Source organism: Vanessa cardui, chromosome 20, assembly GCF_905220365.1.
Source record: "Vanessa cardui chromosome 20, ilVanCard2.1, whole genome shotgun sequence".
Taxonomy (NCBI): Eukaryota; Metazoa; Arthropoda; class Insecta; order Lepidoptera; family Nymphalidae; genus Vanessa; species Vanessa cardui.
Window position 1 is genome coordinate 11073259 of NC_061142.1, and position 105457 is coordinate 11178715.

The 105457-nt window shown below is 33.0% G+C and overlaps 8 protein-coding genes across 9 annotated transcripts; 6 read left to right on the plus strand and 2 right to left on the minus strand.

Annotated features, from left to right (window-relative positions):
• Window positions 1-261: 261 nt before the first annotated feature.
• On the plus strand, window positions 262-28669 carry LOC124538396 (b(0,+)-type amino acid transporter 1-like). Of its 2 annotated transcripts, none has more exons than XM_047115444.1 (9): window positions 262-406; window positions 23293-23551; window positions 23654-23923; window positions 26191-26316; window positions 26521-26665; window positions 26997-27224; window positions 27372-27468; window positions 27983-28304; window positions 28507-28669. In XM_047115444.1, exons 2-9 carry the CDS (start codon window positions 23305-23307, stop codon window positions 28569-28571), a joined length of 1500 nt encoding a protein of 499 aa, XP_046971400.1. In that variant the 5' UTR covers window positions 262-406; window positions 23293-23304; the 3' UTR covers window positions 28572-28669. The 2 variants fall into 2 exon arrangements, with proteins under 2 accessions (XP_046971400.1, XP_046971398.1); XM_047115442.1 differs by lacking the exon at window positions 262-406 and adding an exon at window positions 19285-19326.
• Window positions 24092-25531, plus strand: LOC124538397. The gene is made up of 3 exons (XM_047115445.1): window positions 24092-24601; window positions 24823-25006; window positions 25261-25531. The coding sequence occupies exons 1-3, from the start codon at window positions 24276-24278 to the stop codon at window positions 25405-25407; spliced, it is 657 nt and encodes a 218-aa protein (XP_046971401.1). The 5' UTR covers window positions 24092-24275; the 3' UTR covers window positions 25408-25531.
• Window positions 28670-35311: 6642 nt separating the features above from the next.
• LOC124538345 (DNA damage-binding protein 1) lies at window positions 35312-53487 on the plus strand. Its single transcript, XM_047115385.1, has 23 exons — window positions 35312-35500; window positions 35904-36052; window positions 36231-36496; window positions 36879-36978; window positions 37435-37540; window positions 37971-38053; window positions 38662-38815; window positions 39062-39283; window positions 39563-39725; window positions 39979-40087; window positions 40695-40876; window positions 41734-41885; window positions 42444-42615; window positions 42977-43120; window positions 43410-43533; window positions 43759-43966; window positions 44504-44637; window positions 45112-45237; window positions 47758-47907; window positions 48256-48386; window positions 49664-49830; window positions 52481-52707; window positions 53359-53487. Exons 1-23 carry the CDS (start codon window positions 35440-35442, stop codon window positions 53440-53442), a joined length of 3414 nt encoding a protein of 1137 aa, XP_046971341.1. The 5' UTR covers window positions 35312-35439; the 3' UTR covers window positions 53443-53487.
• A 2298-nt stretch (window positions 53488-55785) lies between these two features.
• LOC124538257 (uridine diphosphate glucose pyrophosphatase NUDT14-like) lies at window positions 55786-57213 on the minus strand. Its single transcript, XM_047115248.1, has 4 exons — window positions 56846-57213; window positions 56517-56727; window positions 56307-56383; window positions 55786-56187 (listed from the first exon to the last, which is right to left on the minus strand). Exons 1-4 carry the CDS (start codon window positions 57033-57035, stop codon window positions 56030-56032), a joined length of 636 nt encoding a protein of 211 aa, XP_046971204.1. The 5' UTR covers window positions 57036-57213; the 3' UTR covers window positions 55786-56029.
• Window positions 57214-57425: 212 nt separating this feature from the next.
• Window positions 57426-59266, plus strand: LOC124538256 (HIV Tat-specific factor 1). Its single transcript, XM_047115247.1, has one exon. The coding sequence runs from the start codon at window positions 57625-57627 to the stop codon at window positions 59230-59232; it is 1608 nt and encodes a 535-aa protein (XP_046971203.1). The 5' UTR covers window positions 57426-57624; the 3' UTR covers window positions 59233-59266.
• A 577-nt stretch (window positions 59267-59843) lies between these two features.
• Window positions 59844-65875, plus strand: LOC124538426 (WD repeat-containing protein 20). Its single transcript, XM_047115480.1, has 4 exons — window positions 59844-60368; window positions 60962-61144; window positions 62118-62329; window positions 62853-65875. Exons 1-4 carry the CDS (start codon window positions 60087-60089, stop codon window positions 63922-63924), a joined length of 1749 nt encoding a protein of 582 aa, XP_046971436.1. The 5' UTR covers window positions 59844-60086; the 3' UTR covers window positions 63925-65875.
• A 1418-nt stretch (window positions 65876-67293) lies between these two features.
• LOC124538308 (translation initiation factor IF-2, mitochondrial) lies at window positions 67294-81289 on the minus strand. Its single transcript, XM_047115337.1, has 15 exons — window positions 81096-81289; window positions 80830-80974; window positions 80572-80692; window positions 79848-80011; window positions 79058-79238; window positions 77466-77642; window positions 76823-76872; window positions 75446-75660; window positions 74237-74315; window positions 73767-73892; window positions 72923-73148; window positions 71475-71596; window positions 70400-70583; window positions 68966-69106; window positions 67294-68172 (listed from the first exon to the last, which is right to left on the minus strand). Exons 1-15 carry the CDS (start codon window positions 81119-81121, stop codon window positions 68000-68002), a joined length of 2130 nt encoding a protein of 709 aa, XP_046971293.1. The 5' UTR covers window positions 81122-81289; the 3' UTR covers window positions 67294-67999.
• Window positions 81290-81753: 464 nt separating this feature from the next.
• On the plus strand, window positions 81754-104344 carry LOC124538307 (protein phosphatase 1B). Its single transcript, XM_047115336.1, has 4 exons — window positions 81754-82910; window positions 84323-84440; window positions 102223-102343; window positions 102640-104344. The coding sequence occupies exons 1-4, from the start codon at window positions 82098-82100 to the stop codon at window positions 102746-102748; spliced, it is 1161 nt and encodes a 386-aa protein (XP_046971292.1). The 5' UTR covers window positions 81754-82097; the 3' UTR covers window positions 102749-104344.
• The last annotated feature ends 1113 nt before the right edge of the window (window positions 104345-105457 follow it).

Sequence of the window (105457 nt, forward strand, 5' to 3'; positions counted from 1 at the left end):
ATAAGGGATGACCCATATTAATCTTTACAAGGATTTATAATAATCGAAGTTACAATAACAAATATTCGCTTATACAAACTGACTGACAGGCCGTCACATTTATCAATAAAGAACCTATCACCAATACTTTTAAGTACTTTGATCTAATTTAGGCAAAGAGGGATTAATCAAGATCGCCTTATCAACTAATACGTAATCGATAGTGTATCTTATCGAATAACCGATATTATTGTAACGAACTACGAAGTAATGAAAGCGATAATGCATCAGTCCTAAACCAGTTGTAACAGTGGAAGCACGCATCAACCGTATTCATCGAAATTGTATCGTTTTGTATCGAATAAATTTATTTTATAATGTGCCAGTGATTTTCTCTGTGAAGTTTAGTTATATTCATAAATTAAAGGTAAGTCTACGACTTTAGTACAATAATATAATAATCTATAATTCAACATTAAAGCGTTCGAATGTATTTTATTTCGTTTTCAATATATTTTACTATTATTTTAAAATGGGTTTACTACGTACGGAAATTATTATAAGTGAAATAATTTAGATATTTTTATCTTATTTTAAATATAAATATACGAAAAAAGTATAATACTTAAGTAATTCGCAATAAACTTCTATAAATCAATGTGTAAAAAGTCGTAAACTGTAGTAAGTGTTATTTGTTAATTTTAATCAGTGTGTTAGTGTAAATATTTTTAATAAAAATGTTTTATGCTTATGTGACAAAAGATAACTGTTATATTTGTTCCATAATTGTACCAACTGATGCACAATTCCTGCTGCAGTTTGCATCAAATGGGAAATAAAATTCCGTACACACTGAGAGTTCTATTATTTTATTTTTATTATAATAGTACAAAATAATAACAAAATCAGAGGAAGAGTACGATAGTAAAAACATAGGTTAAATAACAGTTTCCATGTATTTACATTGAAAATCAAATGTAACTAATGCATTGAAGCTGTTCCAGCCCTTTCTTTTTCACTTTCTTTAGTAACTTTTCTGTCAAAACTCACTTCGTTTCTTAATCGTGATGCACTCAAAACAGTCTAGTGTGTTACGATACGCTATTCTGATGCGTGTTCCACGACGTGTTTCGAGTTTGTTCAAAGAAAATAACTCTACTGATAACTGACATTTACTGTTTAATTACAAATAATATTTGAGGGCGAGTGTTCTGTTTTATTTTGAATTACATTTGGATGTATCAACTCGTAATAAAGTCTCTACCAAAAACGAGAGTGCATCCGTGATCTATGTATAATAAAAAAAGCAAATAAGGTATATAATGTAGAGGCTTATATTAAATATTTTTTATTAAACATTCCGTAATACCGAATAAGGACAACAATGTCCTGTAATGATATGTATACGGTTTTGTGTTATAAATAAATAAACATATGTTTTTATCGTACGTTAACTGTGAAATTGTGCGTATAATTGTATGTAATCACTAATCAGTACGCTCTCATTTCTTTACACACTCCCTCGCTCTCTCATGGGATACATATCATTAGTTTGTTCTTAATAGTTTTAATTCGATTATACTGTTAGTAATTTATTTTAATTTTAATTTGGAAAACTGGTCAATTAATTTCTTGTTAGATACACCAATCGTAATAAAATAACTTCTTTAAATTTAAATATCTAAATCGTAGATATGTGAAGAAAAATGTATCGGCTTATTATGTAGATTAATATCTATAGATATATGTACTAATATTAATCACTCCACTGAACCGAATATGATAAAATTAGGTAAGAAACGTGCTTACACTCAAGGAAGAACTTGGGCTACTTTTTATACCTAACGGCCAACCCCTTAAACGCGACCGAAGCCATGGGTTACAACTCCATAATTTTAATAAATTTTGTTGGTGCCTTGTTTATATGTTAGCCCGGCACTCTCAATAAATTTCGAAATAACTTCATTTATTCCATAATACTAACCCTATACATTAAACAATAACTCAATTTTGTATTCATTTGAATAAAATTTAACGTACATTTAAACGATATAATGCCTTAAGCCTTTCAGTTCAACATAGAACAAAAAAAATGTTTATGATTACTCAGTCATATTATTATTCCAATATATTGTTTATTTGAATAGAAGTTCTTGTCAGAAAATATTGGAATTCCATAACAAATTCCAGGTAACTAATAAAAGTTCTTTTTTACAATATTCTGACAATTAGTAACAATAAGATTAAAATTTTATTTCAATAATCGAACATAATAATGTTATCTATGTATACTCTATATTGCAATGGTCAATCTTAATATGAATAATCGCACCGGTACCAATAAAAGTATCCAAACCGAATGATAAACCAGAGACAGAGAAATTTCCGCGAGAAGAAAATCGAGAAGAAACGCGTTAACCATTTACAAATTTAACCAGCAGCCTACAAATTTCAAACCAGCTTACAAATTTCTCCAAAATTATTCTTGAAACATCTCAACCCACAAAGTTTCGAGTACCTAACTCATAAAAGTTTGATATTTGAACATCGTTATTAACTAATTCATGCACATTTGCTAACACGATTACCGAAATGATAAAGTACCAAAGAAATACATTATAGTTTCAGTTAGCATCGTCTAATTAGTAGTATGCGAATCAGAAAACTGTTACAGGACTTAGAAATAAAATAATTTTAATGTAGTTAAAAATGGGTTAAGAATTCTTTTTTATTTTTGGATAGATGAATAAGAACTTAGCACGGATCGCAAGCATCATGCGCTAGAAAATTTGTACATTTTTTTCAATATGGAATGTAATTTTACATATATTTAAATATATTGGTTAACGCGGTATGTGCCAGTAGAGCTCTCATTATACATTATTTTTAGACGTCATTTAAATATGATTGAAAGAAAACTTTTCTAAATTATACACTGTAATCTTCCTCAGGAATCACTCCCAACTATTTGAGAAATCCGTGTCAAAAATCTGTTCAGTAGTTTTGAGTATATCCAATTCCTCTGATTGATTGATTGCTGTCGAAACGATTGGCCCTTGGAGTAGTGGTGCAAAAAGCTTCATCAAAAGTATAACACCTCGCCTCATTGCCTCCACTGGTGACAGGAGGGCTGGTTCGTTTTTTGCCCAGAGGATCGGAATTGCGATTCAAAGGGGAAATGCTGCTAGCATTCTTGCCACCATTCCACGCGGTCAGGATTTATACAGTAACTAGTTTTAGTTCATATTTGTATATATATATTTAAGCATTTAATGTTGTTAATTCTTATGTTAATAAAATTATTCAATATAATAAATAATATTCCTCTGAATTATTTTCAGTCTAGACAGTCAGACGCGGCATATAAGATAGCCATGAAAATCAATCGCATACTTAAATAATCTCGCATTATATGAACAGATGTTATAAGATAACCTCTTTTTTGGAGTCGGTTAAACAAACAACTAACGATGATATTACTGTGTATCTACACACTTGAAAGAGACAGTGTTCACATATTAATGAGTAATGACACATTTGTCAGTCGTTTGACTGTAATGATCGAGACCCAACAGGTTTTGATAGGGCCAGGGTTGCTTTGAAATAAATTCCTAGGTTTTAAACATTTTGGTAAAGCTAAAAAAGAATTCCTTTTCCGTTTCGCATTTTTAAAGTTGTTTATAAATATTGACAAATATGCAGTGTTTAATCATTCTTATAAATTAATAAGAAAAGTAAATAGATTTTAATCGATACTTTTTTTTAAAATAAATTTTTAAAACTGCATTTTTGGCAAATTTTGAAAAAATCTAAAAAACCCGATAACTCAAAAATTTGCAAATGGGGGTTAAAATTACTGCAAATAGTCACCTCTACCTCTTAACGGGAATACGTCGAATTACCAATAACCATGTATATAAGATTATTATTATATTTATTATGTATAACGCCAAATATCGTCCTCTTATCAATTTCCCTAAAATAATTCAGACATTAATATTATCAAAATATGTGCCTAATTCTAATATGAAACAGGTTCTTAATTTTGATAGCATTTCTCATCTGTAATATTCATTGTATTAATAATATCTTGCTTCTTAAAAAAAGTCATAGGTACGCAATACAATAAATACATGTATCGCATGTGAAACCTTTTTGCAGTAAAATAATTTCACATAATATTTCTCATTCAAATTTTTATCACAGTCAAAAAATTTAAATACGCAATCGAATTGAAGTTGACAACCTTTAATGCTAGGTTGTATATCAAACCTATTTACGTCTAACTTAACGCTAAGTCAAGGACATGCTTACATAACATTATTAAACCGTTATGTTTGTAATGTGATTCTTAAGATATTTTATGTGACACGGTACTTTATATACGTACTTGCACTTGGTCATTGCGCAATACTCGTCGAAATAAGTCTTAAGTCTTATTATCAATGAATACACTACATAAATACATAATACAACACAAAAATGTATTGTTTAGAAACAGGGTCGTCCATATGTAAATTAGATGATGGGCACAATATTTTAGTTCTTTTTTGTGTTTTGTATAACCAAAACAAATCATGTAAAATACAATTCACAAATGTAAAGTCTTCTCTATATCTTCGATATCACGTAAAACATCGAAAAATCTACTACGCTTTATTTTTCGCTGAAAAATCTACCTATTTATGTGCCCAAATCAGTTTAGCCGGAGATAAAAAGTAGCAAAACCCTTTTCGTCACGTTGTCACCATATCTTACACATGTTACATACTAAGTTGTGACCCTCGACTTCGCTAGCGTTTTAGGTATTATTCGTCGAGTGCTAGGAATAAAAAGTAGATATATGCGTATGTTGTTCCTTGGAGTTCAAGCATAAGTACTTCAAAATCAATTTCAATAAATTAGGTTCAATGGTTTCACCGTGAAAGAGCAACAAACAAAATACAAATAGACTGAGTTATTTTAGCATATAGTGCATATTGTATTGTACCAGTAGTAGTAAAGATAACCTCGACACTGACGGCTCGCATTTGCTAGTTTCACTTTTATTGGTTGTGGCTCAGGACATTGAGAACAGCCTCAACCTTGACTTAACTCCTATATTGCAGTTTTGCGCACTACAACCATCTGTTTAAAAATATTTTATCGTTCAGGCTTATTTCAAAACTTTAGATCGAATTTATATTATTTATCTACGTATATCTTAATAACCTTAAGTTTTTTTTTTTATTAATCAGCTAGATGGATGAACAGCGATAGCTAAAGATCAGTGATCGCCAAAATAATAACCATTCTTTACATTACCAAATCGCCACCAACCTAACTAAAATGTTATAACCATTATATCTGTAGTTACTGGCTCACTCACCGTCAAAAAACGATCAATAATACCAAGGATTTCTGTTTGGCTATTTATTATTTACAAACAAAAAATAGTGCTGCTAATTTTGGATTTATTTAAGAATGCTTTCAACATAAGCTAGCAGATCCACAATACATTTTTTTCTATAGACTCTGTTAACAGCCATTTAGCCACAAATAATTGTCCCATTTCATTCTCAAGTGCACAACCAACCAGTGTCAAAACCTTAATAAATAAAATTTTAACAAATGAAAAACCGACTTCAAACAAAACACTATTTTAAAACAAATGAATATGTACTAAAAAGTAATAAAAATTATTGCGTATTCAACATATTTTTAGAGTTCTCGTAAGTAAAATGAAATGAAAAATATTAGACTACTTAAAAGTCGATTTGCCATTATATAACGTAGTTATAGTTATTGTTATATTTGGAGCCGGTGTCGGTTTTCTTTGAAGTCGGTTTTTCTTTTTGTTAATTTTTTTTTTTTTTTGATTTTAAGTGAAGCTCATGTAGACTAACTATTTTTTCTTAATATGGATAGATTAAGCGTGCCGTTTATATTAATCAGAAGCTACTTCGGGGACAATTTCAAAAGAAACTTTCGAATAAAGCAAAAATAGACTTTCGAAAATGCGGATTTAATACATACGTCATGCGGTATTAACTACAAGGTACCCTCGAAAGAGCTGTAATCGACCTCAGTAAACCTCAGTAAAAAAGATTTGCAAAAGAGCTAATATATGTCGTACATCATATGGCATCACATCATATACACAAAATTTGATTAAAGAGAGTAAGAAATTCTGCCCCAAAACGCACCCTAACTGTAAGCCGTTTAGGAGTTCCATCACTACATGATATAAAACAAAGTCGCTTTCTCTGTCCCTATATCTTTAAAACTACGCAACGGTTTTGATTTTGATGCGTTTTTTTTTACTAGATAGTGTAATTCAAGGGGAAAGTTTGTGTATATAATACATGAACAATATAGTAAAGAAACACAAACAATTTTAGAAATTTGCAATGTGATGTCGTAAATAAACAAATTCTGTAGTATATTTAGTATCAGTGTTGCACCCGTGCGAAGCCGGGGTGGTAGCTAGTTGATAATAATATTCGACTACGATAATTACATAAACATAACCACATTACGGAAGGTGACTTAAATATCCAAATAACCTATAAATAAAAGATTCGACGGAGTATCGTTAACGTGCTCCTCAGAATTGTTCCGTTCCCTTCCGTTCCGTTCCTTTGTCATGGATGCTATGCTCAGACTTACCAAACTTTCACCAAAATACCCTTGAAATATATATTTTATAGTAAAAAAAGAATCATCAACATTGCTTAACGTGATTTTCAGTTATTCACCTATTTATCGCGCATATACATAATGCAAATTTAAGACTTATGTCGTTTTCATACGGATACCATCATCGGAAAAAAATAAAATTAAAACGGGACCCCACGGGAAGCACTACCTTTCAAACAAAAAAAAATTTGAATGAAACAAAAAAACAAACAAAACAAAGAAAAATGTTTTTATAGATCGTTAGTCTAGTCCTATAACTGTTGATTCCCATTAGGTGACACAGTATCTCCTCTTTTATTTTCTGTATTAATACCTTCAAATTTATTCACAAAGTATATGGAACAGAATTTATTTAATTATGGTGACACCATAATTGCACGTAATTAATTACAAATTAGTTAGTCAAAAATAATAAAACGTGAATAACAGAACAATGAAACACTACGCGAAAAAAATAATCCATATATCCATACATATACATATTTCGCTTTTAATCCCAAAGTGCTGCCCTACCCTGATGTAAGTAATTACAAAAATAAACCCCCGCCATTACTGCCACCTACCACCATTATACCTAACAGCATTATACCTATTCGTATTTATTTATTTATTTAGGGACAACCAACAGAAGTTACAACATTAGTAATTGCATAAAAGATGTTCTTAGACTAAGAATTAATTGCATTTCCAATTACAGGTTATAACCGTATGCATGAATAATTGAGATACAAAAAAAAAAGTATATATGATTAAGTTACAAGAGACATCAAAATTATTAATTAAATATAAAATAATAATATGTACCTACTTCAATGTTCATTTTATAATAATTCAAATTTAAATAGTTGCATATCATAGTCAATTACATGAACATTAATTTATTCTAACTTAATTAAATTTAATTTGAGGTATGTCTAGCAATAGTGAATAAATGTGTCTTTAATTTGTTTTTAAATGCCCCTAGATTGTCGTGAAATAGATCTAAGCCATTTATTTCTTTCATTCTCTATTTTAGTTATATAGTTGTGGTAGCACTGAGATAACAATTTTAGGCAGTCGGATCTAAGATATTCGAATTCAATTTTATCCAAGGGATTCGCATATTTTTTGAGTTTAACGTGGTATTTGTGTTTTAACTTCAATAGCTGTAAAAGTTCTTTAGAAAACCATTTAGGTGAGTCTCGTTTACTGTTTATTTTTTGGGGTACAAATTTTACTATAATTTTTTGTAATATGGCGTAAAAACGATTCAGCATGTCGTTAAAATTATTACAGGTAGAGAAGAGAATTCAACAATTATTTGATATTTTGTCAAGTTCATTAATAATTTTGTTATAGTCGGCCTTATAGAAGTTAAATTTATTTACATTTCTATTAATGTTTTGTGTTTTTTTAGGTAATTGAATATTAATATCTAGTGGTGGGTGTAAACATCTATTGTCTTTTTTAAAGGATTGTAACTATTCGAGACTGTAACGTCTTGACTACATAGTACTAAATCTAGAATTTTATTTTTGGAATTATATATTAGGTTATATTGGTTTAAATTATTCAATGATATAAAATCAATTAAGGAGCTCTTGATATGATAATTGTTATAGTTGTCGGGTATAGCAAAAGAATCTTCTTTAGAAACATTCCAATAAACATCGCTTAGGTTAAAATCCCCAACAATAAGTGTGCATTCACGACTGTGACAGTAATCCTGCAAAACTTTGTATGTATTTTTTGTGAATGCGTCCAGCAACTCACGTTTAATAGGTGGTGGTAAATATACTGCACAAATATTAATAATTACTGGCTTTAAATCTACGGTTAACCAAATATCTTCACAGTCACTTTCCCATTCAAGTATCCTTTGTGACGTGAACATCTTAGATATAGCTATTAAGACACCTCCACCTGTCTTTTTATGTTTGCTTAGGGCAGAGCTTTCGCGGTCACGTCTGTATACGATGTAATTGTCATCAAAAAGTTCCCCCGTGAATAGACTACTATTTAACCATGTTTCAGTAAATATTATAATATCATAATTTATCGCTAGTATTTCTTGACGTACCTCATTAATACTTAACCTTAAACCTCTAACATTTTGGTAATAAATTGAAATAGAATCGAATTTTAATAGATAAATTATTATAAACATGTCTTTAATACAGTGCAGTTGCATATACAAAAGGGCACTTAAATCAATGTGGACAGTGTTTCAATGTTCCTTATGAATTTGTATTCGGATGTTTCGGTTTTCCGCAAGTAGATATTGCCTCCTCTGACCCAAACAAATCGGTACTTTAATTCTTTGGCTTTTAACCGCGCTGCTGCATGGAGAGATTTCTGCGTCGGAGAGAGATGCTCAACCACGTAGATTGGCTTCGGATCGCCTCGTATTCCAATATGGTTGGTATTCATTTTTTCGGAGTTGTTCTTCGCTTTTTTATTGAAGTTAATAGATGCTGCTAGGAACTCATCCCGGATTCTTGGACTGCTAAACTTAATTAAAATAGAACGCGGCCTTGGACTGTTATTCTGAAGCTTTGCGACTCTCGTGCAGTAGTGTATATCGGACTCATTCAATTTATAGTTTGTGGTTATTGCTATTTGCTTTACAAGAGTCATCAGGTTTTCATTCTTGTGCTCAGGGACGCAGTGGATTACTACATTCATCGAGCGTGAATGTTGTTCTATCTTTACCAGACGTGCTCCTAATTCATTCACCGATGTTTGTAAATTCTTGCACTCGGTCTCCAATGTCTGAATAACCTTTTCCTTCGCTGATATTTCCTTCTTTAAGTCTTCGTATTGTTGTTCTATAAAGTTCATCGAGTCTGTAACTTGCACCAATTGATCTAGCACTTCTTTAGTTTTAATGTTCAGTTGAGACATTATATTAGTTTTAAATTTTTCTAAAGTGTTGACTAGTTCTTCCCTAATAGCTCTGCGAACATCAGCAAGTGTCAGGGAGTGTGATTCGCCATCATTTGAATCATGTGTTTCCTGTTTTCGTCTAAGGGTGATATTATTTTGAAGTTCTTGATTATTATCTGGGAAAGATCTCACGGGTGTGCTGGTGTTATCAGTTCCAGGACGAGGTCTATTACATGATGGGCAGAGCCATGTAGATTTGAAATCTTCAGATAAATTTTTATACAGTGTAGTAGTAATAACCGTTACGCAGGTATAGTGGTCTCTTCTTACACAGTTGGCATTTTAAGATTTCATTTGAATTTTTTAGGCGGTTACAACACTCGAACTTATTTTTATTAAGTGCATTTTTTGCTTGATCGGCCTTAGTTTATTTTTATAGTTGTACCGAAAAGAAAAAAAAAAAGAAAGAAAAACAAAAAAAAAATTAAAAAATCTTTATAAACATGGGTTTGATGAGGCGCGATCCGTGATCTATTACATGTGAATTCTATGCTTCATACCAAGACACCTGCGTTCGCTGATTTTGTTTTGTCAAATAGTTACTCATATATTGGCTGTTATGCGAATTGATAAGAATGCCTTTTGTTTGTTGCTTTGCAATGATATTGTTTTATTTTTACACTACCGGCACTTAAACACTATTAAGGAAGATTGAAATTTTATAAATTTATTGCTTCACTGTAGCGGTTCGTTACTGTCTGTTATTGTTTATATGTTTTATTGCACTTCACAAATACATGTTAGTGATTATATACAGTCACTTCTTTTGTTTTGGTATCACCAGATCTTAAGTTCAGTTATAAGTTTTCACTTTTATCACTAATTTATCGATAATTTGTGTAATTGATGACGAGACAACATTTACCACAGAGTGTCCTTTTGCAATTTACACATTTAGTTAGACTATCACAACTTTTTCCACTTTTAAATAATTTAAATAGAATATTTTAGCAAGAGCAAGTGTATCCGTGACGTATGACGAGCAAGGGCAAGGGTATGGTTTGTCGCCTAAAAAAGTTATTTTAATCCTAATGTAAAGATATCTATCGATGTAGGTATATTTATATTGGAATCAGTATCCTAAAAACGAAGATAACCTCATAAAAAGTTCTATTTAAAATCGTTTTCTGTATGACAAACATCCTTGAAAGGTTTTAAATGCGTTTTAGTAGCTAAGAAACAATTATAGTTACATTGCCATGCCATGCAACTACGCACATCCCTAGTTATGGTGAATTTGCTTCGAATGTGTCCGATACGTTACGCCATAACATTTAATAGCTCTAATAAAAATTATTAACAGTACAATGTAGCCCTAACCACATAAATGTGCTTCATGAATCCTTCTCCTTAAATTATTACATAAAATTTTGGAAAATTACAAAGACTAAATCATAATAAAAACAAACATCATCAGCCTGTAAATTTCCCACAACTGGGCTAAGGCCTCCTCTCCCTTAGAGAAGGTTTGAAACATATTCTCCCATGTTATTCCAATGCGGATTGGTGAATAATAATAACATTAAATAAATCCGCGCAAGACATAATTTTCCTTTAGAACCTCAAAGAAAACCTGCAGCTGGAATTTTGCCTGGAAACACAATAATATAATACATATACGTAATAAATACCGTGTATTGTGTACCTATACACCTTGAATAAAATGTTTCCCTTGTGGCTCTGTGATCAACAGTATTACACATATGTAGATGTAGAATTTAAAACCAATCTAATTTTTTTTCTCTTGACTGAATATAGGTCACGGTAGATGCTGTCAATGATCTGATGATGGCACAGCATTCCAAAGCAAAGCTGTAGAAGTAAGCACACCTACTTCCGCACTCCTTAAAATAAAACCCAATAACATTTTCTGGCTCGATTAGAGTTTAAACTGCTGGGATATGTAGCTAAGACAGATTGAATCCTTCATAAAAAAATCATAATATGTTTCAAAAGTAATTACGTACTTATTTTTCACTACATGTCACGATATAAAAGCTATATAACGAAATAATTAATCAACCATACATTTCATGAGAAACAACTTTGGCATGATCATTTTTACGTTAACGAAAAACAAAACCAATTCTGAATAATTCGTTATGAAATTAAATTTATTGAATTCAGACGAACTCGAAATGATTTATGATTTACTCAAATTCATTTAAAGTGCTCGTTGAGCGGTGTCAAATTTAAATACTCATTGCATTACCTGGTAATACAAAACCCATTCGTAAACAAAAACAAAAAAACACAATTTTCACATCATTTTGTTCCGAAGTACAATAGCATAAGAGCGAGAATTGAATGTATAAATAAAATAATACAAATGCATGGTGCGTTGTGTATTAAAAATTTTAAATGCATCTCTGCATTTCGGTCAATAACATCAGCTGCGCAATTCGTTTACGAGACAAGTTTATTTTAGTTATTTATTTTTAGACGTTAAACGGTTTCTTACACGTTCCAAGGAAATGCAGTTTTCGTTTTATTGAAATTTAAACAAAGAACGCTTTTCTGATATTGCTGGAACGTACCGTGTTGAGATATTATCTGTATTTTGTCATTCAAATACTTGTCAGCTTTATATAAAGATATCTTATAAATAATATTCTACTGTTAGTACAAAATATATAAGTAAAGCTTGAACTGTATAATACCGATAAAAAATATAATATATTGGTTTTATTTTGTGGTAGGGCCACCACCACCAAACAGTATTATTCAGTATTATTGTCTTCCGCTTTAAAGGGGAAGTGAGTCAGTGTAACTAGAGACGAGGTTGGGGCGCATGGATTTGTAAAGCATTGTTATAAGGCACAGTTAATAATTTTACTATTCCAGTAAATATATATATTAAGTATTTGCACACATACATATATAGTATGTTTCAATTTTTGGAGGTCGTTCCAAAGTGTGTCACAGCTGATAGTTTTAATATCTACGATTAGATTTGCGATAGTTTTATCATATCATAACGATTTCGTCCACATTTATAACAAGAGGAAACAAAATAGACTATTGTAAATTATATAAGAGATATATATTAGAAATTTGGAAGCAATCTTTGCTCCGTAATAGATTCGTATAAAGAAATATTTATTTTATGGGTTTCAAACGCCACTAAAGTGTCTACTTTATGCAATAGTCAAAATTTTACTCTGCTTGGCAATTACAATACTAACTCTAATAATATGTAATAAAAACACGTATTTTATCAATTTAAAGCTGCGCAAATCTGATATATATATAAAAGTAATCTGACTGCCTTGTCGCAGTTCTCCAATTATTGATTTCAAACCCCAAGTCGAGCTGATAAAATGTTATTGGATTTTCCTGTCGAAAATGTTTTAGTGGAAATCGGGAATGCACACTTCCGTGACTTGGAAACGCAAATCCGAGTAACTCTTTCTGGTATCCATTCCATTGGATTATGAACGTGGAAATAGAGTCCATATGCGTAAGCGCATATTTATTATTATATAATAAATTCTACATAGTTGGCTGTCTCCCTTGTGATTAGCTGCTGCAGCCGGAATAGGTCAGAAAGACCGACATTATAAAAGTAAGAAAAGAAATTGAAAAATGTGTCGAAATCAACACGCTATCCAATTAAACGCCTCTATAAATCATATTGGTGCGTATACGCACCTGATATGAATTGCTGTTAAACATTGTTTCAAACTTCGACATATTAACATACCTACACACTGTCATAAAGTAATATGTAGAAACAGTGTAAAAATTGTAAAATACCAATGGAATTAAAACCTTTTAAGAAGATTTTAAAGTCAAGGCACTGTTAAGTGTCCCTAACTAATATACCTGCTAGAAGGTACCATTACTTTGACCTTAATTACACTCAATGATTTAATCATCACGACTGTTGGTACATACTAATGATAATTAGTGCATGTGAAACATGTAACAGTTAAGTAGGTACTATAGTTTACGTATTTGGATAGAAAAATAAACGCTCCAAATTTTTATTTTCTAAAGCTGTATAAATGTTTACACGCAAACTTGCCATATACCAAAGTATTTGTACGTAAATTCTACAAATTCACAAGCAGAATGCAGAACTGATTTTCTTATCACAATATCGTCTATAACCAGTATTGTTTTTTTTTATTATTATTGATGTCTAATAAACCAGCCTCAAAAGTAACAATTGCCTAAAAAGTGCCAGTTACCGACATTTGCCTGGTTATCCCCTCTCTTATTTAAAAAGGTTTTATATGTTCCCGTATTATTAAGACTTATTTATGAATGAAAATGATGATGTTTGATAACTATTTACGGAGTCGTCCAACAATGACTCAGTATTGTTTCAAATAAACAATAAACTTTACTCATATAAACGTCGTTTATCGCACCCCACATAAACGTACATGCCAACTTATTATAGATTATTTCATTATAATTAGAATTATTCGAGCATTGCTCTCCACGTGATACATTTACGAAAGTAAAAGAAGTAGTTATGTATGGTTTTGAGAACTTTGTTTTGATAATAAATAATAGATTAAATTTTAAAGGAACTTTAAATATCACGTAATCATTATATTATACTTTAAACGATATGTTTACTCAAAGTTTATCCGATTGGTTTAAAATTGTGCAGTTGAATAAATACAAGTTCGTGACAGATGACAGTGACAGTATTATGTCAAAAATATAGTCAAACAAATAATTTAAAATAAATGACTAAAATAATGGTTGTTATAATTTAGGTGATATATGAACATAAAAAGCACTTTCAAATCACAGCCAAACAATAAAACTTAATTTCATTGTATGATTCGTATACAATTATCTTTATTACTAACAGGATCAGTGCAACATCCATATAATCATTAAACACGTGCTGTGTTGGATTTGATAGCAAGCATGATAAATTATAATTTACATATTATATTTTCCTATTATAATACATTGTTAAACATTTATCCTTGTTGGCTCTATACCTAGAGATGACACGATTAACACGACGTTATATACTTGTACATTACTACCATAAATCTCTATTTCATTACATAATTATATATTGCAATGAAGTGCCTGATAACCGCTTGCGTAAGTTTAATTATAAACTTATTCTAATCGATTTCTATGGATACAATATTGTATACAAATATTACATACACAATTATAAAGTAACAAAGATAAAAAAACTCATACACCATGTCTATAGCCTATAGTCTATAGCTTATAGACAACGTGTATGAGTTTTTTTATGTCATCTTTTTATTCCAATGGAAATAGGAAAAAAGATTACCGAACCTTAGATTTATTTCTTTAATGCCATTTAAACAGACACTTGTCAAATATGATAAAAATGAACATTCGAAAATCGAATAATCCATACTTCTAATTCGAAAACCAAATAATAAAAAATATACATTTATAAATACTAGCGAGAGACAACTAGACTAGACTGCTATAATACTAACTAAAAATACTAAAATACTGAATTCCCATTAAAAACTAGTGTCGTTGTAACAATGAACAAAGAGAATATTTAAAAAACAAATAAAAAGTCGAGTTTACAAACCAATTAACTTATGATGTCCTGACATTATGGTTATAATAAATATTGTATAGAATCGTTTACTTTGGCATAATTTTACAATTATAAATATATTCTTGGAGTGCTCATAAGAATACAAAATAGATAGAAGAATAAAATGTATCCCATGGTTTAAACCAGGAACCATAAAAAATCACAGCGTGGGAATGAAACCTGTTATTAAGTGAAAGGGCTAGAATTATACATATCAGTGTTATGAGAGAATAAATGACAACATGTAATCGAAATAAAGTTATAATAATAATCAATAATTATTTTATTAAAATTATTGTATACAATAACAAAAATGTATATATTATATATATATACTTGTAAAATGCTTTCGTCCTTAAAATTTTAGAACAAATGTGGTAAAATTGCCACCAAATTTTTTTTCAAAGTTAATTCGATATAAAAAAACATTCGCGTTCATGTTTAATAAATTGTTTTCTACAAAAGTTGTGACAAGTTAGATATTTTTTCTTCAAGAAGAAAAATAGGAGAGATAATGGTTATGGTCAGAAAAAAAAATAACGAACCATAATAGGTACATAATATCAAAGAATAAAACAATTATATAAAATTGGCAGACGAACGGGCCACGTCGAACTTGCACGGTACGGTATTTTAAGCATTTCTCCGTACATCAGCAATACTCTCCCAACACTGGAAACTACGTTGTTAATCACAACCAAATAAAAAAAATATTTGATTGGAATGTGAATTTTCGAGTTGTTCTTTTTCTGCTCAAATGTCTCGTGATTGATCGTGAACGTTAAGTATACCTCACTTGTCTCTCCATGATATTGTCCGTAAATACTCGTTTATCACTCATAAGTGTTGGCTGTCAAATCTGATAATAAAGTTATGTGTGCATCTATACGCTTCGATAAATATTGATTGCATATTTAAAAAAGCGTGGTTATTTAACTCGATATTTGTTTAGAAAATTTTAAAGTACTTGGCCATTTTTTATTATTGTAAATGATAATCCAAGTAATCGAATGTCATATCGAGAAAAATAAATTTTCTGTCAATAAATACTTAAGCCGTGTACTCCTCTCTTGGATTGCAACATAACTCTTTTAGCGTATGATGAAAAAGTTTTATTCAAAGCACTTTTTATTGATATTCTTGAATACTAATATCAAAGAAATCAAGTAAAATAATACCATGAACAAGATAATTTCTTTTGGATTTAACGAATTATTGCATGTCTTAATTCATTATTTATCGCAGGGTGCAATCTCTTTTCAAATTTTATGTTATTGCGAAAATAGTAAAGATTGTTGTTAGTCTTTTAAATTTATTAAGTAACTTATCTGATATTAGGAAACTTACAGTCATTGGTACATTTGAAAGTTTAGTAACAGTGGTGCCAAAGAACTAGAGACGCGTAATGCATTATGAAACTTAATTTTTACAGGTATCTTATCTATTATACATTAAAATGTAAATAATTAATAAGTTGTTTGTTATTATTGTACTTAAGGACTCCCGTGCTACTAATACCAAAAAGACAAGGTATTCTGCGTTGATACATTGTTTTCGATTTTTTATACCATGACTTTTAACAATGCTCAATCTTGACTATACGTTTAAATTCAATAATATGTGAAATTTGAAATTTGGTCAAAATCAATAAAGGTACATAGCAAAAAAAAATTTTTTTTCTACGTTTGCTCAATTAACTCTACAATATGCTTTTTTTATTAGCCAATCTTTTGTCTTTTCATAGGAAAACAGATATTCATTTATCCTGAACCTTTTTAACACAATAGAAAAAAGTCAAAAACTTCCACTGCAACAAAGACTTTAACCCCATTTTCTGAGGCCTTTCACTTGCTTTTAACACTTCTTGGAACTAACAATAAAACAATGAATGTGGGAATCACTACCCATTTCAGAAAATAAGTGATCTGTATCTAAGATTAACATAAATTCTCTATTTCTTTGAAATCCATAAAGAAAAACTGATTATTTTGCTTTCATGGCTACTCTGTACTTTATTTTTTCTCTACGTCATGTTTCAAAATTTACAATCCATGAAAGATACACTCGTTATAGTACGTGACAAAACCAGATGACATAATGGACTGATTCTGATTGTAGAGCCCGGCAAGGCCACCTCGATAGCCACAATACATTCACTACTAATTTATCTGGCCAATGGCAACTCCCTAAAAAGAATAACCGATAAATTTAATCAATAACAAAGTAATCCCTAATGCAATGTTATACTGACACAGATAAGTAACTAATATCTTAATTATAAGTAATATCGTCATTCATGCGACAAGCAACAATAAATCTAGCTATGTTGACGTTTTTTTCGTAGGTAAAGTCGGGGTAAGAAAAGGTTCGCCATCTTAAGATCTATTTTCGTGTGCTCAGTATGAGCAATAATCTGCTTTCCTGATTGAGAATGACATAATGCGTCACAATGATTCGATGTTTTGTTTAAAAAGGTACTAAGAGTTTAAGACTCGATAAAGGAATAATTTGAAAATTGACTAAGGTTTTCTTACTTTGACTGTAACAAAGAAATATACATATTTTTTTTAAATAGGTTATAGAATAAATAATTTACCTATCGTTCATTTCACCTTTGAATTTTAATAATCCAGTACTGAAAATACTGGAAATTCCTCTTTCATCCAGCGACTCTGTTTTGGGCCAGTACAACTAACACAGTCATATAAAAATGCTTCAATCCATATTGTAGTGAGTACAGTTTGCTATTTCTAGCGTAAAATAAATTATTATGGATAGTATTCTGGAAATACAAGACATTCCTATGACTTCTTGCAAGGCCAATTCCTCTGCATACCGTCACATGATCAACTTATTTGTCTTATCAATAAGGTCTAAAGGAATCTACATTATGTAATTTCTTGTAAAATGATTTATTTAAATCTGATTGTGACAATCATATACACCTTGATGATGATCTTCTCGTGACGGATTTACGCGTAAAATTATCAAACTATACTATGACGTATATAAAACTGTTAAATACTTATATTAGTTCAATAAACATAAATAATCTTACGTAGTTACCAATACGTAATAATTTTTTTACCAACTATGTGTGAGTATGAAAATTAGGGTTGAAAAGTTGTTCCAAACTACGGTTCCAGCAGAAAACTGTACATTTATGAATGTAGACGAAGAATTGAACATTATACTGTACTATAAGAAATATGATATAGAGATACGATACCTACTTCCGTAAGACTAATGAAGTCAGCACTATCGCTGATAGTTTTGAAACTTTTGGTTTAAATATGGAACTGATGGTCGTAAAAATAACAATAGTAAATAATCAACACAGTACGTTATTTGATCCATGAAGAGCCCTTCAATTTGCTTCGTAATTCCCATTGTTCTATTCAGTGGAAAACATAGTATCAGACATACATATAGCATTTCAGCAGATTGATCATAGCGTGCTTAAGTGGGGTAATGTTTTAAACGATCTTGGTAACAAAATATCAACAAATTTGGAATAGTTTAAAGTCGGAATACTAACTTCACTTAATAAATTTAGCTTTAACAGTTCACCATAGGTAGATGGGTAATAGGTATAGGTAAATGGCGCTTACTTAGCGCTTAATATTGCCAGTGCCAGTGGAATTTTAATTTCTGTAAAGTGCATATCATGGCTATATCTACTGTTTTAAAAATGTATTAATTTATTTAATGTTTATTACATTAATACTTTAAACTATTTTATACAAAATAATTGAACAAAAGTTACATTAATTTAACGCTAAAATTAATCTTGGAAAGGGTACAATTACCTGCATAGGAGATAAATTCTTAGTTCCAAGAATGTCAACACTGATAGTGACTATTTACCCTCAAGGGGCACTCTAACAACATAATCTAAACATCTTATAATTATATTGCCATCAACAAAAGTAAAGCTAATCGTTTTGTAAATACTTAAAAGTATTATAAACTAAACAAACATTTTTATCAATTATCAACAATTAAATAAAGACGGTTATCTTATGTAGGTCAGATAGCGTATTTGGTGGATTGATAGTCTCATTCCTTTAGTGGCTAATAAAGGATACTTAACAAGCATGTTTTAATCCAGGATACAGAGATGTAAAACACCTAGGTGCCCCGTATCATTGTCTATGGTTAAGTCTTGGACTATCTGTGAGGTAAGTGAGGTACCTACAAGGTAAAATCTTTTTTGGGAGGTAGAGACGATTACCGGAACCCAGAACTGCCGGTTTAGCAATTCGTTAATGTATCAAAATGATATGGTTCAATAACGGGATGTAAATTATAGGCTATTTGACTTGTTTTTAAAAATCCATTTTATATTACTAAGTAGAGGTTAAGGAATCCAGCAAAAGTTGTTTCTTTTTATTTCTAGTACATATTTGAAGAAAATTATCATGACACAACGACAAACGTTTGAAAAAATGCATTTTTATTTATTGATTTTTGAATAAATTAACTATTATTTTCAAGTTTCGTTAGTAAATAACCATTTTTAAACTCATAATATACACTAATTACAATCATTATTTATCATTTATTTTTCGCATTGTCAAATAGCCTATTAAGTTTATGGTCATTGGTATATTTTTTTGGTCCTCCAAACGCAAGAAAATTTGTGCTATTCTATGACAGATAATATTTTTATTATTGTTTGATCCAGCTCTTTAAATTGAAATCGTATCAGTACCAGACAAATAAGTTAGGTACAGGCACGAAACAAGACGTCAATCCACACTACATTTAACAAAGTATAAATGTAATAAAAAGTACGAGAGTTATTAAAATATTAATTATAATATTTACTTAACGATAATGTTCACGATAAATGTCTGTCGTTATTCAAACAATCATTATCATGGATTTAGTGGAATGCCAAATATTATCTAAGCTTTTTTTATGCCATTTTATTGTTACATAATGCTGTTATTCTGTCTGCAATATCACTAAGATATTATGAAAATTAATAAAATTATTATTCATCATTACTTTTTATTCATTAGAATTTGTAATTGTAGAAACTTATACTGGATACCAAAAATTTAGAGTGTTAAAATGTAACTCAGCAGTAAACTTAAAACTTGATTTCCTATAAGTCTCTCTGCGCTGTACTATGTCTTCATCGCAGTTTAGTCTTTCTTGTACCGAGGAACTACCGAACTAAGTATTTTTAGGGTTTCTTTTAAAGCATAATCTTTAAGAACATGTCGAGTGTTAATCGATCCACATAGTGTTGTCCGATAAAACAGTTAGGAACATGCTTGATAAAAAAATGACAATTATCTTGAACGTTATCGTTAGAAATGATATAACTCCATTATAACTCCTATTATTAATTGTCCGGGTGTTATATGATAACATTTAACATAGATAAATGTAGCTTCTGCAAATGTCGGTAATCTTTACATACAAGATCATGACATTACGTAAGAATGTAATCGATTGAAAATGACATCTATTAATACACACTTTTTGTTCAAATTTTACTAATTTTATATTTATGTTTAAAATTAAATAACTGCTTGATTAAAAATTAATATAATGTTAAAAAATATATTGAAATTAAATTAAATTTTAAAATTATTACTATTGATAAATATTATTATTTAAAAAAATGTAATTATTTATTATTGTATTGTATGTAAAGTTAAAAAAAATGTTTTACTAACAGAATTTGGGCTAGTCCCGAAATAATAAGTTTTATTATTATTATTTATATCCCCCAGAAAACAGAGTAATGTAAAAAATTCAAAAAATGTAAGTAACAGCCGTACGACGTCCCAGCTTAATTATATGTATATAGAATCTTTACATATATCACTAAGCCAAAAATGTTACCTTAAGTCTATTGTAAGCAATTGATAATCATTTGTGATATTTCTTTAATTGCTATGTATTTCTAACCAATAATTATTATTGATGTCAATTAGAATCCAAAGCAAAATTTGCTAATGGATTTAATTATCTGTGAAAAAAAAAGTAGTTTTGGCGGGCTTTAAAAAAACATTTAATTATATATTGAACAGTTTTTTGTGATGATCACAAAGATTAATTGATTAATTTACTATTAAGTGTGACTTCGATTCCGTACTCTTTATAACACAGAAAGCCAAGTATTTGTACTTGATAAAAGAACATTATAATAACGACATAAAATGCTTTCGTTTAACAGAACCCATGTGAGGTATTGGCTTAGTGGATATTTATCACGATGATAAGAAATATTAACGCATTGGAATGAGCTACGCATTACTTGATATCAGTCTGCACGGAAATAGATTAGAGATACTTTTTTATCATCCGGCTACTTTATATTTTAAGGCAAAGATTTAAAACTAGTTCGTTGTTTTCTTAATAGGTTATTTGACTGGTTTTTAAAATCCATTGTATATCATTTTGTAGAGGTTAAGAAACCCAGTAAAATTTTATTTTTTTATTTCTGGTACATATTTGCCGAAAAATATTTAAATTGCGCGCGAAAACGCTACTTGGACAACATGGCGTTGCAATGGGTTCGGTGACGTCACTTGCCTGTTTTTTAATCTGTGGTTTATACAGTAAGCCCGGTCAATAAGGAGCGTTTTGTGTCACGTGACAAAACTTTAAAAAAATGCATTTTTATTTATGGATTTTTGAGTAAATTAAGGATTATTTTTAACTGTCGTTAATAAATAACCATTTTAAACTCATAATATATACTGATTACAATAATTGACTTTATTTTTCGCATTGTCAAATAACCTATTCGATTATTATAATCGAGCAACAAGTTCTGCAATAGGGCCTTATAAGTTAATTATTCATCTTTGAAATTCCAAATAGCATCAATCTACGTTTTTTACAAACTAATCAGATTCATCCTTATTAAATAGTGTTATGGTTAAAATACCTAACCATTTACCCAATCTACCGACATATTTCCTCTGTGTAGAGAATGCCGCTAGTATTTTTCTTTATTGGGACTAAGTGGTCTGTCTTTCCTGTATGATTCGGCAATATGAGCGTAATGTACACTCTGACCTCCTTCTCATAGTAGGATTAATTCCCACGAACTTATTTACTTTTATCTGTTTTAATATAGCCCGTTTTACATGAGAAATAAGGTCCACAATACTGAGACAGTTTCAATTGTAATATGAATCACTACGCTGATAACATTGACAATTTCAAGTTCATTCACCATTAATTCGATTATTCGTTGACTATAACGATACAAAGTCTATGTTAGAATTTATATACCGTTTCCCTAACGCCTAAGGCTTCCACACATTGAATGAAATTTATATAATATAAGTAAGCGTGTAAAAAAGGAAAACACTTGTTATTATATATTTATACATATACGAAATTTTTTAGTGTCAATTGAAGCAAATGAAAATATTTTTTGAATATTATTCGATTTTAAATGTGAATTCCTAGCATACCTATAACCTATTTTAATCGAAATAGGAATAAAGATAAACCTTAGATTCACTTATTCTATGGGATTAGCAAATAACTCATGTATATTGTGCACTAATAAAAGTTTATAATTAATATTGTATATAATATTATATAGTACTCCTCGGCACGGCGCGTATTGTGAGAAAGTTCCTCTCGCTGGAGCCCTGACCACCGGTGGCTTGGACCCTGTTCCCGCCACTGGTTGACCTCTGTATTTTATATTTTTAAATATAAATATTTTATGTACTTTGTATTTTATATTTAAAAAAAATATTATATATGAGTAAAAAAAATAAATAAAATAATTATATAATACAATACTATTAAACTTAAACACTTACATCCACTTTCATTTTATTTCCAAAATTAGTAAAAACAAATTGGTTCGAAATGCTATAATTTCGAAAATCCATAGCGAATATCATAGATAAATCAAGCTCTCGACCAATATCGACCATAATCTTAACCAAGAAGATTAAAATGATTATAATTTACACATTTTAATTCTAAATTCGACTTAGAAACTTAAAACAGTTAAAAAAATGTAAAACTTATGAACAGTTTCGAAAAAATCTAACGAAATTAACTACATTTTAGCGAAGCATGAGATAACAAACCTAAAAGATATATCAAAGTGAAATCGTCTATACTCAAATTTAACTCTGATTATTTTGTTTCAGCTACAAAAAGATATGGCCAGTAAAGAAATGGAGGCCTTAGAAAAAAGCGAAAAGATCAAAGACAATGAAGCGTCTGATATGACCGGAAGTAACGTCAAATTACAGCGGGAACTTGGGTTATTTTCTGCGGTTAACTTAATTCTTGGAGTTATGATCGGATCTGGTATATTTGTATCACCAGCAACAGCTTTAGAGCATTCGGGTTCCGTTGCTTTATGTCTGATAGTATGGACTGTTTCTGGAATTATATCTTTATTAGGTGGGTGTAGGTAAGATACCTATCCTTCTCATTTTTTTTTTTCAATTTTTAAATATCCATGTGTATTACTTATAACAATAAACAAACTCTTTGTACTTGCAGGAGCATTATCATTTGCGGAATTAGGCACAGTTCTTGGAAAATCCGGAGCAGAATATTCATATTTTCAAGAAGCATTTGGAAAAACTCATAAATATTGGGGACCTTTGCCTTCATTTATATGTGCCTGGATTTATGTAGTAATATTAAGACCTGCCGAAGTAGCTATTATTGTGATGACTTTTGCCGAATACGCTTTTCAACCCTTCACTACCGACTTACAATCCGATTACAAAGCAACTGCCATCAAATTGGGATCTTTGGCAGCTTTATGTAAGTTATTAATATAAATATTTTTTAAAGTGTTCTGCAATTCGATTATGTTTGCTTATTATTTATATCGCTCAGAATCGAATACGCTGTGTATTGGATTCGTTTTACGGTTAACGAATTCAGTGCGCAGCAAGCACTAATGTCAACTGTCAGTGAAGTGACTGTAGTGACATAATAAAGTTGTTAGCGTCTAGCGACAATATTTTTCGTTATAATTTGAAATCCCGTGAAAGAACTTGTGATTTAGTGAAAAGTATCTTAAATTATAATAAACGAAATACAATATCGCTTTACTCGTTTATAATGTTTTATTTTATCCGTTAAGTAAAAGTTCAGAAGTTTAATTATTATCATGTCCAGTAAATTAAATGCGGAAACCAAGGAAAATTTATCGTGTGAAATCAAACGATTGCAAGAAAGATGTCTCGACATTTGTAACATCATTGAAAACTCTCCCTTCGACGCGGCAATATCCGTTAATAATGTAGGAGAAAAAGCTCTTAGCTATGTTGAAGGCTTACGAGCGGAGATACAAAATTCCACAACACACATACCGATTGACGAAAATTTAATAGTAACACAATTTCTTGCTGAACTTAAAGAAAAAACTGAACAAGTTAAGGAATTTACTGCATTCACGAGAGGAACTATTCTTGACATTGATAATGAGATACGAAGGTATGTTATTTATTTTTTATTTTATTCATACATTACTTATAAAAGAAAAAAGCTTTCAAAATATGGAAACTAAAGGAAACCTAATATTATTTCTACCTTAAAGCGCATTTTAAAAGGTAATTTTCGTTAGGATGGTTTTCTACAAACAATACAATGGAAATATTTTTTTATGAAAACAATAATTCCCATCAAAATGCTTATTTATACATAATTAAATTCAGGTTAAACGATTTGACGAATACAGCAAAAGAAGCTCTATCCCGACCTAGAATAATACAGAGGGAAGTCAGGCCAGAACACTTACAAAAAGCTAAAGAAACATTCCACATTTTGAAAACAGAACTTCATGGACTCATCCAATCATTATTCCCAAATGCAAGTGACGCTATCGTTGAAGTTATGGGGGTAAGAAGACTTTTTTTTACTTAAAATAAATTTAATTTACTTGATACTAAGATATTCTCAAATATTCTACTGCCAAACAACACTACTGAAATGTTAAGTTTTGATTTGAAGGATGAGTTGGCCATTTTTTTAAAGACAGAAGGGGCATAACCAAAATAACTAGCAGTATAATAATGCAGTGTATGGTTTATAGTTCTTTTTTGATTGTCTATGTGTATTAGTGACTCAGTAGTTTATAGTTGTATTTGTTACAGCAATTGATGCAAGAAAAGCTTAATGAAGAATCCAGTGGTTATGTTCAAATTACGCAAGAAAACTACCGGATTATAGAACTTTTAAAAGATATGAACATTGTGACAACTAACCCATATAATAACATGGAAGTCAAAATTGCCTATTGAATGCATATGTATCACTTAAATATGTAATAATAATTGTACAACTTTGCACACAATAATTATCAAAAGTTATGTGTTTTGTATATTTTCATTTTATAATTTTGTAATAATAAATATTATTGAAAACCTTCTTTTTTTTTACTTAAACAGACCAAAGAGCATGTTTATAATGCCCAATGTTATTCTATAATTAATCATTTTTTTATATATAATATAGTTAAAACTATTTGTATCATCAACACAAACTTTTAATTACATTGTAACTGTAACAAATAGGCAAAGACAATGTCATATATTATAGCAATTAAGTTATTATTTAATATTCGAAAATTCGTTTATTTTGTTTAATTGAATGTTAGGGGTAATTTCCAGTTCCACCTGAACTGATCCTGATACTGAACCAATTTTAAATATTTTTTTACCAGCAGAAATGTACATTACTCAGGAGCGAAAGTATACATATTGTTTTTCTTTCTTAATTAACTTTAATATCTTTAATTGCATATATCTTTTAATAGTGCTTCAAAATAGTCTAATCCTATTGAGTAGTTTCATCATTACATAAATTGATAATGAGCAACTTTATGATTTTCTTAAAATGTTATTCTTAATGATAATTCAAGTTACATTTGTTAAACTTCACGGTTATTTTTGTTGATCTTAATTTAAATATAACCAAAGGGTGTATTTCTTATTAATATTGTTTACCTTATTTATGTTGTATATCTGCACCTGTACAAACCGAGAGACGAAATTTCAAGTGAGTAATATAATTTTTTGTTTCAGTTGTTATGACATATATCAATATAACAAGTGTAAAACTTTTTGTAAAAGTACAAAATATATTTGGAGTGTGCAAAGTATTTGCTTGCCTTATTGTAATAGGTGGAGGACTGTATGAAATTATTAAAGGTTTGTTACTAAAATATCATATAGTGAGAATGAAATTCCTTTAAAACATATGTTGTATTTATCATAAAATAGAAAGGTTATAATTAAGCTATATGTAAATTAAAAAAAAAGTATAAATGCACATGCATTCATAATGGTTTCAGTTAAATATATAGTAATATTTCCTAAAAATAGCATAATTATTTTATTTTTTTAATATTACAGGCAACACTGAAAACTTGAACAAAGGTTTTGAGGGTAGTACAACGAGTCCAGGTGGAATAGCTCTCGCTTTGTATTCAGGATTATGGGCGTATGATGGTTGGAACAGCGTAACTGTGGTTACGGAAGAAATTATTAACCCTGGCGTGTAAGTAAGATGTTTAAATATATTTCATATAATTATTTTATATTCATAAACTTGATGGATATTAATTAATTGAAGGTGAATAATAAAATGACTATAAACCACTAACACCAGTCTACAAAGCAATTAAATATCGTCCCAGATTTTTGCGAACAAAGATGGTTTGCTAGTTAGTAATATTTAAAACATATAATGTGTAAGAGACTGCGAGTATGTCGACTTTTTCCTGAGAAACTCTTAAATAAACATATGAATTTTAGCATCCATCAATTTATTTGGGAGGAATTAATTGCTTGAACACATTTTGTTAATAATTATTTTATTGTTTTCTCAGAAATGTGCCTCTGAGTATATCCATCGCTGTACCACTTATTACTGGGCTGTACGTGTTTATGAACGTGGCGTATATGTCTGTGCTGTCGTACGCTGAAATGGTATCAGTGCCCGCGGTAGCTGTAGCGTTTGGAACCCGAGTGCTCGGTCCCGCCAGTTTTCTCATACCACTCGGTGTTGCCATAGCGACATTTGGTTGTGCTATGAGTGTCCAGTTTGGTGTTACCAGGTAAGGTACTTAAATAGAAAATAACTAATCTATTTATAAAGGAGTTACCAAGTTTATCCGATTTTCCTTTTATGGAAAATGGATATTTTAACTGTGATTTGTCATATTGCTAAAATATTAGCGAACTAAAACAATATATAATTTTAGGGTATGCTACACAGCAGCGCGCGGAGGACATATGCTGGAAGTATTCTCATACGTCAATATGAAGCGACTGACACCAGCACCAGCTGTTGCATTCCAGGTTATCATCAAATTAGTCTGACATGAAACAACTACCTATCAAATACAATTAAGCTTAACATATACATTTGAATCAAAATGGCCCAGTGGTTAGAACGCGTGCATCTTAACCGATGATTGCGGGTTCAAACCCAGGCAAGCACCGCTGATTCGTGTGCTTAATTTGTCTTTAAAATTCATTTCGTGCTCAGCGGTGAAGGAAAACATCGTGAGGAAACCTGCATGTGTCTAATTTCATCGAAATTCTGCCACATGTGCATTCCACCAACCCGCATTGAAACAGCGTGGTGGAATATGTTCCAAACCTTCCCTCTCCCTCAAAGGGAGAGCAGGCCTTTAGCCCAGCTGTGGGAATTTACAGGCTGTTGTTGTTGTTTTTGTTGTATATACATTTGGCTTAAAGTAAAACTTTTGCAAGTGTATCGATTTTAACGATATTATTAGTGTCAATCATTTGGCTACGATATAACTTATTAAAAAAAACATAAATAATAATTATATGTTCTTTGTTTCAGGCTATTCTTACATCAATATTTATTATGGTTGGCAACATTAAAACCCTTATCGACTTTGCTAGTTGGTTCCTTTGGTTTTTCTATGGCTTGGCGATGGTCGCACTACTCGTTTTGAGAAAAACGCAGGCAGATAAGCCCAGGCCGTACAGAGTGCCAACAATTGTGCCTTGCTTCGTTTTGGTAGTGGCAATATTCCTGTCAGTGTTGCCTATCGTCCATGATCCGTCAATAAAATATTTAATGGCTATTGGATTTATATTCATTGGTGTAATAGTCTACACTATGTTTGTCTATTACAAGAAAACACCCACGACTTTATTAAGTAAGTAATATAAGTATATACTTGTTAATTACAAATGCATGTATTTTTAGTGTAAATAACACTAGAAAATATTCAACTATATTTGGCAGTGTAACAGCCTATAAATGTCCTACTGAACGCACAAAACATGCCCTACTATATACGAACAATTAAGTGCATTTTGTTATATTTTTTTTATTAAAACTGAATTCTTTTGTTTCAGGAAAATTTACATTCCTAACTCAAATGCTTTTCGAAAGTGTGCCGCCTAGCAACCACGAAGACTGATTAAAAAAAAATACATAGATATTTAAAAACTATATAGTTTATAAGAAACAAAATAAATAATGCAGAAACAAATTATATTATTATAAATATTATTTTAACTACTGTCTTTTATTTAAACCAAGTCTTACATTCAATTAAGTTTAATAGTATTTGAACGGTATTTATTTATTTATTTATTTAGAACTACCAACAAAAGATACAATAATTCGTGTACAGCAGTAATTTTTAGTAATACATTTCAATTGTTCTTTTACTTACAGGTAATTACAGCATGCAAGTTGTTATAGGTAATCATCGACTAACAGACTTACATTACTAAAAATAATAGATTCAATTGCATAAAAAAAAAAAAAAACATGTTTACAAAATACAGGATTTTTCTTAATTTATGCAAAACATAAAAATGTAAAAAAGGAAAAAAGCTAATAAAACTATATAAGAATTCCATTGAATAATCAAAGTGACAAAGTAATGGTGTAAAAAAATTGTTCACAAGTATTTAACAAAATTTACGATATAAAAAAAATATATATATATATATATATAAAAACAAACACAGAAAAAAGCAGATAACATAAAATCATAACTATGTATTTATATTCTATGCAAAGTTTTTTAGATGTGAGGTAATTTTATTTTTAAAGGAGTAGATACTATCATGCAAGATGTCTAGTTCATTGATACCAGTCGATAACTCGTTATACGTCCTAGCTAGTCTGTTTATTGGTGAATTATTTCCTAGGTTGGTTTTTTGTTTAGTTGTTACCAATAACGGTGACTTGTATCTAGGTATCCTGAAAGGCACGTTAAAACCAATCATAGAGAGGATTTGTGGGCAGTCAATTTTATTATTTAATAATTTGTGTAAAAACGTTACATCTAAAAGTTTTCTTCGACAATCCAAGGACAGTAAGTGGTAGTTATTAAGTCGGCCCTGGTACTGATCGCCCCTCAAGTTATTAAATCTATAATGTAAAAATTTTAAAAACTTCTTTTGCACTCTTTCGATTGTATTAATATGAATTTTATATTGAGGGCTCCAGACAACAGAACAGTATTCAAGTTTACTTCTAACCAAGGAGTTGTAAAGAGTTATGATTGTATATGACTTATGTAGCTCCTTAGAGTTTCTCAAAATGAATCCCAAAGACTTGAATGCGGATGTTGTAATGTGTTCGACGTGAGTATTAAATTGAAGCTTCGAGTCCAAAATAACTCCTAAATCTCGAATTGTTTGCACCTTGTTTATAGTAATACCAGATATATTGTACGCACTTTCTATAGCATTTCTTTTTCGTGTAAACCGAATATGGTAGCACTTCTTGATGTTTAATTTCATTTTATGTAATTTGCACCAGTTTTCAAGGCGATTAATATCTTCCTGTACTATAGTCACGTCATTGTGAGTTTTAATAGTTTTTGTTATTTTTAAATCATCAGCATAAAAGTAAGCTCTGACGTGTTTAAATATTAGGGGTAAATCGTTTATAAATATATTAAAAAATATTGGACCTAGATTTGATCCCTGTGGTACTCCTGAATGTGCAATGTATGGAACTGACTGATATCCATCAATAACTACTGTAGATGGGCGTGCGTTAATATAAGAGGTGCACCACTTTAGTAAGGTGTCAGTTATACCGAACGATCTCAATCTCTCCAATAATATAGAGTGATTAACCGTATCAAAAGCCTTCGAAAAATCTGTATAAATTGCATCAATTTGTTCACCGTCATCTACAGCTCTAATTGTTTCTGTAACAAAGGTGACAAGGTTGGTATTGGTAGATCTTCCTGATACAAATCCGTGCTGATTACTATTTATATGGGATTTAAGATAATCTGCTAAATTATAATGTACAAGACTTTCGAAGACCTTTGCCACAGTTGACAAGATTGATATCGGACGATAATTTTCGACGGAAGCGGGATCATTGCTTTTAAACACAGGTACAATTCTCGCCTCCTTCCAAACTTGTGGAAATATTCCTGTGTTTAAAGATGTATTAAAAATGAGATACAACGGAAAAGATAAAGTAGTCGCACACATTGAAAAGAAGTAGGGAGATATGTTATCTGGTCCTGCGCCTTTCTTATGATCAAGCCTCTTTAATTTTTTTTCGATGTCACCTTGTGATAGGTATATATTACCAACGTAAGTTTTGGGATCAGGTGCACAGTAGTTTGATGTGTTGTCATTTACATAGACGGAGGAAAAATACGCTGCAAAAAGATTCGAAACATCTTGTTTATTCTTTGCTTCGACATTTCCGTAGACCATCGATGTAGGGTAGGCGCTAGAATTTTTACGCTTGTTTTTGAAATGCGTCCAAAAATACCGAGGATTCTTCGAGATTGCATTTTCAATCATCGTTATGTAATTGTCATAACAATGTTTGATCAATTTGTTACAGTCTTTTCTTAGGTATTGAAATTCTATTTTATCCAATGGGTTGCTATACTGTTTTAATTTAATATGGAGCTTATATTTTCTTTTTAGGCATTTTATTAAGGTGGGTGTAAACCAAGATGGATAAGACTTTTGTGACACAGGTTTTTTCGGGACGTATTTATTAATAGTTATATATAGTATGATATAAAACCTATTTACCATTTCATTAACATTATCGAGACAATCCTTGAATTCTTGAAGCCAATCAACATTGTTAAGAGATGCCAATATGATGTCATACTCGGCTTTAAAGAATTGATATTTGTTTTTTGAATTATTTTTTGAAGAGGGAGATTTCGAAGGTATTTTTATAATTACATCTAAAGGAGGATGGAATGTATCGATTTTACGTATTGGAGATAAGCTCTCATTTACACTCATCATGTCCCGGTCACAGAGGACATAGTCCAGCAAATTGTGTTTAATATTTTTTACGTTGTTAAACTGATAAAGTGAGTTAAAGTCAAGAAATTCTTTAAATATATTTTTAAGTGATGAGTTATTTGAATGAGTGTCAGGGATCAGCACAGTATTTGGATCATTCCATGCTAATCCGGGTAAATTAAAGTCTCCAATAATTATAAATTCCTAATTCCTAGGTGACTCGTATTCAGTTTTTCTTTATTATTGCCCGCTTTTTTATTAAATGATATGATTGCCGCTAAAAAACTATCTCTAGTTCTTATTGTACTAAATTTCACCAGAACTGATCTTGGGCGTGGGCTATCCTTATTGATTTTCATAATCCTCGTACAAGTTTGTATGTCATTATCGTTTAAGTTACATTTGACGGTGTTAGCTATTTGTTTTACAGTAGTTACAAGATTTTCTGACCTGAATTCTGGGATGCATTGTATTTCTAGATTATATGCCCTAGATTGTTGTTCAAGTAATGCGAGTCTAGAATGAAAATTTGAAATGTCAGAACGTAACAACTTATTTTCATTCTCAAGAGACTTAATAATTTGTGTTTTACTGTTCATTTCCTGCTTTACTTCTTCAAACTCTTTTTCCATGAAAGTAATAGACGATGTTATGCTAGACATGTTTTCGAGTACCTCATTGATCTTTCCATTTATTTCATTCATAATATTTACTTTAAAAGCATCGATTATACAATTAAGTTCTTCTCGAAAGATGCTTCGTACTTCATTTAATGTCTCATCACTTAATACATTGCTAGCGTTGCTTGTTTGTTTGCGCCTAACCGTAATATTATTAGATTCTTGTGGTGAGATATTGCTCGCATGTTGTCTCACTGGCGTATTTGTATTATCGCTCTTTGGTCTCGAGCAAGTCGGACAGAGCCAGGAGATTTTGGAATGCTCTGTCAGTTCAGCATACGATGTTTTAGTGGTACTTACACAAGCATAATGATAATTCCTTAGACATATCTGACATTTGACTATTTCTACTGAATTGGGATTTCGTAAACAACATTCAAATTTAATTTTAGAAGACATTATTTTAAAGTTAAGAAGTTTCTTTTAATGTATTCAAGGAAAGATACAAATTTTATAAAAGTTTATTCAGTTCAGATTTGGTAAGGATTAGAACCCTGATCAGTCGTCTAAGTATGGCTTGAGGCGGCCGTAGGTACCATTAGACCAATCTTTACTTAAGTGATTTACTCCAAATTACTGATACGTTTCAACAATTTGTCGATAGATGAAATCGAAATAACTTTGTTATTAAGTTACCGGCCATGTAATAATAAGTTCACCCTCATTTATAAAATGTTCACTCACTAATTAATTTAGTTCGATACACATTTAATTTTCTGTAATGCACTAAAACTGAGTTCTTTTAATAATTCTTTGTAATAATAATTAAATCCACAGTTCACATTTAAATCCGTAGCACTTTAATTAAAGTTTAACTTAACTTTATTTACCACATAATCTTACTGTCGACTATATACACTTTAAATGTTCTTTTACAACGAAATTAATGAAGTGTCACGAATAATAACGATAACACACATAGTTTGAGATGTTATTAAAAAAGTAATGCAACTTAAACTGTTAAAAACTAATAAATTTTAATTTAAAACGAAATAATATGCGGAGTCGATGTTTACTAAATCAGAGCGCCCTCTCACTCGCGGTATTTAAAACATAAGTCAAAATCTTGAATACTTTGTAGTTATTACAATAAAGTCACCCATAAAATCTCAATTGGGCCCTATAAACTTTATCTTTATGGCAAATGTCACACATAACACTCTTTCCTGTGTCAGAATTATCAAAACTTCCTGTTATTGTATTTTTTATATCTGCCTCTAGCAAACGAGAATTTTATAGAAAGGACTATTTTTTTTATATCTAGTGACCACTAATCAATATGTTTTCTCTAAATAAGATTGAAAAAGAGTACAATATTTTAAAGGAATCGTCGACTCGCCTCCAAAATCTGTTGTCAATTTATTCAAGAATAAATAAGCTTATCTTATTGCACAACGATGCAACATTTCCTCCTTCCTTAGATCCTTTTTTCAAAAAAGTTCTCACGGAATGGACCACCTACGCATATGACGTTCATAGTTGCCGGCAATGATGTTCTAGTAAACAGTAGATATGTCATTAACGCGCAAAAAGTGAAGACTAGAAAACTTCCTAATTGGGACGTTTGCCTTAGTCGTTTTCATCATAATTATGCCAGTAATACGTTATAATACAACATAATTATGTAGTAATACGTTTTGCGTAATTAAAACATCTAGTTATCCCTTTTACTTATTGTTTTTATCAAGCTATCCCTTTTTCTTGTAACGAAATTTAAAATAAACGGTCCCCGGCGCGGCACACTTTTTTCTGGTGTTTAGTATGGGTATAACATATCTGTTTATTAGAATATCATTGGTTGCCGGTATTTGAACCCGCCAACTAAACATAGATTTTGAATAGCTTAAAAATAAACTAAAAAAAAAATGTTCTGTCGTTGAAAAAAATATTTTTCTAAAATAAGTTATTCTTCTGTCAAAGAAGTTATTCTTATATTATAAAAAGATTAATTCCACCAAAACAACATTGCACTTCATTCGCACTGTCAAAAAGTTATCAGATCTCATATCAAAGAGCCAAGCGTCCAAAGATAGAAGCGTCTGTCGTCTCCACAACTTAGTCAAAATATACAGATTGCCCATTACTACTACACTACATTTCATAATTTTTCCTTTACACAATAGTTCTTGTATTCAATACAAAAATAATAACAAGGAGTCCCAATATCAATGTTCAGACCTCTAGTCAAAATTGTGATGTGGGCCACCGCTCTCGGCTTCGCGCCTCACATCCGAAAAGAAAATTGAAAAAGTAGATATAGTAAATACAAATGTACGCCACAAGGTTTTTTTAAAACATTATAATTAATTTTTAACTTAAAGATATTCCACTCTTCGCTGCACGAAATGATTGTGAATAAAATAATAGATATTTCTTATAAAACTGAATTATGATATAAAACAAATCAATAAAAATCTCATTTTTGTCGTTTCTCATCACTCGTTTTCAAAATAAAAATTATTTTAAAAATTCAATGGGTCAAAAAACAAATTCAGTTTTGATATTCTAACATAAATTACCAACCAATATTATAGTAGAAAATATTTGTTTCTCTCATTATTCTGCAATTTTGTTCTTTTTCATTTAATATTCCAAGGAAGTATGAATAAAAATTTATAATAATAATTTTGTAAAAAACAAAGAAACTAATAAAATTAGAAAATATAATATACATATATGTAAAATTAAAAATCAATGTAAAATAATTAAAGAATCACTAGAAATTATCAGATCATCAGTGACTAAGAGACGTGATCAGGTATTCTTACCGCAATAAACGTAGTGCTCTTGCGCATTGCAGATCAAGCTTAAAACTACGTTTCATTCACAAGAAAGAAAGTATATTTTTTAAGAAAAATAAATCGTGTTTGATTATTACCAATGAAACAAAAATCTATGTATATTTTTGGCCAGTTCTAATCATGAATAAAAGTAGTTGTTGAAATTGATGTACTTACGATAAAATTTAGTTTAAAAAATTTAATCATCTAAATATCACGTTATGTCACTTTATATTGTTAACGGTATCGATATTTCTGAAACCGATAACACATTATAGAAGAAATTTTTGATATGAGTGTTTGAAAATGTTTCAAAAATAGTAATAATTTGGTAACGCTTTTTCATTAATTAATTTAAAATAGGGTTACAAATTAGCATAGAACCTGAAAAAACAAAAAATCATAGAATACCGATTTTAATACAACATTGATATATTTTTAATCTTGTACATCACTAGTAAACAGAACAGGCGGCGTACAGGCGACAGCCGTTTTTAATTCTGTAATGGTGAATAAGAAATAAATAAAGAAGATTTATTAGAAGTTAAGACCCGTATATTAAGACTTTGATCATGGCTTATCATTACGTTGTTACTGCACAGAAACCAACCGCGGTTACAGCATGTATAACAGGTAAATAACGAGAATTTATACATATTTTTCATAGAGGTTAACCGTAATAGTATATAACATTGAACTATTTTCGGCCAATAAGACTATTTTTGTTATGAATACTAAAGCCTGAACAAAAATAGGATGTATATTTGATGGTACTCTATTTAAAACATCCAAGAAATGTCTATATTTTTCATTATTGTGCCGATTTTTTCCAAATTTAATTGACGTTTTGTTGAAGACCATTGACAATTGTTTTATATTTTCGCTGTAATTTTAGTGTTTTCAATCGAGATTATACAATAAACAATGTAAGCTTTGATTACGTAAACACAACAAATTGGCGCTAATTATAAACATAAAAATATTGCCATGTTTTTATTATCAAATGTGAAGTTACAAAATGCTTTTGAAATCGTAGGAAACTTCACTTCACCTACGGATCTAAACCTTCTGGTGGCGAAAGTGTCACGTTTAGAGATGTACCTTGTGACTCCAGAAGGACTCCGTCCCATGAAAGAAGTGGGTTTATATGGCAGAGTGGCAAAAATGAAGCTATTTAGACCACCAGTAAGTTAACATTTTAGTGGTTATAATTTTTATATTTTACTACACATAATTAATAACACTTCTACATGGAAAATTTGCACTGGTTTTGTGAAAATACAAATCTGTTTAGCTATAAATTGTGTATAAAATGAAATTTATTAGATTGATTATTTTTAAATAAATAAAATTTTACTTTCAGTATGAAAAAAAAGATTTAGTATTCATATTAACCGCTAGATACAATGCTATGATACTGGAATGGAGGACGGGTACCAATGGTGAACTAGAGGTAGTTACCAGGGCACATGGCAATGTTGCCGATAGAATTGGGAAGCCATCAGAAAATGGTATACTTGCAGTCATAGATCCACAAGCAAGAGTTATTGGTTTGAGGCTTTATGATGGTTTATTTAAAATAATACCACTTGATAAAGACTCCACGGAGCTAAAAGCTGCGAGTTTAAGGTATTTGTGATGTAGAAATAAAATTATGGTTAAGATCTGAAAAGCTAAATTACTTACAAATTAATTCATATTTATAACCAACATATATATTCTTATAAGGTATTAAACAGTCAAAGAGTAAAAACTAACAAGCAGTAACCATTCCACTGCTGGTAACATCCTGGTTTTTGAATACTAGACTTGTTATTCCAAAAGTCTGCTCCATCGCGGGTTTTAGATATACTTATAGATTTTCATCTAACATATGTAGGTTTTTTCAATTCTGAGTAAGCATTGAATAATCTACTGCGTTAAAAAGGTTTTTCATAAACTTATTATCATCAATCACAGCTCAGTTCTAAGAGTAAGTTATTAACCATAGACAACATTTCTCTGTTTTCAGACTGGAAGAATTAAATGTTTTTGATTTAGAATTTTTGCATGGTTGTTCAAATCCAACTTTAATATTAATTCACCAAGACCTCAATGGCAGACATATAAAGGTATGTTTAAATAAATATTCTACTTATACTTTGAGCATTTTAAATCAGAAGCTTTATATTAAAAATAGGCATATTTGTTATAATAAGGTTTAGTAGTAGTAATCCCATTACTCAGCTGCTTTGTAGGATGTTAAAGAAAATAAAAGTTGGAAGGCAATGTATTTCAAACAAAATTATATCCTATAACCATCACATTGTTCGACACAGATTTAGACTGTTACACTCAGTAGTATTTATAATAATAAATTACTAAAATCAAATATTATATAGATTTAGGTTTTAATTAGATTTTGAACTAAAATGTGATTACTGATTTTTGTCATTAATTCTCTTTGTAGTTTTTGTTAGTTTCTCTATTAAAGCTTAAAACTTAAAAAAAAGGATAATGGACCTATCCATTATTAAACAAATGTACAATGTGTTAACATTAAAACATGTTTTTATCTTTTCTTACAGACACATGAAATAAATTTAAGAGACAAAGAGTTCTCGAAGATACCATGGAAACAAGATAATGTTGAGACTGAAGCTTCTATACTAATTCCTGTGCCAAGTCCACTAGGTAATCAATTAGAAATTATAAAAACATAGTTTTCTGGAGTGACCTTTGTCTGGTTCCTAGGATTTTATAGTATCTATAATTTGGTTTTAATATTATATAGTTTTTTATTGTATAGTGTTTGCTAATTTTAACTCAAATCAATTGTTAATCAAATCAAATTATTTTGTTAAAAAATCCATTTATATATAATATGTAGTGCCATTGAAAGGATTGAGGTTATCTTTAATTATTTTGTCTTTTTGGTTTTGTCACATTGGCATAATAATCTGATGATGACTAAAGGCTTGATTGGATTAAAATTGTTTTCGATTTAAATGAAGAGTATGTTATTGACATATTAACTCGTGAAGAAATGTAATTCTATGCTATTGTAGAAAATTAATGTCGATTGATTAATACTAACCTGTAAACTAAACCTGTACAATTTTAGGTGGAGCTATAGTCGTTGGACAAGAGTCAATAGTATACCACGATGGTCAGAGCTATGTAGCAGTTGCACCCCCACAGATCAAGGTATGTTTGTGAAATATATATTTATATCTTAAAATTAGTAATGTCACCACTACTTAGTTTGTCAATAAGTATTTTACAATACTGTGTTTTCTGTCTGATTTTTGTTATATGCAATGTAACTATGCCTAGGGAGTTTTACTTTTAATATAGCTCTGTAATATGAAAAGATATTCATAAGAACATTTTGAATAAATTATATTTTTACTTTAAATTAAGAGTTAACTTTAAGAGTTTATTTTTCTATTACTATATTTGCATCACCTGTGTAGGATAGGGATAAATTGTATACATTATAGATACAAAGAATAAATTTAGCTGTGTATAAAAAAAAATCGAAATTATTTTATCCTGAGTTTCACTGTTAATAAAGGTTATTAGAAATAGATTAAGGTTGTACAAAGTTTTTTCGCAAAACAGATTTGTGGTACTTAAATACAGCTGCAAAATAACATCAGCAGTACCAAAGTCCTCGATGCCAAATCCAAAAAGTTTCAGCTTGAAAGTAGGTATTTAGGCTGATAACTTGTGTGTTTGCGCCTGGCGTGGCGAATATTGTCTGTTTATATGTAATATGTACAGTAAAATATTTTTATCAATTACAATTGCAGCTAACTCCAATAAATTGCTACTGCCGGGTAGACGAGCGTGGTATGAGATACCTTCTGGGAGACATAGCAGGCCGGCTGTTTATGTTACTACTGGAGCTGCAAGAGAAGATGGACGGCACACAGACTGTTAAAGATCTCAAAGTGGAATTGCTCGGTGAGTTTGTACTAGTTTTGTTTGTAGTGAGGTGAATACTTCGCACTAGAACTATAAAGGTATTATCGTTCTAGTGCGAAGTATCAAAACTACTCAGTACTCAGAGAGTTCTTAAAATATAAAGAAATATATTCTGAATTTAAAAAGACCTAAATCCAAGTTAGTTGATAACTTTTCAGGGTTATTAGTTAATAGGAGACAATCTGGCATATGGAATTTTAATATGTATGGCCCATCTGCCCATAGGTGACATTCCGATCCCCGAGTGCATGACGTACTTAGACAACGGCGTGGTGTTCGTGGGCTCCCGTCTGGGTGACTCGGCGCTGGTGCGACTGGCCCCCGCGCGGGAAGAAGCCCCCCACTATGTGCAACCCATGGAGAGCTTCACCAGCCTCGCACCCATCGTCGACATGTGCGTGGTGGATCTTGAGCGACAGGGGCAAAACCAACTCATCACTTGCTCCGGTGAGTCAATAAGGATTCCAGAAGCATAACCAGCATAGCATAGCATAACATAGCATAACATAGCATAGCATAACATAGCATAGCATAGCATAACATAGCGTAGCTTAGCATAGCATAACATAGCATAGCATTGCATAACATAGCGTAGCATAACATAGCATAGCATAACATAGCATAGCATAACATAGCATAGCATAACATAGCGTAGCATAACATAGCATAACATAGCACATAAAGGTCTTTGGTCATCCATTTAACTTAAATAATTAACTTTTCCAGGTGCTTTCAAGATGGGCTCGCTGCGTATAATCCGCAACGGCATCGGCATTCAGGAGCAGGCCTCGATCGACCTGCCCGGGATAAAGGGCATGTGGGCGCTCACTCTCGCCGAAGATTCGCAGTACCACGACACTCTCGTGCTGGCCTTTGTGGGGCAAACCAGGTATTTTTTCCATATATTCTGGGTAGGCTAGTTTGGCAAATTAGTATTCCATCAGCATAATTGCCTCCAAGCCATACGAATTACAGATATAAAAAATCATTGAGTTCTTTTTTCGTTCTGCTCAAATCTGAGGTCTTTCTTTCTGAACTAGTAAAACATTTTTGCGAAACTATGACAAAAAGAAAAATACCCATACTAGTCCATCTATTCTTAAATTCATGTTTCAGATTGTTATGATACTATTTGGTTACAGGGTATTAACTTTAAGCGGAGAGGAAGTGGAGGAAACAGAGATAAAAGGATTTGTCTCTGATCGGCAAACTTTCTTCACAGGGAATGTTTGTCATGACCAGTTAATACAAGTGAGTGGTATAATATACTAAAGCAATTTTTTAACACAGTTTATCATACGCCCAAATAAGACTGAAGTTGGCTCTCCAAGATACTCGCAATAATTATTAGTTTATTTAATAATGGCAGGGTGCTAATAGTTGTGCATCATCGTCTCTATGAAAAGGGAAGTAGGTCGTTTTGCTCACATCTATTCAGTTTGTTATAAAAAAATCAGTTTATTATAAAATATGAATGGAATTGTTTGATTTTATGTTATGATGGTAGGGCTTTGTGCAAGCCCGTCTGGGTAGGTACCACCCACTCATTAGTTATTCTACCGCCAAACAACAGTACTCAGTATTGTTGTGTTCCGGTCTGAAGGGTGAGTGAGCCAGTGTAACTACAGGCACAAGGGACATAACATCTTAGTTCCCAAGGTTGGTGGCACATTGACGATGTAAGGAATAGTTAATAATTCTTACAGCGTTAATGTCTATGGGCGATGGTGACCACTTACCATCAGGTGGCCCATATGCTCGTCCGCCAACCTATACCATAAAAAAAAAAAATGATTGAATGCAGTGATCGATATGCGATGACAAGGAATATGTTCCGCTAACTGGAAGTCGTGTGCAGGTGACGGACGAGGGCATACGGTTGATCGCGCGCGCGGCGGGCGGCTGGCGGCTGGCGGCGCGCTGGGCGGCGGGCGCGCGCGCGCTGTCCGTGGTGGCGTGCGCCGGCGCGCGCGCCGTGGCCGCGGCCGGCCCGCGCATCTACCTCGTGGCCATCGGCGACGCGGAGCTGACGCTGCTCGCGTGAGTACCGCAAGCGCAAACGCAAAGAGCACTATCTGGCTATGGAAACTTAGTCACTATATGGTCTTGTATAGTTTTTATGTTTTATTTGTTAATTTTTTTTTTTTTTTTTTATTTACTGTGACTTATTTAAAATTTTGCGTTTACATAATTAAATTTGAGACGACTTATATATTATTATATTCATTTATATTTATATGTGTTGTTCATTTATTTTATTAGTATATATATTTATGTATATTTATGTATGTTTATTTATATATGTATTATTGTATATATAAGGCACCACCTACCTTTTCGCTGCACAATTTCCCCAAATCAAAGGTTGTCTGGCAGAAATCGCTACTTAGCGATGAGACCGCCCTTTTGTACATTTTAATTTATTATTTTTTTTCTTCCATGTAAAGTTTATTGTTTGTGGTGTACAATAAAGTATATTCTATCTATCTATCTACCGCCCGCGCCCCGCCCGCCTCCCCGCAAAACCGACACCCGCGCCCGCCCCGCCCCCCATGCCCCTCCCCCCGCGCCCCTCGCCCCGCGCCCTGTAACCGCCCGTCTGCCGGCGCCCGCGCCCCGCACCACCCCGCGCCCTGTAACCGCCCGTCTGCCGGCGCCCGCGCCCCGCACCACCCCGCGCCCTGTAACCGCCCGTCTGCCGGCGCCCGCGCCCCGCACCACCCCGCGCCCTGTAACCGCCCGTCTGCCGGCGCCCGCGCCCCGCACCACCCCGCGCCCTGTAACCGCCCGTCTGCCGGCGCCCGCGCCCCGCACCACCCCGCGCCCTGTAACCGCCCGTCTGCCGGCGCCCGCGCCCCGCACCACCCCGCGCCCTGTAACCGCCCGTCTGCCGGCAGCGAGGTGTGCATGGAGGAGGAGGTTGCGTGCCTGGAGCTGGGCCCGGGCGGCGACGCGGCGCTGCTGGCCGTGGGCCTGTGGACCGACATCTCGGTGCGCCTGCTGCGTCTGCCCGACCTCGCGCCGCTGCACACCGAGAAGCTCTCCGGTGGTGAGCACGCACTAACGTACCACCGGGTTGGGTGGATAAAGTCAACCATATTGATTGAACGTCACCACCATCTACCGTAGATATGATCACCATACTAAGTATGACCTAATGTTGTCTTAAATTTTCGCGATTATTACACATTTAAATAAAACTAGTTATTACGGATTTTAATCGCGTATATTAATTATTTTTGGACATCCCGACGTTTAGACACACGACAGTCTACCCGTGACCACGAACGCTGTAAAGTGCTCGAAAAGCTCGAAAAAAATAATTAATATACGCGATTAAAATCCGTAATAACTAGTTTCATTTAAGTATGACCTAATTTAATTTAAGATTTTATGCCCATTGTGCCTATAAACTACACTAAATCTATAGCTATAGCATAGGACATGCTATATCTGCTTTGATGAAAACGACACAATTTTTCAATACAACTTAAGCATTATTTTAAGTTTAAAACAATTCGTACAATTGACCCACTCAAACAGTCTCTCCACCAACACAAACATAATACTTGAAACGATAATTTCTACCAATCGCCGTCACCATCAGAAATCATTCCCCGGTCGCTGCTAATCTGCGTACTGGAGGGAGTGTGCTACCTGCTGTGCGCGTTGGGAGACGGCTCCATGTTCTACTTCACCGTGGACCAGGAGACCGGCGTGCTCAGTAACAAGAAGAAGGTCACTCTTGGTACGCAACCAACTGTGCTTCGGAGTTTCAGGTAATACAAGTTTTATAAGAACAACATGCACAGTAATAGGTCCATACACTGTAGTTAATGGATCTATCTTTACATAGCATAAAACAAAGTTGTTTATCGCTGTCGATCCCTATGTATACTTAGATCTTTCAAATTGTGAAACTTATTTGAGTGTGATTGGAGAGGAAGGCTTTTGTATGTAATACATTCCCGCAAGGCCGGGTCGGTTCGCTAGTTTCTGTATAAAATCGAAATATATTACATTCCAATGGCAGGAAAAGTAAACATATACAAACATTCATTTTACTTATTACATATCTGCACATACGTTATTTTACTTACATACATTTTTTCTTATTTAATTTGGATTTTATTTTTGCAGGTCACTTTCAACCACAAACATATTTGCGTGCTCGGATCGTCCCACGGTTATCTTTTCCTCTAACCACAAGTTGGTGTTCTCCAATGTCAATCTGAAGGAAGTTACACACATGTGCTCGTTGAATGCACAAGCATATCCGGACAGGTGAGATTTAATATTTAGTAGTTATTTAGAGAAATTGAATTGTAAGATAATCTTTATTTTTATTTTAAATGTTGCTGAGCTTTTCAATATTGTTTGTGTATTGTTGAATAATTAAATTAAAATTAAGATATGGCATTATTCTGAGTATTCATCAAGACAGTTATGTAAATCCGAGTTTGTATGTATTGATCAAATTACAATAAGTTCAGACAAAAAGAAATTAATAGTCAAGTCAGAGTTTACAATTACATTTTACATTTACACTTACGTTAACCTTATTATTTTACAGTTTAGCGCTGGCCACAGACAGCACGGTGACCATAGGAACGATAGATGAGATACAGAAGCTACACATACGAACCGTACCACTCGGGGAGACACCTAGAAGGATCGCATACCAGGAATCATCTCAGGTGAGAGATCAGATATGATAATACATACAAATATAATACATACAAACTCGGATTTAAAAAAACTGTCTTAATGAGTACTCAGGATGACGCTATATCTTCATATTCAGCTCAGCAATCATTAAAATAAAAGTAAAAACACTGATTTGATCTTACAATAGGCTATTTGACTAGTTTTTAAAATCCATGTTCGAGAGTGTGGGCAGTGCTAACGCGAGTGTCCCGCAGACGTTCGGCGTGATCACGATGCGCGTGGACAAGCTGGAGCTGTCGGGCGGCGCGGGCGGCGCGGGGGGCGCGGTGGCGGCGCGCGCCAGCGCCTCCACGTCGGCCGCCAGCTCGAGCGGCGCCGCGCCCGCGCCGCACAAGCACGCGCCGCCCGCCGTCGACGTCGAACTGCACAACCTGCTCATCGTCGACCAGCACACCTTCGAGGGTACGCAAACCACCACGTTATATTATCAAAATTTATGCAAGTGGGCTTTTATAAGCACTTTTGAATCATTCAACAATTAAGTGAAGCTACCACCGGTTTCAATCTTATCAAAATCAAAATCATAATAAAATTTATTCAAGTGGGCTTTTACAAGCACTTTTGAATCGTCATTTAACAATTAAGTGAAGCTATATAAGCTACGGTTCGGAAAGTAGATTCTACCGAGAAGAACCGGCAAGGAATTCTATCATTGCTCTGATTTCGAAACGATTCTAAAAATATTTTGTATTTCTTATTCGTTCGTCCAATATCTCTCCCTGTCACACAATCTCATTTTCTGTAACCGTTTAACCGGAACGTAACACCGAGTATTGCTACTCCTTATAAAATATTTGATGGGTTTGTGGTACCAACTAATAAGAGCTTTTCCAAGCACACAGCCCAGTCAACATGAACAATATTTACACATAACAAATTTATATTAAAAAAAAAAAAAGTGTAATAAAAAGCGTGTGTAATGTCCGTCGTCGTGCGTAGTGCTGCACGCACACCAGCTACTAAGCACGGAGTTTGCAATGTCGCTGGTGTCGTGTCGACTGGCCGACGACCCCAACCACTACTACGCCGTGGGCACCGCCATACTCAACCCGGAGGAGTCCGAGCCCAAGCAGGTAAGCAAAACATCCCAGTCCTAACACACACACACACACATACATGCACACACTCACGTGTGTGTACACGCAGAGTCGGATTTAAAGGTCTGGAGGCCCCCGGGCAACAAAGCAGTGGGGGCCCTAGACAACAGAAGCGAGAACAACCTAATAATTATATTATCATGAATTAATTACTTTTTTTATTTCAATCAGTAAGCTATGATTTAATTACTTTGTATCGGTAACTTTTGAAATATTAAGTAGTAACATTATTATAATTTGACTATATCTCGGTATTTGTTAACTTGAAAACTGATGTGGCCCCCACTCATGTGAAGGCCCCAGGGCAGTTACCCCGGTTGCCCTCCCCTAAATACGGCCCTGCACGCACGCACACGCATTCACTCAATCTCTCTATATAAACTAGAACCTATTTTATGTTTGGCAGTATATATTGTATCCATCAATATTTATTTATTTTTACTTTCACAGGGTAGAATTCTTCTCTTCCATTGGTGTGAAGGCAAACTCACGCAAGTCGCGGAGAAAGAAATAAAGGGTGGTTGTTACACGCTCGTAGAATTCAATGGAAAATTATTAGCATCTATAAATAGTACTGTAAGTCTAAAGTTTTTCTCTTTGAATACAACTGTTATTATCGAGGCGTTATTTAATCTCCATGAATATCAGTATTTTTGTCTCAAAATAGGCTATTTGACAATGCGAAAAATAAATTGTGAATTATCGTAATCAGTGTATATTATGAGTTTAAAAATAAAAATTTTAACAAAAAGAAAAACCGACTTCAAACAAAACACTATTTTAAAACAAATGAATATGCACGAAAAAGTAATAAAAATAATTGCGTAGTCAACATATTTTTTAGAGTCTTCCTAAGTTAAATGAAATGAAAAATATTAGACTACTTAAAAGTCGATTTACGATTATATAATGTAGTTATAGTTATTGATATATTTGGAGCCGGTGTCAGCCACGATGCCCTTGCCCCAACAATCAAAAGAAAGAAGCGATACGAGCGCCTTGATTGATCCAGTATATTATTGTTGTATATTGTGTTGTTATACTGTATTGTTTTACTGGCTGACACCGACTCCAAATATAACAATAATTATAATTACATGATATAATCGTTAATCGACTTTTAAGTAGTCTAATATTTTTCATTTCATTTAACTTAGGAAGACTCTAAAAAATATGTTGACTACGCAATTATTTTTATTACTTTTTCGTGCATATTCATTTGTTTTAAAATAGTGTTTTGTTTGAAGTCGGTTTTTCTTTTTGTTAAAATTTTTATTTATTTTTTGATTTTAAGTGAAGCTGATGTTGACTAACTATTTTTTTTAATATGGATAAATTAAGCGTTCCGTTTATATGAGTCAGAAACTACTTCGAGGACAATTTCAAAGGAAACTTGCGAATAAAGCAAAAATAGACTTTCGAAAATGCGGATTTAATACGTCACGCGGCGTAAACTATAAGGATCCCTCGAAAGAGCTGTAATCGAACTCAGCAAAAAAACTTTGAAAAAGACCAACTATATTTCGTACATCATATGACATCACATCACATACACAAAATTTGATTAAAGATAGTAAGAAATTCTGCCCCATATCGCACCCTAACTGCGAGCCGTATAGGAGTTCCATCACTATATAGTATAAAACAAAGTCGCTTTCTCTGTCCCTATATCTTTAAATCTACGCAACGGATTTTGATGCGGTTTTTTTTAAAAGATAGTGTGATTCAAGGGGAAGGTTTGTGTGTATAATACATGAACAATATAGTAAAGAAACACTGATAATTTTAGAAGTTTGCGATGTGATGTCGTAAATAAACAAATTCTGTAGTATATTTAGTATCAGTATTGCACCCGTGCGAAGCCGGGGTGGGTAGCTAGTTGATTACAATATTCGACTATGATAATTACATAAACATACCTACATTACGGAAGGTGACTCAAATATCCAAATAACCTATAAATAAAAGATTCGACTGAGTATCGCTAACGTGCCCCTCAGAATCGTTCCGTGCCCTTCCGTTCCGTTACTTTGTCATGGATCCTGTGCTCAGAACCTTACCAAACTTTCACCAAATTACCCTTGAAGTATATTTTTTATAATAAAAAAAGAATTATCAAAATTGGTTGAAGTGATTTGCAGTTATTCACCTATTTGTCGCGCATATACATAATGCAAATTTAAGACTTATGTCGTTTTCATACGGATACCATCATCGGAAAAAAATAAAAAAAAAAATGGGACCCCACGGGAAGCACTACCTTTCAAACAATAAAAAAAATTATCAAAATCGGTCCACCCAGCGAAAAGTTATGAAGTAACAAACATAAAAAAAAAAGTCGGTTGAAAATAGTGATTTACTAACGAAACTTGAAAACAATACTTAATTTATTCAAAAATCAATTAATAAAAATGCATTTTTTCAAACGTTCGTCACATGACACAAAACGCTCCTGATTGGCCGGGCTTATGATAAAGTCACTTTATAGTAAACCTTGCTTTTCTACTATATGTACCACAGATTAAAATACAGCAAAGTGACGTCACCGACCCCATTGCAGCGCCATATTGTCCAAGTAGCGTTTTAGCGCGTTATTTAGATATGGAATTTTTAATATGATATTTTTCGACAAATATGTACTAGAAATAAAAAAAAAACTACTTTTACTGGGTTCCTTAAGCTCTACTTAATAATATAAAATAGATTTTAAAAACCAGTCAAATAGCCTATTATTACAAAAAAATATTATATGTTTTGTAATAGCAAATAAAACAACCCTGAACGAAATTAATTTCCCTACGTAGCTGGGAGAATTACAGCTGATCATTAAATATCAATCGATACCTCACTTTGTGTTTCGATTAAGAGTTATTGCTCTAGCATTATAAAGACAAGGGACATAACATCTTAGATCCGTTGGAGTAAATGGTGTAAGCATATGTCTTGTAAAAACGAAAATTCCTTAAACGATAGTTTCATAAAGTGAAAAAAGGAATGGTTTCAAATATCAGTCATACTGGTGTGATCCTTGTCTATCCTAATGTAAGTTAATATTAAAAAAAAATCGATTTTTTTTTTTATTAATTTAATTTCTAGGTACGATTATTCGAATGGACGTCAGAGAAGGAACTGCGGCTGGAATGCAGTCACTTCAACAACATCGTCGCTCTGTATTTAAAAGTCAAGGGAGACTTCATCCTCGTAGGCGACCTCATGAGATCCATGTCCTTATTGCAATACAAACAGGTGAGTTATTCTTATTACTATTGTTTTTATTAATATGCCCTTGTCAGATACATGTTATATTGTTGGTGTATTTAGTTTACAAACATGTAGTACTTTATTTTAAATCGAAAAATAATAAATGAATTGTGTATATGGAGACATGATGACGTCATATCGACATTTTCGGGGTGGTGTACACTCTTTACCCAGCATGATTTTTATCGAACAAATTGAAAGTAACTAGTAAAAAAAAAGTAACTATAGTAATTTTTTTTTTTTTGTATGTGCCAAATAAAAATTTTTTCCATGTACTGGTGACTATATGATTTAAAAACGTTATATAACAATATTTCTTTTTTATTTATTTAGATGGAGGGTAGTTTCGAGGAGATAGCTCGGGATTACAGTCCGAACTGGATGACGGCTGTCGAAATTCTCGACGACGACACCTTCCTGGGAGCAGAGAACAGCTTTAACCTATTCGTTTGCCAGAAAGACAGGTAACAATATTTTGTTTCACCTGTCCCAATCGTCGAATGAAACGTTCTATAGATTTATATAATACCTTGTACTTCTTTTATATTATTAAAGATAAAATCATAGAAATTCCCTAATGTGAAGTTAAAAATGACATTATTAGTAATTATATTGTTATTTACAACTTTTTTTAGCTGCTTTGCTACTTAAATGAATATCAATTCGACAAAGATAAGACTATCTGTAGCATTAATAATGTCGGTATAGCGCGTTAAGTGTAAGTTGGCGTGTGGCAAAAACATGTACTATTTTTTTTTGTTAATTTATTATCTTATTTGTTTTATTTACCCTTATTAAGAAACCTTACCTAAAATCTATTAAAAATGAGACGTAGAGAATTATTTTCTGGGGAGATATTGGTAAAATAAACAAAAAAGTGGTGTTGTCTTAAATTTTCGCGATTATTACACATTTAAATAAAACTAGTTATACCGGATTTGAATTGCGTATATTAATTATTTTTGGCATCCCGACGTTTCGAGCACTTTACAGCGTTCGTGGTCACGGGTAGACAGGGTAGGTCTACCCGCGATTCAAATCCGGTATAACTAGTTTTATTTAAACAAAAAAGTGGCAAAACAAAGGGTGTAGCAGGTGCTGCCACAGGAACGCAAACTTATACTTGATAGTCTGTAATGATAATAGTTTATGTTTGATAGCACACCTTGGGAATGAAACGATCGCCTCCTGGCTATTTCTAATCATATACTACTATGTACCCTATAAATTTGACAAAAAAAAAAAATAACAGAAAAAAAAGACCCGCTGAGTTTCTTTCGCCGGTTCTTCTCAGGTCAGGGTGTTCCTTTTTCCGAACCGGTGGTAGTGTTTATTTGACAATCAATAAGTAAGTGTAATGCTTTTATATTGTAAAAAAAAGTAAAAGTAAAGTAACAGCCTGTAAATTTCCCACTGCTGAGATAAGGCCTCCTCTGCCATTAAGGAGAGGGTTTGGAACATATTCCATCACGCTGTTCCAATGCGGGTTGGTGGAATGCACATGTGGCAGAATTTCGATGAAATTAGACACATGCAAGTTTCCTCACGATATTTTCCTTCACCGCCGAGCACGAGATGAATTATAAATAAAAATTAAGCACATATATATAGTGGTGCTTGCCTGGGTTTGAACCCGCAATCATCGGTTAAGATGCACGGATTCTAACCACTGGGCCATCTCGGCTCTCTTTATATTGAATAAAGGTATATTGAGTTTGAGTTTGACGTGCGACGCCCGCAGCGCGGCGACGACGGACGAGGAGCGTCAGCAGATGGGCTACATGGGGCAGTTCCACGTGGGCGACATGGTCAACGTGATGCGGCGCGGCGCGCTCGTGGCGCAGCTGGCCGACACCGCCGCGCCCGTCGCGCGCCCCGTGCTGCTCGCCACCGTCACCGGCGCCATCTGTGCGTACCGCCGCCCGTGTTCCTTGCCTCTGAACAATACTACCACTATATTTAAGCCCCTGATACAAGTGTGTCAAAGCGACACCGCCGCCCACATTCCTTGCCTCTGAACAATACTACCACTATATTTAAGCCCCTGATACAAGTGTGTCAAAGCGACACCGCCGCCCACATTCCTTGCCTCTGAACAATACTACCACTATATTTAAGCCCCTGATACAAGTGTGTCAAAGCGACACCGCCGCCCACATTCCTTGCCTCTGAACAATACTACCACTATATTTAAGCCCCTAATACAAGTGTGGCAAAGCGACACCGCCGCCCACATTCCTTGCCTCTGAACAATACTACCACTATATTTAAGCCCCTGATACAAGTGTGTCAAAACGACACCGCCGCCCACATTCCTTGCCTCTGAACAATACTACCACTATATTTAAGCCCCTAATACAAGTGTGTCAAAGCGACACCGCCGCCCACATTCCTTGCCTCTGAACAATACTACCACTATATTTAAGCCCCTGATACAAGTGTGTCAAAGCGACACCGCCGCCCACATTCCTTGCCTCTGAACAATACTACCACTATATTTAAGCCCCTGATACAAGTGTGTCAAAGCGACACCGCCGCCCACATTCCTTGCCTCTGAACAATACTACCACTATATTTAAGCCCCTAATACAAGTGTGTCAAAGCGACACCGCCGCCCACATTCCTTGCCTCTGAACAATACTACCACTATATTTAAGCCCCTAATACAAGTGTGGCAAAGCGACACCGCCGCCCACATTCCTTGCCTCTGAACAATACTACCACTATATTTAAGCCCCTGATACAAGTGTGTCAAAGCGACACCGCCGCCCACATTCCTTGCCTCTGAACAATACTACCACTATATTTAAGCCCCTAATACAAGTGTGGCAAAGCGACACCGCCGCCCACATTCCTTGCCTCTGAACAATACTACCACTATATTTAAGCCCCTGATACAAGTGTGTCAAAGCGACACCGCCGCCCACATTCCTTGCCTCTGAACAATACTACCACTATATTTAAGCCCCTAATACAAGTGTGGCAAAGCGACACCGCCGCCCACATTCCTTGCCTCTGAACAATACTACCACTATATTTAAGCCCCTGATACAAGTGTGTCAAAGCGACACCGCCGCCCACATTCCTTGCCTCTGAACAATACTACCACTATATTTAAGCCCCTGATACAATCGGTCAAAGCGACACCGCCGCCCACATTCCTTGCCTCTAAACAATACTTACACTATATTTAAGCCCCTGATACAAGTGTGTCAAAGCGACACCGCCGCCCACATTCCTTGCCTCTGAACAATACTACCACTATATTTAAGCCCCTGATACAAGTGTGTCAAAGCGACACCGCCGCCCACATTCCTTGCCTCTAAACAATACTTACACTATATTTAAGCCCCTGATACAAGTGTGTCAAAGCGACACCGCCGCCCACATTCCTTGCCTCTGAACAATACTACCACTATATTTAAGCCCCTGATACAAGTGTGTCAAAGCGACACCGCCGCCCACATTCCTTGCCTCTAAACAATACTTACACTATATTTAAGCCCCTGATACAAGTGTGTCAAAGCGACACCGCCGCCCACATTCCTTGCCTCTAAACACACCGGCGCCATCTGTGCGTACCGCCGCCCGCGTTCCTTGCTTCTTTTTTTTTTTTATTACGCTGGAAAAACGCTTTACGCGCTTCCCCCACGTGATGGAAAGTGGGGGGGGGTGTGGGACTCCCCGGAGCCCTGGACGCCGAGTGCGCCCAAGTACGCCGGGTTTACCCAGTAAAAAACCAGCGGTACCCTCTCCGTCTTTCGGCGGACGCCACGGGATCGCTTACGCATGCTACCGTGACGCCCTGAAACATTCCTTGCTTCTAAACAATACTTACACTATATTTATTTATACATACTTCCAATATTATTTATACTTCCAATTAATATTTATTTATATTATATATTAATATTTATTTATACTTCCAATATATTTAAGCCCCTGATACAATCGGTCAAAGCGACATAACAGAAACAGGATCATAATTTTGTAAAATCAATCATCTTTTTCTTAAGGATGTCTTCCAATTCTCACAAAACAAACTAGAAAAAATTAAAATACAGCAAATTTCTTCCAGTCGTATTTCCAAATTTTCCCTGATTTGCACTTTTTGCGATTTCGATTCATCGCTTCCCGCCAGTATTACCAACTGCACCGCAATAGCTGTAAAACTAGATGCTAATTCAATGATCATCATTCAGAATTCTTAATCTGCATAGATACCACCTATCACTAGAATATGATAAAATGTAACCACATGTAACAAATTACACCAACGACTTAGATATCTGTTTAATTTTTTATTGAAACAAAATACCCCTTAAAATAATCTGTATAATAGGTCCCCCCACAACAGCTGTCGAGTAACATTATGGGCTTGCGAAATTTTCTTTCGATTGTACCTTTCAACAGAATTATTTACAAGATTAAATCATCTTATAATCTAAATTATATTTTAGCACCATTTAACATTATAATATTTATTGTTTTATCTAAAAAATTCTGCATTAATTCGGTTATTTAATAATATTCTAATAGTAAACATCGAACACCTCAGGTCTAGTCGTCCAATTACCTCAAGAGTTATTTGAATTCCTTCACCAACTAGAAGAAAGGCTAACACACACGATCAAGTCAGTCGGGAAGATCCCGCACTCGTTCTGGAGATCCTTCAACACGGACATCAAAACGGAACCCGCGGAAGGGTTCATTGATGGCGACCTTATCGAGAGTTTCCTAGATCTCTCGCGGGATATGCAGCAAGAAACCGTGCAAGGTTTACAGGTAACGCTATCTATATATTAAATTTAGTAAGACGGAATGTATATGATTCAAATGATACATACTGCTTTTTGATTTATTTAGCTTGTATTTTTATTTTTTTTTTGGTGTCCCTGCATTTTTTTAACAGACATCAACTTCAAGTGTCATAGATTTCCAAAAGGAAGTTCCTTTATTATTATAATTAAAAATGGAAAAATGCTTAAAATACTCAATGATTTAGACATTCATTTCTATATCTTAACTATTACTTTGCTGCAATACAAACTTAATCGATTTTGAAAATTGTATTTTCAATAACTTTCCATACTTTTTTTTTTATTGTATAGGTTGGCGGACGAGCATATGGGCCACCTGATGGAAAGTGGTCACCATCACCCATAGACAATGACGCTGTAAGATATATTACCTTACATCGTCAATGTGCCACCAACCTTGGGAACTAAGATGTTATGTCCCTTGTGCCTGTAGTTAGACTGGCTCATTCACCCTTCAAACCGGAACACAACAATACTGAGTACTGTTATTTGGCGGTAGAATTACTGATGAGTGGGTGTTACCTACCCAGACGGCTTGCACAAAGCCCTACCACCAAGTGAACTAATAATACTATTCATGCAAGTTTAATATCTATTTACTTTATTCCTAATTCAGATCGACGACGGCGGCGGCATGATGCGAGACGCGACAGTCGACGACCTCATAAAAATCGTGGAGGACCTCACGAGGATACACTAGCAATTTGAGTTTAAATATAAGATAAATAAATACGTTACGTCAGTCGATTGGTCATTTAATTTCAACACCATGTTATGTGCCAAGCAATTAATAAAACACGATTATTAATGAAACGTTGTTTATAGAAATAATCCCCTAAATATACCTTAATATATAATACTATTAAATTTCTTCAAAACCAACGACCTTTTTATCGTAACGACCCGGGATTCAAACCCTAGATTCGGATACAATTTTACAAACCAATATAAAAACTAACTAACTAATAATACATGGAAAAAGGTTTTACATGGAAAAGACTTCATTTTTTCCATATCAAATTATTTACGTGCCCAGGGTCACATAGAATAAAATGTATATGACCACTTATTCAAATTTACTATTATTTGAATAATTATAATTCACGTAACTTATTTCGTCACATTAATTAAAATAACATGAATAACAAATAAAAAAGCAATAGGGAACCTATCAATTAAAAATCTAAACTAAAAAAAAAAACAAAAGAAGACTTTTATATTTTTAATATTCAGTTTCATTGTGCATTCCACCAACCAATTAATGGAAGAGGAGCCCTTATCTCAGCAGTGGGAAATTTACAGGCTTTACTTTACTTTACAAAATTGTCTTCAAATTATATCCATAACATATTTAAATGTATGAACAAATTTAATTTAATAAAAACTTATATTAAATCATATTGATTTGTGGCGGTCTCACGAACCTCGCGAGCTGGCAGGACACCATACCAGTTACATCACAATCTGATAGCTAGTTGAGGAAAGCATAGAAGACAAACATAAACAATCACTTTTGTTTACTAAAGTTAAATGTCAACAATAACATTAATTGGTATTAAATTAATTGTTTACCTTTAATATCTTAATTACAAAATATTTATTTTATTACCGTAACATTTAAGATAAGAAGTTCAATAAGGAATTAAATAAAAGTAATCATATATAATCTTTATCAATTGCATATATTTCATTATTTCTTTAATTTGCATTCCACACAGTAACGTCCAAATGACCTGCGCAAATTTTTTGTTATATTAAAATAGTAATAATTCAATAAATAACAACCAAAAACAAGCTGACATAAAACAATTTATTTTAAAATATGTAACTAATTAATAATATGTGCTAATATTATTAGATTTCCAGTTTTAAACACGTTACTTATCGAGGAATACTCGACACGTTTATTCATATTATAATAATCAACGACAATCGGAAACGTGATTACCACGTAATTAAATACATTCCTTGATAAATAACGTAAAAGAGAACGGTTCATATAATAATAATAAAATTAACAATATTATGATTCAGTTAGTTATATGAATATTTACGTTTTCATATCAACGTTAAGTGAGCAATCATCTAGGATGGTCTCTTGATAACTCATCATTACATGATAAATAGAAAAATTCTAAATAATTACATTGTACTTAAATTAGTAGCTTTTTTATAATAATATATGAAAATACATAAAAATACAAACACAACTTCTTTCTAATTTACATTAGAAACAAAAACCAATAAAATTAATAGTAGATATTTCTACATTTCAAACCATTATTTACATATACCAATCTTGTACATATACGCTTATGTAATAAATTTTACAAATAGATTTAATAATATTTTGCAATTCGGAACAGACAAGAATTATTAATCAAAATTTATTTTAATGCTAATAAAAAATACAATATAAACAGTACTGAACATTAAAACATTGCATAACAGGATAATTTATATGTATATATAGTTTATCAGCAATTTATGCTTTAAATAAATTCACTTATAACTGGATTGAACAAGTGAAACATAAGTTAATATCAACAGTAATGTTGGCCTTTGCCATTATTATGTAACGGCGAAAATGTACTTATGTGTCTTTCTTATATATTATTAAATAAAATGTCTTTTATAAAGAATGTTTATCACCATTGTTTTTCATGGACAATGTTTCATGTAATCGATAAAAATGAGGAAATTCACTGTCACAAGATTTGGTGCATTTTGGAGAAAGATTTATTATCTCTTTGTATGATATCATTAGCTCAACTCCACAGTTGGACCCGCTTCAAATTTAGAATTGATATAGCAATATTAATATCATAGATGCACAAGGAGCACATATATAAGATTTGAGCAATAAATGCGTAACAGTTACTACTGTTATATACTGTTAAACTACTTTTCTTTTTATTTCCATTGAAATTTTAAAATTATAGGGATGCACTAAGTGGCTAGAAACAGCCTAAATATGAAGGTTTTAACAAAGTGCTAAGATTAAAAAAATAACCTCTGGTGAAATAAAAACCATTCTTATTGCTTTGTCAAATAGTAAAGGTTATATGGTAATAGAAAAAGGGTAGGATCATTTTCTATTGGCCTTGTAGAAACACAAAAATTATGTTTAACTTTACGTAATGGACTTGAAAATGCAAGACTGTTACTGTATATGAACAATGGTTAATTAACTACATTTCTACAATTCTGTGCTAAGTATAAAATCTATTGTAATGAACAATATAAATTTATAACAATAAATTTCATTATGAATGAGCTATTATTACCTACTTTCGGTATTTATCTGCTTTGTAATGCAAGAACCACATCAAGGCAAAGAGGCAACTGGGTGGACTCGGAATAGGTCCCGGTGAATTGACCATTTCTTCAATTTCGGGAATCGTTTTTTCAACCACATCTATAATTTCATCATCAACACCACCACCTAGAAACAGTTTAAACTTTTTGCTAAGGTTGTAGCTCATCAAGAGTTAGGTATAGAGCAAGCATGCATCATACCAAATTAAAATTGAATGAGTCTATAAATAAATAAGTAAGACATACCTTGTTCAGTCTTCATATCATCAGTGACTTCACAGTAAAAGAATGTCTGAAGTGATCCCTGCACACCAACACCAGACCTACATACATTTTTAAAATCAGTTTTTAAAAAAGTTGAAATAATCATAACATGGCAACAGTAACATGTACAGAGAGCTAAGAATTATAGCTTATTATTGTTATTTAAGTGTATTTATTTTATTTATAAAATACCTATAGGAAGTAATTTTGTGCAATTTTTCAATAGGTACATCATATCCACATTCCTCTAAGACTTCTTCTTGAGCAATGTGTTCAACAGACTTGTTTTTATCAATGATACCAGCACACATCTCCAAGGCTATACCCAGAGATGCTGGATACTTGTTAGTATCGATAACATTTAATTCTCTGTCATCGGGGTGAATGCAGTTATAGTAAATTGCTGAAATATAAAATCAAAATTACAAGAAACGAAAATTTAAAAAAAACTTTCACTACATACTATACTTTTGCTTGAGCATCATTTTAAGCATTTTATTTTTGTAACATGAGTTTCCTACCTGGACGAAATTGCTTAACAAATATCATAACCTTTCTGGAAACATTAAAAACTACTATAGCCACGCTGTCGTGGACCTCCAACAGATCCCAGGTCTTCTCTTTACCATTTTGCGTGTAATTAAATCTAAAAGGTTTTACGTATGGGGAATCTGGAAGCGGCGAAATGTAAACGTTCTTTAGATCTTCCATAATTATTCAAACAACTTTGACAATCAGTTTCGAGTAACTCAATTTAATATATCTGTATATATAATGCTTAGCGAGTACTTTATTCTGTGAAAAGTATGACACTTCATATAATATAATAATAAAAAAATATATATATTCGATTATTATCTTTAAACAATTTTATGCTTTGATGACATTGACAATTGATAAACTATTTTTACAGATAAATTGGAAATTAATTGCGTAAGTTCTATAGTTCGACGATATCTACCCTAGAAATATAAGTATTTATTTAATAATAATTATTAATTTGTTTAAAGTATTAGGAAAAGAAGATTTTATATATATTTGAAAAAGTTTAGTTACTATATTAAGCTCTGTTAAGTAGATAGTTTTGTGTGCACTGTGCAACACTTCGACAAAAACTTCAACTAACGTCAATTGATACCTATCATTTTCATTTATTAAAACGATAATTCTATGAAAATCCATAACATTTTGACTTTACTAGTCAGTGTTTTTTGGAATAGGATTATATTAATTTTCATCATAAAATAATGATCAATGTCAACTTAATCTGAGTGGAAACTGGCAATAGTGATTTAAGAACATGGCGAGACCTGAAAAGCCCGCTAAGACAGGATTTGTTATAAAGCTTTCCTGCGAGACTGTTCAAAAATTGACCGAAGAGGAGGAAAAAAGTAAGATCATTAAAGAAAATATCAAAGAAGTATCCGTCAGTCTATCTAATAAACAATCGAAAGAACAAGAAAGTAACGAAGATGTGCAACATATTACAACGAAACCAGATTCTTCTAAATCCAAAAGTGGGGTTGGATCCGAAGATAAGGAAGATATTTCGGAAAAACCCGCTAAAGATTCTGTAAATAAAACGAGCAGTGAATATGAAAATTCAGACGCCAAATCGATGGAGGAATTGTACGGTAACTATGCCCCGTACATAACCTACGAAAATGATGAGGCAATATACACAGATCCTACAACTCAACAAAAGTTTACATGGAACAAGGACTCAAACTCATGGACTCCACAGCCAGGTGATGTTCCGGGAAGAACTTATAGTTATGAAAATGACACTCATGTATATACTGAAGCAGATGGATCAAAAAGTTTCTGGGATGACGAGAAGAAAGCATGGATACCTAAAGTAGATGATGATTTTCTGGCATTTTATCAAATGTCTTATGGCTTTGTCGACAATACAAGTAACGAGGAAACTAAAACAGATAAAAAGAAAGAAGACCAAAAGAAACCAGAGCAAGGAGTAAAAAGGAAAAATGATCCTCAATGGTTTCAACAATCAGAAGAGAAAAATACTAAAGTCTATGTATCTAATTTGCCTCTAGATACAACAGAAGAAGACTTTGTTAATCTTATGCAAAAGTGTGGACTTGTCGAACGAGACCCAAGCACTCAAAAGATGAGGGTCAAATTATATGTAGATAAAGAGCAAAATTGTTTTAAAGGAGATGCTCTGTGTACATATATAAAAATAGAATCTGTCGATCTTGCACTCAAGCTCCTTGATGGCAGCGATTATAAAGGCAACAAGATTAAGGTTGAAAAAGCACATTTCCAGTTGAAAGGTGAATACAATCCTGCATTAAAACCCAAAAAGAAAAAGAAAAAAGAGTTAGAGAAAATAAAGAAAATGCAACAAAAGTTATTTGATTGGAGACCCGAGAAGTTTATTGGAGAGAGATCTAAACACGAAAAAGTTGTTATTGTTAAAAATCTATTTCATCCCTCTGATTTTGATAATGATGTGCAGCTTATATTAGATTATCAGCAGGACTTGAGGGAAGAATGTGGTAAATGCGGTGATGTTAGAAAGGTTGTTATTTATGACAGACATCCAGAAGGTGTGGCTCAGATATCAATGAAAGAGCCAGAACAGGCAGATGCTGTCATTCAACTTATCAATGGTAGATGGTTTGGTAAACGGCAAATTACAGCTGAAACGTGGGATGGTCGAACAAAATTCAGAATAGCTGAAACTGATGCTGCATTAAATCAAAGAATCAACAAATGGGATAAGTTTCTGGAGGGAGAAGAGGGAGCCAAGGCAGAAAATAAGTCTGATGATGCCTCGGTAACATCTGTAAATGATCCCCCAGAAGAGTGCACTCTTGAAACATCAGAAAAAGAGAAAATGGATTGCCAAACTTCAGAAAGTGATAATTTAAAATGTGAATAATATGGAATGTGTCTAGTTTTAAATAAAATAAAAAATAAAAATATATATTATATAATTTTAATTTCCTTTCGTGTTATGAAAGTACCTTAGTATATATAAAATTACTATAAATTATCTTAGTCCATTATTTGTATTAAAAAATAAAACCAATCTAGATATATAAAAATACCTAATGCAATATTTTTTAGACTTGCATAAGTAACTCTTATCTATATTATTCAGTAATCTTCAAGCCTAGAAACAAAGTATATGGCTGGGTAGCTAATAATTAAATATTAATACAATAGTGTGATTACATTCAAACAGATTATCTTCTATTCGTCAGAACTCATTTCATCATACTTTAATAATTTAATATATATCCTTTTATTCTATAGAATAAAATATTTGTAACTATTATTTTAAAGTTCGGTATGAGTCTTTGATCACGATGACGTTTTTTTTGTAAGATAAGCAAATAAAAAATACTCATTTCTTAAATTCATTATTTATCATACATAAAATATCACTGTAAATATTACAAAAAACACAATATTTCAAAAAACAATATTTAAATACAATGAATCCATTGCTGAAAAAAACTACCATAAACAATGAGCCGTCATGTTGTCTGACATGACACCTGACTTCATAAGTTGCATACACAAGAATATCTAATTTGTTTCGACATTTGATAATTAAAACACACTATAACTTATTTATTGTCCGACTACCTGATGACTTGATCGGACTGAGTACTTATGAGCTATGGAATTAGTATACAAGCGGCTAAAATCGTGTGCGGGTTGAGGTGTCAACTGATATTAATCGGGCTTCCCAGGCGGTCTCAATGAATAATAACAGGATATGATAACATGGCCGTACAATCTGACTCTGGCGGGAAGGACGACGTGAAGACACAGTTCGTGACTCGAGAAGGGACGTATCGATTGATGACATTGTCCGAGTATTCGAGACCAAATCGTGTGGGGTATACTAGCGGGTCAGGTTCGACCCATGTGCGCGTATCGCTGGTTTCCCTGCCCCCGGGCTCGGGAGGCGGAGCTCCTGGTTCTGATGGACAAGGCTCCGATGACAGAATATGCTTTAATCACGGCAAAGAGCTCTATGTTTATGTGTATAGAGGAGTTAAGAAGGTAAATTTAATCATACTAACATTTGACTTTATGCAATTGCAATTATTTATTGAAAAATATTATTAACAGAATATAAACCCAAAAATTTTAAATCTAAAACAATAATAAATTGAATCTAATCTAGAAACTGGTTATCATCATGGTTTTCTGGTTACATCATTTTATTTTGTATTAATGTTGTATTTGTGTATTGCAGTTAAGTTTTGATAAGGGATATATCTAAAGATAAACATGAACTGGAACATAAGTGGATTTTACTATCCTGGCTTTTAAAATAGGCATGTAATAATATTTGTAGTGTAATGCAATTTTATATAATATTATAATAGAATAAACTAAAAGTATCAAAAGATTCATTTTAAATATCATTGAATGAGTAATAAATTATTCACACTTAAAATTATATACTGTTCTATACTATTCTATAGTGAAAAACAAAACTTTCCGAAAGTTATGAAAGTTTTATATTTTTATACAACCCTTACAGTTTTATATTTAACATTTATAACTTTTCTTATTATTTAGTACAATGTTTCAAATAATAATACCTTTATAGTGTTTTGAAGTTTCTCTTACCCTTGTTATATCATTAGGCTGCAGATCTCACTAAACCGGTGGACAAGAAGATGTACAAAGGAACAAACCCAACTTGTCACGACTTCAACACAATTACTATGACACCTGAAAGTGTATCTTTAGTCATAGGATTTTCAACTGGCCAAATTCAACTCATAGATCCAATTAAGAAGGAATTAAGTAAATTGTACAATGAAGAGGTGAGCTATTATTATTTATATATATATATGCATAGAGCAATTTTTTTATGAATCTTCTATGATATAATGACTTAGGTCAGGGTTTTCAACCTTTTGTTAATAGCAAGTGTAAATAAATATTAAATATCTTTATCATTAGGTTGACAATAACTCCTGTACCTTATATATGGTATTTAGAAATAATATTGAACCGATAATAATAAAAACTAATCAAAGTAATGGGGTTGTGCAATTGATAATGAAAATTGACAAATACATACATATATTAAATATCATTAAAGCTTGTATTAAGAATAAATATTTGTATAAAGACAAAATAATAAAAGTTTTATATAAGTTATGCTCTCTGAGATGTTTGTGCATGTAGAACAGTGGAAATATTAATTAATTTCTAATTTAAATGTAAATATAGAATATGCTTTCACTTATCTAGAATATGAATTGCCAATCAGTGTTGCCATTTGGGGGTTATTTGCATTTATTGGGTAAAGAGCTCATAAATTCAGCTTTTTTAGTCTCACTTTATTATATTACCTGTACGCAATATTCTTTTTAACTTGAAAGATACTGAAGAATCATTAATTTAAATTGAACATAAATACTGTATTGAATTACCTTTGCAATTAGTTCTCATTTTAAAAAATGGTCTTCATTATCAACTGTTCTAAGTACTTTGAGCTTAGTAGTGGGTAAAACTGGAATAGTGTACACACCCACACACCCTAGATTTCTTACTTTTGTTACTATAAACAGTACTAGTGCAACAACTTGTAATTAATTCTAGAATATTTATTGAATCTAGCCAGTAAACCTAGATTGCATGTTTTATATAAGATCCTAAACAGATCACAAACATTGTATGGCCTGGCTCTTCTTAAACAATGATATTTATAAATTTACTATTGAACAATGTAATTGTGTTACATAACGGATTGCCTTAAAAATAATAAATGTAACTAATTAACATTTTCAGAGGTTGATAGACAAGACTCGGGTGACCTGCATTAAATGGGTACCGGGTTCGAGTAACCTTTTCATTAGTGCCCATGCATCTGGTCAGCTTTATGTTTACAACGAGGAACTCACCTGTGGCACCACATCACCTCATTACCAGCTTTTTAAACAGGGAGAGAGTTATTCTATACATACATGTAGAACTAAATCAACTAGAAATCCTCTTTATAGGTAAGTAAATATTTTCCCTCAAATCCTCATTACAGTATACATATAAAAAAATTTTTGGGATAAAGACTCCTGGATTTAGGCTTGGGTTCAAACAAAGGATAGATTGAATGTTAATTTTGAATACTTATTTAATTAGGCGTAATTGGAAATTTTGTTATTTGTTTGATTTGGTCTATTTGTCCAAGAAGGCACTTCAAGTTCAATTATAAGCATTTAAAGGTTTTTTATAGTCTTCGTGCTAAGAAGTGTAATCAGAACAAGTGTCAATCAATCTTTTTAAAGCATGCTGATGATGCGCCACCATGGGTAAACAGATCTTTATATCAGTGATTAATGGGAGGTACAATGAAATTTGTAATTGCGTCTTACAAAAACGATCTTGAAATATGCTAGAGGACATAATTACCTCCAAAATTACTATTAATTTGACTTCAGTCTAAAAAAACTATAAATATACATACATGGTATGCCTACGAGGCATACCATATATATGTAATTTACGTGGTACGTTGTTAATTTTTAGGTGGGTGATAGGTGCGGAAGGCAGCTGTATTAACGAATTCTCGTTTTCGCCATGCGGGACGAACCTAGCAGTGGTGTCGCAAGACGGTTTCTTAAGAGTGTTTCACTATGATACTATGGAGTTGATCGGACGGGCGAGATCGTATTTTGGTGGATTTTTGTGCGTGTGTTGGTCCCCGGACGGGAAGTATGTTGTGGTGGGAGGGGAGGACGATTTAGTGACTGTGTGGTCGTTCAGTGAGAGAAGAGTGGTCGCTCGAGGACAGGGACATCGGTCTTGGGTTTCGGTGGTCGCGTTCGACCCGTATGTGGTCAGCTTCGCGGACCCCGAGCACGAGGTCGAGGAGGACAAGAAGAGCGAAAGTGTGCAGTGTTATAGGTTAGGTAGCGTATCGCAGGACACGCAGCTGTGTCTGTGGGACCTCACGGAGGACGTCCTCAGGCCGCCGGTACGAGTGCGGGCCTCCGCCCACCTCTCCCCGAACAGCCAGAGCTTCTCCCCGAACGGCGTCCCGGGCACGAAGGCGCCCGCCAAGTGCACCAAGACGAACAAGATCGGGCACAAGCACGCCGAGCTGAGCGGCGCCAACGCGGCCGGCGAGCCGTCCGGCGCGAAGCCAACCGCCAAGGGCAAGGCCAACAACGTGGCCACGCTCAACATCAGCGTCGGCAAGGCCAAGGAGGAGAGCTCCGGCTCGCTGGGCGCCAACTTCACGTCGCGGCTGGCCGGCTTCTCGTTCGGCGAGCGGCGCTCGGAGCACCGGCGCAACTTCAGCCTGGCGCGGCCGGGCGACAAGGCGGGCGCGGGCGTGGCGCTGCGGCGCGCCGACGGGCACGACCCGCTGCGGCTCATCGGCACGCCGTCGTGCCCGCGCTTCGACGAGTGCCCCGTGCTGGAGCCGCTGGTGTGCAAGAAGGTGGCGCACGAGCGGCTCACGGCGCTGCTGTTCCGCGCCGAGTACCTGGTGACGGCGTGCGCCGACGGCTGCGTCAACACGTGGGCGCGGCCGGCGCGCGCGCACAACGGCGACGCGCGCCGCCGCGAGCGCGAGCGCATCGACCTCGTGGACTAGCTTGTACATTATTATTGTGTGTTGGATGCGAAACGATTTTTCTTTAGTTGTGATTCGTTGATTCGATTCGATATATGAGGAAGCGCGAGGTGAACGCGTGTAGAACGAAGTTGTTTTATAGTATCATTTTGACGTCGTAGCTACATAGATATTATGGATACGAGTAGTTCCGGGAAATTTTCCTATTAATTTGTACTGAAACATCAAATTACTGACGAAGCATTTTTTTTAATAAACTCGACTTTTATAATGGCAGCTAAAGTAAAATCATCAGATCGTAACTCACTTTTTCATATTTTGTGGCAACGGTACCTGTGATACAATGTTGCCCGTGTGAAATTATGTAATATTCCAATCAGACAATTACATTGTATGTTATAAAGCACTGGGGTTTTGCTGATTTTTCAGCTCTTTGTATATTCGACTTATTTGCTTAGAGACACTCAATTGTGCAAATAAGCTTCGCTATCTATGTTAGGTGGTTGACATACTTTATAGTTCCATGCTTAACTTCGATTAAATTGGGTCTAGTGATATGATTTTTTCAGCCGTTCTCATTCAATTAGAGTTTGTTCTGTTTTATTTATGCCAAATAAAATAAATTAAAAATATCACTCGAATCTGATCTGATTCGAGCCTCTTCCCTATCCTTGTAATTTACTCAGCAAAAGTCCAGTGTTGGCAGTTCCGAAAATGATGTCAATATTTTATATATGGCAATAGTATTGTGATTCTATTGTAAAGACGAGTTGTACATACCTATCTTAATATTCTAAGACATTTTCCTTTCGGCTCACATGTAAATATAGCATGTAGGTTGTTTACTAGCAATCAAAGATTGCGTGGTTATTATAATTCAGACTTAAATTAATTTTTTAATTAATCTGTTTTAAAATTATCTAAATTAAATCGAAATTAATTCATAAAAAAATGTATGCACCGCGAGCTTTTCGATTTCGAAAATGAAGTTTATTTAATTTTAATTCAATTTAAATGTTGTTGAAAATAATCGACTCGTCTCAGAGACTTTGTTGTTATGGATATTTAATTATAATTGTTGATGTATCGTTCGTAAGATTAATTGCGGCGTACCCTCGCAGCGCTCGTAACAAATTAGCGATTGTTTTATTTTATCTGTTTCATAGAGTAATTTACAATTAGTCACAATTTTATTTATATTACATTCAATCCTTTCGCTTAACTTTTAAATTAATTTTCTTTAGACAACAAGCGCGGTTCCCAGTTTCTAGTAGGTAGTCGATAATCGAACGCGTGACCCCAACGATCACTTTCATTGTAAATAAAACAAAAATTAGGTAATAAACTAAAATCTTCGAATTTTCAGCTGTAAATCTTGACAAGTTTCATAATTATTATAATTAATCTTATGTCAATATTTATAATTTTATAATAATCAAATTTTAAAAATCAAGCAAAAAAAAAAAATAGTTTAAAAGATGTATTGTTTTTCTTTTTAGAATATTCCTTTAACAAGTAACACTTACACAGTAATATTGCTGTTGAATGGCTGTTAATATTTATGGTCTCATAATATAAAACTAACATAAATTTTATTTATATGAATATAAAAGTCGAAAGAAAGATTTTCAATGTAATTTAAAATATAGAACTTTCAATTAAAAACTGCATTGCATTTATTTATTAATATAATTTTGTATGTATAAAAACTTTAAACAATCTTTAGTTTGGTACCTTCAAATAAAATTTATTTAAACACATGATAACAAATAAATTGACTTCAGTAGTTCGACCAGTATCGTGATTATATTTTGGGCATACAAGTGAATATAAAAATATTTAAAACACATAATACATTTAGCTGTGACTTACATTGTGTTATTGAGTTGAAATATTAAACGTATAGTAATAATTATTTGATCTGTGAAAACATAACGGTTTTTTTTAAATAAGTTCTCGAATATTCTTTCTAAATTTTGATTTTGACACTTTAAAACTATTATTATATAATAAAAGATAAACCCCAAAACTGTAATAAACCATGTTTATATACTGAAAGTTATATAGTCTGTCTTTCTGTTATTACGGATTTTAATTTAAAATATAAAAGCAATTTCTAAGAAAGGGGTTAGTGTTAATCGATAAAAACCAACGTATACAAATAAGCACATTGCATAATAATATTTGCCCAAATAATCTTCTATTAATATCGTTGAATTTTTACTATGATTCAATTGTTTTATTTGAAGACTGCTGTATATGTCTAGACATCATAACTTGTCTATATTTATTATTGAACAAATTATTTTGTAAAACGAAAGTGCTTGCAGTAAAGATTGGAAAACAATTTTTTGTTTCTTTTGTTACTATTTATTATTGTATAGTTTTTGTAAATGCATTACTTACACTAACATCGATCATTTGAGATTATATTTTGGCATTATTGTATTATGTAACATATAACAGGTGTACGATGTTATATTAAAAATTCATTATTATTCTTACAACAGATAATTACGTATGGTTCGCAGACATATTTGTTGATGCTATATGAAACCTAAAATGTATAGATTTTTTTATTGTCACGAAAGCAGAAAGAAGTTTGTTTAATAATTTGGTGACTTTATATTTAACAAGTTTTTTCTCTAGCGTTCCAAATTTTTTTTTATTTTAAAGATTTGTTAATATTTGTAAACCTTACCGAATGTTTCGACCATGAGGTTAAATCGAAGTACGATCTTTTGAATGTTATCAGTCGATATGTTACTTAAATCAATTATTTTATTATTTATTAAGCAAATAATTCATTATTAGACGCGATACTGTGAAACTAAAATGTGTATAAATATAAGATTTACAAGACTTAAATGTGAAATTTCTTTTTATTTTATATGATCTTTTCGTGTTCTAATAACGGAGCCTATCTAGTGAATATAAATAATTTATATATAATGCAAATGACATCCTATTGTATGTATTACTTTTTGTTTGATAGTCAATAAACAATGTTAGTTCCATACAAAGTTACTAGTTGTCGCCTGAGCGATGAAATTAATTTATTGATGAAGTTTGTTCAAAACTAGTGAGACACGAATTATGAGCCTATGAAGTTAAAATAAATAGACGATTCTCTTTATAATTTCAATGCAGTTTTATTTTATATGAAGTTTAAAACCCTTTTTATTAAGTTTCTAATACTAACGAAACAAATATATTTGTCATATTGCATTAATTGTTCATAATATTTGCAATGCTTGGATCTGAAAACAATTTTAGTTAAGGAATATTTTACGTTTATTTGTTATGCGTTTTCTACAAATGGAAGTGGCTGGGTACGTACGTACGTTTACCGTCAATTAGAATAATAAAAAGAAAAAAACATTTTTATTCTATAATTTATTAAACTAATTATCACTACAAATTGGCTACCTTACAGACACATAGCTCGACATATCACTGTCTCATTCTTACGCATGCACATTTCTATTCTTGTCTCTTTCGGTTTACATAAGTAAAATGGAAGATAAGTTGCTGCGTTTTGTTCATTGAATATTTATTTACATATAGAGTGACTTTCGAAAGATCAAAAATGACCAACGCAGTGGGCATTGCGTATGAATCAGACTTGACAAACATACATAAGTCAGTTAACTTATTATATTGTAAACAATATTTTAATTTAATTATGACAACCTGGCAATACTAAACGTCTGTGATATGACAAATGACTATTGAGTATTGACTGTTATTGTAAAAACCTGTTGTGGTTACTAATTCTATTTTTGAAACATTATGAATTACTAATAGATAAATAGATAAATGACGCAATAATCAAGTTGCGGTTAAATCGAATTGACATCAGAAACGGGAACATATTGTAATTGTTATAAATAAGAACAATTGACCAATTATTCGTTTCATGGGGATATCTGTTCCATTATATTGTTTCTATTCAATAGTATTGTTACAATATTAATAAACATATACATTATAATCCATTACTTTATGTAACAAGGAAAATATTGTTTACAAAATAAGACAAATGGGTTGGAATATTTAATGTATTAAGCACCATTTTGGCAAAAGTAAACACCGTCTAAAACCCGGGGTCCCAGTTAGTTGTGCTGGAAACATCGACCATCTTGTAGCACACTACCGTGTCTCCGGGCTGCATTATAAAGTTTGGATCTTCGAAACGCAGACCGCACTCCATATCTCGTTTAATTGTCGTTACTTCCTCTTTCAAATGTTTCATTGAAGCTAGTTTACCTGAAAATGGGATAGTTAAAAATCGAATGATAAGCTTTCTTGAGAAATATTATTTGGTATGTAATGTGCCAACTCATGACAATGAATTTACTGAATATAAGACTTTGATAAAGTACTAATTCAAGTCAAGACAATTCCAATGATGATAAATTTAGCAAAAAATGCCCAACATCTTTATTAGCATCGATAGTCTGGCAAATAGACCACCTGGTTGTCTACCCGTGACCACGAACGCTGTAAAGTGCTCGAAACGTCGGGATGTTAAAAATAATTAATATACGCGATTCAAATCCGTTATAACTAGTTTTATTTCACCTGGTTGATATAGGCGCCGTAAGAATTTTAAACAATACCTTGTTATATGCCACTACCCTTGGGTACTGAAATGTTATAATCCTTGTGCTTGTAGTGGTACTGGCTAACTTACTTTCAAACCGAAATATAATCACTTGGTGGTAGGGCTTTGTGCGAGCCCGTCTGGGTAGGTACCACCCACTCATCAGTTATTCTACCGCAAAATAACAGTACTGTTGTGTTCCGGTTTGAAGGGTGAGTGAGCCAGTGTAACTACAGGCACAAGGGACATAACATCTTAGTTCCCAAGGTTAGTGGCGCAGTGACGATGTAAGGAATAGTTAATATTTCTCACAGCGTCATTGTCTATGGGTGATGGTGACCACTTACCATCAGGTGGCCCATATGCTCGTCCGCCAACCTATACCATAAAAAAAAAGGTAACAGTGCGTTCTCTGTCTAGAATCCTTATCAGTGATATTAAGTCAATCGTGAATACCTTCGTACACGACCTCCTGTCCCCTGACGACGCGGTAGAGCGCATTGCGCGCCAGCGCGCCCTTCACGCAGCGGCAGCCCGCTACCGGCACCTTCTTCTTACCCTCAGACACGTGGAAATGCTGTAGGACATTCGCCTCGCCTGCGGGCACAGAGTTAATTGCTATCTGGTTGAATATAACACATATACATGATAGAAAGGACTTTCTATTCCTCTGCTCGTATAATTTGAAGAGTGATTGAAACTGTCGATTTAATCATTTCAATCTAGAGAAGCCCGGAGTGATACTTTGACAGAAAAGCTTAGCATGTAATAGGCTATTTGACTGGTTTTTAAAATCCATTTTATATTATTTAGTAGAGGTTAGGTAGGTTAGTTTTATATTATTTAGTGGAGTTAAGGGACCCAGTAAAAGTTGATTTTTTTATTTCTAGTACATATTTGCTGAAAAATATTATATTAAATATGCCATATTTAAATAACGCGCGAAAACGATACTTGGACAATATGGCGCTGCAATGGGGTCGGTGACGTCACTTTGCTGTATTTTAATCTGTGGTACGTATAATAGAAAAGCAAGGTTTACAAGAAAGTGACTTCATTATAAGCCCGGCCAATCAGGAGCGTTTTGTGACAAACGTTTGAAAAAATGCATTTTTATTTTTTGTTTTTTGAATAAATTAAGTATTATTTTCAAGCTCCGTTAATAAACAACCATTTTTAAACTCATAATATTCACTGATTACAATAATTCACGATTTATTTTTCGCATTGTCAAATAGCCTATTGTGGTCCATCCAGAAATCGAATCTGGTTCCCCAGGGATCCTACAAGTCAACCATTATTCCAAATCTCCATCTCTATCTCTTGCTTTACCGCAAACACAGAGACACGTAAGAGAAATTATGGCAGTCTGGAAATGGGCAGTGCGTACACGCCCGTGTATTGGCGCGCACGCAACGCCACCAGACAAGCTCCTGTGATGTTGCCGGTCGGGAGTACGAATGCGGGGCGGGCGCGTTACCTAATTGGTAGCTTCACTTAATTGTAAAATGACGATTCAAAAGTGCTTATAAAAGCCTACTTGAATAAAGTTTATTTTGATTTTGATTTTGATTTGAGCCGAGATGGCCCAGTTAGAACGCGTGCATCTTAACCGATGATTGCGGGTTCAAACCCAGGCAAGTACCGCTGATTCATGTGCTTAATTTGTCTTTATAATTCACGTGCTCAGCGGTGAAGGAAAACATCGTGAGGAAACCTGCATGTGACAAATTTCATAGAAATTCCGCCACATGTGCATTCCACCAACCCGCATTGGAACAGCGTGGTGGAATATGTTCCAAACCTCCTCAAAGAGAGAGGAGGCCTTTAGCCCAGCAGTGGGAATATACAGGCCGTTGTTGTTGTTGTTGTTGTTGATTTTGATGTTACCGAGCGGTTCCTCCTGCTGGCTTCGCGGCAGGCGAGCGCTGATCTGGTCGCGCACGGCGTCCACGAGCTTGTAGATGACGTTGTGGTGCGTCACCTGCACGCCGGCCGCGCGAGCGTCTCCCGCCACGCTCGGCGGACACTCCACATTAAACGCGTAGATTATAGCGTTGAACGCTTGCGCCACCTGCAAGTCAAAGATTCATTTCGTTTTGCATAATTTGTGCGTTGTGCTACCTATAGTTTGTTCGCGTTAAGAATGCAGTGAGTTGTCATTTTACTCCGCCCCCTGACCAATCAAATCTTTTTTAACAGCAGGGTGAAGGTGTATGCATATTTGTGTTAAAATTCCAACAAATTATATTTGTTTTAAAGACTAAGTATAATGAATTTAAAAAATACACATTAAAATAAAAAATCTAATCGGGGTGTTTAATCAACATAATTCTTAACACTATATACAATCGTTTGGGAATCTTGCCATCGTGATGTAGAAATTTACATATTTTGACATAACGTCATCTAGTAGCTATAGGTTACATTAATTATTACGTGTACAGCTTGAATAAAATAAATAAAAAAAAATTAAATTGTAAAAATAAAAATATCAGTTAATAATTAATTAAATGTGAACTTGACTTTGTAATTTGAAAAGATTTGATTGGTCAAAGGGGGCGGAGTCAGGCCGGTAAACAATGACAACTCACTGCATTCTTAACGCGAACAGACTATAGTCATGTACTTATAATTTATTCTAAAGCCAAACGGAAGTAGTGCCCGGCTGTCATTTTGAAACTAAAAAAACCAGTGTAGTAACTTACTGAGTTAGAAATTAAGTAAGTTTACAGTGTAAGGAGTAGGTAACATCTCTTATCACCAATGCTAATAAGGAATGTCATCACTTGACATTAGAAGGCCCATACTGCAAGAACTACTTTAAATTAACATTATTACTCCCCCCCACCCAGGGGTATTATAGTGATATTATATAGAATGAGTTTTCTCAATAATTATAACATTAAATATTACTATTTAGTATTAAACTAAAATAAGTTTGTATAAAATACTAGTAAAGTACCTCGACATCATTAGGCGTGACCTGTCCCACGCCGTAGCTGACGAGTTCGAGTCTCACGCGATCATGGTCGTCGTAGGTTTCCAGAATGTCCAGGATAGCCTCCACCGACCCGTCCACGTCACCTAGGTCATAAATATAACTTATTCAATAACCCATCACATCATCTCTAAACGAGGCAAAATAACTATTTTTTCTTCAAAGTAAAAAAATCTTTATTCAAAATAGAAGTGATTACACTTTCTTATTGATAGTCAAAAATCTACCACCGGTTCGGAATTTAACACCTCAGACTTGAGAAGAACCGGCGAAAGAAACTCAGCGGGATAATTTTATGTATCTATTTAATTATCCAGAAATCCAACAGAAGTAGTAATAAAAACTATTATAGGATTGATGATATTGTTTCTAAAACATCAATTATTAACTCCACTCTACTCCAATATGGATTGGTGGACATGTTTGACAGTATTTCATTGAAATTAGACAAATGGCGGTTTCAACACAATTTCAATCCGCAATCATCTGATAAAAAGCACGCGTTTTAAACTAACTTATTTATACTATGTATATTGCACAAACATTTTAAACTAAATTATACAAGCGAATTGTACATAAGTTTTATTAATGCAACAGGCTTAGTGCTAAACCATGATCTCTTCCAATCTTTGGGCAGAGGTAAATACTGCGTTAACTCTACTTTTTTTTCCATTGTAATTGTATGATGAATAATTTAATACATCAAAAGTATGAACTTATATATGATATTGCTATTCCGGTAAGGTCAGTCTAAGGCTGCCAAGAGGTATGTGATACTCATAGCATTGGTACAAGGAACAAAGACAAACTTGTTACTCCTGTTACTCGACTACATAGAGTCAGTAACTCCTTTGTGGGGCAATGTATACGGTTTTACAACAGGATCCCAGAAAGCGTTCAAAATGCCTCTGTTGGCAAATTTAAAAAAATTATTAAGGAACGCTTGTCTGCAAAAGGTTACTATATAATTAATGATTTTATGATCGATAGCACACCTTGGGAATGAAACGATCGCCTCCTGGCTATTTCATCTCATATTAAATTGTTTAAATAATATATGAGACAAATAATAAAAAAAAAACCCGCTGAGTTTCTTTCGCCGGTTCTTCTCAGGTCAGGGTATTTTCTTTCCGAACCGGTGGTAGTGTTTCAATTGACCATCAATAAGAAAGTGTAATGCTTCTATATTGAATAAAGATATTTGAGTTTGAGTTTGAATTTAAATGAAATGAAATAGCCAGGAGGCGATCGTTTCATTTCATTTCAATCATAAACTCATTAATTGTATAATAACACACAAGCGTTCCTTAATAATTTTTTTTAATTTTGCAACAGAGGCATTTAGAACGCTCTCTGGGATCCTGTTGTAAAACCGTATACATTGCCCCACAAAAGAGTTACAGCGGACAGACCTTTAACGATGACACTGAGCGTGGGGTGGTTATCCTCTTGGATCATCTTCTGGCGCGGCCCCTCCTGGCGGGTGCGGAAGCGGCCCAGCGAGCGCTTCTGAGCGAGCTTCTGTCTGTATACGGCTTGGTGCTCGCTCTCTTTGATGTTGATCGCTTCTAAATCGGATTCCTGTTTTTCTTTCATACGTTGATTGTGACGCCATCTCATCACTTCGCCTGCACGTTTCTGTACAAAAACAACAACAGCCTGTAAATTCCCACTGCTGGGCTAAAGGCTCCTTTTGAAGAGAAAGTTTGGAACATATTCCACCACGCTGTTCCAATGCGGGTTGGTGGAATACACATGTGGCAGAATTTCTATGAAATTTGTCACATGCAGGTTTCCTCACGATGTTTTCCTTCACCGCTGAGCACGAGATGAATTATAAAGACAAATTAAGCACATGAATCAGCGGCGCTTGCCTGGGTTTGAACCCGCAATCATCGGTTAAGATGCACGCGTTCTAACCACTGAGCCATCTCGACTCTGAACAATAACAATATATTTATTATTTGAAACTAGTTTTCGCCCGCGGCATCGCTCGTGTTTTAGGGGTTTGGTTGTTATGAGTTAGGCAAAAAGTGTCTTTCCTTGGAATTCAAATTTCCTTCAAACCAAATTTCATCAAATACGGGTTTAGTGATTTGGTAGTGAAACAGCGACAGACAGCCAGACAGACAAGAGTTACTTTCATATTTATAAAATTAGTATAGATTATTACTAATTATATTTTAAAAAACGATTCCTTCATTGTTTTATGATTTCAACTCAATTCAAAATAGGAACTTATTTCAACTGACTTACCTCGCTCTCGACTTCAAGCACGGTGTCGCCAGCGGCGGGCAGTTCCCGCCAGCCCATCACTAGCACGGGGGTAGCGGGAGATGCACTCTCCACGATCATACCCGCACTGTTTTGCAGCACGCGCACCTAAAAAACAAACCATTTTTATATTATATTGCGATCAAATATGTAAAAAAAAAATCATTTTTCATTGTGACAATACTTTTCGCATTATTATGCAAAAGTTTAATTTAACTAAACTGAATGTTAGTAGGTTTCAAGTATATAATTATATTTGCATATATTCATTGTTACGGGATATACAGTTATTTATTTTTAGAGATTTTTAGAGATTAGATAAAGATTAATTACATTATTCAATTAGCTTCACTAAACATATGTAGATGTTAAATGACGATTCAAAAGTGCTTGCAAAAGCCGACTGGAATAAAGTATATTTTGATATTTGTTTTTTTTTTATCATTGCCTACCTTCGCCCACGCGTTGCCAGCGACGATAACGCATCCTTTCCTCAACGTACCTCGCTGTACTAATACTGTCGCTTGCTTTCTGTTCAATTGAAAAATAAATAGTATTAGCACAATTTGTACCTTTCGATCTTTAAGATAATAGGCTATTTCACTGGTTTTTAAAATCCATTTTATATTATTTAGTACAAGTTAAGGAACCCAGCAAAAGTTGATTTTTTTATTTCTAGTACATATTTGCCGCAATTTTTATATTAAAAATTCTATATTTAAATAGCGCGCAAAAACGCTACTTGGACAATATGGCGTTGCAATGGGGTCGGTGACGTCACTTTCCTGTATTTTAATCTGTGGTACATATAGTAGAAAAGCAAAGTTTACAAGAAAGAGACTTCATCATAAGCCCGGCCAATCAGGAGCGTTTTTTTTGAGCGTCACGTGACAAACGTTTGAAAAAATGCATTTTTATTTATGGATTTTTGAATAAATTAAGTATTATTTTCAACTTTCGTTAGTAAATGACCATTTTTACACTCATAATATACACTGATTACAATAATTCACAATTTATTTTTTGCATTGTAAAATAGCATATTGGTATTTCCTGTAATGGTAAGCTAGTTACATCCTTAGCTTAGCCCACGTGTGAGATACCCTATATATTTTCAAGGTTCTATACCCAAGGGGTGGGACAGTACCCCATTAGAATTACTCTACTGTATCTTACGAATCGTGACAGTTAGACTGTCGAAATTTGCACAGAAGTATTTTTGTTGCCACTTTAACAACAAATACTAAAACAGAACAAAACATACTTGGTGGTAGGGCTTTGTGCAAGCCCGTCTGGGTAGGTACCACCCACTCATCAGTTATTGTACCGCCAAATAACAATACTCAGTATTGTTGTGTTCCGGTCTGAAGGGTGAGTGAGCCAGTGTAAATACAGGCACAAGGGACATAACATCTTAGTTCCCGAGGTTAGTGGCACATTGACTATGTATGGAATAGTTAATATTCCATACAGCGTCATTGTCTATGGGCGATGGTTACCACTTACTATCAGGTGGCCCATATGCTCGTCCGCTGCTTTTTGACTTCTTATAAAAATAGGTTTTGAACCTAAATTATTTTTAAAGTTGCGTTCACACTGACACGATACAGATCATCAACTTAAATAAATACTTTCCAAATGGTTTATGGTAAGTAACTAACCCAGTCCGGGGATCGACGAAGGCTTCGATGACGACGCCCTCGACGTAGCCGGCGGGGTCGGCCTTGAGGTCCATGAGCTGCGCCTGCAGGACGAGCGCCTCCACGAGCGCGCCGAGGTGCCGGCGGCGCAGCGCCGACACGCCCACGGCCTGCACGTCGCCGCCCAGCGCCTCGCAGACCACACCGTGCTGCGCCAGCTCGCGCAGGGTCTTATCCTGGAAACATACGCTATCGCATTACTACACAATTAGCGAGTTTATGTTTGATAGCACACCGTGGGAATGAAACGATCGCCTCCTGGCTATTTCTAATCATATACTACTATGTACCTTATAAATTTGACAAAAAAAAAAAAATGACAGAAAAAAAAGACCCGCTGAGTTTCTTTCGCCGGTTCTTCTCAGGTCAGGGTGTTCCTTTTTCCAAACCGGTGGTAGTGTTTATTTGACAATCAATAAGTAAGTGTAATGCTTTTATATTGAATAAAGGAATTTGAGTTTGAGTTTATCATTATCGCATACCTATGTATTTATAAATATTCTGTAAATGTAATTATATATATGAGACAATATGAGACAACATCACATACATTACTTTGATCCCAATGTAAGTAGCTAAAGCACTTGTGTTATGGACAATCAGAAGTAATGACGGTACCACAAACACCCAGACCCAAGACAACATAGATAACTAATGATAATCTACATTGACTCGGCCGGGAATCGAACCCGGGACCTCGGAGTGGCGTACCCATGAAAACCGGTGTACACACCACTCGACCACGGAGGTCGTCAATTGAATGAAGAGTCGAGATGGCCCAGTGGTTATAACGCGTGCATCTTAACCGATGATTGCGGGTTCAAACCCAGGCAAGCACCGCTGATTCATGTACTTAATTTGTCTTTATAATTCATCTCGTGCTCAGCGGTGAAGGAAAACATCGTGAGGAAACCTACATGTGACAAATTTCATAGAAATTCCACCAACCCGCATTGGAGCAGCGTGGTGGAATATGTTCCAAACCTTCTCCTCAAAGGGAGAGGAGGCCTTTAACCCAGCAATGGGAATTTACAGGCTGTTGTTGTAATTGAATGGCCACTAAATGATAGATAGTTTACCACCATTTAGGTTACTGTCGGTGGCGCATTGGCAATGTAAGAAATGGTTCACATTTTTTACGCCATTGTCTATGGGCGAAGATGACAGTTAATGTTAAAACTTATAGAATCAATTTAAAAGGCTCGTTACTTGTAGCTAATTACTGTTTAATTATTATTATTATGATATTTTTTTTAACTTTGTAATAATTTTAATATTTTTCTAAATTTGAAAGTAATTTAATTAAAATATATGTATGTTAAATTGAGGCATACCTACAATGTTCACACCTGGCTTGTCGATCTTGTTGATTGCCACCAATATCGGAACTGAAAATAAACAAAACAATATTATTAATTAGTATGCACAATTATAACCATCGCGCCTTCTTCTTAAAGTTCATTATTTAACCATTTAAAAAGGACTTATCGAGACTAAGATTTAAGCTATGTCAAGAAGGAATCTTACTATTCTAGATACTGTTTATTTGTTTTATAATTATGCAATGATCATTTAAAAATTTAAATTAATTGAATTGTGATATATCCTGATTATTTTTCCCCGGGCAACCGGAGCAGCCGACCTGAGGCTCTCACAAGAGTCCCCCCCCCCCCAAGGAAGATTAGGACGAGTTAATAAGTTGAATTGAATGTGGAACATGGTGGTAGGGCTTTGTGCAAGCCCGTCTGGGTTGGTACCACCCGCTCACCAGTTATTCTACCGCCAAATAACAGTACTCCGTATTGTTGTGTTCCGGCACAAGGGACATAACATCTAAGTTCCCATAGTTGGTATAGTTAATATTTCTTGCAGCGTCATTGTCTATGGGTGATGGTGACCTTACCATCAGGTGGCCCATATGCTCGTCCGCCAATAAAAAGAAAAAAAATTGTGTGTTTATATTATGTGAAAGGCGACTGACCGTTGGCTGCGCGCGCCATGCGCACGGACTCGACCGTCTGCGCCATGACGCCGTCGTCGGCCGCCACCACGAGCACCACCACGTCCGTGCACAGCGCGCCGCGCGACCGCATGGCGCCGAACGCCGCGTGCCCCGGCGTGTCCAGGAACGTGGCGCGCTCGCCCGACGACAGCGTCACTGCGCATAAACATTAATTATTTATTTACAGTGGCGTAGCTATCGTAGGGCCAGGAGGTGCAGTGCACCAGGGCCCCAGAGTTCAGGGGGGCCTTTAAACTAAACCTTTAGTTTCTGTAGCTAGAAAATCACGACCGTGCGCACAAGATTTCTTATTTGGTATCTATAATTTTAAAGGGTAATTATTAGTTAAAGAGGGATCGGAAAGGAGGGGATGAGGGCCCGATTCTTTGTCTATGCACCGAGGCCCTTCCTTACCTAGCTACGCCACTGTTTATTTATTTATTTATTTGACAACACCAACAAGTAGTACAACAAAAATATACATCAAACAAAAGTCATAATACGTAAATGGGTAATTGCCTACTTTTTTACAGGTGTTCTAAGATTACTTGGAAATTATTGTTAAAGTCAACATTGTAAAAAGTTAATTGATAAAATAAAACATTAGAATTAATAAAAATAAAGAGACAATCCGATACAGTATTAATACAGTTTCATGTCAAATTTTAAATATAAATTAAATTAATTAAACAAAGCGAAATTATCAATTGTGAGTTTAAATACATTGTAAGAGATTGTAAAATGTCATAATCAAAATTGAAAGTTTGAATTATACATAAAAATTAATTAAAACTAAGATAACTATTTGAGTTACATCTAATTTAACATCTATACTTTGTAACTAACTTCTAGAGCTATGTTACTTGGTGGCAGGGCTTTGTGCAAGCCCGTCTGGGTAGGTACCACACTCATCAGTTATTCTACCGCCAAACAATAATACTCAGTATAGTTGTGTTCCGGTTTGAAGGGTGACTGAGCCAGTGTAACTATAGGCAAAAGAATATAACATCATAGTTCCCAAGGTTGGTGGCACATTGACGATGTAAGAAAAAGTTAACATTTCTTACAGCGTAATATTACATGAACCATATGGAGCCACTTTAGACCCACTCATAACTCAAAAGCATTCACATTCCATCTTACTTAAATATTACCAAATAGGTGACAAAGAACATGAATAAAAATTATTTTCAGAGTGTCATAAAATAAGACATATTATATTAATATTTTATTTTACAAAGTAAAGTTGACATTTGATGACATTTTCAATTTTCCAAATTTTGTCAGCCCAGTACATTTTTAAGAGGATCCCGTCTAGAAATAATTATAAAACTTTATGTTCCAGAGAACTATCTATGTAAGCCATAGGGCTTAAATATTTCCAAGTTATGTCGAAGTCCAAGTTATGTCGAAATTTATAATTTTTAATAAGATATAAATTAAAGAACAATCTCAGTGGCGTGCAATGGAAGAGGCCTATGTCCAGCAGTGAACGGAAATGGGTTGATGGATGGATGGATGATAAATTTCGACATAACATGGACACATTTATTAATAATTGAGGAATCTACCTTCAAAAGCTCCAATATGTTGGGTAATTCCCCCAAACTCTGTATCTACAACAGATGTGTCCCTTAGAGCGTCGAGTAGTGTAGTCTTCCCATGGTCAACATGTCCCATCACACACACTATAGGTGGTCGGGGGCGAAGCGCCTCCGGTGGGGCAGGTGGAGCCGGTACTGCATCTTTATTCTAAATTATGAAAAACAAATAATTGATTCTAAAAACCATATTTAATGCTGGACAGGAATGTTGCAAATTTAGTAATCATTGTGTAAATGGAGGTATGTATTATTACATATATACACATGGTAGAATTTCTATAAAATTAGACAAATGCAGGTTTCCTCACAATGTTTTTCTTCACCGCAGAGCATGATATGAATTATAAACACAAATTAAGCACATGAATATTCAGTGGTTCTTGCCTGGGTGTGAACCCCTAATCATAGGTTAAGATGCACACATTCTAACCACTGGGCCGCCTTTTTTTTTTAATAGGTTGGTGGATGAGCATTCTGGCCACCTTATGGTAAGTGTTCACCCATAGACAATGACGCTGTATGAAAAATTAACTATTCCTTACATAGTCAATGAGCCACCAACCTTGGAAACTAAGATGCTATGTCCCCTTGTGCCTGTAGTTACACTGGCTCCCTCAAATTGGAACACAACACTACTGCATACTGTTGTTTAGCAATAGAATATCTGATGAGTGGGTGGTGTCTACCCAGGTGGGCTTGCACAAAGCCCTACCAACAAGTATATCTCAAGTCTTTCTTTTAATATCTTATGGCTCACCTCTTCTTTATCAATATCTTCATCAGGTCTTGCAATTATCCTAAATCTACAGCCAGATATTTTGACAACATCCCTTATTATTTGAGGATTGTGGATCACAGTGTCTTCTTTATAGTATGTGTCTGAATTTTTATCAGCAAATTCCAAGGCTTTGAAGACATGGTCTGAAAAATGTTGTAAATAAATTATGTAACAGAAAGAAATGTGAATATTTTAAAATTCCTATTTTTTATTATAATGTAATTATTGAGATGAGTAACTGAGTCACCTGGAGGACAGATACTAACATTGTAAAATATTAACAATACCTTCATCACCGTGGGTGAACCAAACTTGATAGACAAGATGTTATGTTATTTGTGCCTGTAGTTATCCTGTTTCACACACCATTTAATCAACAACTCCACAATACTAAGGATTACTCTTTAGTGGTAAAATATCTGTGAGAGTTTGTACACAGCCATACCACTGATATACATATTATCAAGCACATACTAAATTACTTTATAATTAAAACTCTTAATTTAAAGTATTACTAAATACTTAAATTATTTTCATTAAACATAATTACGTATAACTTTATAATTTTTTTTTATTTTCTATACTTTTTAAATCATTTATTTGTTTTATGTATGATTGGATTTTTTTTTAAATTATTTATTAATTCTTTTTTACAGTAATACAATATATATATTCTAATAAATTATTATATATATGTACAAACCAACATCTTTTTTCAACACATTTGCAATCTCCTGCACGGTCATGTTACGCCAAATGCCCACAACCTCGGTACCTGCTTTCGGTGCATATCTGATTACTCTTTTCCCTTGATTCTCGACAGCCTATGACAATAATAGTAATTATTTAATTTATAATATACCTCTTATGGGATAAGGTTTCTCAAAAGGAAATTATAAATATAGGGAATTTATTGCTTATGTAAATCAATATTTATTGATTAATTATAAGTTTTTCTAACCTTCTCTTCTGAGGATTTTCTTTTCTTGAAATTAATGCTCGCAACTGAAAGGTGTCTTTTATAATTACAGAATATTTTTGTGTAATTTTTTCCGGTCTCCGGTGCTTGCAGAAAATATTCATTTTTAAAATGTTTCAACGGCAACCTTGAAATAATTAAATACAATATCAATCATAAAAGCACATACAGAGGTTAAAATTATTAATATTTTTTTAATAATTCAAGCATTTTTAATAAATCATTCAAAACAATATAAATATACTGACCATTTTAACATAACACTCCTGAACATTGTTGTATAATAAAGGTTATCACTTATTTTTCGTTCTTTAAGTTACTTAAGTATTAATTATAACATTTTATTTTACCAATAACATAACCGATGAGGCTTTTTAATTTAATTTAATTTTATCATAGCTTTAACATAACATAACCTTAAATACAAATAGTAATATAACCTAAAAAGTAAAAAAATACTTGTTATGTCAAATTTTGTCTATGTGAAAATAGATTTGGTATTGGAAAATTTTAGTAGTCTATGTTTCGAGTTTAGCTTATATTTTTATCTACATCTGGTCGTTTTTTTCCCTAACATCGGTTGAACCAAAAAGTACCTATAAAATACGTTACCTACTTCTACAAAATGTAAATAGATGACGAAACTCTAATTAAAAATTTACAAACGTATAGTTCTTAGTGAAATAAATTCTATAAATAATCATTAGTAACAACCATAATATCAACCTTATTTTTGGTGTTAAGCTGTATAGAGGTGTTAAATAATAAAAAATATATTTTAATCAAAATTAAAGACGTACTTTTCAAAAGTTACTGTTTTCATGGACGACAAGTTTTTATTTCGTTAACCTTTTCCACATATTCTTTAGAACTTAAGTATATATATACTTTTTTATTGAAAACCAGTCATAGACAATTACTATTTATGTCCGCCATTCATTCTTTTGAGTTGCTTTTTCGTTTTACGATTTCGTAGAGAGCACCATTTGTCACCGAGTTCGACGCAACATCATAGCATTACAAATTACGTAGAAGCAGAATAAACTGCAAAATCATAACCTGGACTGATCAAAACTGTGCCAATAACAATTCAGTGTAACAAATTTATAATTTACCTGTGAGACGAGATCGTATCTTAGATCCAGTGATGCTTTTACTTGTCTTTAACGTTATCTGCCGCGACGTTTATTCGAGTGCCTGATGGTGTGGATACTATGTGCGAATAGCGAAACAATACAGCGGGACTCAGCATGGGGGCCTTTTTAAATAAGCCCGAGACTAAGAAATATAACGAGAACGGAGAAGGTAACGGTCTTCGCTATGGCGTGGCGTCGATGCAAGGCTGGCGCGTGGAGATGGAGGATGCTCACCACGCGCAACTCACTCTAAACGGAACTTTATCGGACTGGTCGTATTTTGCCGTTTTTGATGGCCATGCGGGTGCACGGGTGTCAGCTCACTGTGCAGATAATTTGCTCGAGAGTATCTTACAAACTGAAGAGTTTCGGCGTGATGATATAACGGAGGCAATCCGCGCCGGTTTCCTCGACCTCGACAAGAAGATGCGAGAGCTGCCCGAGCTTTCGAACGGTGAAGAGAAATCGGGATCGACGGCGGTGTGTGCATTCGTGTCGCCTAAGCAGATATATATAGCTAATTGTGGCGATTCCCGAGCGGTCCTGGCTCGAAACGGAGCTCCAATATTTGCTACACGAGACCATAAGCCGGAATTGCCTTCGGAAAAGTCTCGTATAGTGCAAGCTGGTGGTTCTGTTATGATACAGCGTGTGAACGGCAGTTTGGCAGTGTCGCGAGCATTAGGCGACTACGAGTACAAGAAGGTAATGGGTCGCGGACCTTGCGAACAACTCGTTTCGCCAGAACCCGAGGTGTCTGTGCACGAAAGGCTCGATTCAGAAGACGAGTTTCTGGTGCTGGCCTGTGATGGTGTATGGGACGTGATGAGCAACAAGGCTCTGTGCGCATATGTGCACTCATTACTTCAGCTCACGGATGACCTTGTGGCAATCACTAATCAGGTCATTGACACATGTCTTTATAAGGTAAATACTGAAACTGTAACTTAATATGTTATTACAACGGTCACAATTTGTTTTACTACATATATATCATATATTTCTTAATTCAAGGTTTTAATCTTGTTAGCCTTGCAGTAAATCAATGGTAACGTGAGACAATAGAAAGTCTTCATTATTAAATGTGTAGATATTCATATTATATATTAGAATACACACACAAATGGAATACAAAAATATTTAACTCATTTACTGGAAAATTATTACTTGTTTAAGTGACAACTTGAATACAAGTTACAATTACAATAATTTGGCTTTAAATAGTACTTGAATATCTTGAAGAAGTAATTATATCTGTTATTTCAAACAATATTTATTTTAATAAAATCTACTCTAATAATCTACTTATATAAAGCACATAAAGATGAGTGTTTAATAAAACCAATATGGTCTTAAAAACAGTTCCGATACAACAGATAAAGAAAGAAATAACTTAGAAGTATTAATAATTAGCCAATAATATAAGATTGTCATTTTTAATAATTGTTTTGCAAATAGCCCTTCATGGTTGTAATAAAAAATTACATGACCTATCGACATGTCTTAACCTGTTTGATCAAATAATCATTCAAATCGAGTGAATAAAGCCAATATTACAGTCATTTAAATGTAACAGGATTAGATATGATTATACAAATTACAATTTCTTAAAAAAAATCTATCTTTAGATTATTATCATTTGACAAAAGTTAATGTTTTCGTCCTTATATTATTTGTTTGTAATACATGATTTTGACACAAGCATTGAGGCAGCTATAAAAGAAGATAAACAGAGTAGTTGGGTCAACATAAAAAAAAACTTTATCTAATAAGAAATTTTGTCTGAATTTATATTACAAAATATAAACAAACAAGTATTCAAACAAGATATCTTGTTAATTTTTATGTAAGGTACTAATAGCTGTATTTAAAAAACAAATTGTTTAGTTTGGTTATACACCAATGACTGTATCGTAATTGATTTATCATTAGAATAAGATGGCATATTATAATTTTTTTTGGAAAAAATACAGTTATAGGTTTTTACATATATGATAGAAAACAATAGGGTATTGCTTTCATTCCATAGAAGAAATCGTGTCATTCTTTTAAGTCTGCATTTGTACAATAACAAAGCATTCATTCATAATGTCTCTTCAATAACTTTGATGTCATTCATTCTTCCTTGACGTTGAGTGTGCAGTTAGCTTTATTATTATTTTTTCTATTAAATTTTCATTGATTCATTACATCAATAAAACATTGAGCAATCATTATTTATTTCATATCTATTTAAAATTTTATATTTGTATTTAATATGTTTTTAAAAGCAAATTTCCCTTAGCATTATTTATTGTTGTGATACTAGAAAACAACTAATCAAGTCATTACCTTTTCAGGGAAGCAAAGATAACATGAGCATTGTTCTGGTGGTGTTCCCAGCTGCACCGAAGCCAGATCCTGAAGCTCAAAGAGCTGACCGGGAACTGGACGAGACGCTCCGACAACGGCTCACAGGTTGCTATTACTCTCTACTGCATGCCTGCGCCCAAACACGGACAGACAGACAGACAGACGACGATAGGAATAGTGGTAGCGAGGTGCAGGGTTAATATCCATAGTAGTTATTTTGCTCTTTTGGCACAATAATCGAATTTTTCTCGTAAGTTTGCGATATTTATCCAATTTAATGAGACATAGGAACATGCTGAGAAAAATACTATCTCTATATGCCCTAGGTACGTCTAAATCCTTGAGCAATACAATATGTACCATCTTAAGTCATTGTAGGTGAAGGTAAATATGCTAGTGATAGATTACAATTTTTAGATAATTATAAGTTTTACCACATTTATCAATGTGGTAGATTTTAAATATTATAAATTTATTTATATTTACGATATTATTACTAATCGAATTATTGATACAAAACAATAAATAGGTTATACATAAACGTCGACATTTGATATCTCCTTTAGGTTGCTTTGTTTTACAAGTACAATATGTCGTAATTCAAAAAAAACATACATAAATACTATAAAGTAAATAATAAATAATGAAGTTGCCTTAAAAGTGCTTTGTTTGCAGAGGTGATTCATATTGTGATAAAAAAAATATAATCAGTTTTATCGATATACGATCTCTGAAATGATCGTTAATTCTTTAATACGATATTCGCGTAATGATTGAAAAGTAAACTGTTATTACTATTCAAGGTTTAAAGTTTCAGAAAAATAAACATTGAATATTTATAACGATATTAATCGATTATTAAAATCGATATTATCCTTGGTAATTAAAAACGGCGCCGAATTTACCGTTGGAGTATTTTGTTGAAAGTTATTATCGAAACATCTTAAATACTCTTCCACTTGTATACACAAATTCAAGGATAAATTGATTAAATATAGTTTATAGATATAAGATGAAACTTAGAACAATAAATCGAATATTATGCCAGTTATATGAATTTAAAATGTTGTATGTGCCAAATTATTATTTAATCACATGCAATTAAATTGTATTTGTGACTTAGTAATTTAAAATAATAAAAACGTTACCATTATTGATAAATTCATATATTTCAGACTTGTACCTTGACCAAATGTCATAAAAAAAGTAAATATTACACTATGGTATAGATATTGTACGGAATATCGATTTCATAGGTTATTAATTACATAACATTGATCCTTAACCATAAAAATTACGTGATCATTGTTATTAATAGCTAGGAGGATTGTTTGTTATATAACAAAATGGTGTATTTCAATGGGTCGTCAGGATTTTTCCTCGTTTAGTAATATTTATAGATAAAGTTGCTTTAATCCTATTAGTAGCTAATCTTTGCATATCCGTTATTAAAATTATTGATATTGTCCATTATTTAGCCTTACATCTAGTGATGTAAGATTTAATAATAGACAATACTAAGGATCCAGGCAATAAGTATCATTTTAGCCACTCTGCTGTCAAGCCATGCTTCAGTTAATATTTGTGTTCGCTATAAGGGATGAGAGGTATAAAAGGGTCAAGAATAACACACTTAAAGGGTATATACAGTTACTCTTAGAGGGCTTACATATTAGTGGGTATATTCCGACAAATTGTCCATATGTTGATCTACCTTTTTAATGTCGTTTGACGGCCTTGCACGTCTAGAACTTACCATATAAGTATGCAGGGCCCCATTTCGTCTAACAATTTGCCAGTATATCGAAAACGTATCGAAAAACGATCGTTGTCGTTCAGCCGATTTCGAATTATACAAAGGAAACGATTCAGTTGAGGTTTGATGTTGTGGAATATATTCCGATTTGAGATCCTATCGTACTGGATATAAATAAGTAGAGCATAGTTCAGTTAATTTTGGTGATGGAATAGTCGAGGATATAACATGAAATAGTTGAATCGTATTACGTTCGTAGAATTGATCCCCAGATCTGATGTTTATTATCAGCCGAGATATTGGTAGGAAACCAGGCATTTGGTACATTACATTGCAACTAATTTCCTGGTTGTGGTGATTTAGTGTAATGAAAGCTCTTGTCACGAAATTATGTTTCATTATATTGACAGCATTATCAATGTTCTCGTGTATGTCAAAAAGTAGGGGAAAATTTAATACAAATACTGTTCATCATTTTATAACATCCATACATTTTATTGTATACTTACGTTAGTCGAGTTTTAATTCATTTAACACAATACAATAACCGAGTAATGTAATACGTATAAAATACACATCGATGCTTTTGTGGAATTATTGCATGATCTAGTTTAACGTATGACAGCTTTGCATGCTATGTGTCGTCAATAACTAATATTTGTAGAAGATGTACGTAGTTCACGCTTCGCAAGTTCTACTTATGGGTTCTGCACCTGCCTTTGTGTTAGTGTAAGTTTCACATGTGTGCGTTAACACCAGGGACTTGCGGTGATTAATATTATTCAAATGTTTTGTCAAAGTCTTGTGAGTACTATTTCAAGGTCGAGATCAACGATATATGTTACGTTTCGGATGTAAAAAGGTTTTACTACTGTCGTCTTTTGCGTTTTACTTTTTTTTTTAAGTACATGTTTAATACATTTTTTAATTATTATTATCGTTATACTTTATTCCTTTTTACATGGTACCGTATCTTAGATATAGTAACGAAGTTAAGGTTTATTATTGCTTTGGTTCGTTACTTTAAAATGAATACGGAGAATTCTTTAACAAGTCGTTATAGTTCTGTGTAGTCGATTTCAATAGAATTTGTGAGTTAAGAATTTTTCAAAAATGGAACACAGCTCAAATTGATTAAATGTCATTTTGAAAATATAGTTCATAGCTCCAAGCTATACATATAGTCACGGCGGTTAAACCGACATTGATTGACAAATGTGGTAGCCGGAAAAACCAAAAACCATTAGACATCCGTCACGTGACCACGAAAGTAAGCCGATAGGAATTGCATTCGTCTTAATCTCTTAACGATGTGATATACTCAGGTTGGATGCAATTTGGGTTGTCATTTTTCATTCTCACTAGAATAAACATAAAATAATCCTACGTGACATTGGCGAAATAAACTGAGCCATGTCGGCTCAACTACAAGCCATTATTGAAAAAGAATTGAAGACAGAAAGAAAGGTAGATATAATCTTACCTAAGTCATGTGCTTCGGACACAAGAATTTAAAGATGTTCTTGTGCCCGAACTCTACGGTTGTATCAACATTGTTTTATCAAAATAAGAGAATGAGTTAATTGAGATATGTTAAAAGATATATTGCACATACACATGCACACTTGTTAAAAACAATATCGCCGGTGCATTTGGATAGATAGTGCACATAATTCGGTCATGAGGATATTACCTTTTGTTATATAAAGGTTAGTAGTAATCAAGTTAGGGAACATGTTGTCGACTACGATTATCATTACCGAAGTACGGTTATCGTCACGTTTTCTAGCTTGTACGATTTCTATTGAAATAGACTGTATACAAAACCGTTGTCACGTAAACAATATCGAGTCTAAGCGTTTTGTTTAGTAGTTTCCACGACACGCGATGTTTTATTACAATTTCTTAGAGGTTATTTTTTTTTTTTGTTTATACCTCGAAACCATAGTTGTTTGAACTTTGATTTTAAGTTTAATGACTTATTATAATTTATATGTATTCTAACGCCGTACAGAAATACTAAGTACATAACGTCTTAGCTTCCTATGTGTGATGGTGTCTATGGGCGTGTGACCGCTTATCATCAGGTAGCCTATTTGCCTGTCCGCAAACCTATTACATGAATGTACATATAATAATATATCGATTATTTAAAGTAGACCGACGAGTCTTCTCAGCTGATATGTTTTCAATCAAGATATAGACTCAACTTTTATACTGAAATAGAACATAGAATACTTATGTATTTATTTTGAATTTGATGACCAGCTTAATGCGACTGACGTGCTATGGGTTCCGTATAACCGTTTGGTTTGTACATTTTATTGTTTTTAATACCTACCAGTCCCGGCTGCATATGGCTCCAATACTTACTTTAATTAACTTTAAGAGTGAAGAACAATAATAAAAACAAAAAATTCTAGATTTTTCCGGCTAGGAGAGTTGTTATTCTCGACTTTTCGCTAATACGATATTCATGTTTTGTACGATAAACATTCGTCTTGAATCACTCTGTATATTTATGTCAACTCCATTAAAATCCATTTCCCAGTTTAAGAAATCTAAGCGTACAGATATTGGAAAGCGACTTTGTTTTGAAGTTACTATGTATGGATTACATAAGGAATATAATAGCGTACTACTCGTAATACCGTAGCCATAGTCAAAAGTATTCACTATAAAATAAAAAAGTATTTAAACTAGTATATTTAGTTTTGTTGAAGTTACTAAACGATATAATTCTCGACAGAACGTTAGGGTATCGTAGCATTCGAGGCGAATCATAATAAATATACAGACCACACTGCTCTTATTCGCTTGTTTCTCATTTTCAATTCAGCCTCGTGAATATACTTTTATTACGAGTGGGCTTAATAATGGTCGAACGAGATATAGCTAACTTAAAAGTTGCGTAGGACGATAAAGCACTAAGACGAAACATATTTGTCATTTTAGTTCTTACTGATTCTTTTTAAATTGACCCTTCAAAAGTATGCATCATAATCGTACTGTAAAACAGTTTCTTTTTACCGACTTATTTGCAATGCGTTTGACCTATGCGTTATTAACTTGTTATTGATGAATGGTGTTTTTTTAAATAATATTTAATATGTGAAATAGAGTTCAATTCTATTGAGATAGAATTTTAAGTGCTTTAAAGTTGATAGTTATACGTATATCTATATTAATAAATTAATTTTAATTCGGACCAGGTCCGAGTCATTTTATTCAAATATAAATGACCAAATTTTAAAAATATCCTTTAAGATTTTAAGTATTTACTCATAATATTATAATATGTCAAGAAAAATGGTCGTAAATATGATTTGTATAGACGTTGTCAATTACCTAGATTCTTTATTGTCATGCCATTTTTACCTCGTACGTAACGTACGTAACCCTTTCAATAGCTATAGTTTTAATATATAGTACAAAAATATTTAATAATTAGATAATAATTACACATCACACCCTCCGTGATATTATTCGTTTTTAATTCACCTGGTATACAAAAATACAAAAAATAATCAAATAATACTATGAATTTAAATTAATTAATTATCTTAATTATCTTATTATATACGAATTTAAATAATTATCTAACATACGATAATAATTTCATTACTTATAGGTAAAAAGTAGAAAAAATCTTAATAGTAGATAGTTAATATACTAATCTTTACTCAACCTATACAACCTTTTCTCATAATACAGATCCGAATTCCGAACGGTTTGTGCCTAATAAAAAAAAATAAAATTCTAAATGATTTTTGCGTGTTACTAATACAAGTAGCATAGACAAATCATTATTAATTTCATGCATTTCCTATCAGATTATAATGGAATGATTCATATCGCATTGATGTAAGCTCATGACGATATTCCCATCAGATTTGTTTAGTTGAATCATACATAAATCAAATCATAATTAGTACAAATGTATAAATGTTACCATATACAAATAGTATCAATTGTAATATATTTTTTATTTTCTATGTGTGTTATGTATTAAATGCACTTTGAATAGTATTGCTGAGATATTGAATCGACGTTTTTTTTTACATTAGTGTGCCAAAATTGGTGATAATAAGTTTGTGAAAATATCTGAAATGTCATGCCAGGTGCATTTTTTTTATCTTTGACGTCTTGCGATTCTATATATGAATATTGTAACATTTTTTTTACTTTATATGGTATTCTATTATAATTGATGGTATATATTTTATATTTATGATTTTAAGGTTAAACAAAATAGTCTTATTACAATGAATTAAAGAAATAGATGAATATACGATATTTTCCTTTTGAGTTTAGTTTTTATGTATTATACAGATATTTACACTAGCTGAGTACACTAGTAATATATTGAATTCAAACTACCATACTGTGACGTAGTCTAGTAATAGTTTGGGCCAGTGTGTTCCCATTAATCAGCTCCGTCTTAAACACAAGAAGCACTCGTGTGCAAGCAGTGCCCTCTAAACAAAAATATGTTTACAAAACCTTCTGTGTCGTCTCAGACTCAGCAAGGCACTTGGGCTTTTTTTGCACTCTAGGTTAAGACGGGGTAAGCCTTATGTATCACGAATATGTGATTTCCTCTTTACAAGATATAATGTCCCAATATAAGATACATTTCGTCAATTTAACCTTTGTGATATTGTGTAGTGTAGCGTAGTAAACGAATATATCTCTTACTCATAAATAAATTTTATTATACTTAAACATAACTGTAAGCGATCTATTTACATTGTTACGATTTTATTATTAAAGTACGTTTTAAATTAAATAAATCGTTTCATTGCTTTAGTCCAAATCCTGTTTTATTTATTCGTCGCGTTTTGGTATATTGTTTAATTTATTTCGATAAAGGGTTAAAGCAATGAACGTAGGCACGTCCTCGCGTTGCGATGTTTTACAATCGAATGATGTGTTGAGGCGTTTTACGTTGATATAAGAGGCGAAGCCGTATGACGCATCGAGTAATCCTAGTTCTCTCTATCGATCCTATTTGCGATTTGTCAGCGGACGGTCAGGGCTGACGTGCGATTTAGATCAAGGGGCCAATTCTACTCGACTACGATACGTTCCCGATTTTATTCCGATCCAACTGCGATAGGGTTCAACGGTAATGATTATATTTCGATTTAATTATATTTTATTAGTAGAATTTCCCCTGAGATACGAATTTGAACGATGCATCTCGATTTAGGGGGAAGTAGATAAATAAAAAATAAGTGTCAATTGTCAAATTCATAAAGGAACTAAAAAAAGTTCTTCTTATAGTTTTTCTTTGGTATTGGCAGCCCTGTTTTCTCTTACGTTTCGATTAAATACGGTATGTATCTCCAGTGATTATATTAATCCAGATTTTTACGGATAAGGTTTCATTTATAGCGTAAATAATGTAATTAGAATTTATTTATAATTGAGCTTAGCTTAGCTAGTGGGGCAATCAGTGTCGTTTAGTATTCTACCTTGTAAGAATTCCTTTTTTTTATAATTTGAGAATATGTTTAATATTAACTGGTAGCTATATTCCTCCCAGCTTTGCAGGGGTGGAATAAGTGTCTACATTAGTTTTATAAAAGCCTTCGTAGACGCTTATGGGAGAAACATACAAACACAGAGACATACTTATAGAAACATCTTTTATTTTTGCGAATATGGTTCGATTAGTGAGAGTAATGATTCGGCTAATTCATTTTGCTCGTTTTCGGTATAGTTTCTCATTTTTACTAACTGTGATAACTTCAAGTCTGATTCATATAAGACAATTTTGATATTATACGAGTAACATGTTCCTACTTGTTTTTTTTATATAATTTTATGGCACTTATACACTGAAAGAAAATTTTTCTTTTTCATGAAATAAGAAGTCTTTTTTTTACTATTTACAAGTTACATATTAAAATTAATTCAGCAAAAATACGTCGACGTTTTACTGCAACATCTTTTCGCTCCTTAGTAAAAATTTGACATGTAAAATCTATGCAAAGGAGCGAAATAAGTCACCATTTAATTACAGATTAATAATATATTATACTTACATATAAATCTTAAGATGTTATTTTCTTATAGAGTATTTGAAGTCATCTAATGAGCGAGTCTGTTACGTATCGTGATATTCGATAAAAACAAACGCACCAACGGATTTTAAACGCACGTATAATATCATAATACTCGTAGTTGTGTTGCTTAATTCATATTAATCTAATTATATACACATAAAACTAGCTTAACCTTACGTCACAACGCTTATATAAAGGTTACGTCAAGGTCGTAAGGTTTCAAAAATCGCCTCAGAATAACGACCTGTGTTTTTTTTGTTTTGTTGTATTTTAAGTCTTGTTATGTTAATAATAAAGACTAAAATTATATTAAAAAAATGTTTACGTGATATGAAAGAGTATTTAACGGAGTACATAAAAGAGCGTACGCATGGATTTATTACCAATCGTAACGTTTAAAGTAAATCTAATCTACGAATCTGTAGTATTATTTGCGTGTGTTTTCGAAATGAAATAACTGTAACAATAATGTATGTATACTTCGACATTATTGGTCCGGTTGACTTTAAATATCACATTATTATTACCTTTTTGACGTTCAATCTCACTAAGAAAAGAGGAGGGAGGTCTCGTAAAGTAGAAATTTACAAATATCAAGGGCTAACTTTGTATGAACTTGACCCCTGCGAAGTCAGTACAGTTATATCATATTAAAACAGAAAACGGTATACTATGATTTACTTGATTTGTTTTGATTTGACGATAGGTTTTTGACACATCCTTATTCGGCCAGAATTATACAGGCATTCGATCATTATTTGATAATGACATTTGAAAGTCTTGTCCTAAAGATCCTGTTACACAAATAAAGCCTATGCCATAGTACATGACCATGTATATCGATAAAAGTGAGTTAATATTCGACATTGTTAGGATTAATACAAGAGAGTTAAAAATTTAGACAAATTGATATCCTCCTTCATTTTGAAGTCGGTTGAAAATTCGTAATAATTTTATGTGATTATTACGTGTAGGTATATTTTTTCATTGATGACAAAGTTTAACTACTGTGTTTCTTGCCGGTTCTTATATCTAGATTAAAAACGAGTTGTAGCTTATAAAGGTTAAATGGTGTGATTACTTGGATTTTGATTTTGAAACGAAAAAAAGTAGCCCAAAGATGCGACTCTGTTATTGTGCGGAGAAATGGCGCCAGCTTTATTCTTGCGCAGTACGTGAATTAATATCAGTAGTATAAATATAAAATAACATGTTTTATTTAATTATATAATAATACAACGTTCTTATCAGGCTCTTATCAAGTTGTAAGTAATTATTTGTAGACTAAACTAGAATAGGTTCGTTGAAAATGAACGATCCGTTGATCGATGCATTTTATGATTAAAATATAACTTAAAATATGATTAGCGGGTTCAACCGTATAGCATTCATATCCAAGGCTCGTCAGCTAAAAATACACTTTGTGGTTTTTATATGTTTACTAGCGCCCCGGCTTCGCACGGTTGCAATGCTGATACGTAATATACTGCAGAATGTCTTACAATGTTCACAGTTGTTCAGCCATTCTCTACTATATTGTGCATGTATTTTATTACCTTCCTCTTGAGTCATTCTATGTATTAAAAAGAACCGCATCAATACCGTTGTGTAATATTAAAGATCTAAACAAACATAGGGACACACAGCAAAAATCGGTAGGTATAGTACGACACAAATTAGATGTAGCATCGGAAAATGCAATGGAATAAAAATAAAACCGATTACTGCCGATTTACACAGCCAACAGAAATATCTCCCTATCGCGTCATTCGACGCTATTCTTCGCTATAGATTCTCGCGTCAGAGAAAGCAAGTGCATGTAAATCGACGTGTCAAATTGACGAAAATATTAGGTCATATTACAAGTTATTACGCTTGTGCAAAGATCATATTCGCATGAGAAATAAATATTGATAATTTATGATAGCGTACTCAATTCAGATGTGATCGGTTTTACGAATTTTGCCGATGCGACATCTAAATTGTGTCGTACTGTACTCTTAAAAGTCGTGGTTAGACAGCGTGTAAATTGCTGGACCTGCTTTTGCAGCTTGAATTATTTTGTCATTCAACTAGATTGTGAGAGTCTTTGACACTATAAACTTTGCCGTTTCATAAATTCAAAACATTTGTAAAAAAACACATCGGTAAAGAAAGATTACTATTAAAAACCACATTATATAGATGATAAAAGCGTCATCTAATAGGTACCTGTTGACTTCAGGTATTACATTCATATATAATTGTATTTAACCAACAAAACTGTATTTTTAAATGTTGAAAACGAGCAACTACTGAACTGATTTGAACTGTTTCTTGCCGGTTGTTCTCGGTAGAATCTGCATTCGGAACCGGTGGTAGCTTCACTTAATATAGTTTGTTATATGACGATTCATCTGAAGAAGAGATAAATGAACCCAAAGATTTATAAGCCCTGAGGCTTTAAAATTTCATACGATTCGCCAATAAAGTAGCTCTGCTATCGTTCATAATGTTATGAACAGATTGATATATCTTTATTTATAATACAAGATTAGAGAGTGAAGCTTTGCATTAAGTTTATAAACATTGCATAGATGTTAGACTTAGGGGTTGCCAGGTTCTAGCCGGATAAGTTTCTCTTTTGACGGTCTCGTCTGGTCAAATATTTACATGTCCGGTATTTACGGCTTATGTTAGAGGTTAGTTTAGCAAGGATTTAGAGATATGGAGGCGGTGGGGGTAAGAACTGAGTGGAGGTGACTTATTATATTTTAAATAATTTTATAAATTTCTTACTAGAGGTTTTTAATAAGTTATTGCTTTACATAGTAAATTATTTCAAATTAATTGCTGATATAGATATATTATACTAATATACATATACTTGTATTTTACCATATATGCACATTAAACATATTATACCTTTTGTGGTCGTACCAGGTAAACTGTAAAAATATATGCATATCGGTTTTCAACAGCCGCGCGATTGAAGTGACAGACGCTTGTGTTCTTATAGAACATATATGATTAACGTGTGTCGTGATTGATACATGTATGTCAGTCATGTACTATATCCTATCTTCATATGTACATACTTACGTACACATGTATACACGTAAATATAGCAAGTACGCCTGTGTGTGTTCATACATCATAGCATTCATATCACAATCGTAGAATGATACTTAGTATAAATCAAAATTTTGAAATTTGCCCTATATTCCAGTATTTTTCAAATGTGAAAATTATAATGTGTATAAATATTTCATGTTAAAACTTAGGGCTCCATAATGGAATAGCATCGGTGCATCTTAGCGCATTCTACATTCTACTAAGTCGCCTCGGGCGATGCCCCGTTTCTGACCCTATTATGAGACGTAGTAGGTACATAGATTCTTTGCGTGAAATAGGCCACCCACTTGAAACATTTTAATATAACAACAAAAAATGGTTTTATATTTTAGTGTAAATTTTAAATAATTTTTTTTTTATTTAGATATTCGTAACTTCGTACTAATCTTAGGAATATCCTAAGATTAGTTAAGTAGTAGTTCCTAAGTACCTAGTAGTAGTTAGTTCCTAAAGATTAGTACATTATTTGATATTATTACGTAAAAAATAGGCGAGCTATTAGCAAATCGCTTGGAAATTAGAATACCTTCATTTTGAAATGAGAATAGACCACAAACTCAAAATTAAAATAAAAGCTTTCTCAATGCTCATATTACGTTGTCAAACTCTGAAAAAAAAAGTCACAATTTTATTTAGTAAACGACATAAAATACTTGATTCGAAAAGGTATTTTAAAAAATTAATAAAAACCACTATTTCGACAACAACAACTGATTGCTTATTATATTGACAAAAATGAACTAATTGTTAAAGTAAACATACACGGTATGATAAGTAAAGTCCACATCGATTGCGCTTTTCATCTTCGCATCACTCGTTAACAAAAGGAATAAAGTTAATTATTTTGTTACGTTTAATACTACATCGTCCTGTAATTATAAAGCAAACGATGATTACTCGTCAGTGCGTATTAGGCTATTTGACTGTTTTTTAAAATCCATTTTATATTATTTAGTAGAGGTTATGGAACCCTGTAAAAGTAGATTTTTTTATTTCTAGTACATATTTGCCGGAAAATATCATATTAAAAATTCCATATTTAAATAAAGCGCGAAAACGCTACTTGGACAATATGGCGCTGCAATGGGGTCGGTGACGTCACTTTGCTGTATTTTAATCTGTGGTACATACCTATAGAAGAAAAGCAAGGTTTACAAGAAAGTGACTTCATTATAAGCCCGGCCAATCAGGAGCGTTTTGTGTCACGTGACTAACGTTTGAAAAAATGCATTTTTATTTATTGATTTTTGAATAAATTAAGTATTATTTTCAAGTTTCGTTAGAAAATAACCATTTTTAAACTCATAATATACACTGATTACAATAATTCACAATTTATTTTTCGCATTGTCAAATAGCCTATTATTTTGTACTAGCAACCTGCCTCGGCTTCGCACGGACGAAATAATATGACATCACAGTAGAAACTTCTAAAATGATAAGTGTTTCTTTACGAATTTGTCCATTTATTATATATAAATACATTATTTTGGAATAACTCTATCTATTAAAAAAACGCATCAAAATGAGTTGCGTAGTTTTAAAGATTTAAGTATACAAAGGGATATAGGGACAGAAAAAGTGACTTTGTTTTATACTATGTAATGATAATGATTACATCCAATTTGATTTTATTTTGACTACACGACCGTGAATTTTTCATTAAACCGCACAAAGAGCATGTGACTTATCGAAAACGGGCGCATCAAATGTGTGCTCGTTTTCGGAGAATAACTATTTATGGTATATTCTATTGATTGTTTGCACTGCCCCGGTATTTCGCGGCCTTTGTGCTTCATTATTTATATGTGATGAGCCGTATTCTATCATCATTGAATTCGAATAATAATCGGTAGAATTATGTATTAAATTGTATAATAAAGGTGTTTATAATATTTTACCGTAGAATTTAGGCTATATCATTTCACAGGAACGCTTTTTTGCTGCGAAAGTTAGATTTTTGTTATTTGTAGATACTTCCTAGTCAGATAAAATGATATAAGATTATAATCAGTATAGTTTAATAGTGTTCCTGGGCTGTACTTTTGTGAGCATTCGGCTATAAAGCGACTCGACTTTTTTTCGTCAGTGCGTAATTTATCTTCAACTATACAAATACATAATAACACAAATACAAATAATACAAATATACAACATTATATATACTACAGATGTCTATGACCATCTTCGCATTTATCAAAAATTATAATTTCAAACTAAATATCAATTAAATTCACATTTTATTTACTTGAAAGGAACGATAATATCAATAAAATATTATATATAGTATTACAGTAAGATATAGCCTAATTTAAAATTCTTCGTTAATAATTTCGATTTTGTCAATAATAATCTTTTCTATAGAATCAATAATTAAAAAAAGTCATTTTATAACTTACTTAAAAGTACAGTCGTGGAAGTAGAAATGCCACCGCTTATTTAATTTCTGTTCACTGTTAGCTTAGGTCGTACATTTGTCTGGATAATTTATGACATACAAAAGTGTGTCAAAATGGCGTTATTCAATTAAAATAAAAAATATATATAAAATAGTCGGTCTGAAGACTCTCTAGTCTCTTTAAATTCTGTTTACCTCATTAAAATAATATTAATATGATGGGATGGGTCAAAGTTTGATTTTTATTATTCAATTGATATTATGCTGAGGATGTTCTGATGTCACACCGCGGCTCGTGCAACTGAATCATAGAAATCAATAATTGCTGCGTAAATACATTTAGCATAAACATATTCGATATCATTAAACGACTGCCTCGTTGGTAAAGTGGTCGAAGATTCCGAGGTCTTAGTTAAAGTCAACTAGGTTTCGGAGTTTAATACATAAAAAGTTTTTGGGTTTTTCTGTTTGATATTTCTGATAAAACACACAACACGTCTACTTTTAGCAGCACAGTTTCATGGAGTTGACATCATATATACCTGTGCCTCTTAACGTACGTAAAGCTGTTTGTCATGCGCCAATGAATGCCAACCCATCGTATGCTTAGAATTCACTTGTGGTATCGCACAGAATCGTGCACAGTTATAATATGTCCTGTGCAGTTTGCTAGTCTAAAGTATCACTTAAGAATGACCTTACTGGTCGAAATCATCATACAGTATTTATTTGGATATTAGTTACTCAATCACATTCTTCTGAACGGTTACTAATAATATTTGTGTTTTTTTTTTTATTCGAAATCAAAAATAAATACAATTTTAAGTGTATTGTACGTGTAAGTATTATGAGAATGTATAATTTGTCAAACAAACATTGTGTTACATTGTGGACGTCGCAGGCCTGAGGGCTTAGCCAAGTTGACATTCTACAATCGTAATCGCTAATAGAAAACTAAACAAATGTATGGGCATGACGTCATCTCAACGCTAAGTCACGTGGTCAAAACAAACGAATAGAAAAGTCGTAGACAAGTTGACAATCGTTCAAAGTGATAGAATTGAATGTAATCGTTTCTACAACGATAATCGCTAACTCCATACAAAATGGTAGCCAAGTTGCAGTTTTGACAAGCGCGGACGAAAAGATTTCGAAGATTTTGATCGATAACTAAGCGATCTTTAAGACCCAATAGTTAACGCTAAAAAATGGCGTCTTATATGATGACCGACAAGAGTTTTGTTTATTAAACCTAATTTTGAAACATTTTTACCTTTTTAATGCATACTTTAAATATGTTGTGGTGTGCTCGTAATGAAAAAGTGCGGTTTAGGCGCAAAAAAAAACCATAAATCATCAGTGCAAGAAGAAAATACTTTCGGCTAGATAAAACTATTTTCGAAGCCCTTTGTCGTGAACGATACGACACAAATTTCGTTAAAAGGAACAAAAGAGATTCTTTCTAAAGTTAAGGTAAGTGATTAATAATCTGATTGATATTTTTTTATAATTGTTATGAGCAGTCGCAACACATTCACACTTAACATAAAGTGTGCGACATATTATTAAGTATATATTTATACATATTATTGTGTACATAAATATATAATAATAATATCATAAATACCAAAAAATACTAAATATTGCAATATTAAATATTCTATAATATAGTATATCTTTTTATTGGACATGTCTATCATAAATTTAATTTCCGCAATTTTTGTGTTTTTGTAGGTGCTGTGCACTTTTAGTTTCCTAACTAAAGGATCAGCGAAATGATGGTGTCAATCATCTTGCCCAATGGATTGTGCATGCATTAGAAGTTTTTAATGCTTTGAACCACTGCTATCATAGAAAAATGGATCATGTATAGGAAAACTCAACAAGATACAGCATTTATAAGAGTAAATATTAAACATTACAATATTTAAATTATCAAGTGCGTTTAATAAACATAACATTTTAATTTACAAGGATACTAAGAAGCTTTGACTCTTCCGGTGTAATACATCCCATCTATAACAGTTTACTTGTGACTAACTAAAATTTTAAAATAATTTTCAGGTGAGTATGGATATCCACAACACCCTTGGCCGATGACAACTATCCTCAATGCAGTTCATGACTTTAGGGAAGAAATGCATGTGCAAGCTCAAGAGTGCTGTTTTGTATTACTCAAAGCACAGTGGAAATCTTTCCTGTAGAGACAGGGTTCTTCACTATTGTATGTAGCTAGCAAAATTTAAAATGGCATGTTGTTTATAATAAGATATAGCTTTGCAAGCTAGTCTTACCACCACCCCAACCACTTACCGCTGCATATGATAAAATTATGCAAGATCCCACACCCATTGCCTTTGTAGGTAATCAAAGTGAATCTTAAGAATAGCCATGCTAAGTTGTTTATTGAATAGGATATAGTTAGTTTATTTAACCTCTATTATGATTTTATTTTACATTTCCTAATTATAAATTAACTTTTTATGTACTTTTTATTTAATTAATCTCATCTAAATAATAAGTTATTTATTGTTTTTATTAATAATAAGTATAGTGATTGTATTTTAAACAGGTCCAGTTTTTATTTTAAATGTAATGTATTTAATAATAAAACAAATTTATTATTACAACCAATTTTTTTATTATATAAATGAAAACATTTACATTTATAATCAAACAAAATCCATTATTAAAAATATATATATATAATTTAGTAGAGGTATGTACATAAGGACAAAAATAAAAAAAAGTAGGTAAAATAGGATTTCTTAAATATTACAAAAAATAATTTCATGAATTAAAAAATCAAAATACAAAGCCAGAAACTCAACTGATTGTTTATAATGAAGTCAATTATTAATGATAATAATAGAAAACTGTAAAATGATAATTTTACAGTGGTTTTTATGCCATAAGGTTTTTCCACATTTTTTCTTTTAGCCTTGTTACTACTCCACACACATGAAGCTCAATAATTCTTCTAATTCCAGCCACAGTCAGTCTGTTTTAATTCGGCCTTGAGTCTCTTGATGGGGCCTCGTTATATTGCCATAACTAGAACAAGTTAAAACTATTAGAAAAGTAAATATACCCTATATTGAATAAGTAAAAAATAAAATACAATTATGTTTTGTTTGTTTCGTAAATGGTAATATTAGTTCGTGTCGCATATCACATCATTGTTTATGTTTCAAACTTTCAAGTGTTAAAGTATTAGAGATTTTCAAATAAAGAAAGATATTTATGAAATAACTAATAATTATCGTACCTTTCCATGAATTCCAATAAAGCTGCAAATTCTTCTGGGCTTGCTTAAGATTTATATTCCATTCTATAAAAGTTATCACACCATTTAAGGTATCTTTTATCCTTAAGCAGGATAATAACATAAAATTTCGAGTCACAGTAATGTTAAATTACGTTCCGCAATAGAATATTGTCATAAAGGAATTACTAATTACATGCACCCATATACATACATACTTCATTTACTTATTATTTTATCACATATTCTTCCAAATTTCAAATTAAAACAAGAGTTTATCTTGCGTATAAAGTTTACAAATGCAACTTTGATGTTAATTTGACGTTAGTAAGAACGCTAACCATAGACTAAAGTGTAGGTTTTTTCTAAGTTCATTGTAGAATGAGCGATCGACTCAGTCGTGTCAATTTGGCTAGCAACTTATCGTTTTCTATAATCGCTTACGCCGAAGCGTTAACGATTGTAGAAAGAGATTCGATATGAAACGAATGTAACTTGGCTAGGCCCTCAGTATCGACTATTCGATTGCATTTCCAGTAATATTGGGGAAGTACGGTCTGCCTTTCATACATATATTACGCCATGGCGTTGACCTGTCTGTAAAAAGGGTTATTAGAGCCCATTTTGTTTTCAATACTGATTCTAGAATGAAATAATTTGAAATTCAATCTCGATCTCTACCTGTTATCATACGTACATTTGTAGGATAAACTTGGCGCTTAGTGTAAACAGAAAATTATCAATAATACTGTTATCAATTGAATAAAATCAATGTGAAAGAAAACTATTAAAACGAATTGGATTTAGTTTGATATGAACTAAACTGGACTTTAATGGATATAGGCTTTTTACTATCCCTTTCCATACCGAACACTAATCTCCAAAACGCGAGCGAACTCACTGGCGACTATAAGTATTTATATATACCGTCAAAGCTCGTAGTGTATTGGAAAATATAGCGTATATTTCTACAAACATACGAACAAAAACAGTAAACATATTATTTATCACACATTATTTAGATCTCGATTTATCATTGTTTTTTTTTTTAATTTGTCTTGATTCTTGTCACTTGCATAGGTAGTGTTATATAATAATGCATTATAAACAAAATTTAATTAACGGTCAACGAGGAAGTTTTAATAACACTTACTTGTTAAAATAATATGTCAATTTATTCCAAATTATTTAAGCGCCACTGATTTGTCATCATCTTTTAATAAAATCTGTTATTGACGGTGTTTAATTGCATTCGATTTAATTTCTTTTTATCTGTATTCCAGTCCTGCTAGAGCAAAGCGCTGGACAAGAAGAGGACACTTCCAACCACTTCTCCCACGTGCTCAAAGAACTCGTGAAGGAGAAAATACCCGGTCTGCCACCCGGCGGTGGTCTCGCTGCTAAGTGAGTAGTTTTGCTTTTATCAAATACACTCAGGTTAAAGAACCTTTTTTATTTATTACTCATAAATAACCTTACTGTACAATGAGCAATATAACTTATATACAATGTTGGTTTCAATGGTAAAATCTGTATATATTTACCTATTAATATTATTGTTATTTCCTTACACGTGCACGAGTATAAAAATGTTTTACCCAATCCTCTGTCTAAGTTATAAGTTCCGTAACTACAAAATTGTTAATTGCAATATTATGTGCAAATGACCGAAGTTTGAACCGTGATCGTATCGTTTCCAGGCAAGCGCTGCTGGACAAGATATACAGGGAGTTCTACCCGGACCACACTGACAGCTCGGAGAAGTTCGACTGCCAAGCCGAGCTGGCGGACGCCTTCGGAGCCAACTAGAACGCCATGCCGGGCCTTACGTAATTGAGTCTTAAAACATTCGCCACAAGGACGAAAATCCTTCGCCGGTAACTAACTTCCGCTTAATAAAACATATCTCTATTCTTGATAGATAAATTCCTATATATCAAATTAAATTAGTTCAATTTATCGTTTCGAGATTTATTCACAGATAAAAAAATAAATAATCGTCGATACTATTTCTTATCTGTATTATGGACCAAAAGTAGTAAAGTTTTTGAAATGAAATCGTTGGTAATCTTTATGGAATTTTGACTTTCATATGCATAAAAGTCGTTGTGACGTCTGAGAGTATATTCTGGTATAGAAAGTTTTAAGCCTCAATAGCGTAAGCGGTTTCGTTTTGTAAAACAAACATATATTTTTTGCAACCGCTGAAGTATATTCGTCATTAAATTGTGTAAATCAAAATATATTTCCCAACGGATGAAGATGCAATCCTAATGGTATTTTGGCTGGATATACTTGAGCGTTGTTATAGAGCAGAGACGCTCTCACACTGCGGAGTGTTTGACAACTTGTTTTTGTACATAAAATAAACGCGTCTCGAAATGAATGCAGTGTGAATGCGAATCTGTTTTGTTTGGTCTCTCCGTCTATGTCGATTGTCGTTAGATTTTAATCGCTTTGTAAAAAATCCCGCTTCTATCACCATACAGATGCTTGTCTATAGAAAGATAAGTGATTATGGTAGGCTAAAGCGGCAGCAACATAGTCGGGGAATAACCGAGCATAAAGAAATTTTAATATTTAAATACTCTAGCCTTATCTGCTGTGGATTGAGTCATAGACGAAATTTTTTTCTCCCTAAGATAAGGTTATGTGTCTTTATTTCTTACAATGCAATCCACGGCAGTGTTTCACCTGAAATTATTAATTGGAAAATGCGGCACTATACGGCACAAATTTTTAATTTCTTCCGGACAATTTTTCCTAGTACAATAGTTTTAAAAAAATATATAGTATAATAATTGTAAATCAAAGTCTGTAATTAGATTTTCGGTGTACGTTTCATTTAATAAAATTCATCCCTTGTTCTGTTCAATTGACATTCATGTCATGATACTAGATGTGTTATATAGTGATTCGATTTAAATAAATAATAAAAAGTTTGAACTTATTTCGAACCTCTTTATTTTGTGTTGTCTATATCGGTTTGAGCCGTGTTAATAATCTGTGAACTCTCGCAGCATTGAGAAGAACGGCAATTAAAATGTAATATTGTAATTTATTAATAAAATTTCTAAACAATAAGATAATATAAAAAAATCGATCAATTACAAAATTAAGTTAATCCATCAGATAATAAAAAAACAACGAGAAGAACATTGTTCTGTCGTAATTGTATATATAAACTTAATTTATATACAAAGAGCGAGATTTTGTTGTTACTTTTGTTTGTACAAAACAAATGCGAATAACACCAAAAAAATAACATTATGATTATAACGAAAATTATTATTATATGTATCTCCCCCACCTATAAGTCTGCGATAGTTCACAGATAACAAAGCCTTCTTATATTTCAGTTAGGCCAGTCACTGTTAGTGTTTGAATAAAACTTTAGTTGTAATATTCGTTTTCTTTTCTTTCTCATAATAATTCAATCCTCAAATCTATGAAATATAATATAAGTATATGTATTTTTTCTTTTGATGGGCGAAATGTTTAATTGTCAGTGTTGCCAGTTGAATAATTTCGAATAAGTCCATCCTAATAATTCTGTCGTGAATAATCTGTATGAGTAGTTTTTGTACATAGTTCCATGTTTTGACTACGTAGCCCTATTGAATGGACCTCATTAACATTATGCTTTGTTTTAAGACCTCATTTACTAATAACAATCGATTCACTTCATTACATGGAATACCCATTTTTTTAAAGTTTGGTGTTCACTAGACAAATATATTTGTGTCGTTTTATTTTTGTAATATATTAATATATATTTGTGTTGTGTATATTACTATTGAGAGATTAAATAAAATGTTCAATGCCTTACTAAATTAAAAAAATAATATATCTTTAAAACATTTTGTATAAAGTTAAATGAACAAAAAGTAAATGGTGATTTTTTAAGTATTTTTTTGTTTGAACAATTCTTAAAAAATAATAATATGGAAACGAAATAATTATTACTAGTTACTACGATGTATTTCATATTATTTGGAATACGTAAAGGTTAAAGTGTAGTGAATATGGTCGCAGTGAATACGAAACTGATTAAAATGGGTAATAAAATGAATTGTACTTCGTTGAACTCATTATTGCTTTTGTACTTGTTAGGTGTTTCAAAATTTGTCATTATTATATTTGCCTTCGAAACGCTTTGTACTTAAAAATCATCGTTAACAATTACTGGATGTGTAGAAATTAGTCGATATTTCATTCTGGCGTTATTTATATATAAAAATAATTTCAGTGCAACTTAAAATCAATAATGGTACAATATCTCAATTATAATAAAAAATATTAGTACATTGTTTGTTAAATACCTAAATGACTTAATTAATAAATCGTTCGTTAAACCAGATTTGATTCTAAGTTGTATCCAAAGTAAATGATTCATTTCCTCTCATGTAAATAGAGAAATACTTTTGTACCTGCTCCGGATCGTTAGGGTCTTTATAAATGTGGGATTAGAAAATATCTATTATAATGACAACATATGCCATTACCGATCTTATTACG

Excerpts from the sequence above, each read along its gene's own strand:
- LOC124538426 (XM_047115480.1), top strand. The coding sequence starts at position 60,087 with ATGGCCGTACAATCTGACTCTGGCGGGAAGGACGACGTGAAGACACAG. Across the intron at positions 60,369-60,961 it reads TGTATAGAGGAGTTAAGAAG|GCTGCAGATCTCACTAAACC; the intron begins GTAAATTTAATC and ends TTATATCATTAG. Across the intron at positions 62,330-62,852 it reads ACTAGAAATCCTCTTTATAG|GTGGGTGATAGGTGCGGAAG; the intron begins GTAAGTAAATAT and ends GTTAATTTTTAG.
- LOC124538397 (XM_047115445.1), top strand. The coding sequence starts at position 24,276 with ATGTCCAGTAAATTAAATGCGGAAACCAAGGAAAATTTATCGTGTGAA. Across the intron at positions 24,602-24,822 it reads ATTGATAATGAGATACGAAG|GTTAAACGATTTGACGAATA; the intron begins GTATGTTATTTA and ends AATTAAATTCAG. Across the intron at positions 25,007-25,260 it reads CTATCGTTGAAGTTATGGGG|CAATTGATGCAAGAAAAGCT; the intron begins GTAAGAAGACTT and ends TATTTGTTACAG.
- LOC124538256 (XM_047115247.1), top strand. The coding sequence starts at position 57,625 with ATGGCGAGACCTGAAAAGCCCGCTAAGACAGGATTTGTTATAAAGCTT.
- LOC124538257 (XM_047115248.1), bottom strand. The coding sequence starts at position 57,035 with ATGGAAGATCTAAAGAACGTTTACATTTCGCCGCTTCCAGATTCCCCA. Across the intron at positions 56,728-56,845 it reads TGTTAAGCAATTTCGTCCAG|CAATTTACTATAACTGCATT; the intron begins GTAGGAAACTCA and ends TTTATATTTCAG. Across the intron at positions 56,384-56,516 it reads CACAAAATTACTTCCTATAG|GTCTGGTGTTGGTGTGCAGG; the intron begins GTATTTTATAAA and ends AAATGTATGTAG.
- LOC124538308 (XM_047115337.1), bottom strand. The coding sequence starts at position 81,121 with ATGTTCAGGAGTGTTATGTTAAAATG. Across the intron at positions 80,012-80,571 it reads TGTGTTGAAAAAAGATGTTG|ACCATGTCTTCAAAGCCTTG; the intron begins GTTTGTACATAT and ends AACATTTTTCAG. Across the intron at positions 75,661-76,822 it reads ACAAGCCAGGTGTGAACATT|GATAAGACCCTGCGCGAGCT; the intron begins GTAGGTATGCCT and ends GTATGTTTCCAG.
- LOC124538345 (XM_047115385.1), top strand. The coding sequence starts at position 35,440 with ATGGCTTATCATTACGTTGTTACTGCACAGAAACCAACCGCGGTTACA. Across the intron at positions 40,877-41,733 it reads GCGGAGCTGACGCTGCTCGC|CGAGGTGTGCATGGAGGAGG; the intron begins GTGAGTACCGCA and ends GTCTGCCGGCAG. Across the intron at positions 41,886-42,443 it reads CACCGAGAAGCTCTCCGGTG|AAATCATTCCCCGGTCGCTG; the intron begins GTGAGCACGCAC and ends CGTCACCATCAG.
- LOC124538307 (XM_047115336.1), top strand. The coding sequence starts at position 82,098 with ATGGGGGCCTTTTTAAATAAGCCCGAGACTAAGAAATATAACGAGAAC. Across the intron at positions 82,911-84,322 it reads TTGACACATGTCTTTATAAG|GGAAGCAAAGATAACATGAG; the intron begins GTAAATACTGAA and ends TTACCTTTTCAG. Across the intron at positions 84,441-102,222 it reads GCTCCGACAACGGCTCACAG|TCCTGCTAGAGCAAAGCGCT; the intron begins GTTGCTATTACT and ends TCTGTATTCCAG.
- LOC124538396 (XM_047115442.1), top strand. The coding sequence starts at position 19,300 with ATGGTTAAGTCTTGGACTATCTGTGAG. Across the intron at positions 23,924-26,190 it reads GGGATCTTTGGCAGCTTTAT|TTGTTATGACATATATCAAT; the intron begins GTAAGTTATTAA and ends TTTTTGTTTCAG. Across the intron at positions 27,469-27,982 it reads CACCAGCTGTTGCATTCCAG|GCTATTCTTACATCAATATT; the intron begins GTTATCATCAAA and ends TCTTTGTTTCAG.